Here is a 144,179-nt window from a genome sequence, read left to right as displayed (position 1 = left end):
GGTATTACCTAGGCTTTCTTCTAGGGTTTTTATGGTATTAGGGCTAACATTTAAGTCTCTAATCCATCTTGAATTAATTTTCATATAAGGAGTAAGGAAAGGATCCAGTTTCAGCTTTCTACTTATGGCTAGCCAATTTTCCCAGCACCATTTATTAAATAGGGAATCCTTTCCCCATTTCTTGTTTTTCTCAGGTTTGTCAAAGATCAGATGGCTGTAGATGTGTGGTATTATTTCTGAGGACTCTGTTCTGTTCCATCGGTCTATATCTCTGTTTTGGTACCAGTACCATGCTGTTTTGGTTACTGTAGCCTTGTAGTATAGTTTGAAGTCAGGTAGCGTGATGTCTCCAGCTTTGTTCTTTTGACTTAGGATTGTCTTGGAGATGCGGGCTCTTTTTTGGTTCCATATGAACTTTAAAGCAGTTTTTTCCAATTCTGTGAAGAAACTCATTGGTAGCTTGATGGGGATGGCATTGAATCTATAAATTACCTTGGGCAGTATGGCCATTTTCACAATATTAATTCTTCCTATCCATGAGCATGGTATGTTCTTCCATTTGTTTATGTCCTCTTTTATTTCACTGAGCAGTGGTTTGTAGTTCTCCTTGAAGAGGTCCTTTACATCCCTTGTCAGTTAGATTCCTAGGTATTTTATTCTCTTTGAAGCAATTGTGAATGGAAGTTCATTCATGATTTGGCTCTCTGTTTGTCTGTTACTGGTGTATAAGAATACTTGTGATTTTTGCACATTAATTTTGTATCCTGAGACTTTGCTGAAGTTTCTTATCAGCTTAAGGAGATTTTGGGCTGAGACAATGGGGTTTTCAAAATATACAATCATGTCATCTGCAAACAGGGACAATTTGACTTCTTCTTTTCCTAACTGAATACCCTTGATTTCTTTCTCTTGCCTGATTGCCCTAGCCAGAACTTCCAACACTATGTTGAATAGGAGTGGTGAGAGAGGACATCCCTGTCTTGTGCCTGTTTTCAAAGGGAATTTTTCCAGTTTTTGCCCATTCAGTATGATATTGGCTGTGGGTTTGTCATAAATAGCTCTTATGATTTTGAGAAACGTTCCATCAATACCGAATTTATTGAGAGTTTTTAGCATGAAGGGCTGTTGAATTTTGTCAAAGGCCTTTTCTGTATCTATTGAGATAATCATGTGGTGTTTGTCTTTGGTTCTGTTTTTATGCTGGATTACATTTATTGATTTGCATATGTTGAACCAGCCTTGCATCCGAGGGATGAAGCCCACTTGGTCATGGTGGATAAGCTTTTTGATGTGCTGCTGGATCCGGTTTGCCAGTATTTTATTGAGGATTTTTGCATCAATGTTCATCAGGGATATTGGTCTAAAATTCTCTTTTTTTGTTGTGTCTCTGCCAGGCTTTGGTATCAGGATGATGTTGGCCTCATAAAATGAGTTAGGGAGGATTCCCTCTTTTTCTATTCATTGGAACAGTTCCAGAAGGAATGGTACCAGCTCCTCCTCGTACCTCTGGTAGAATTTGGCTGTGAATCCATCTGGTCCTGGACTTTTTTTGGTTGGTAGGCTATTAATTATTGCCTCAATTTCAGAGCCTGCTATTGGTCTATTCAGGGATTCAACTTCTTCCTGGTTTAGTCATGGGAGAGTGTAAGTGTCCAGGAAATTATCCATTTCTTCTAGATTTTCTAGTTTCTTTGTGTAGAGGTGTTTATAGTATTCTCTGATGGTAGTTTGTATTTCTGTGGGGTCAGTGGTGATATCCCCTTTATCATTTTTTATTGTGTCTATTTGATTCTTCTCTCTTCTTTATTAGTCTTGCTAGCGATCTATCAATTTTGTTGATCTTTTCAAAAAACCAACTCCTGGATTCATTGATTTTTTGGAGGGTTTTTTGTGACTCTATCTCCTCCAGTTCTGCTCTGATCTTAGTTATTTCTTGCCTTCTGCTAGCTTTTGAATGTGTTTGCTCTTGCTTCTCTAGTTCTTTTAATTGTGATGTTAGGATGTCAATTTTAGATCTTTCCAGCTTTCTCTTGTGGGCATTTAGTGCTATAAATTTCCCTCTACACACTGCTTTAGATGTGTCCCAGAGATTCTGGTATGTTGTATCTTTTTTCTCATTGGTTTCAAAGAACATCTTTATTTCTGCCTTCATTTTGTTGTGTACCCAGTAGTCATTCAGGAGCAGGTTATTCAATTTCCATGTAGCTGAGCAGTTTTGATTGAGTTTCTTAGTCCTGAGTTCTAGTTTGATTGCACTGTGGTCTGAGAGACAGTTTGTTATAATTTCTGTTCTTGTACATTTGCTGAGGAGTGCTTTACTTCCAGTTATGTGGTCAATTTTGGAATAAGTGTGATGTGGTGCTGAGAAGAATGTATATTCTGTTGATTTGGGTTGGAGAGTTCTGTAGATGTCTATTAGGTCTGCTTGCTGCAGAGATGAGTTCAATTACTGGATATCCTTGTTAACTTTCTGTCTCGTTGATCTGTCTAATGTTGACAGTGGGGTGTTGAAATCTCCCATTATTATTGTATGGCAGTCTAAGTCTCTCTGTAAGTCTCTAAGGACTTGCTTTATGGATCTGGGTGCTCCTGTATTGGGTGCATATATATTTAGGATAGTTAGCTCTTCCTATTGAATTGATCCCTTTACTATTATGTAATGGCCTTCTTTGTCTCTTTTGATCTTTGATTGTTTAAAGTCTCTTTTATCAGAGACCAGTGTTGCAATCCCTGCTTTTTTTTTGTTCTCCATTTGCTTGGTAGATCTTCCTCCATCCCTTTATTTTGAGCCTATGTATGTCTCTGCATGTGAGATTGGATCTCCTGAATACAGCAGACTGATGGGTCTTGACTCTTTATCCAGTTTGCCAGTCTGTGTCTTTTAATTGGAGCATTTAGTCCATTTACATTTAAGGTTAAGATTGTTATGTGTGAACTTGGTCCTGCCATTATGATATTAACTGGTTATTTTGCTCGTTAGTTGATGCAGTTTCTTCGTAGCCTCGATGGTCTTTACATTTTGGCATGTTTTTGCAATGGCTGGTACCAGTTGTTCCTTACCATGTTTAGAGCTTCCTTCAGGGTCTCTTGTAAGGCAGGCCTAGTGGTGACAAAATCTCTAAGCGTTTGCTTATCTGTAAAGGATTTTATTTCTCCTTCACTTATGAAACTTAGTTTGGCTGGATATGAAATTCTGGGTTGAAAATTCTTTTCTTTAAGAATGTTGAATATTGGCCCCACTCTCTTCTGGCTTGTAGAGTTTCTGCCGAGAGATCTGCTGTTAGTCTGATGGGCTTCCCTTTGTGGGTAACCCGACCTTTCTCTCTGGCTGCCCTTAAGATTTTTTCCTTCATTTCAACTTTGGTGAATCTGGCAATTATGTGTCTTGGAGTTGCTCTTCTCGAGGGGTATCTTTGTGGCGTTCTCTGTATTTCCTGAATTTGAATGTTGGCCTGCCCTACTAGGTTGGGGAAGTTCTCCTGGATGATATCCTGAAGAGTGTTTTCCAACTTGGTTCCATTTTCCCCCTCACTTTCAGGCACCCCAATCAGACGTAGATTTGGTCTTTTTACATAATCCCATACTTCTTGCAGGCTTTGTTCATTTCTTTTTCTTCTTTTTTCTTTAGATTTCTCTTCTCGCTTCATTTCATTCATTTGATCCTCAATCGCCGATACTCTTTCTTCCAGTTGATCAAGTCAGTTACTGAAGCTTGTGCATTTGTCACGTATTTCTCATGTCATGGTTTTCATCTCTGTCCGTTCGTTTATGGCCTTCTCTGCATTAATTATTCTGGTTATCAATTCTTCCACTCTTTTTTCAAGATTTTTAGTTTCTTTGCACTGGGTATGTAATTCCTCCTTTAGCTCTGAGAAGTTTGATGGCCTGAAGCCTTCTTCTCTCATCTCGTCAAAGTCATTCTCCATCCAGCTTTGATCCATTGCTGGCGATGAGCTGCGTTCCTTTGGAGGGGGAGATGTGCTCTTATTTTTTGAATTTCCAGCTTTTCTGCCCTGCTTTTTCCCCATCTTTGTGGTTTTATCTGCCTCTGGTCTTTGATGATGGTGATGTGCTGATGGGGTTTTGGTGTGGGTGTCCTTCCTGTTTGTTAGTTTTCCTTCTAACAGTCAGGACCCTCAGCTGTAGGTCTGTTGGAGATTGCTTGATGTCCACTCCAGACCCTGTTTGCCTGGGTGTCAGCAGCAGTGGCTGCAGAAGATAGAATACTGCTGAACGGCGAGTGTACCTGTCTGATTCTTGCTTTGGAAGCTTCATCTCAGGGGTGTACTCCACCGTGTGAGGTGTGGGGTGTCGGTCTGCCCCAGTGGAGGATGTCTCCCAGTTAGGCTGCTCAGGGGTCAGGGACCCACTTGAGCAGGCAGTCTGTCCGTTCTCAGATCTCAATCTCCTTGTTGGGAGATCCACCGCTCTCTTAAAAGCTGTCAGACAGAGTTGCTTGCGTCTGCAGAGGTTTCTGCTGCTTTTTTTTTTTTTTTTTTTTTTGGTTGTCATTGTTGTTGTTGTTTAGCTGTGCCCTGTCCCCAGAGGTGGAGTCTATAGAGACTGGCAGGCCTCCTTGAGCTGCTGTGAGCTCCTCCCAGTTCGATCTTCCCACGGCTTTGTTTACCTACTTAAGCCTCAGCAATGGCGGGCACTCCTACCCCAGCCTTGCTGCTGCCTTGCAGTTAGATCGCAGACTGCTGTGCTAGCAATGAGGAAGGCTCCGTGGGCGTGGGACCCTCCTGGCCAGGTGTGGGATATAATCTCCTGGTGTGCCCGTTTCCTTAAAGCGCAGTATTGGGGTGGGAGTTACCCGATTTTCCAGGTGTTGTGTGTCTCTGTTCCCCTGGCTAGGAAAAGGGATTCCCTTCCCCCTTGCACTTCCCAGGTGAGGCGATGCCTCGCCCTGCTTCAGCTCTCGCTGGTCGGGCTGCAACAGCTGACCAGCACCGATTGTCCAGCACTCCCCAGTGAGATGAACCCAGTACCTCAGTTGATAATGCAGAAATCACCTGTCTTCTGTGTCGCTCATGCTGGGAGCTGGAGACTGGAGCTGTTCCTATTTGGCCATCCTGCTCCGCCCCTCCTCCAGGTGATTATTTCTTAAAAGTTATTGTCAAGGACTACAACTGTTACAGTTTGATTGCAATATCAAATTAAAAAGTGTCAATCATACGGCTGATTCCTAGAAACTTCATGAAGTGGAGTTACGTTTATGATCCACAGTCTCGCCTTTGGCTTCAAGAGTCCAGAAACATAATCTCAGGGACCCAGTCTCAGTGACCTACTGATAATCAGCGGGCTCACAATGCACTGGTCAATAAGAAAATTAAATGTACTCTTTTATAATAAGATATTCAATTGTAACATGAGTGGTAATTTTCTTCTTAGAGTGATCAGTGCCTTTTTGTCCTATAGAAAAGGATAAAGGGGAAGTGAAATATGAAGAAAAGGTTGCTGAATGCATATAAAATCAGCACAAAGGGTGTGGCTGCTCCTGCTATGTCAGTCTGATGCACTCATAGCTGCAGTAGGGACATGCTTCCAAATCCACAGGGTATTGAATTAGCTGGTATGTGTCTGCTAACACTTGGGCTGTTCTGCCTCCCTTTGTTCCTTGTTTTCTTCAATATCCCATACAGACAACTTATATCCTTTTGAGACTTTCTTCCTCTAACTATTGGGCTAACTGCACTGTTAGCCCACCATATTACCTAGAGAATTGTAATAAGAAGACACAGCCTTTATCTTCTTCCTGGGTAGATACTGGAGACATTCTGTCTCCTTTCATTATGGTAATTTTCTTTTTTTAACACCTTTATAGAGCTATAATTTACATAACATACAACTCAACTACCTAATGTGCAAAATACAGTGTTTTGAGTATATTACTGACTTATGCAATTATCACCACAATCTAATTTTAAAACATTTTTATTGCCCCAGAAGGAAATCCTGTATCATTCATAGTCATTCACTATCTCCCACTCCCAGACCTAGGCAACCATGAATGTCCTCACTGTCTCTATAGATTTGCCTGTTCTGGGCATTTCACGTGCATGGAATCATGTGATATGTGGTCTTTTGCAATGGGCTTCTTTCCCTTACCATGAAGTTGTCAAGGTTCATCCATGCAGTACCATGTATTCATTAATACTACATTCTTTTCTCTTTTCTTGGCTGAGTAATATTTCACTGTGTGGACATACAACATGTTATTCATCTCCTCAGTAGTTGGTAGACGTTTCGGTTGCTTCCACTCTTGGCTATCATGAATAATACTGCTAAGAATACTAGTGTATAAGTTTTTGTGTAGATACAGGTTTTCATTTCTTTTGGACATAATGAAGACAGGAATTTCTGGACCATATGGCAACTCTACATTTAATATTTTGAGAACTCCAAAACTGTTGCTCCAAGTGGACCAGCAATGTATGAGGGTTATGATTTCTCTACATCTTTTCTAACACTTTTATGGTCTATATTTTTTATTGTAGCCATTGTAGTGGGTGTTGAGTATGATCTCATTGTGGTTCTGACATGCATTTCCCTAGTGACTAGTGATGTTGAGCATCTTTTCATGTGTTTATTGGTCACTTGTATACTTTTTTCAGAGATCTGCCTATTTAGATCCTATGCCCATTTAAAAACTGAGTTACTTTCAAAATGATTATTGAGTTGTAATTGTTCTTTGTATATTCTGGATATGTCTTTTATCAGATATATAAATTACAGATAATTTCTCCATTTTGATGACTTTTCTTTTTACTTTCTTGATGGCATCATTTGGCTAAACTTTGTCAATTTTTCTTTTCAAAGAGCCAACTTTTGGTTTTGTAGATTTTCTCTAGTGTTTTTGGAATTCCTATTCCATTTATATCAGCTCTAACCTTTATTGTTTCCATCTTCTACTAGTTTGGAGTTTTGTTTGCTCTTCTTTTTCTAGTTTCTATGATGAAAGTTTAAACATTTATGGCTATCGCATAATTTAATTCTGTTTTTGTTTGAGAACATACATTAAATTGTCAGGTACAGTGAGTTCCTCTTCAAAGGTGAAACTTCCTAGTTCTTTGTTTTTAGATTCAACTTCATTGTACCTTCTCACCCCCAGTAACCTGCTCTGTAGACAACTATTCCCGCTAGTCCTGACCTGCAACTCACCTTCTCCATTCTTTCTTGTTTCTCATCTTAATTTGTAGCTAGCCACACCCTGACATGCCCAGACATGCCTTGTACTTGTTCTGTAGAAAACCCTTCCCACCTTAGTAATGAACAGTCTCTCCTTCCCCTGCTCTCTTCACAAATTGTGCATTTACCCCAATTGGAAAAGTTTAGGTCTTAGCCAATTGGGATAGTTTAGATTGTGTGGTCCAACTCCAGCCAACGGGGAAAGGACACAGAAACAGAAGCTGCGTTAGAGACAAAAACCCTTCTCTCCTTTGTTTGGGGTGCTTGTGCGATCATAACTGATGCAGGCAGCACCCTTCTGCAGAAGTAAATTTTGCCTTGCTGAGAAATTCTCTGTTTGAGTGCTCGTTCCCTTGGTGACTTCGAGCTCTCATTTCCAACAATTTGGGGGCTCATCCAGGATCCCATTCTCCTCAGGGAAAGGGTCAGTCCCCTCTTGTGAGGAGACGCATCCTGCTGCTTCGTTGCGGTGGCCTCAGAAGTGAGGGATCGAGACCCACCCCGTGTGATGAATAAACCTCGGCTCTCAGCAACATGGGAAGAAAGGCCTACAGATACTATGGTGACCAAGTAACTCTGTGCACAGACCAAAGTAAGAAAAATCGTGGGGGCAGTGAAGTATTCTTTAGTGGTTGGAACATCTTGAAGGTAGAAAGTATATGAGTGAGACACACAATTGAGTGCGAAGCAAGTGTGGTCCTGATCTGCGGTTCCATAGTCACCTCATATGGCTTATGATAGATTCCTCTCATGAGGTTTATACTGACATGCCCATGCTAAGAGAGACTTAAATTTATCCCAGGGAAGTGGCCAGAGATGAATGAAGCAAAAGAAAAGGAGTGAAAGAAACCTCCAGTAGGGGGGTTGAGCCTCCAGGGAAAGGGTGCAAGAAATCTCTGGTAAGATAGGTTGAGCCCCACGACTTAAGAAACTCAGGGAAACACCTAAAACTTCCAGAATGAAGGAGTGCAAGAAACCTCTGGTAGTAGGGTTGAGCCTCCAGGGAAAGTGTGCAATAAATCTCTAGTAAGAGAGATTGAGCCCCATAGACTCAGGGAAACACTAAGAAAACATGAAGGACCTTAGGGAACTGATAGTTAAATGGATTTGGGAATCAGTACCTCAAACCCAAAATATTTTCTGACCATTTAATATAAAGCAGGGAAAAGGTGAAGGGCCCATGAGTTTGTTTGTTTGTTTATTTATTTATTTTTTTGAGATAGAATCTCCCTCTGTCACCAGGCTGGTGGGCAGTGGCACAATCTTGGCTCACTGCAATCTTTGTCTCCCAGGTTCAGGCGATACTCCTGCCTCAGCTTCCTGAGTAGCTGGGATTACAGGTGTACGCCACCACACCCAGTTAATTTTGTATGTTTAATAGAGAAGGGGTTTCACCATGTGGGCTGTGTTTGGCCAGACCGGTCTCGATCTCTTGACCTTATTATCTGCCTGCCTCGGCCTCCCAAAGTGCTGGGATTACAGACATGAGCCACTGTGCCTGGCCGAGTTTTTAAATAGACTCAAAGAAAAGATGAAAAATATATGCAGGCTTAGACATAGAGGATCCCCTTAGGCAGGGGAATGTTAAAGCTCCATTTTGTTACTAGTTGGCCAGATATCATGAAGAAATTTCAAAAAAATACAGAACTGGAAAGATTGGCTTACAGAGAAATTTTAGAGGGAGGACCAAAAAGTATGTGTAAGAAGGGATGAAGAAAAGCAAAGCAAAAGGCAAAAATAGTACTGTCTGCTCTAGAACAAAGTACCCAAGGCACCAAAACCTGTAAAGAAGTAAGCCCCTACTAAGGCCATATAAAAAGTATGAAAAAGCAAAGCAAGGGTACTTAAAAATAGGGAGAGAAAGAGGGCAAACAAATGTTTCAAATGTGGAAGAACAGGCCACTCCAAAAGAGAATGTCCTGAATGGGAAAAAGAAAACAAAGTCATCCTTATGGCCTTTGAGGAGGAATAGGGAGGTCAGGGGCCCTGTTTCTTTTATGTTGAGTCCCACCAAGAGCCCTTGATAAATTTAGAGGTAGGACCCACTTCTTTACCTTTTTAATCAACTCACGAGCAGCTTGCTCCTCTGTTTGTTATACTCCATCTGGTGTACTTTGTTCAAAACTATCCTTAATCAGAAGGCAGGAAGGTGGCTTGCTGACTCAACGATTTTAAAGTATGAGGCTATATTATTAGAAAAGGATGATTTAACCTTAACCACTTAACAATTCACTTAACCCTGCTGCCTTCTTAACAGGGAATCCAAACCCAGAGAGCCATGGGCACAAATGTTTAGATCAAATCAGTTATCAAACCAAAGTTAGACTAGACCTAAGTGAAACGTCTTTCCAAACAGGGCATCACCTTTCTATAGATGGCTCTTCCCAGTTTGTTGAAGGAAAAAGGCATAATGGGTACTCCATAGTTGACAGGAACACCCTCACAGAAATAGAATCAGGAAAATTACCAAACGATTGGTCCACCCAAATGTGCAAGCTATTTGCCCTAAATCAAACCTTAAAGTTTCTACACAATCTGGAAGGAACAGTTTACACTGACTCCAAGTATGCCTTTGAAGTAGTCCATACCTTTGGAAAAATCTGGACTGAATGAGGCCTTATTAACAGTAAAGGTCAAAACCTAGTCCACAAAGAGTTATTAATACAAGTGCTACATAATCTCCAGCTGCCAGAAGAAAGAACTATTCTTCATGTCCTACCATGAGGACACCAAAATAACCCTTCTTTTGAAAGTCAAGGAAATAATCTAGCTGGCCAAATAGCCAATGAAGCTACCTCTTCTCAAACTGTACCCATTTTCCATCTAACCCCTCATCTTCCCCCTCCAACCACAACCCCCATCTTCTCTTATGCAGACCAAGAAAAACTAACAAAATTAGGAGCTAAGGAAAACATAGAGGGAAAGTGGGTACTACCAGACAGAAGGAAAATGTTGTCTAAATCTCTTATGAGAGAAATACTATCACAACTTCATCAGGGAACTCCTTGGGATCCTCAAGTGATGTGTGATGCAGTTCTTAGAGTTTATGGATGTATAGGAATATATACTCTTGCCAGGCAAGTCACAGATAGTTGCATAGTATGCATAAAAACCAATAAATAAAACTTAAAGACCATTCAGGGGAAGAAACCCAGGGTCGAGGCCATTCCAAAGTGTCCAAGTTGACTACACTGAACTACCCCCAATAGGCCACCTTAAATATTTACTAGTCATAGTAGATCATCTCACCCACTGGGTAGAGGCTATCCCTTTTTCAAGTGCAACAGCTAACAATGTGATCAAAGCCCTGTTAGAACATATCCTACCAAGGTTTGGTTTAGTAGAGAATATTGATTCAGACAATGGGACCCATTTCACTGCCCTCATCATTAAGAAGCTAAGTCAAGCATTAGGAATAAAAGGGGAATATCATACACTATGCATGGCATCCACCCTCATCAGGGAAAGTAGACAAAATGAATCAAACCCTCCAGACCCATTTAAACAAAACTGATTTTAGAAACCCAGCTACCTTGGACAAAATGCATTCCTCTCACCTTGTTAAGAGTCCGAACTGACGCCTGAAAAGACATAGGCCTATCCCCTTATGAAATGCTTTATGGGTTGCCTTACCTAAACTCTACTACTGGCCTTCCTGCTTTTGAAACAAAAGACCAATTTCTCAAGAATTACATGTTAGGTTTGCCTTCCACCCTCTCCTCCCTTAGGATTTAAGGTCTCCTGACACAGACCCCACCCCTCGAATTCCTGGTTCACCACCACCAGCCTGGAGATAACATCCCCATCAGAAGTTGGAAAGAGGGAAAGCTCAAACCTACATGGGAAGGACCTTATTTAGTGCCTCTAATAACTGAAACAGCAGTCTGGACCAGTGAAAAGGGTTGGACTCATTACACCCGGGTCAAAAGAGAACCATCTACTTCCAGACCCACCCCAACCACAGTAATGTTGAAAAGAACAGTTTAATCTGTCTCTTCCTCCTTTTCCTCTTCTCCCCAGCTACCTCACATCTTATTATTAATATAACTAGGTCTAGTTCCCCTCAAACCATTACGTTTGATGCTTGACTTGTTATGCCCTGTGGAAATCTCCAAAGCCAAAGGAAGCTAGCCTCTTTAGAAAAGTACCTTTGCCCTTCCAGGATAAATAAAACTGCCTATAAGAGTGACTCTTGCACCAAACAAGCACAAGGCAGTTGCAGTTATTGGAAGTTCTGTTTTGGCTGGGGAGATGTGATCTAGACCTTCAAGTATCAAGGCTGGACCTCTCCAGGAGGAGGCTGCACTAACCTAGAGCCTTACATCCACTTTACCAAAGAGACAACTCCCCCTAATTATAAACTCCAACAATGTAACCTTGTGCAAATCTCTATTACTTTCCCCACCTCTACCGATACTAACCCCACTCTAGGTTGCTTCTATGGCCTAGGAGCTGATGTTCCTGGAATAGACGCTATAGGATCCTTTGAGATGCACTTCATTGCTCCTCCACCCCCTTCCCTTCCTCCTCCTTCTGAACCTTCTTCCAATCAAACAGCTGTTCTTTCCGTACCCAATGACAAAACTATAGTAGACATTGTAGAAGTTAAAGATTTAAAAAAAACTTTAGCGATTGAAACAGGATACCATGATGCAAACGCCTGGCTGGAATGGATTAAATATTCTGTTCACATGTTAAACAAAAGCGGCAGTTTATGCTTGTGTGGCAGCGAGGCCAGAGGCCCAGATAGTCCCCTTCCCACTTGGGTGGTCTTCTGACCGACTAGGCATGAGCTGCATGGTGAGTCTCTTTCAAAACCCCACAGCCTGGGGCAATGAGGCATGCAAGAATCTCTCACTGCTATTCCCTGAAGTTAAAGGCTCTGTGGGTTAGCCCCGAGGGCCATCTGGCCTCCAGCTTCTGATGTTAATTGTACCTCGTGTCTCTCACGACAGGGGGAAAGATTAATCTCCCTCAGAGACCTAAAAGAATGCAGTGAAACCAAGCCTTTCCAGGAGCTTACTAGTCAAGCTGCCCTTGCTTATTCCCTAGGGGATGTGTGGTGGTATTGCGGTGGACCACTATTGGGTACTCTGTCAAAGTAAATGGAGAAGCACTTGCGCTTTAGTCCAATTGGCCGTCCCTTTTACCCTGGCATTTCATCAACCAAACAGGAAAGAAAATCACAAAAAAAGAAGTACCCCCCATGGGTCTTTTGACCCTCATGTTTATGTAGATGCCATCGGAGTTCCACGAGGGGTGCCAAATGAATTTAAAGCCTGAAATCAAAGAGCTGCAGGATTTGAATCTGCATTATTCTCGTGACTAACTATAAACAAGAATGTAGATTGGATAAATTACACTTACTATAATCAACAGTGATTTTTCAGTTACATAAGAGATGCCAGCTGAACAAGTAGGCCCTACCAGCCAAATGGCCTGGAAGAATAGGATAGCCCTTGATATGATATTAGCTGCAAAAGGTGGAGTATGTATCATGATTAGGACCCAAGGCTGTACTTTCATCCCTAATAACAGTGCCCCCGATGGAACCATAACAAAGGTGCTACAAGGTCTCACTACCTTACCCACCGAGTTAGCTGAGAATTCTGGAATAAATGACCTCTTCACTAGTTTAATGGAAAGGGGGTTTGGCAAATGGAAGGGACTCATGATCTCAATCCTCACCTCCCTTGCAATTGTAAGAGGTGTACTTATTCTTGTAGGATGCTGCCTTATACCCTGTGTCTGTGGATTGGTGCAAAAACTTATTGAAATACCTCTCACTAAAACCTTCTCCAATTCTCCCCCACATTATTCAGATAAACTGTTACTTTTAGAAAATCAAGAAGAACAGCAAAGTCAAAATATGTTAGACAAATTTGAAGAAGAAGAATTCTGAAAATCAAAAGAGGAGAAGTTGTCAGGTACAGTGAGTTCCTCTTCAAAGGTGAAACTTCCTTGTTCTTTGTTTTTGGTATCAACTTCCTTGTATGTTCTTACCCCCAGTTACTTCTCTGTAAACCACTATTCCCACTAGTCCTGAACTGTAACCCACCTTCTCCATTCTTTCTTGTTTCCCAGCTTAATTTGTAACTAGCTGTGCCCTGACATGCCCAGACATACTTTGTACTTGTTCTGTAGACACTCCTTCCCACCTTAGTAACCAACAGTCTCTCCCTCTCCTCCTCTTTTCACAAATTGTGCATTTACCCCATTTGGAAAAGTTCAGGTATTAGCCAATTGGGATAGTTTAGATTGTGTGGTCTGACTCCAGCCAATGGAGAAAGGACACAGAAACAGAAGCTGTGTTAGGGGTAAAAACCCTTCTGTCCTTTGTTCGGGGTGCTCTTGTGATCGCGACTGATGCAGGCAGCACTCTTCTGCAGAAGTAAACTTTACGTTGCTGAGAAATGATCTGTTTGAGTGCTTGTTCTCTGGGTGACTCTGAGCTCTTATTTCCAACATATTATTCAAATATGGTTGGAGCCATATGTGGCTTAGAGACTAGTTTTGCCCTATATTTAACTCAGGACTTTGAGCTCAGAGATTCCCTCTCTGGTCATTCTCAGAGGCTAGTGTTGGGCAAGCACATAATCTTCCCGACCATCAGACATGACTCTGGTTTTGGTTGGGCTCTCTTTGTTTTTTACCACTAATTTTCCCATTTACCTTTTGTTCTTCTCTGTGATATCACCTCCAACTGGCAGCCTCCACTAATTGCTACTGATTGCTTTATTGATTTTTACATTGTCCTGGGACATAAATTGTTCCATTGTCTGATCCAAATATAGCCAGGTCCCATGGCAGGGTAGGGTATTGCTCACCTTTGGGTCTTGGTCTGACCCTCCCTGAGGAAGAACTTTTGTTCCGTGGAGCAGAAGGTACTGCAGTGGGGATGAGGATTCACTCTTCACCAGCTGCTCCATCTAGATCCTCCTTATGGGCTAGAGCTGCATGGGTGTGGGGAGTGGGGAAGGGGGAAAGGTTAGGAGTTAGTGCTGCCACTGGTGCTGCCATTGCCCAGTAAGAATTTCCTGCAGACAACCTTTGAGGAACTTGAGATCTGCCAATGTTCACAGGCTGCTGAAGCTACCCCAAATAGTTCTTCCACCCCAGAAAGCTGGGGAAGAAAGGGACTACCACTTCATTGCTGAGAAAACCAGAGCAGCTCTCAGAAACATAGAGCTGTGCAGGAAAAGCAAATTTCATTCTTCCTTATCTTCTCTGCTCAGGTGTTCCCTATGGTGTGGGAGTTGACGGTGGGTGAATAGGAGCCTTTCTCGGCTTCTCCCATCTTCCTGGTACAGGATTTCCACAAGATGAAGTTGTATGAAATAGAATCTGTTGATGTTCCCTGGCTGCTGAATCAGTAGGACTAGGTCTTCTATCCAGGGAGCTGGGGGAGACAGGAGCTGCCACTCAGCTGCTGAGCCTACTGGAAAAGCTCTTGCACAGGTGGAGCTGTGCTGTGTGTGTGTGTGTGTGTGTGTGAGAGAGAGAGAGATACAATTTTTTCTTTCTTTTATATCTGTTATTTTTCTCTAATTTTTGTTTTATATACATTTTCTTTTAGTTTTTCTTTTTGATTATTCATCAGTGACTTCTACTTTCCTGTAGTACCTGCCTGCAGGAAGCTCTCATGGTGAAGGGTGACATCAGGATCATATTCCATGCTTCAAAGCTCTGAAAGTCTCTGCCACACAGGCAGAATTTTACAATTTGAAATGACGAAAATTGGTCTAACATGATCAATATTGAGAAATAGTCACGTATACTTATTGGACTTTAAAAGACAATTTTAAAATCTATGAAAAGTTGAGAAAATGATCAAGTTTTATAAGAGGAAATGCAGGTAAGCTGAATTCACTTCTCCATGGCAACATATAAAGCCAGATGAAAGGGAAGCAATGCCTACAAGATCTTCAAGGAGAGAAAGTGTGAGCAAATAATTTTCTATCTAGCCAAACTAGATATGTTTTAAAAGAGGTTTTAATACATAAAAGTTCAGAAAATACTGTTTCCTGAGCCATTTAAAAAAGTAATGCTGGAAAAACTTCAATAAAACATAAATTGGCTAAGGAAGCCAGAGCAAAGGTAATAGCAGTGAGCACTGATAATATGTATCTGTAAAACTAAGATTAAAAAAATATGAAAATGAATGTGACAGGTTATAATGGAAATGTATGTGCCTTGAAAATCTGGAAATGATACATATACTAGTATGTGAATATGAAAGAGAAGGTAGCAAAAAAAGTGTGAAGTGGCATAGTTTTGGTAATTGCCTAATGTGTAATGTCTGGGAATCAAAAATATCACATGAAGTTGCAAAATCCAGCATTTAAATCATAAACATGTTTCACAATTCAAAGGTTAAAACTAAGAAATACATTGGCTAAATCTTGGCAGTGGAAGGAGAAAAGAAATATGCTAATTTTTGTCTTATAGAGAGAACTGTATTAATTTCCTATTGCTGCTCTAACAAACTACCACAAACTTAGCAACTTAAAACCACATCAATTAGGCTGGGCGCTGTGGCTCATGACTGTAATCCCAGTACTTTGGGAGGCCGAGGCGGGCAGATCACGAGGTCAGGAGTTTGAGACCAGCCTGACCAACATGGTGAAACCACATATCTACTAAAAATACAAAAGTTAGCTGGGCATGGTGGCATGTACCTGTAATCCCAGCTACTAAGGAGGCATAGGTAGAAAAATCACTTGAACCCGAGAGGCAGAGGTTGCGGTGAGCTGAGATGGCACCAGTGCACTCCAGCTTGAGTGACAGAGTAAGACTCTGTCTCAATAAAAAAAAAAAAAAAAAAGAAAAGAAAAAGAAAAAGAAACCACACAAATTTATTATCTTATGGTTCTGCAGGTCAGATGTCCAAAATCGATTTCACAAGGCTAAGGTCAAGATGTTGGCTGGGCTGCTTCCTTCTGGGGATTCTGAGGGAAGAATTCATTTCTTTGCCTTTCTTAGTTTCTAGTAGCCACTTGAGTTCCTTGGCTGGTGGAATACAAGTGGTCACTAGAAACTGAAAAAGGCAAGATGAACCCTTCCTCCATCTCCAGAGTGCATCACTCCAATCTCTGCTGTGTCATCAGATCACCTTCTCCTCAAATCTGACCTTGCATGCCTCTTACATTGGGTCCCATGGGTAACCCAGGGTAATCTCACCATGTCATGATCCTTACATTACTGGTAGCTACAAAGTCCCCTTTTCCATATACAGTAACATGATATTCAGGTTCTGGATATTAGGACATGCACATATTTGGGGGCACTTGTTCAGTTTACCACAGAAACTATTGTGTATTTTCTTCAGACGCAGATGATTAAGGTGATTTTTATGTAATAGTGATTATGAGGATAACCACTTCACCTTTATAAGCATTGTTATGGACTAAAATGTGTCTCCACAAATTTATATGTTGAAGCCCTAACCCTCAATGTGATTGGATTGAATTAAATGAAGTCATAAGGATGGGGCTTTAATTCTATAGGACTGGTGTTTTTACAAGAAGAAGAAGAACCACCAGAGCCCTCTCTCTCTTTTTTTACATCCATGCAGATAAGGCCATGTGAGGACCCATCGTGAAGGTGGCCATCAAAGAACAGAGGAGAGAGGCCTCACCAGAACCCTCCTATGCTGGTACTTTGATCTCGGACTTCCAGCCTCCAGAACTGTGAGAAAATGAATTTTTGCTGGTGAAGCCGCCCAGTCTGTCGTACTTTGTTATGCCAATCCTAGCAGACCAATATAAACAGAACCCATTCTAAGTATCAGAGGAACTAAATACAAAAACAAGAAAACATAGTACCCTGTATTATTAGAAGCTGTAAAACAAAACTCGCCAAAAACTTTACAAAACCCAGAAAACTTAATGCAAAATAATAGGAGAGAATTAAGTCAAAATGTGTCTGTGAAATTAATAAACACAAATGGGCTTAATTTACCTACAAATACAAAAATATTTTCAAATTGAATTAAAAAGCAAATCTCAGCTCCATGCTACATATAAGGAACACTCCCTAAATAAAGAGATTTAGAAAAGTTGCAGATGAAATAAAACATTATACTAGAAAAAGGCAAAGAAAAAGAAAGCAGAGGTAGTGATGTTGTCCTAACACAAAGGATTGAGTTGTTAAATCAGAGTTCCACGAACCAGACAATCTACTATATATCAAACTTTATTAGTAATTTCCAAATGACACAGCTATAGCAGCCAGGTGTCCAGGACATTCAATGTTCACCAGGTCCCTTTTTCTTGCACTGGACATACTCTCTGGCCAACTCATAAGATGATATTTCTAAATGGGTCTGTGGTCACTTTACATGCATGGCAGAGAGCATTTAGGTTATGAAATGCTTTTATTTTATCTCAGATTTATATAACTTATATAACTTATGTGATATTTTCCAGGAGACATGGCTCATATATTCAAAGATTCTCAAGTTATTTACTGCAAACAATCCTAGAACAGGAACATCCTGCTAAAAGCATTCAATAGATAAGGACTCTTTTCTTACCTATTTCAATTATTCAACATATTTTCAAAAACATTTTTAAGGTATATTTACAAGGTGATTACACTGAGCTAACTGCCTCCTTTATTCCCAAGGAGTTTCTCCCAAATCCTATAACTGAAGGGAAATGGATTGCAGGATAGTTCCTTAACTCCATCATTCCTAGATATTACTATCAGACAAGATGAAATGTGGGACAGAAAGAACTAAATTAGTGTTAATAAGTGAAATTGTACAATGAAAACATAACAATTGTAAATAGCAATGCATCAAAAAATATGGCAATAACATTCATAAAACAGAAATTGCAGAAGACACAAGAAATACAGTTGTGGTGAGGGAATTTAGATCACCTCTTTCGTATAAGACACATGAAGTTGACAGTAAATAAATAAGGATATAAAAGACTAAAATAACATGGTTAATAAGTACATGTAATTGACATTTACTAAACTCTGTATCCTTAAATTGGAGAAAATATCTTCTTTTTCAAAAGCTTATGGAACATTCACATTTACCATCTATTGAGCCACATAAGTAAATTTCAATATACTCCAAAACAGGAGAAAAGAAAAAAGTTCAGACAATTTGATCATAGTTACATTAGAGTAGAAATAAATTTTAACAATTAGAAAACAGAAAGATTTCTCCTTTTGAACATTTACAAAACTCTCAAGCAACTCTTGGATCAAAGAGTAAGTAGAAACCAAAATTAAAGAATTTCCTGAAAGCAAGGCAACGAAAATATTGTGTTTAAAGACCTTTGAAATAAAATAAAATGAGAATTCAGAGGAAAATTCAAGCCTTACATATTTTCAACTATTGAAAAAAGGAAGAAATAAATTATCCTCCAAATGGAAAAGATGGAAGAACAGGAATAGATTAAACCGAACAAAAACAGAAGAAAGGAAGTAGTAAAGGTAAAAGCAGAAATTACGAAGCTTTTAGAAAGAAATACGATAGACTAAATTCAAATTTGGTTCTAAAAAAAACGAGAAATGATAGAATAGGTAAAACACTATGTTTGAAAAGAGGAAAATTTCAAATATAAAAATTAAGTAATCATAAGGAAGGAAGAAACTATAGGAAGATATAATTTGCCAAAATTAACACCAGAAAAGATTTTCCAATTTTTTTTTTCTAATTTTTTTTTCCAATTGCATCCTGGTAAAAAGAAGAGCAGATTCTTATTGAACCTATGCAAAAATCTATACGGCCATTAAAAAGTAGAGAGATTCAATAAGAGAAGTGAATGCTGTGGAGAGTGAGAATCAGATGTCAATTAAAAATATTTAATTTCCTTTTATAAAGTTGGAGTCTACTAAATTGCTACAGGTTACAAATAGCTCAAAGATATCTAATGGGTGGTGTGCAGGTAAATGTTTAACCAGTGGCTCTTTAGAAAAAAAGAAAACAAGACCCTGACTGATAGCGTCTGCTAGCTTCTGTGGTTTCAATACTTCCCTATCATGGTTGAGTCAGCAACCGATGTGATGTCACTGAGCGCAGCACACCATTATACAGTACCCACCATGTCCCTATAATAGACTTCTCCAGAGCACAGACTAGAGTAAAGCACAGTAAAATAGTGAGGAAGTGATTCATTTGTTTGTTTAATATCTTTATTTATAATATAATTTATAAATATAATAATGGGATTTTATAGTATAATTTTATAATATAATATATAATTAACATTTATATAATTTAATTTTTAGTAGAGTCTGTTTTAACAACAGATCAAATGTTCCCAAAATGTTAACAGCTGATTTTAGCACACTACTTACTTTAACTATGCTTTGATTAAATCACCCCCCTCTGAGAATTACAGGTATACCTGCACTCCTGCCCAATGATGTAAACACACAATTGCAACATTGCTTGTGATAGCAGGAGATGAAAACAACCCAAGATTCTATTTGTGAAGGATTGGTTACATAAACTCTGGTATAGCCTCAAAGTGGAATGCTCTGAAAAAGTTAAAAAAATTTTTTTTAATTGAGAAAACTGTGTCTCAGTACAGAAATATCTCCAGAATGTATAACTACATTAAAAAAAAAAAAGATGGTGGGGAACAATTAATATTTTTATGTAAAAAAATAGAGTACATAATTTGATTTCGTTTGCATAAAGAAACACAAAAACACATGTAAAAGAAACTGAGAAAGTTAGTTTGCTTATATGAGATAGGAGTAGGATGGGAGGAGGAGAATAGGAGAGAGCAAAGCTTCCAAATATCTTTGTAAATAGTTTTGACTTTTGGTTCATGTGAACATATTAGCAAAACAATTAACGATCTTTTTTTGTTGTTGTTGTTGAGACAGAGTCTTACTCTGTTGCCCAGGCTGGAGTGCAGTGGCATGATGTCGGCTCACCGCAACCTCTACCTCCCGGATTCAAGCGATTCTCCTGCCTCACCCTCCCAGGTTGCTGGAATTACAGGGGCACGCGCTCATGAATGACTACTTTTTTGTATTTTTAGTAGAGACAAGGTTTCGCCATGTTGGCCAGGCTGGTCTCAAACTCCTGACCTCAAGTGATCCACCCGCCTCGGCCTCCCAAAGTGCTGGGATTAAAGGCGTGAACCATCACACCTGGCCAACAATCTTTTTAAACTAAAATTTCTTTTTAAACTAAAAAGAAATATTGCTTGTTTTGACTTATACATACATAATATTTTTTATTGTTTACCATCTAAGCTTGATCAATTATCCTATATAACTTTGAATGTTACTTTCACATGTTTCATGTAATCCTGTTCATGTCAATTATTTTTCCCCAAATAAACATATTTGCTGTATTCACTTATTCGATATTTTTTTCTTTTCATTGACTGTGGAATCGATGAGTCTTTCCTTCTACTTGCTTTAGTTGTCCAAATACACCCTTTTTATACAGAAGTTTAACATACTAATATTGACGCAGTTTTTCAAAATTGTTTCCGTTGTGACCATTTGTTTCTGTTTTAAAATTACATTAGGTAGCTCTTGCACAATGAAGACAATGAAGCCACAGTTCATGCTTCAGTGTTAAAGAGAACACTTGACAGTCTTCTCACATTTTAATTTTACTCTTATGACTCATCTCTGCTTTCATTCAAACTAAAATTTTTGTGCAACCTGGGAAGGTGAAAAAAAATCACTGGGTTGGAATTCAGGAGAAAGATTCTATTCCTAGTCCTCCATTTATTAAGTGATCATGGTTATAGGGCTTAACCTCTTGGAATGTGTTTTCTTAATTATAAAATAGGGATAGTCAGTTTTTTTCTGCATAAAGTACAAGGAAGATATGACCAAATATGGCATTTTTTTTTATAGGAAGTGCCTTGATGAAAGCAAAGACTCAAACAAATTCATGATATTATTATTACCATGACCACAGAGGTGCCTTAATATGGTGCATAGATTTTGAAATATAAAAAATGTCAATACCTTTGAAATAAAGCTGGATTCAAATTTTGCTGTGTCATTGAAAGTATTTATGTCAGCTCTATCTCTGTTTATTTTTAATCTCTTTACCAAGAGTAATATTTTATAGTACCTACTCCCTCTGCTGTTTGAACGTCCTTGTTTTCACATTGTGTTAAACTGTGAGTTGGGGGCAGAAATAAATCACATAGAATTCGCCTCTGTGTCAAGTGAAACATGCTTGCAATTATCTCGTTCTTTCTTAGGGTGGATTAGTCAAACATTCTCTATTCTTTTTTTTCTTTTCTTGTAGTTTGTAGAACCATGCTTTGATCTTCTTTCTAAATATGATTTTTTTTGAGTGCAGTCTAAAGCTTTTAATTTGAATGGCACATGCTGTGAAATGCTAGAAACTGAAGATCTTTTTCTTATAAGACAAAGGAGTCAGTAGAGATGGTATTAGTAGATGTCATGAGCTACTGCGGCTTCTCTACTTAGAGGATTTTTGTTTCTAGACTCTGAGTGCTAACTGAATAATTGTGAACTTTACTGTAAAATAAGTAAAATTTTGAGCAATCACTGCCTTCAGATACAAAGCTTATTCCAAGTATATTGCCTTTGGAGTCATGAACCCTTAAGTTTTGTTAAATTCAGTGAATTTATTGATCTTCATAAATGTGCACAATGCTATATGGGATCCAAAGAAATCCACCAACCAGTTTTCTCTAGACTTGCATTCTACCACCTTGGTCATAATTATACTTCAAGATTTATGTAAGAAAAAAGAAAACAAAATGCTCTCGAAGTTACTAAATTAAATATAACCACTGTCTTAAGGTAATGCTAGCTTTCCAACACATGCTTATATTCTATAAGCATTTTTTCTGGTCCCGAGGCCATCCATTCTCCTTTGCTTCTTTAATGTGAAATGTAACATATAATTTGTCCTTTTTTTTTTGAAACTGGGTCTCACGCTGTCACCTAGTCTGCAGAGTAGTGACACCATTATAGCTCACTGTAACCTGGAACTCCTGGGCTCAAGCTGGAGCTACAGGTGGGCACCATTCCTGGCTAATTTTTATTTTTATTTAATAATTTTTGATTTTTAAAAAAATCTTTGTTGTACAGGGCTGACCTCAAAAGATCCTCCCTCGCTGGTCTCTCAAAGCACTTGGATCATGGTGCGAGCCACTGCGCCCAGCGTGCCATTATTTTTAATTCATCCAGTTAATTTATGCTTTGTAGATGCCAGAAATTGTATTGGAGATATGAATAAAAGTATCAGTATGAATATTTATTAACTGAAAATGCTTTTCTCTCTTTGCATACAGGACAGTGGGTTTGGTGAGGTGGAGGGTGATCAGAACACTTGCATGACCAGACCAAGTTCTGGGGGACTGAGCACTGTGGGTTTGGTAATAAAGACCCGCTGTCCCAGGGTGAAGTTTGTCTTCCCTCTGCAGAAGCTGACGGCATGGCCGCCTTGTCAGAGCGTTTGCATGCCAAGGAGCCAGGTGAGTGGGGAGGAAGAGTTTAATGTCTGCTGGTTGCCCAGGCTACCCTCTGGAGATTCTGCACAGCCTCTCCCAGTCCATTCAAGAGCAAGGCAAAATGCAGCCATTCAGGGACTGAGGAGTCCCTCACTCCCAGGGAAGCCAATTATTCTCCAAACTAGCAGTCAACCAGTCCCTCTCTGGGCAGTGCTTTTGTGCATCTGCCCTAAATGTCCTTGCTTGCTCAATTGTGCATCAGTAATTATGGTAATTCCTACCATAATTCCTACCATGAAGATGAAAAGCTCCTGGCCTTCTTGCTCTCCCTGGAGATTCATGTCTTCATCCATAAACTGAAACTGTCAGGCAGTCATCTGAACTATGAGCAACATTTTCATGTAAGTAATGTGTTCAAGCCCTTTAAAATGGCCTTTTTGATTCAGTTCTCGGAAGCTGAGAATGGAAAGTGCCTACAACTACACTCCAAACCAGAATTTTCGAGTACAGTGAAGGCGAGAGTGATGGAAGTAGAGAGGCATCCACTTGTCCTCCAGACCCACTTGAGGGGCATCATATCAGAGCGGGAGAGTCAGTTCAGGCAACGTTTGTGAAAATAATCCTTGAAGGGGTCTGATCTTCCTACCATGCCTCTTCTAAGGCAGATGAGGAGCATCCCCACCCTGGGGAAGAGAGTGTAATTCCCAGAAACAGTCTTAGTAACCATTAATGTGAGGTATTGACAGGGGCTTGGGTAGGGGTAGAGAATCCTCCTGGACTTGACAGAAAACAAACCAAACAGAGAAAGAAAAAGAAAAGATCCCTTGGAACTTGAATATGTCTTTGCGAAAGGATTATTTATTTTTAAAAATAATTGCCTTAATTTAATTTGCCTGCAAAAGGATTTGGACGAAGTGATTTTGGAAATTCTATTACAGAGAACCTTATGAAAAACTCAACTTTCTAAAAACTAGGCAGATAGAGGCTGATCAGCTGAGACACAAAGTGGCTTTGCTATGTGTGACCCATGGCCTGGCAACACTGGAGCAGCTGGCCACTGCAGCAGGAGACTTCTCTCCCCACAGTCACCAATAAGGATGACCTTTGGTCAAAATCCAGACTAGTGAAGACCTATAGTGTGTGGAGTTGGCTGTGTTTTAACCTCAGTGGAAACATACTGAATTTCGACGAGTAAAAGGGAGAGTAACATCACACAAGCTAAGGGCCTGAGACCTTGTCTACCAGAGAGAGGGCACCTCCATTGCAGAGTGCAAAATTCTCCCATGGCCAGTGGCAAGGGGTGCTTTTTGTGTTCCCGTAGTTGTGATATAAATTGGGGTGTGGCCCTGGGCAGTGAGAGAGAGGCAGGTGTCTTTTGCACTAGCCATGTGGCATACCCCTACCCTCTACCCCAGGGCAGGAGCACCTTCAGCAGACACTCTGAGGCTCAGTGGGTCTTTGCCCTTTCACTATTTTATTGTCTGTTAATTTCTGTTCATTGAGCAAATATAAAATGTAATTTTAATTGTAGATAGCACTGGTGTCTCCAGTGGCATTCTCTTTGCCAAATACCTTATTTAACTTCTTGGCCATGTGGACACCGTTCATCACCTCTCTATCCTGAAATTCTTTCTCCTCTTGGTTTCTCTGACTGTTTCTTTTCCTTCTCCTTCATTGACGCCTGTTCTTCATCAGTGTTCTTTGATAGATCCCTATTAAAGCGCATGGTTTGTCCAGCATTTTCTCATCAGCTTGATTTTCTTGCAATGTTCACTTTCCGTGCCCTTATTTACCTGCATGGCTCTGCCCTGTGTCTCTCCAACACAATCTGCCCAGCATTAGACAGCCCTGGACCACGCACCCAAATGAATGCCTCACTGGTGCCTCAAGCACAGCCTTCCAAACCCAAGTTCATTCTGTTCTTTCTACAGCTTGCTGTGATTCCTCCTGTATTTCTTATTTCAGTTAATGGCACCGTCATTCACTTGGTCACCCAAGCATAATCCTAAAGTAATTATAAACCCTTTCTCCTCCCTTACTTCCACATTCATTCAAACCACTTCTTGTCAATTTGATTTCCTACATGGTTCTCAAAACTATCTTATTCTCCCAAATCTGCTTAGCAATTGTATTGTTTTAGGGTTGATTCACCTCTCACCTAGATGGTTAGGAGAGCTTTATTCCTGTTCTCTGTCCAAAGGCGTCCTCCTCGCGTCAGTCAGGGCCACTTCCACCACACGGTCAGCTCACGATCCCAGCACGGCTGGGCCGACCTACTCTTCCCAGAGTCTGCGACCTGCCTGTCCCGATGCACCACTTTCCTCTCCTCACACCTTCTGTAACACTGCAAGCCCCACACCACCACGTGTCAGGCTCTCACACCTTTGCACGTGTGCCTCCATGCCTTTTCTTCTTGATAAATTCTTGCTCAAATTCCAATCCCTACCTTAGTGTCATCTTTCTTCTACTACCAGAGATAATCTAAACTTCTTTTGAAATAATTCTGCCTGTACGTCTTATATGCCATTCATTGCTTTGTGTTGCCAAACTTTCTCTCACTCCCCAACTTAGAGTCTGACATGTGACCGGCACTGACTTTTCAAACCTGTGGATTCAATGCAGTCAAGAGTTTCAGTATAAGCAGTTTCAAGTTTAAGTCTACAGCCGTAAGAAAGTCCTGGTTGCATGCCATCTATGTCACATGCACAGCACCTTTAGCTGCAACAACACACGATTCCGATTCAATATGGAGCTCCTCATACCTACGCATTCCCTCCAGTATGTTCACCAAACTAAAGACAAGTGATACTTCAAAGACCCCAATCTGGGCATGCCACTCTCCTGCCTGAGAGCCTTCACTGGCTTTTTATTACTCTTAGGCCGAAATCCAAAATCTTTGACATTCTTGACAAGGTTCAGCATGGTCTGCGCCGTAACTGCTCTTGATCACCAGGCTCAAGCACCTCAGCCTCGTCAGGGTGCCACAGAAATGCCCCACTGTTGACCATCTACATTCTTCACATATGCTGTTCCCTACCTGGAATGCTCTTTCTTCCCCCTCTCCTGGATAACTGCCATAACTGCAGTCCTTAAATATCAGCTTCAATGCCCTTTCAAGAAGGGCTTCCCTGATGTTCTCTGACTGAGCAGGGCTCCCAGACACCAGGTCTTCTTCAGAGAATCTGCACACAGGTGTAGACTACACTCCACCTAAGTGTGCAGTATCTCACAGGATGCTTCACGCTGAAGACAAGACTGATTTGGGTATTTATTTTGACAGCTTTCTGACAGATATAAGTGCGTTATGAAAGGGATGCTGTTTTTAAATTTCATGCAAATTTGCTGCATTGGCTATCACTGTTTATTAAACACCTTTTCTACATAATATTTGCCAAAGCTGGATGGATTTAATTGTTGTTAATTATTCATTAATTATTCCTAACATTAAAAAAATTTAGATCCCATCTCTCACACTAGATTGCACATCCTCTTTGAGAAGAGATTGTCTCTGTGTTGGTATTGTTGTACCCCCAGAGGGTGCCTTTTCTTCAGCCACTTGGGGATACTCTGCAATATCTGCTGAGTGAAGTGAGCTGAAGCCAGCTGCATCCCGGCTCAGCAAGACTCCATTGGCTGCCCTGGGGTCTTAAGCTAACGAAGTTGCTCCCTCCAGCTCTGCACTCATTGCTGCACAACAATATCTGTTGTTGGAGCCACAAGAAAGGGAGTTAATTGCAGTTTACTGGTGGGTTATTTAGTCTATCTAACAAAAATGTCAAAGCCACCCCACCACCCAAGATGCTCCTTAGCATTGTAGCATTATCCAACAAAAATCACCACATTTTCATCTTTAAAAGTGCTTTCCATGTACTTAGTTATAAGCATAGTGTTTGCATTGAGTAGAATGGCCAAGCCTAACCATGTGTGCTTTATATCAGTGTGTAACAGTGCACAGCATTTTAGCGGTTTATTTTTCCTTTCTATTTTATGAGCTTTTATCCAATATTATGATAAAATTGCATATTCCCAAGAGCATGACTCGACAGAAGCAGCTGTACTTCCTGGATTTAGAGACTCGGGTGGGTTCCCCTGGCAACCTGAGCCACCTGAAGGCTTCTCCATGCTCTGTTCATTTTGTCTTCCCTTTATTTTGGCCATTAATTTGGTAAAAAAGAAAGATAAGAGTGCTCAAATGAAATAAAACTACTTTTATCATAATTAGTCTTGTTTTACCTTCAAAAGACTGTCTCGACTAGAAGAGGACTTTTTTTTTTTTTAAATCAATGAGAATGAGAACCTCCTATTATAGTTTGGTAACCCCAGGCTGGACTTGTACCCCTGCTTTTGTTATGGAAGGGAAACTCCTCTGCACTCATGGTATATGTGAGAAATGGAGTTCAAGAGTCTGAATTGTTGAAATTGTATCAACTTGGTAACTTCTTTAAAGGTTTTCACCTCTTTACAATTTTACCTAAATCTTTTCAAATAATAACTTTTCCTTTCTTTTTCCATCTTTGCTGAATATCCCCTTCCTAAATGTATTTTGTCTTTGGAGGGGAAAAGTGGCTCTGTATTTGTCTTCTTACATGAAATAGTTCTATTCAATAAGCATATGGCAAGAGCCAGAAACACCTGTGTTTGAACCCAGATCTAACATTACCAGCTGTGAGACCCACTTGTGCACTAACCAAAGAAAACAACCAATGTGGTAAACGAGTACAAAAGAAGCCTAGATAGAAAATACGGGCACCTTCAAAAGTGTGTAGCACAAGCACAATTGTATCTTTGATGCATGGAATCATAAATAGACAAATAGGTAATAGATAAAAAGATAGATGGATAATTTTGAACTTCCCACTTATTTCCTTTTGACATACTATTTTTACTTTCTTTTTAACACTGACACCGCCCAGTTTTTGTTAGTTTCAAGTAAACTATTTGCTGGGTTGGTTTGGGGGCAGCGTGGGATCACTGTGGCAGGAAAGGAGCTCCCAGACATGCGGGGAAGACAGTCTGCCATCTTCCTTATGAAGAGGGCACCCTTAGACACGCGGAGGTCTCAGCAGGTCTGATGTGTTACTGAAGCAGATGTGATGCTCCAATGACAGTTTGCAATCAGACTTAAAAGAACTCTAAGACTTGACAATAATTTTCAAAATTATTTGAAGGAGTTGAAGGGATATGGTTGAACAAAGAGAAGATTTCCTTATGCTCTTCATATTACACTGCTCCAAAGAGTTGTGCGTCTGTGCATCTCTAGGCGGGAAGACGCTGGTGGTCAAATCCCACTTTGGGGTCATGGCGTCTTGCAAGAGACAGGAGCTCCCTTCTGCCCTCAGCTGATGGAGGGAAGGGTTGTATCAGCCATTAGTGTGCCCAGTTGTGGCATGGACATTACCTGTGGGATGCAGTGGGGACCTGTGTTTGTCAGCCTGAGGCAGTGAATCCACTGGGAAAACTGAGGTGCCTAAACCCTCAGTCTCCCCCAGGCCTGCCTCCAGTACCCTACGCAGAAGGGGAACTTCCCCACTTCCTTTCAGAACCTTAATTTTAGGGGCTGAGCCCTTGCTCCCCTTGGGTCTTGCCGGTCCCTTTGCCTGAGAAGAGAATGTCTCTACTCCAGCAGAATCTGACAGCGATCCTTGGACTAGCAGAGTTATGCAAAGAAATGATGGTGACAGTTTATTTATGGACGCTCAGATTCGCGGCCGGCCGTATGATGGAGGCGGTGCTACTGTGAGGGAGAAGTGAGGAGAACATGATGGCTGCAGGGATAAATGTAAAACAGAGACATTTTCACCTCCTTAGAGCACCACTGAGGCCCGGGTAAGGAGAGTGTTTTGCCCTTCTCAGATACTATCAGGAGTCAGGTAATACCCGGAAGGTGCAGTTTGTCTGCAGCCTGTCATCCCAGTTACAGCAGACGGAATGGAAGAGAACACAAGGAAATATTCTATTTATGTGTCTTTTAAGTCATTATTTTATGAACTGGTCTTATTCTAACTGGATCATTTTGCTACTTTCTTTGGATGGGTCATTCTAATAAGAGTCGTTCCTGACTGCGAACTACGCAGATAAGAAGTTCTAGACACAATATAAAAATCCAGGTGCATACTTGCACAAAATAGGCACGCCCCTCCTTTTCACTAAATCTAAAGGGCTCAGTCTCAGGTCTCCGGGAAGGCTGCATGGCCGGGGTCTAGCTTGTGTGCCGCTCGGGCAGTTAGTGGGCCGGGCGAGCCTTCGGGGCTGGAGGGGACGCGGGGCTGAGAGGCTGGGGAGTTGGGGGCTGACTCCGGGCGGGCGGGGCCGGGCAAGGACCAGCTGGCCTGGGGCGGGCGCACCAGCCGAGCTCTCTGCCCGCGGGTCCCCAGCGCCCAGCCGCGTCCCGGCTGCGTCCCGCCCCGCCCCGCCCAGCGGAGCCGCCGCCAGTAGTGGGAGCCGCGCACTGAGAGGCGGGGACTGCGCTCAGCGGAACAGCAGCCCTGGGGCCGAGAGTGGGGCCGGGATCCGAGAGCAGGTGACGCCAAGAGCTGAGTGGGACTCTTGAGCGCGCGGTTCAGCACCTACCAGGGCGTCCCCTAAATTACCTCGCCTTCGCCTGTCTCTGGGAAAGAGGTAAGCTTTGGGCTTTCGAGGCGCAGTTCTAGCTAGACCTCCGTTCTGGGAGGTGGGAAAGGGGCTTGACCCTGGGGGCTCAGATAGGCAGTCTGGGGACAGTTCCACCGGGGCCGGTGCCTAGAAATGGTGAGGGAGGCACCTCAGGAGCTGGGAGAGAAGGAGTGAGCGCTCTTCTCCCCTCTCTGGCACCCAGCGGCGCGCCTGCTGGCCGAGAAGGAAGCGAGAAGTCTGTCCTCCCTGTCCTGTCCCCGGCAACTTGCGGCCAGGGTGGGGGTCCGCAGGCTCCGGGTCCCCAGCGGCGCCAGCCAGGGCGGGGGCAAAGTTTGCCTCTCCGCGTCCAGCCGGTTCTCTCGCTTCCGCAGCCCAGCAGGTGCCGCCTGTCCTCGTCTTCCCGCTGCAGCCGCCCCACCATGGACTCCCCGGTCCAGATCTTCCGCGGGGAGCCGGGCCCGACCTGCGCCCCGAGCGCCTGCCTGCCCCCCAACAGCAGCGCCTGGTTTCCCGGCTGGGCAGAGCTCGACAGCAACGGCAGCGCCGGCTCGGAGGACGCGCAGCTGGAGCCCGCGCACATCTCCCCGGCCATCCCGGTCATCATCACGGCGGTCTACTCCGTGGTGTTCGTTGTGGGTTTGGTGGGCAACTCGCTGGTGATGTTCGTGATCATCCGGTGAGCGCGGGGTCGGCGCGGCGCGGGGGGCTGGGCAGGGCAGGGCAGGGAGTGAGGGTCGGGCCCCGCCACTGTAGCGGCGGTGGGGGCAGCTAGCCAGGCGATGGGAACTCTGTTCTGTGAAGGATGCTGGAAGTGCTACAGGGTGGCCTCCTAGAAGAGGTGAAGGATTTTCTGGGAGTTTTTGGTGGAGTGCTGAGAGGTTCACACAGGCGAATCCGAGCGTCCAGGGGCATCTGGAAGATTTCAGAGTGACTCCCCCGACTCCACCCTAGGGCCCAGCGTTTCTGCTGAAAACTCTATGCGCAGGGCAAGGTGCCTGAGTGCTGACAACAGGGTCAGGGTCTCCTGGTAAAGGAGTTAATCCATTTGCCTGGTTGCCTGCGCCAGTTCGTAGCACTTTGTTATGCCCTTTGCAAATATTTCTTAAGATCAATTTCAAGCCCACCCAATGCACTGAAGATAATTCCGAATTTCCTGTGACTCCTCAGACTGGTGTTTTGGCTTATGAAACAAAAGCTGATATATGATCTAGCGTTGTTGATATGCATATAGGAGCCTTTTTAGTACCAAATGTCATCCCATTTGTTAGGAATATCAGTAAATAATATTTATCTTCTAAAGCATGGCCTGTGGAGATTTTCAAAAACTGCTTTGCTGTTTTTTTTTTTTCCACCATGAGAAATTGAAGGTTTTATTTTATTATTTTTTTTGTGTGTGTGGAAATTTCTTTAGGTCAACTTCCAATAATAAGTATCGCAATGTCCACGAATATGGTAATTTTCTGGTAAGCAAAGTGATTCTGACTTTAAGAAAGAAAAACAAGAAAAGAAAAACCTAACTTTGTTCTGCACTCTTCTTGAGAGAGATGTGTTTCCTTTTCTGGAAGCACTAGAGTTTTGTCAACACACCTGTGAGAAGGAGTAGGACACTTGTGTTCCTTTGAGAAGTCTCTGTGAAATAAGGGCGGGGTGCAAGTCACCCTGGCTAGGGACTCTGAAAGGATGAATAACTGATTTTTTTTTTAAGCTTGATTTTAGTTTTGAAACAGGCCTTTTGTTTATTATGAACTTTAGCAACCATATCATGAATGATAGCATAAATCTTTCCCTTGGAATATTATCATAATAAAAATACTGCTTTATCTTTTGTTTTTTGTTTTGTTTTGTTTTGTTTGCTTGAGAATGTCAGGTCTTTTCTTCCTATGTATGCTCTGACATTAAAAACCATCATTTAAGTCTCCAAACACTTATTATAAAGCTCATTTCACCAACAACTGGTGTTTATAGCTTGGTGCCCTTGGTTTTCATAATTGCCTATTGCATTTCGCAGGAATTCTATCCATGATGAGTAAAGGAGGGAATATTTTAAAAGTAAATTGTTTGTCCAAGTCATTAGTAATCTGAGGGCTGGCCTCTACTAAAGAGACAATTAGACAAAAGAAAAGACAACTGTATTCTAAATTTTAATCAAAATTTTTAGGAGATCTTTGGTACAGAAGCCATTTTTTTGGTGGTGGGGTAATAGAAACATTGTTACACAAAAGAAAGCTCTAAGAAAACAAATTAGCTCTGTTTCTACCCATATCATATTTGGGTGCTCAAGTAAAACAGATACATATTATTGTTATTTGAATGAGCCCCTGAAGTCTCCAGTTTGAAAAGAGCTTTGTAGTTGCTCTACAACCTTTTGCAGACTAGAATTAAAAAGACTGAAGAATCCTAAAATAACATTTAGATGTTATGTGCAAATATAACTCCGTGGGGAACATTTGACATGGAAGAAGGAAAAAAAATCCTGTAGATTAGCTAGGACTTTTAATGGATAGATTTCCCAAAGATATCCAACACTAAAGTGTGTTATAAGGGGATAAGTTCAGCTAAAAATATAAAAGGAGTTGGATAGTTCACATACATCGTTCTCCATTCTCCCACTCCATTCTCAATACTTAAAGGTTACATTTGATGATAAATGAAAAGCGAAGAGTTCTACTGCCATCCTGGAGTGCCAACCTACTGAAATCTAGCTAGTTCACTGATGGCTAGGGCACATACATCTCAAGTTCTTCACAAGTAAAAGGTTAATGTCTAGTGAACCTAGTTCACTTAAGTCTATCGCTAAGAGGGAAAAGGAGTGTTTAGCATTATTTCATAATGATAGATGGTTCAAGGATTGAAAAATAAAATCTTTGAAGAAGAATTGATGTACTTGGGTTTATTTATCTTAGGAAATGAAGAGACTGAACTTGGAGAGAGGGTGGCATAAAGTGGCTTGCGTTGTGATCATCAGGCTTGAGTGCAAACCAGGGTGTGGAGGCCCCGCAGCCCTTGTAACTGAAGAGACTGAGTAGCTGTGCTTGAAAGATGGAGGATACTATCTTAAAATATTTTACATGGGAAAGGCTCCTAGCATAGTTCAATCTCATAGAAAATAATTGTAGAAATGGAACTTAGATGGTCAGAGTGTGGGCAGGCGCAATCTAGACTGTTCAGCTCAGACCTGGGGAGTCAGAGCTGTGGAAAGAGATTTGGCTACTTTTAGGCCTGCCTTACAAATAGTTTTTCCCACCTCGGGTCCCTGGAGTGCTGCCTCGTATCTTCTGATTTAAAGTTTCAAGAGTTCTCATCATTTAGTGTGTACCAACTAACATAATCCCTTGATAATTAGGGCACATTAACTTTCACTGTGGAGACCTTAAAATGCAAGTGCTCCAGCCTCCTCACTCACCAGGCTTTGGAGTTTGTGGTTGTTGGGTGTGAATATGGGTGTGACCCTCAGGATTCTTTTTTTTTTTTTTTTTTTTTTGAGACACAGTCTGGCTCTGTTGCCCAGGCTGGAGTGCAGTGGCATGATCTCAGCTCACTGCAACCTCTGCCCCCCAGGTTCAAGCGATTCTCTCACCTCAGCCTCCCGAGTAGCAAGGATTACAAGCATGCACCACCATGCCCAGTTATTTTTTGGTAGAGACGGGGTTTCACCATGTTGTGCAGGCTGGTCTCAAACTCCTGACCTCAAGTTATCTGCCGGCCTTGGCCTCCCAAAGTGCTGGGATTACAGGTGTGAGCCACTACACTCGGCTGACCATCAGGATTCTAATCTTGTGGTCTCACGATTTCCTCCTGTGCAGGATTCCCCCGTGCAGTCTTCATTTTTTATTAATTAATGAACACCATGACACCCACACCCCTCTGCCCTGCCAGAGGCAGCCCTACCTCTGACATCGTAAACATCCATTCTCCCACTCTTACCACAACTTCATACATGTTCGACTCTCTCCTCCCTTAAAGAAGGTGACTGACACTTAATGAACACTTACTATGTGTCAAGCAGGTAAAGCTACCTTCTTCACGTGAATCATTTAATCTTCGCAGCTATAGGTATATCATTACCATACCCACTTAATAGATGAGGAAACTAAAGCACAAAAAATTGAAATAAACTAAGGTCACACCTGGGTAACTCACGGGGCCAAAATGATCCCAGCGGCCTGACCATAGATCCTGCACTCTTACCCATTCTGCTCCTCATTTCCCACCATACCACTACTGCAAACGTTTGGATTCTTTCTTTCCAGGAGGTTCTACATTTTCTCCCAGACTATCTCTTTTTCTCTTCCCCATCCTAGACTCCATGAGCTATCACTTAAAGCTCTGTCTTGACAACACACTCAAGTGTCCTGCCTTCTTGTACTTCTGCCAGTGTCTTCCACTAAAGCCTTAACCCTTGATCAAGCCAGTAACCTACCTTCCTTATTCCTATACCCAGCTAGTTGGATGCTGTTGGATAAAATCAATTTTATCTTTGTCAAGACAAAGTCACCACCTTCAAGTATATCTGACCCTAATTCTCCCTAGACATTTTTCTGTGCCCCTCCTCTATTTTCCAGAAAGAGCCAATTCCTTCTTTCATTTCCCATTTTTAAAAATGAATTCAAATCTACACTTATTCTGAAACCCTCCACCTGATCATATTCTCTTCATGGTCATATTCTTTACTCTCTTTATCATATGAGTGGTTTTACCCAGTAGTTCACCAAGACACTGGAGTGCAGCCCTCAGGAACACTGCTTCTCTACATACGCACACTGGCAGCCACCCTCCCTGTATTCTGTTTTGTCTCACAGGAATTTTCTCCTTCCTTCTATCCAAGGCTAATTCCTGCTCCTGGGTTTTGAAGCTCGTTGCCTTCTGGGGTCTTTACCATATAAGCTATCTCCTTTCTACTGTGTCTGCAATCTCTCCCTCTTCACCTGCTCTTCAGCACATGAACATACCCAAGCGTCTGTCATCTTACAAGTAATCAACAACCCACTGTCCACCAACCCTCCATTTTCCTCATTTCCTTAGCTAATGTCCTTTCATCCTCCTGCCTGTCATGGGTAGGCAAGCTTCTTGGAGGAGTAATCCCTCCTCTTTGTTTCCTTTTCTTCCACCCGGTCCTCTGCCCTGAGCATTTGAGCTCCCCCCGTGCTCCTTCACCAAAGCCCTGATGTGTGTTTCAGATGCTCGTTTTAGGTCACTTTCACTTGGCTTGTGTGGAGGGTCTGGCATGCTTGGGCGACCTTAGGTCCTCACTTTCTTGAATAGCACCCTCTTCTTAGCTTCCCCCGCATCCTCTGGCATTCTCCTTGCCCCCCTGCACAGAATGCCCTTCCTCTGATGTTTCCTAAATGCTCATATTCTCCAGAGCCTTCTCAGCCCTCTTCTGTCCTCACTTTGCACATTCTCTGTATTAGTCATGGATCAGCCGAAGAAGCAGGACCAGTAGGGAATGTCCATGTTAAGAAATTTCTCACAAAAAAGTGGCATAGCTGACTGTGGGACTGGCTAAGATAGGAAGTCAGGAGAGACAAGCTGCTGCTTGTCTTCTCTTCCTCAGGGAGCTTCTTCTTCCTCAGGGAGCTTCGGCTCCGCTTTTAAGGTTTTCACTGATTGGATCAGGCCGCATTTTCAGATTATCTAGGATGATCTCCCTTGCTTAAAGTCAATGATTATGGACTCTAATCACACCTACAAAACACCTTTGCAGCAGCACTGAGATGAGTATTTGAAAACCTGGGGACTATAGCCCAGCCAAGGTGACTCATCAAACTGACAATCATACTCTCTTTCAATGGTTTCATCCATTCTTGTGGCCATAACTGTCAGGTACATTCTGACAAATCCTAAATCTAACTCTCTCTCTCTCTCCCAGTTATCCATTCCTTTCTGCAGACTCAGCTGGCCTCCTTCCTTCTAAATGGCTCAGTGTGATGATCTCCCTGGCACCTCAGGTTTCTAGAGCCTCCGTTAGTTTGCTGAGGCTGCCATCACAAAGCACCACAGACTGGGTGGGTTAAGCAACCCCTGTTGTTGACTGTCTCACAGTTCTGGAGGCCAGAAGCCTGAGATCAAGGTGTCTGCAGGGCTTTCCCTGAGGCCCGAGGCCTCTCTCCTCGGCCTGTAGATCCGGCCTTCTCCCTGTAACTTCACATAGCCTTTGCCCTACACATCTGTGTCCTAATCTCTTCTTATGAGGACACCAGTCATATCAGACTGGGACCCACCCATATGGTCTCATTTACCTTAATTATCTCTTTAAAGCTCCTGTCGCCAAATGCAGTCAGCCCTCATTCTATATCTGTGAATTCTGCATTCATGGATTCCACCAATCATGGCTGAAAAATGTTGTTTTTTAAAATTGCACCTGTACTGAAGATGTACAGACTTTCTTTCTTGTCATTATTCCATAAACAGTAGAGTATAACAACTATTTACATAACCTTTGCATTGTAGTAGGTATTATAAGTAATCTTGAGGATCTGCATAAGTTACATGCAAACACCACCTCATTTTATGTCAGGGACTGGAGCATCCATGGATTTTGGATCCGACGGGGAGTCCTGGAACCAATCCCCCAAGGATACCAAGGCAGGACTGTACAGTCACATTCTGAAGTACTGGGGCTTAGGACTTCAACATAGGAATTTTGGGAGGGCATGGTTCAGCTCAGAACACTGCCCATCCTCTTTCTGTTCTCCTTAAGAGGGCACTCTGTCAAGCTTCAGTTTTCACAACAATTATGTATATGTTCTCGTTTTGTTTATTTTTGTAAATTAATTGTAAGGATAAACAAGAAAAATTTGTTAAGAAAAATAGGAGGAATCAGACAATTCTTTGATCCTTGGTCTTAAGTTTAGCTTATTCCTTTTCTCATTAGTTGTAATTAATTTGTTGCTGTCAGAATACAGACCTATAGGGTTCCATCTCTCATGAACCATCCTCTGGGAGACCTTTGCTTCCCTACAGTTCAGCCTCAGCAGTATTGAAGCCTCCCCAAAGGGGGAAATTTGTAAGGGGCCTAGAAGAAAACAAAACTGCAAAGGTACTATGGAAATGGTTACATTTCCTGACCTCAAATTTCTGCACCAAAGGGAGCCAACTCACCCAAACTTGCTAGGCATAGAGCTTGGTCCTTATAAAAATACTCATCTTCTTGCTTATAAATAGTGGGATACAGTGTTTCTTCCCCAATCCACTGAACAGAAGTTCCAGGCTTCCTCTGCTGGGATCATCCTAGGTTATGTGCCATTTACTGACTCATTCAAGTCACCCCTGAGCCAGTCTGGGCCTCATGGTTCTTTTCTCAGTCTCACCAAAACTATGTGGCTGTCTTGGAACTAGAGAAGTGTGGGACGGAATGGGGTGACGGAGTGTCTGGCACAATGCCTGCCTCTTCTCTCCCAAGTTTCTTCTTCTCCCTCCTTGAAGTACGTGTTGTAATCACTGTTGAATTACTGTTAAATTGTTGTAATCACTGTTAAATTACCTGTTGTAAACACAACTGTAGTTGTGTGTACATACATGTTCCACATTCTCACAAGTGTCAACATAGCCTACCTTAGATAATATCACCAAATCACATGTACAGAGGCATTCAAAAAAAGCAGAGGTACAATATCGTACCTGTATAATTCACCAGTGGCTGTTCCCTACAGGACACCAGTCTTATTTTAGGCTTTGGTTAATATAGTATGCTCTAATTTTTCTTGAAACTGTCTTTAATTTCTTGATCCTGTCTTTAAACAGTTTCTTTAATACAAATGTAGCAAAAATAACTTCAGAAATTATTTTCAAGAGACTATCTTTCATTTCTCAAAGTAATTTGTATACATTTGACAACCTTTTGAAAGAGAGAATTGCAACTGCTTACATGGATTAACCAAATTATTTTCTCCCCTGTGGGATGTGTGATCGCAGATGGAGGCCAAAGCCTTGTGGCACTGTTTTCAGGGATCAGAGACTATACAACTGCAGAGAGAGAGAGAGAGAGAGAGAGCGCAAGAATGCGAGAAACCAGTTGGGTGATCAGGTATAGAGCTCCTAAACTTTAATAGACTCCAGGCAAAACTGTAGCCTTCAAAATCATTTCTTGATTTGTTGACTTTACATGTTTTCTGATGCCTGTCTCAGAGTTAGTTTCAGAAAGAATTTGCTTCTCACTGGTACAGAATAGCTCCTCTCCATGACTCATTCAGCTGCATCTCATCAGCAGCAATATTTTCATGTGGCTGTGCAGTTGGCACCTCCCTTCATTCCCGATTAACTTGGATGCACTTAATTGTCGTGGCCCCAGGAGTCTCTGTGTTCAGCTAAAAACCTCAAATTGTATGGCTGCAGGACAGTTGCCTTTTGAAGGTTTAGCTTACGTGGTTTCAGTGGTACAAGTAATACATGCTTAGAATCATATTAACAAGAGATGGTTTCAGAATAACGTTTATTTATTCCTCAACAGAAAGATCAGCGGTCGTCCCTTTTTTTCCCTTTCTTTGGAGGGGATGCAGGTTTATGTATTTGGTAAGGAAGGCTTATATATAAAGAATAGATTTTAGGAGGGGGATAATACTGTAAATGGCTTGTTTAACACTTGCCTTCTCCATTGGCCAAGCAGGTTGGAATTTCAATGGAGGACGACAAAACCATGTGATGAATTCAGAGATCCCAAAGGAACTGGTTTGAAGCTGGGCAGGGAAGCCTTGGATTAAGAATGGCTGGTGTTACATGCAGTCAGAGATCAGCTATGACAGGACTGATTTTCAGAGCTCCTGTTGAGCTCACACAAATTCACAACACACCTATGAAATGAAGATTGTTAGAGCTCGTTTACAGTTGAGGAGATCAGCTACAGAGGTTTAATGAACTGCCCAAGGGCAGGCAATTGTTAAATGATCAATCCAGTATCACAGCCCAATTTGCTTAGCCCTGAATCTTCTCAGCGCCCTCTGCCTGACTGGGTTGCTTCCTGTCCAGTGGAGGACTGGCTTCATGGGAAGAGCGCAGCACAGGAGGGCCATCATCCCCCTCTCCATGTGCCCACACTCTGTGGCTTGCTCTGACTTAGGTCAGCTTTCTGTATAAAAATAGGAAAATTAATTTTAAGTATCCATATATTGCTAGGCATCCAGGTAGTTGTGCCCTAGGAAAGTGCACGCCAGTCATTAGCGAGGTGCCGTTTTCTTACAGGTGCTGTTGGGCGTGAGAAGTGCTCACCCTGAATGTACCCCTGAATGCACTAGAACATTCCTTCTGGGGGTCCAGAGGCGCATGATTCCCCAGCCGGGACAACTGAGAGGAGGAGCTTAGCAGCTCCCGGGGGCACTGGCTGTTCCAGTGGAATCATCGCTCCCCGTTACCCTTCCTTCCTTGCTTGCTGCCACCCTGCCTGGACAGCCTGCCCCTGCACGGGGCTGTGCATCCGGATCCTGATCGCACATGGCTGCCTGCTGTTCTCTTGATGGCTTTGCACTTTGCGTGCAGGAGAGTGATTCTGGAGAGCTGCAGGGGCCTGGCTCCTATGTGAGCATGACTCCTTCAGAATACTACAGACTGAGGGATATCAAAGTCAGATCCTTTGAGAAGCAGTGAATTTAATTTCCTTATCTTTCCTTTCCATTTTCCTTTTTCCTTGCTTTCTCTTTTCCTTTCCTTTTCTTTTCTTTTACCTTTCTTTTTAAGCAGACAAACAAACATGGAGTCTGTCTCTGTCACCCAGGCTGGGGTGCAGTGGAGCGATCAAGCCATCCTCCTGCCTCTGCCTCCCTCCTTTCTTTTCTAAAATTAATAAACTACTGCCCCTTTAGAAAAAAAAACCCTACAATTTCAATAGTAAATAACCCAGAAGAGCATATAGCAGTTAATTTCATTGAGGTGAATGGAAACTAACTGAAAAATTTAATGAAACACTCTATGTTTTTAAGTAAGTTCCACTGAGAAGTGACATCAGCACGGTCATCAATCTTCATTTTATTTTTATTTTTTAAACAGACTTTCAAAAAAGCAGTTTTAGCTTCACAGAAAAATGGAAGGGAAGTTACAGTTCCCATATACCCCATGCTCCCACACACGCACAGTCTCCATTCTCACATTCCCCCAGAGTGGGGCATTTGTGGGACTGATGAGCCTGCGTTTACACATCATCACCCAGAGGCCATACTTTACATCAGGGTTCATTATTTCCCCCCCCAAGATTTGGTGAGGCATAATTGACAAATACAAATTACATATATTAAACATGTACAACATGGTAATTTGATACACATTAATTTGTGACTACCACAGATTACACAGCCATTACCACACACAGTTACCATATTGTGTGTGTACGGTGTGTGTTGTGAGGGGGTGAGTACACTTAAGATCTACTCAGTCAGCAAATTTCAAGATAAGCAATACAGTATTGTTGATGCCGGTCCCTGTTGTACATTGGATCCCCTGAGTTTTTTCATCTTATACTGAAGCTTTGTATCCTTTGAACAGCACTCTCCATTTCCCCCACTGTTTCTGATCATTTTGCACATAAAATCTAGAATGCCATGCATCTGGAAGACACGCCCAGGAAAATGCTCATTGGCAATACAGAGAAAAGAGCTCCCAAACTCATCTCTCATCATGCTCCATCTTCCATCATTTGTGAAAAAGGACTACATTTTCCCTGCTGCTGCAGAGCTTTCCTCCCAATGAGTTTGGTGTCCTGGGCATCTTTGGATTCCAAGGGCAACTCTAGTGTTGTAAGAGAGCTTCCAGCTTCCTGTGAGTCAGTGGCATTTGATCACACTCGTGTTTTCACCAAACAGCATTTGTTCAGGTGCATTCTATGGACCTTTAGGTTTTTGCTATATTAAAGGAATCTATTTAGAAAATCACCAGGGCTTTTGTTTTGTTTTGTTTCCTGTTTCTTTTTTATTATATTGGAGCTGAAGTTTGAATTCCCACTGTCTCACTAGTTTGTGGTTTCAGGCAAGTCACCTACTCCCTTTTAACTCAGTTTTCCCACCCCCAAAAATGGGCCTATGGAAAAATTCCAGAATGTACATGACATTGTTTTGTCCATTGAGGAGTAGTATTTAATGTATTATTACAGTATTTCTGCCTGGGCCTTGCCCTGTTTCTCATGCTAAATGTTTTCTACCCTCATGGTGCATACGTGACCGTCCTCATCAGAATGCTTTTTAATCTTGAACTGCAGGAAGTGGCAGTATTTATGTCTCTGATAAAATACCTGATTTTTAAAGAAACCTTGGAATAAGACAAGCCTGAGTTCCTTTACTTATTACATATAGATTCCAAGAACTGAAAAACAAGAGAGTATTTTTAAGATGTTTTCTCAATCTTTTTTTCTTCAGAAGAAAGTGGGGGCAGTGGTATCTTACGGGATTGTGATATGGCATATTAGGGCTGTGGTAGGTAATGAATGACAACAGTAACAACAGCAGGAGCAGTCATGTGACAATGAAGGCTGGCGTTCACTAAGCAATTATCAAGTACCAGTCTGGTGCTAAGTAATTTTATGCATGTCTCATTTAATCATTATGACAACTTCATCAGACAATATGAAATTCCCCAAACAGTGTCTGTCACATAATGTCATCAATAAATGTTAAAGTGATTTTTTTCCTTCTGGTTTTCAGGGCCCTCTGTGGCCTGACACTACTGTTCCATCCCAGGCAGCCACCTGTGACTCCTCAGCAGGATCCCTGAACCAGGAAATCCATTTCCTCATTGACTCTGAATGAGACACTAGCCAGAAAACTTCTCTCTCTGTCCAAATCTTTTTCAAAACTCAAGATCCTGCTAAGTTTTCTCTTCAAAATATGTCCTGATTTCCTCACTACACAGCAATCTTTCCCTTCCATGTATTCCTATAGTTCACATTAGAATCTGGTCTCAGTTTAAAAGATCCTCAGAGCCAGGGCCTGTATACTGAGTTTTTCAGTCGTCCTCAAAGTCTAGTATATTGCTACTTATGGGGTAGGGGTTTAAAAACGTGTTAAAAGAAATGAAAGGGTAAAAACAGGGGAGGGGCCATGCACATAACTGGAGAGGGAAGAGAGGGTGCATGCGTTACCATGGGGGACAAGTGCAAGGGAAGACCCAGAATAACTGAAATCAGTGCAACTGAAAGTGTGTTGGTTTGAAAGGTATATGGTAATCAGTCATCAAGATTAAAGGCATATTATACTATTGTCATGAAGGTAAAGAGGAGTTCCTGATTAAAGAAGCATCACTGAAATTTAAAAAACAGAAAACAAACCTGGGCAATGCACCTCAACAGCAAAGCATGCTAATAATCCAATAATTACCTCTTCTACCTCCTGCATATTGTCTGAGTACAGCCGTGCATGGAAAGGACAGAAAGTCCTGAGGGTGTCGTGTTGCAGGGTCAGCTCCGCCTTCTCAAGTGCCACCTTTCTAGCATGGTGAGTGTCACGTCTTCCCAGAAACCCTGCCTGGTGACATTGGTTCCTGACATCTCAGCAGATAACTTTGTTCCCCTCACCATCACACAAGCACCAGTGGCTGACAATTTTGAAGTCACCCCTCATTTCTCTGTAAAGAGAAGTACACTAGGATGGTCTTGAGTTAAGGTGTCATTGGGGAGCATTTCTAAGTCTCTGGAACACCCTCCGCCCTGTTGCCTGGCCACCATAGCCTTCCCGGTGCTCACAACTCAAGTTCCCTAGGTAAGCCCTCTTTCCCGGCCTGCCCCTCACATACCTTTCCATGCACCGTACTGTTGTCTTCAGGTCTGTTATGTTGTCAGTTTAGCGAGGACAGCCCACGGACTTTGCTCTTTTCATACCATATGCTCCTGCGGTGTGTATGCTCAGAAGTGCAGCCATGAGCTGCCACCCCACTTCCAGCTCCTCCACACAAGCCAGAACTTCCCACCCAGATGGTGCCATTTTGCTTGAAATGCTTGTGAATTTTTGTAAAGCAGTATGGGTGAAATGGAAAATAATTTCATATCATAGCATAATGAGAAAGCTTGCTTGTTTTTTCAGTGGTGGACATACAATGAATGAAAAGACTGGCTAATTCTGTTGCGGTTAGATACAAACAATACCCCGGGGCTCAACCAGACTGCCTCTGAGCGTCACAGCCTTGCTTTATATTCACGTTCATAGAGTAGTCCAGTGTAGTACACAGAAGACTATCTATAAATATTCATTGAAGTCATAGTTTATTCATTCCTTTTAATTATACTCTATGAGTTCTCCCCTTCTAGTGTTATAGGTTTATAAGCATGTGTCTTCCAGAAACCTGGAAGAGGGGCCCTGCCTTGCCATCCCTTGCAGATCCTCCCACTGAGGTCCTGCCTCTGCTGACACCAAACAAATCACTTAACTTACCTGAGCCTGACTTTCTTCAGCTATATGAGGCAAAACACATAAGTCTCTCAGGGAAACTAGAAGGGCAGTAGTTTTGAGAATCAAGCAAGATACATGGAAGTCAAAATACTGGACTTTGCAAATTACAAAGTGCTGGGGAGATGTAAGAATACACGAATTGGGATCAAACCCCTAGGTTTAAATTTCTGCTGTGCCTTTTATAGTTATATCACTTTGAGAATTTTAAAGAAAATCCTGTGATTCTTAGTCACTTCATCTATAGAATAACAATACCTACCACGTGAAGTGACTGTGAGGACGAAATGAGACAAAGCTTGGGGAACGCCTGGCAGGGGGCCTGACACGGGCACTTCAGAAATGTGGTCAGTGTGATTATTGCCTATGCTCATCTCTCTGAGATCTGAAGATGGGGTTTGAATTCTTTACATGTTCAAGTCTTATGCAGTTTCATACATCTATTGGCTATAAATATTTTGAAAAACTAAAATCAAGCTATTACTCTACATTGTGTGCCTACTTAAAGATGCACATTACATTTTATGGTAATTTATGTATCATTCCATTCATGTTCTTTGTGTCCGGTCCTGGGGCTCATTTTTATTCTCACCTTTTATATTTAAGCTGAATTGGGTAAATATGACCATGGATGTTACCTAGAAACTATATTCTTTTCTGTTTCCTGTGGTAACTGGTGGCTTCCACCCACGTAAGGAGGGAGGTGGGAGTTGGGGAACAGGACATAGATTAGACATGCTGTCTGGTTCAGGTGCATTCATTCATTACCCCTGGAACTCTGTGACATAAATATTATAGTTTCCATTTTACAATTGGGGAAACTGAGGCTCAGGGTGGTTAAGGACCCTCTAAAGTATACTTGTTAGTTTGAAAATTAAGGACTAGGACCCAGCTCTGCCTAAGTTTATAGCATAAAGAATGCCACTCTGACTTCATAAAGAAAGAGAGGGAGTATCAGGGTCACAAAATACAAGAGCAGGAGTCAGATTCCTGCTGGAATCCTTGCTAGTATCGGGGGTTTTGGGGTGGGAGGAGTTGAAAGAGTAGAAGGTAGGTTTGTAAGATGCATTTTTTTTTCAAACATAAAACCATATTTTTAAGAAAATATCTGAATAGATAGCATTTCAGTCTTTCTCATTAGAAACATGGGACTCCTTCTCAGTAACTGTCCTTGCTTGGCTATCTCTGTTTCTGTAAAGCCTGTGCTATGAGACCCTGGCCATCCATGTTTAGTCACTTTCTAAAACTTATAGGTCATTTAATAATGTCTGAATAGAAAGTATAAAGGCAAAACACATTTTTAAATAAACTGCTTGCTTTCCAGATTAAATCACTCTTTAGTAAGCAGAACATCCAAATGGAAACCAACAAATACCAACTCTAGTACCCGTCTTCACAATGCCTTCCCGGCTGACCCCAAACACAGCCACTTCCTAATGAGCAGAGATGGGAGGTGGGGAGGAAAGGCAGCAGATACTGAGGCTGGAGTGTGATTCTGTGCGTCAGGCCATCTACTGCCCTTGTCTTATGTACTGTGAGTTAGGTTTTATGATTCTTATTTAGCAGGAACTGAAACTCAGATATGTCATTCTCTGAGTTCAGACTCAGGACTGTCTGAGTTCACATGAGACCACACTGCCTCCAAGAGGAGCCAGGGCTGTTCTGTTCTATCATGAAATGTTCAGAGTTGTTTCTCAGGTGGAAATTCATGTATCAAATGGGGCACACTTGCATTGTGACAAGGTCTTCAAATCTGAGGCTGTAGAAAGTAATCGACATATGGATTTTCCCAACATATTTCAGCTCTTGGCTTTTGAAAACCTGATGGTATGGTTTGGAACTTTTATTTAATACTCTGTGGATATTTGCTGAAGCATTCTCTAAGCAAAACAACCCTCTGAATTCAGTCTTAGTTGAAAATGAAGTTGTCCTAAACATCATGTTATGATGTAAAGAATAACTCAGGCATAAGAGCAATCTTTCTTACCTACCTTGAAAATTACTCTTCCCTCAATTGGAAGATGAGACATATTACGTGCTTAGAAAATATCTCAAGGAGTAAAGAAAGAATTATTTCTCTCCTACTGTACCATACTATGCTTAGTGCTATGACACGTGTAAGAGCAGGATTCAACCTGCTTTATTTATATAACATATTTAAAATGACAAATTAATGGTGCACTGGAGAACAAAAATCAGCAAACCCTAATTGTGTTTCAGTGATTGCAACTGAACATATATCAAAATGAAAACCATTTTGTAGTTTCAAATGACATCATAATTATAATGATTGATTTCTCAAAATAACTCTGAGGAAAAATATGTTTTAAACAAGTCAAAGAAAATGAATATAGTGTTTGAAAAATGCTCAAAGCCAAGCGACTCTGGGCAGGATTAAGATGAATTGTCAGCCACAAAATAAAGACCTGTATTATATGCAATGCTAGATCTATATGTCTATTCATCTATCTCTGCTATCTTCTGTAATCTTCTTTATTTAAATGTTTTAAAGCAGGAGAATAAACAATAAAGTCGGAGATCTTTGTCCATTTTTCCTATCAATGTCTAGAACAGTCCTTTTACATGTTAGACCCTCAATGAATATAAGAATAATTGAATGAAGAAGCAAAATCAGTAATCCAAAGGCTATCACAAACACATTCACCTTATGGGTTTGACTTGAAAATGGAGGGAAATGCTATTGTTTCTTTTCTTTTAGATACACAAAGATGAAGACAGCAACCAACATTTACATATTTAACCTGGCTTTGGCAGACGCTTTAGTTACTACAACCATGCCCTTCCAGAGTACGGTCTACTTGATGAATTCCTGGCCTTTTGGGGATGTGCTGTGCAAGATAGTAATTTCCATTGATTACTACAACATGTTCACCAGCATCTTCACCTTGACCATGATGAGTGTGGACCGCTACATTGCCGTGTGCCACCCCGTGAAGGCTTTGGACTTCCGCACGCTCTTGAAGGCAAAGATCATCAATATCTGCATCTGGCTGCTGTCGTCATCTGTTGGCATCTCTGCAATAGTCCTTGGAGGCACCAAAGTCAGGGAAGGTAAGAGCAGTCATTTTCATTCCATTCATAAAAATGTAGCTTCAAATTACAGAGACTTTTAATTTGAGAGTGAGTAGGCCATATATCTAGTAGAAATCGATGCCAAAAGACGATGGAAATGTAGTGCCTAAATCCATGGAAGATGAGAAATAGAACAATTTTGTGTCCTTTTCCACCTCTAAACACAGAATGCAATCATGACATTGCCAGAAGAGAGATGCCTGACCTGTCTCCTCTTCTGGCAATGCCTAGTAGAAAGTGGAGGGGTGAGGATGAGGTAAGAAACCACAGGCATGTGGAATTTTAAAGTACAACCTGGCAATTCTAGGACGTACCTTCTCACTCCTTTTTTTTCTCTTTAACAAGGGATATAAATTATTGGCGACATATGTTTGTTCTTTCCTCTTTTATTCCTAAAGGATAACCTCCAAATCACTATTTTTAACAGCTTTGACTGTAGGCCATTCAAAATCAAGTTAACAGATGGATGGTAGTTACAGATGAGCAGAACCACTTGATTTTGGACATATCAGGTTTACCCCATGCAAACCAGCCAATATTTTTTTTTTTTTTTTGAGACGGAGCCTCACTCTGTCACCAGGCTAGATAGAGTACAGTGGCGCGATCTTGGCTCACTGCAACCTCTGCCTCCCGAGTTCAACCAATTCTCCTGCCTCAGCCTCCCGAGTAGCTGGGACTACAGGCACACGCCACCATGCCCAGCTAATTTTTTTTTTTAGTAGAGACAGGGTTTCACCGTGTTGGCCAGGATGGTCTCAATCTCTTGATGTGGTGATCTGCCTGCCTCGGCCTCCCAAAGTGCTGGGATTACAGGCGTGAGCCACCGTGCCCGCCCCCACGTTGATGTTTTTCCTGTATTTCTAGGACAGTAGTTCTTACTCTTGGCTGCACATTGGAATCACCTGGGTACTTTAGAAAACACTGCTGCCTGCATCTCAGCCCTGAAGGGTCTGATTTAATTAACCTGGGGTACAGCCTGGGTGTCAAGATTTTTGAGCTCTCCCCAGGTGACTCTGACCTGCAACCAAGGTAAGAGGTACTGTTCTAGGAGTTTTGCTTTACTAGCAAAATATAAAGGTATGGAAAGCATCTTTGTTGCTCATAGAAATTCATGATGGGGAGGCGAGCAGAATAGTCACTTTGGGCCTTACTCATGCTGTTTAATGCTCCAGCAGGTATGTAAATGCTCCAGTTTATTAGGGGATTCATAATACCTGTGATAGCAGATAACTGAGTGTATATAGTGAGGACTTTCCAGGTCATAGTGAAAGGGCAAGACGCTAAAATCATAGCTTGTCTTGCATGATACATGGTTGGTTTGTGTTTAGACTTTATTTAGGTTTCAGTTGACAGTTTTAGGTTCATAGCAAAACTGATCAGAAAGCATAAAGAGCTTCCATTTACCTCCATTTACCCCACACAGGCACATCCTCCCCCACAGAGTGGTACATTTATTATAGCTGCTGAACCCACACTGACGCATTCTCACCCAGAGCCTGGAGTTTACAGGAGGGCTCACTCTCCAGGTTATGCGTCCTGTGGGTTTGGACAAATGTATAATGACTGTATTCATTGTTTTTTAATGAAGCTGATCTTTTCCCTCTGAAACTACAAAATGAATTTCTAGCATAGCCACAGCAGGTGTCAAGCTATACTACTAGGCAAATTTTAAGAAATGCCCAACTTTCTTTATTGTATCTGCATTTTAAAATATGATTAATCACACATAGGATTTTGTTTCTTCATGCCTACAGCAAATAGAAATAAAGTGCAAGAAACTCTTTTGAGGCAAAGCTTTCACTTTGTGAACGTAAAATGTTGACTCTAATATTTTCCATACTGTAGTATATGTGTGTGTACTAAGTGAGGATTTATAGTCCGCTCTTGCTTTTATTATAGTAGCTAAGACTTATTATAATCACTGTAAGCAGAAACAGTATATTCTTAACAAAATGAATACCCACAAGAAAAGCTTTAGTTTAGCTATTAGAACTAACTCTATAATTATAACAAGCATGAGATGCTGGAACAGGAGCCATCAGAAGCCACAGCCCACTGATATTAATATAGAAGGAAACGAAAGTCTGCTTGTTGAACTGAGGCAGTTGTATGGATACTTCAACCTGAAAATGCCCCCTTCTTCCTGAAACAGAACATGTAATAAAAATGGCATGCTTGGACAGGAATTTCTTTTTCAAAAAATGCTTAGTTTTTATGGATTCATAATAGTTGTACATATTTAGGGGGTACCAGCGCTATTTTGATACAAGCATACAATGTGTAATGATCAAATTAGGGTAATTGGGATATTCATCACCTCAAGTATTTATCATTTGTTTGCGTTAGGAACATTATAATTTCACGCTTTTAGTTATTTTGAAATATATAATAAATTACCGTTAACTGTAGTCACCCTCTTGTGCTACCGAACATGATCGTTTTTCTTCGAAGTGTATTTCGTATGCATTAACCAACCCTGTATATCCCCCTCCCCACGACTCTTCCCAACCTGTGGTCACCACTAGAGGTTCTACTCTCCATCTCTGTAAGTTCAGGGTGTTTTTTTTTACCTCCCAAATATGATGCTTGATGACATGTGATATTTGTCTTTCTGTACCTGGCTTGATCCCCTTAGCATAACGTGAAGTGCACTGGAATTCTTGTTGCGTCAGCACTCTCTTTACGCTACAAATTCAGCTTCATTGACATTTCTGGAGGATATTTCCAACTCTGTAATGGAACGTTTGTTTCCCAAAGTCTTGTAAGGTAGCTGTTGTTGATTATTTCACCCAGTCATCTAATACTTAATATCTCCCACTACATGCAAGACAGTTTGTTTGGGAGGAAGCTGAGCCTCGGAGTTAAAGGTCTATCCAAATTAAACAGCAGCCCTGTGTGGCTTCTGCTTCGCTTAGCTTAGCCAGTGACTTTTCCATAATAACTACTGTAATTAGGACACACTTTCGAGGGTTTGTTATTCATGTGGTATGTATTTGTTTGTTCATTTATTTAACAATTTGTTCTCTTTATGCACCACATGTTCCAAGTACTACCCTAGGTGTCAGGGATTCAATATTGATTAAGGCAGGCTGGGTTTCTCCACCAAGGCAGTTCACGTTCTAGATGGAGAGAAAAACTTTAGGAAGGTAACACACAATTACAGATCAGACAAGCTTCTGTCTAGGAAATTGGGTGAGTATAACATGTAGACAAAGTATAAGTTACCGGGGAGAGGACCATTTAAGAGACAGATCTCCATCTAAACATCTCTGAAGTGACATATAAGCTGAGGTCAGCCACAAGAAAGAGCTAATGCTGAAAACAAAAGCTAAGCAGAAAAAACCAAACCAAACCATGGTCCCTACCTCCAAGGAAACTCTTCTACCAGATTCAACAAACAAGTCAAAACCCAGAATAGAATATTTATATTGAACTCAGATTTTTTTTTCATGTGTCACTCATCAAAAGTTATTTAATGGGTATCTTATATTCTATGATAATAGTAGTGATTTAAAAATAATTTACCATAAACACTAAAGCAAAAGTTAATAGTCTTCATAGTATTATTACTTTGGACAATGACTTTTTAAAAAATTAAAAACGACAAATTTCTCTGGAAGTGTTCATTTACTACTCCAAGGTTTGATCTGGTATTTCATTGATACATGAAGGTCTCTAAGATAGTTATCTTTATTAATTGTCCAAAATGATTATATCCTTTTTATTTTAAAGTATATGTAATTAACATTCTAGTAAGATGGGATATTCTATTTTCCCAATCTATTAAGAGTGAATTAAAATGTTTTAGCAAACATTAATAAAGCTGTTTTGCTATTTAAAAAATATTGATGTGCAATTTTTGAAGAAGATTTTTCCAATGTCAGAGGAAAATATTTTCATTATAGTAATCATACGCACGGTGTTGCTCATGACTACCTTGTCTGTGAGGAAGGACCAGGGCAAAGAGAGCTCTGCTCTGTGCTCACTGACTGCTCGGGGCAGGGGTTGGAAATGTGAGCTGGCTGGTGTTTGGTGAAAGGCGAGCCCATGGGACCCCCATTAGAATAGTTTAGAAGGTGTCCATCCTGAGTCCCTGGTCTTCTTAACATTAAGGCTACTCCAAAGAGAATACTACCCAGCAAAGAGAAGCAGAGCAAATAAAGCAATTTTCTAAGTAATCACATACAAATGTTTGTTTTATCTGAGTTACATAATAATGTTGGTAAAAATGAAAATAAATGTGCCTGATTTACTCAGAATTCCCTTGATGATGATGATGATTCTCCCCCACCTCCTCCAAGGGTTTTACTTGTGTTTCAGTAATGCCCTTAATCACGAGTGTCATTGGTTCCATTAAATCACAATACCTGAGTCATATTTAAACAAATTTCATATCAATTTTTGTTGACCCACATAATGATTTCCTGTAAACCAGTTAATGTTTTTCAAACAAGTTGGCTTTTGTTAAATTCAGTGACTAGATTTGAAATATTTAGTCATTTTTTATTAGCTTTTTTTATTGCCAGAGCCTTAGGTCTGGTAGAAGTGTTAATGAATGGAAATAGAAATAAGTACTCATGCTATATATTAACTCTTTACCTCTTCTGCAAGCTGTCAGTGTCAAACCAACTTCTGCAGCTAGATGAGCAAGATTGTCAGCTAATCTTAATTCTACAGTATTGTGTATGTTACCAGTAAACAGTGACTGTCATCATTGTTCCATGCACAAAGATTAAGATGGCTAATAAAATACAGAATTCATTAGTAATTTGGTGATCTACTTCAGGTAATGTCATCTTACCATAATGGGACCATTGCAATAAAAGGTATTAAAATTCACATTTAAAACACTTTGCAGCCACGGTAATAACAATAACAGGTTTCTGTGTTGTGGTTCTTATTGCCCTCCTCCAGACGTGGATGTCATCGAGTGTTCCTTGCAGTTCCCAGATGATGACTACTCCTGGTGGGACCTCTTCATGAAGATCTGCGTCTTCGTCTTTGCTTTTGTGATCCCTGTCCTCATCATCATTGTCTGCTACACCCTGATGATCCTGCGTCTCAAGAGCGTCCGGCTCCTTTCTGGCTCCCGAGAGAAAGATCGCAACCTGCGTAGGATCACCAGATTGGTCCTGGTGGTGGTGGCGGTCTTCATCGTCTGCTGGACCCCCATTCACATATTCATCCTGGTGGAGGCTCTGGGGAGCACCTCCCACAGCACGGCTGCTCTCTCCAGCTATTACTTCTGCATCGCCTTAGGCTATACCAACAGTAGCCTGAATCCCATTCTCTACGCCTTTCTTGATGAAAACTTTAAGCGGTGTTTCCGGGACTTCTGCTTTCCACTGAAGATGAGGATGGAGCGGCAGAGCACTAGCAGAGTCCGAAATACAGTTCAGGATCCTGCTTACCTGAGGGACGTCGATGGGATCAATAAACCAGTATGACTAGTCGTGGAGATGTCTTCGTACAGTTCTTCAGGAAGAGAGGAGTTCAATGATCTGGGTTTAACTCAGATCACTACTGCGGTCTGACATGAAAAGATAGAATTTTAAATAAACTTTTAGAGATCTCATGGTCTGAAGTCATCAGATGCAGACCACGTTCGTGATCAGTGGAAACATCAAGGATGAAAGATCCACGCAAGACATGCACCTCTTCTCTAGGGTACAGAAGTGAGGCAGACCCTCAGTTCCTCTGATGAACGAGGGAACCCATCTTTTCCTTCTGGTTTCCTAGATAAGGTTCAGCACCCGTCTGCTGTGGCTTTCCTATGAAATGTAGTTTCAAAGCTCGGTTTAAGAAAAAAGGAAAAGAAAAATCATTGCTTTCAGAGCTCAGTGGGTATCCAATCCAGATGTTTAACAATGACAGCAATGACCTCCAATGGAATGAGAACTATTTCCAGGGTTCATGCCCAGCCCACTGTATGCTATGTGGACACACATTTCATGTGGCTGTGTGGTGAGAATTCCAGCTTATGTATGGCTTGGACCCACATCTGAGGAATCTGATGTTCACTTATACCAGAACATTATCTTGCTATTTATGAAATTATTTAAACATTCAAAAGGTTGTTTTTAACATGGTTTAATTTCTCGAAAACTACAGTTTTTTTTTCTTAGCATGCTATTCAGGTAGACAGTCTTATAATAAAGCATGTCCCATTGTCAAGAAACAAAGTAGTGTGAATATCACTGAAAATATATATAGTATCTTCTGTAAATAATAGTACATGTACAAATAAGGAATAGGCTTGCCTCCCAGCCAGGCGATTTCCTGAGGGCACACTAGTGATATCCCCTGAGTTGTTAAGTTGATGCTGAGAAATTTTGCTGGGAATTAGTCATGGCATGATCTCTTTCAGACTCCCTGAATACCATTTAGTCCTGTAACAGTGCTCATAACTCATGTGTTAATGAATCACAAAGGCTTCAACTAGCTCCCAGGTTGTAGCCTTAGCAGGATCTAGTTTATTTGCCACATCTCTTTATGAATATATAGCGATTCGCAGATCCTCTCTATTCATGGAGAGGAAGGTGTTTTGCTTCTGTAGATCTCAAGGTACTATTTTGTGGCTCTCAGCAGGAAGTAGAATTGTTCCTAAATGTGTGCTGAATGAGGACATGATGTCCCTCCTGGTGCCAGGACACATCCTGCATGGCATTCTGTGAAGGGCATACCTGCTGAGGATAATGCCAGGAGCAGCACATTTAGGGTAATTTTGCTAAAACTTCCAGATGACATATAAATTCCCTCTTTTTCCCCCTGAAATTTACCATTTCAGAGGTAATGGCTTTTTCTGTAATTTGCCTGAGAAGAAAAAAGGGATAATTTAGAAATAACACTCATCTCCAAGCCTATATATTATTAGCACAGCATCCTCTGGAATTTAATAGAAAAAGTGAATATATAGCCCTATGTAACTACAGACATCATTAAAACTGTTAGGTTCTGTTCACCATGCACTTTCTTAGTGGTGTATGTACTCTCACCTTTTGGAAACAAAACCTTGCATTGAAGGTTTTACACATGGCTTCAGAATGTTACTCTGACCATGTTTGCCTCCACTCCAGATTATCATGGCACCGAACGCAGATGACATATGGCAGAATGAAAGTGATTTCTCCTAATGAAAATGAAGTGCTCTTTTGAGTATTTCTTGTTTTATTGAAATTCCTAGCTGCCCTTGTATTTTTATAACTGAATGTAAACAGGTATGGCTTAAATACTGGTTTACACTAATCCCATAGTAAAAAATCTTGGCTATGGTACAGGAAGGATATCTATATAGAGGATAGTTCCAGAAACAAGCCCTGGTGAAATAGGAAATATAAAAACTTCTTGATGGAACAGGAAAACCCAAGAGACTTTCTCGTCAGATTCCTTTCCAGTGCAAAATATAACAGAGATAGGACGGTGAGATGAAATCAGAGTAGTGTGTTTCCTTTAATGTTTTCTGTCTTCTTCTTCTTTTGTTTGTTTGTTTGTTTGTTTTTGAAACAGAGTCTCACTCTGTTGCCCAGGCTGGAGTGCAGTAGTGTGGTCTTGGCTCACTGCAACCTCTACCTCCTGGGTTCAAGTGATTCTCCTGCCTCTGCCTCCTGAGTAGCTGGGATTACAGGCGTGCACCACCACATCTGGCTAATTTTTGTACTTTTAGTAGAGACGGGGTTTCACCATATAGTGCAGGCTGGTCTCGAACTCCTGACCTCTGAATATTCAGCTGCCTCAGCCTCCCAAAGTGCTGGGATTATAAGTGTGAGTGGCCACACCTGGCCTGTTTCTTTTAAGTTAGCACTTCACATGCTCTCATAGCATTAATTGCCATTATTGGTTTGCCTGATTTTCCTGCATCTCCTCATATGTAAGTCTGCAACCCAAGGAAAGAATAGTAGCTTGTATGTGTCAACGAAGGGTGTCCAAGCTTCTTGATTCTTGTTAATACCGACTTCCCAACATTGAAAAAGGAGCGAAGAAGGGAATATCATTTTAGGGTACTGCTTTAAAGGAATGATAAAGTAAACAATGTGGTAGGGAAAATACCACTTGCACAAATGTATTTCTTTGTCAAAGTGTGTACATGCTTTCTGTATGTCCTATGTCCTGATGTGAAGCAGGGACCACAATGCCATTTATTCATTGTTCCAGGCAGTGCATTTGTTCAAACCCCTCTGGCTCTCTGATATCTCTCATCTCTTCATGTTCCTATTCTCTGACCTCAACGGGGAGGACACTGTCTGTTGTGTCTCTTTGAGACCAGAACTGCATGTGTTTAACCTTCAGATCCATTCTCTACATGAACCCTATCTTTCCACCCTGCTAAGAAGGCCTGGAAGACAGGTCCTAGCGAGGGGTCAGAGAAGGCACAGAGAAATGAACCAGCCATGCAGGGGCAGCACTGAGGAGGAAACCCCCCACTCTAACTGGGAGGAGAGTGGAAACACTCTTCGTGTCTCAGAGTAGTTACCAATCTAAGAGCATCCCTCGAGTTTAAGTCAAAACTCCAGGCTTAATACTAAAAATAATACATCATTTGGGAAAATAGCTTGGAGAAAAAAATCAATAGTCACATAAAATCTTAAGAAAATGGTTCTATTCTGTGAAATATTACTGAGAAATAAAGTTCTTAAACGTGTATAACTATTGTCAGACAATTTATAGGTGTTTTATCTAGTCCTGGGACAAAATAACATGACTCACGCAATGCAGGGAGCACATTAGCTGACTTTAAATTGGAACATTGTAAAGAGAAAGCTGTGAAAGGTTGTGTGTCCTGTCAATGAGATTTATTTTCTAACCAAGAGCTATTTGGATGATTCAGTATAAATCTGAAAATCACATCCAAAAAGGGTATAACCCAGCTTCCTTAAGGCAATTTTCTTCTCTGAGATAAGAGTATACTCATATGTTCTTTACTATAATGTATATTATTTTATCTTGTACTTTAAAAGATGATAATTATGCATTGTATATACAATTGTGTGCCTTGCAATAAAATCAAAATTGTACCTGCTAAAAATCACGACAGTCAATTATTGTGGTAAATTATTTATTCTGTAATTACTTCAGTGATGCTGCACTTCAACAAGAACAATGGAAACTGTTTCTCAAAACTATAAGGGTTACTCTAACTTTCCATCCATGACAATGTTGTGGGTGATTAGTGGATAGAAACAAAATATGTGGGGATCTAAACTGTGATCTTTAGTTTCCAGACCTATGAATTGTGGGGATCTAAACTGTGGTCTTTAATTCCCAGACCTGTGAATTGCTTAGGATAATTCACCTGTTTTCACAATAATGCTGCGAGGACCCCAGGATCAATGTGACCTCCTGCCCTCACAATGAAAATCCACTTTTTTCACTACAGAAACATGCAAAATTCAAAATCAAACTGTTCCATCAATAAAAGCATAACAAAATGGCAACTCCACCTGGAAGCATAAGCAGCCCCTGCCCTGCTCCCAGTACGATACAACCACATCACTGCCAAGAATGATCTGTTTCTGTGTTCTAAACACATGGTATTTTACACACAAAGAACAACTTAAAATCCAGTATTACGACAAAAGAAAGATTTGTGGAAGTAGAAGCAAAACTTAGGCTTGGGAAGTAAAAAGGGACTCATTCTGCTAATTGGGAAGAACACACTACTAAGTCCTAGTCTCTTTTCAAAACAAAGCAAATTTCTTATTCCTGTTTATCTTTGATTGGTAAGTCCATTTCATAAGGGATTGGAGTGCAAGTGTGGTAGGGGCCTCCACTTCCAGTTTTAGTGGAATTTTTGGTTGCTTAATGAAATAAGGATAAAAATAAGTTAGAAAAAGTCTAAGGAAATAAGAGAGCAAACAGTTTTTCATCTGAATCAGTATCCTTTCTTTGCACTGGTTGTTATTTGGGTATATAAATTCTGAATATGGAATATAATTAGAAACTTATTATCTAAAGAAAATTTTAATATATCTGGGGAGAAAACTCAATATATAGCAAATTTTAGGCCTTATAATATCTTCTTTATGATTATTTGGGAGCACTATACATTCCTCACATTCCTGCTGATGATCCCCATGTTTGTGAAAACTAGTGACAACATAAAACAAATGAACAAACAGACAGGACAGTTACTTTTTTGTCAATAACTTGTGTTTGAGAGAATATTCAGTATATTCATATATTTTTGTCAGGAACTATGCTAGATTCTGAACACACAGTGGTAAACAAAACAGACACTCCCCCCCCCCCCGTTTTCTTAGTGCTTTACTAGTGGATTTATTAGTGTCTTAAGTGGCCAAATACATTTTTGATCTTACAGTCTACAAATGACAAGCAATTAAGCAAGTAACTGCAATATATTGCAACAGCAGCACAAATTTTAGTACAACATAACCTATTCTAAAAGGTCTATTATAACCAAAAAGCAGGTTAGTTGCTTGCTGAATGCAGAGTCCAGTTAGGGAGAGTGAGGTCTGATACCAAAAAAATGTGAATTTATTCAGAAGCTAGCTTGGGGAAGGGCACAAAGCACCCTGCATTTAAATGTGCTACTTCACTTTGGGAGCAGAAAGAGGGCACTTTTGTAAGGTAGGGGAGTAAATGAGCTAGGGAAGGCATCCCCCTGCTACTGGGCAGTTATATACTGGGCAGTTCAGTTGGTACCTTCCTGGGCAGAAATAAGTTGCAAAAGTGACCAAGTGGTGGCCGGGCGCGGTGGCTCACGCCTGTAATCCCAGCACTTTGGGAGGCCGAGGCGGGCGGATCACAAGGTCAGGAGATCGAGACCACGGTGAAACCCCGTCTCTACTAAAAATACAAAAAATTAGCCGGGCGCGGTTGTGGGCGCCTGTAGTCCCAGCTACTCGGGAGGCTGAGGCAGGAGAATGGCGTAAACCCGGGAGGCGGAGCTTGCAGTGAGCCGAGATCGCGCCACTGCACTCCAGCCTGGGCGACAGAGCGAGACTCCGTCTCAAAAAAAAGAAAAAAAAAAAAAAAAAAAAGTGACCAAGTGGGCATGCTTTTGACATGCTCTCCTGAGGTGACCCCCTGGAGGTGAGGGTTCCCTGAGGCATGCTTTGGTCTGCAAATCCACTGTCAAGGAGAGATCTTGTAGCACATAGATGAACTTCCCCTGTAGGGAATGTCTGGCCAGGGGAGGTGAAAGGTGGCATTTGTATTTCTAAAGGACTAAGTGGGAAGAAGGGAGTAGAGGTAAGGGGGAAAGAAGAAAAGAGGAAAAAATAATAAAAACAATTAAACCAATTTAGCAAATTGAAGGTACTTGGTTACACTATTTATCCATCTACCTAGATATATTTTTAAAATCGTTTTATCTGCGTATTTATGTTATACTTGAAATTACTAGAAAAGTTAAAATAAAAACTTTTCAACTATTTGGAGACAGTTAAAGTGGCAACTACTTTCAATAATATATGACTTATTTGAGTTTGAGTAGGTCAAGGAAGCCAATATATTGGAAGCCAAATAATTTGGCAGCATTATAGCCTTGGAATGACCCTAGCGGAGGAGACATTGTTATGAGCTATGCTATAAAAGTGCATGTAAGACACAGACTGAACTACAGGCTCTAGTGTAGCTGTTTTTAATATTTTTAAATGGAACTAGGGAGGAAAGAGTTAAAATAGCTGGCCCGCAACCAGTTCATTTGCTTTGTGAGGAAGCCCACCCACCCCCTGGCAACCAGGTGGACAAGCAAAGAAAACAGGTGACTGTCTATTCTCCTTGCCAACTAGACCTCTGATAGTGATTTTTGCTATGTGGAAAAAACCTGCAGAATATCTTTAGCAGGATGTCCCTGGCTAGAGGATTACTTATAATAAACCTATAATCTAAGGGTTTATGGTTTTGGGTTATACAATGGATGTGTTTCATAACTTACATGTTCTCCTTGTTGTTTGAGGTGAACTGCAACTTCTTTAGAAACCCCAGCTATTATTTAGGGGAAGAGAGACCATGTCTGATGCAGGAAGGAAGGACTAGGAACCACCCTTTTAGTTCCAGATTTCTCTCACTTCACCCAAACTGGAGATATTCTGTATTTTTGAAATTATCAATAAAACTTGATATTTCCGTGTCATAGCACATCTCACCCAGAAATTCAGGTTAAAGCTTGAGAGTTATTTACTAAGGAAAGGTATTAGTAAGTTTTTGTTTAAAAAGAACAGTGCTGCTACTGATAACACCAATAATTATAAATCCTTATACTTACTGCTATACCAAGTGTTTTATGTGTCCTGAATTACTACTCTCAACAGACCTATGAGTTAGTTGTATAAAACTTGGATGTATCAAGTAAATTTGCCAAAGCCACATTGTTAGCAAGTGGAAGAGGTGGGAAAAATGTGATTTTTACATGCAAAATGATGGGAATTCTCAGGGTCAGTGTTCATGGAGGTTAGTGAATTGCAACTAATGAGATTGGGAGGATAAAAACTAGGATAGACTTGGAAATTAGACTGCTTAGTTTCAAATCTCAGCTCCAGTTGGGATTAGTGTGGTTTTGTGCAAAATGCTATCTTTTCTACACTATAGTCTCCTCAGTAAACTAGTGACCAAATATTCACATAAAGTTATTGTGCTCATATAACTATAGTAAGTACTCACTAAGTGTTAGTTAATATAATTATTATTTTCAATTGACCTCACTACAAAAACATCGGATTCAATGATTTCTATAGTTTCTTCCACTTCTAAAATAACATGACTCTGGATTCCCATCAGCTGCTTCTCATAGTCATCTGATATGTAATGGACTCATGAGATCTAGTGAGTAGCGGGGACATGACTTATTCCTACTGCCATCTCCTTCCCATCAGTAGTTGCAAAATAAAACTTGGATGTCACTGTGTGTTGGGAAGAAGGCCTGAGTATCTAGCAAGAGGAAACACAAGTCTTTGGTCTTTCTGCATAATGAGAGCTTTGCTTCCTTCTCCAAACCTAAAAGTGATTCATTCTTGACCAATGGAGTGCCTTATCACCATTGGTTCATCCGTTCTGGAAGTGAGGGTTTGTCCTAGGAAAGGGAAAGGACTGGCTTGGTTACTTTCTCACCTAAGAGGGAGCACAGGGTTGCTGATTCACAAGTCATGGGGTTTCCCCTGCAGTGAAGCTCAGGGAGCTGATGTGTCAGATGAGGGATATGGGCAGATTCAGTGTTCAAATGATGACACTGAGACTCTGCTTCTCTCTGTATCTCTCTGGTACCTTCATTTTCAGGTCATGTCTCTTTAAGTGTGGCACTGGCAGGTCCCGGCTCACATAGTTCATGCAGCTCATAAAAACTGAGGAACAGAGAGACCCTTTTTTTTTTTTTTTCCAGAACCCATATATTCAAGGATGAGATTCTAACTGTCCTATCCCTGAACTAATCCCATTGCTGGGGGATGTGTGCTTCAGTGGGTCTGGGATCAGCGACGTGTTCCCAGAGCCCCTTGGGTGCATGTGCATGTGTGTATTAGCAGAGAGGCATCAAGAAGGGTTAGTTTTCCTTGAACCTCATAGAATCGGTTTCTACTGGAAAGAGGGATCCTACTACCAGAGAAGAGAAAGCGATGCTGGAAAGAGGAATACAATGGCTATACCAGTTTCATCTAGTTACACTTTCACCCTTTCCTCAATGACTCTACAAGAAGGAAGGGGATGAATCTGGGAGAATGGAAAAATGGGGAGGACAGCTTTGAAAGGAATGTATGTGGACAGCGTGTTTGCTGGTGGAGGTGGAGAGTGACCTAAGTTGTGGGATGAGTGGACAATAAGAACAGAGGTGTCACGAGCACAGACTGCCCCACGTTGGAGGGACACGGAGTTTGACACCTTGCACTACTTCTTCCCTTCCACTCTGGGAAATAGGCTCCAAATTCACATATTGCCAAGAAGAAAACCCACACTGAGAACATGTACATTCCCGAGTATCAATTCTAAGTAGCAACTAATATCTAAGTGTATGAATTTTGTATTAATAGAAAATAATAGAAGATACTTAAAATTAGTAAAATTTAACACAGAAGCCTCAGAGTAAGGGATACCTTTGAAAAGTTCCAACACTGACATTATTTTTTAAATAGTACAAGGTGACATCTGTTAGAAATCAATTAGTATTTTCAGTTGCTAGACATAAAAACACTAAAAATGGGACTGCTAACACAAAACACAATATACAACAATTGCTTCCCTCTGCTGACTAAATTAATGCTTTTCCTGGACCTTCTGTAAAGATGGGCTCTTCAACTCATGGACTTTGTCATATGGTGGCTTTCTGCACCTAGTTTATCCTATGACTGTCCCTTCTAAATGACACACCATTTTGAGATATGTAGACCTATGTATATTGTTGGCACGGAGAAGTGATTATGATGCAGGGACAATGAGAGGAAAAGACACAAAATAATGTGTCTTTAGCTTACTTACAAAGAAGAGGATTCTGCCATCCTTCTTGCAACCCCACACAACACTGTGACCTATGCCAGCTGGAGCATACTTCAATTTGAGTGAAAATTAAGAGTGTTTATCATTCTCTGGGATGAACTGAGGCATGCACCACCAAATACTGATTAGGTTTGTCTTTAATGATGACTTTTATTGGTAAAGCACAAAATATTTTCCCATAGCCTGTTTACATTTTGGAGCTCCGCTTTGATGACCACACTGTGATACGATGACCCTCTAAGGTGTCTTCTATCATTCTATGAGCTTCCTCACAACTTCATTTTCAAATTTCAAACTGTATCTCTGCTTTTCTTTAAGTCATATTTTAAAATTGTTCTTCCATATCAGCATTTGTTTCTAAGGGTTACTTTTAAAGAACAAGGGTCTTTGTAGTTAGATCAACATTCAGGCAAAAATTATTTGCTTTAAGGGAGGTCTCTTCGGATTATGTCATTTAAATATTTGTTCAGACATAAGTAAGGATGTTAACACTATCCTGCATCCCACCCTCCTCCAAAAAACACCCCACACATACTTTGACAGGGAGTAAAAACTTTGTGAGTCAACATTGTCTTTGCTACTGCCTTGTTTTGGTGAAGTTTTCAGGTATGGTTAGGCTTCTGTGTTTCGTGAATCAGCTGCCAGTTGCACTGAGCTTTCCTGGCCATATCTACTCAAGCCGACTTTGCTAGCGTCTTTCTCACCATTTTCATAAAACAGATCCTAATGACTGGCAATCGACGGGTAAAGTATCAGCTATTTTACATCACACTCTCTATATCATCACACTCTCTGTATCATAGGAATACTGAAGGAGTAAAGATTCAGTCATGAAGAATGAATATACAATCAACTTTCATTTTCCTTTAGGGAGAGTCTCCTAATATGAGAAATTTAATTGTCAAATAGTCCCAGATCATTGATTCTTTTCCTACTTGCTTGTGCTATTGGGAAATCACATGGCTCACAAAGTAATAAAAGTATATTTTTAAGATCTGACTCATTGCAGCAGACTGGATGTTCTCAAATGGTACAATATCTTTTATTCTAAATGATCTTCATACATGAAGACCTTGGCATGTCTCTCATCTTGTGTTGGATCTATCCCTTCCTTGAACGTGGACAAACCAGTGTTACTGTCACAATCCACAGAGTATGTGACTTCTGAGACTAAATAAAAATATACCTTGCATTTCTGCTTTTCCCTTTTGGGATTCTTGCTCTTGGAACCAGCTGTCATCTTGTGAGAAATCCCAGGAAAGCCCTTGTAGAGATGCCACAGGTAACAGCCCCACTGAGGCCCCAGTCAACAGAGGGCATCAACTGCCAGATAGGTGAGTGAAGGCAATGCCCTAGATTTCAACCCTTGGCCGTACAGTCACTCTCAGCTTTTGTCTTTGCAGCTGGAAATCCAGACAATGTGGTTCAGAGCAATCCATCCTTGCTGTCTCCAAATTCCTCACCTACAGAATTTGTGAGTGCAGCTGAGTTTGTTTTGTGCCACTACGTTCTGCAGCAGTTTGTTACATAGCAATAGAAACTGGAATGCACACCGCTAGAAGGTTACTGAATTTCACCCCATTCCTCCACTAAAACCTCCCCACTCACCTCTCCACAGTGCGTGTGGGAAATCTACTCCTCTCCATGATAAAAAGAATCATCCCAAGTAGATTCAGCCTTTCTTCATAACCTCGTTAGCTCACCAATTCACCTCCTCTTATACATAAATGCTAAGGCTTCTAAGAAACTCACGTAAACCCTATTCCTCTGACTACTGCTGGGCCACAGAAAGCCAGACAATGAACACAACTAAAAACACAGCCTAGTGGTGGCAGAGAATCGTGCAATGAAATTATTAACAGTGGAAATGAGCAATACATTGAAACATTTTATAAGGACATAGAAAACAATTTATTTTAGATATGAATAATTTCCCTATCATAATAAAGTATTTGTGATAAAAAGCAAATTTGTCATTGCACATTATCTCAGATTCCTAAATATTACTGTGTCAAATTTATGCAAATGTCAATGACAAAATTATGAGAAAGTTAAAACATCATGGTTTTGGGAGCCAGAGAAATTTGTATTCGAAATCACCTTCATTGACTGACTTTATGACTATGAATGTATTATTTAACAGTTCTCAGACCTAGTTTCTTTGTGCACTAAAAACAAAGATAAAAATGCTTATCTTCTTGATCTGTTAACATATTAGATTGTTTGAGATTTTGAGTTAGGAATCAGAAGTACAAATAGATACATACTTTTTTGATACTGTGTTAAAATGTATTTCCCGAGGCAAATTATATAAAGTTTAATAAGCTGAAGAAAACATCAAAGAGTCCATAATTGTTTCTTCTCAGAGTAGTAGCAATTTATTTGATCTGAATTAATGGCAGTTGGGGTTTTGGATTATATGAATAGATAGATAAACAAGTTCATTAAAGCTTTACAGAACAGGAAGGCCAGCGGGGTTTAAAGTTGGCTTTATAAAACTCAGAATATTTGGAGCATAGTTTAGCCCAACTTTCCTTTAAGTCTGATAATAGATTTTCAGACAACAATATAAGGTAAAGTGAAGGGTGGGGAGGAGGGAACCTTTTATTGCCTTCATTCTCCATAAAAGAGAGGCTATAACTGACTTAAATGCATAGAATCATTTATTATCTAACAAACATATAAATCTCTCTCTCATGCACACACCCCCCGACACACACACTCAAACTGTAGCTTCTGTGTGAAGCATAAACGCTGCAAAGCCTTCCACACCATTTGGCAAAGAGCATATGAGGATGCTGTCCCCAGCAGAGGCTGTGAGTCAGCCAAAACACAGGCGGCCCATGACTGTGGGGCACACAGAGCTGGAGGTGGGAGCAGAGGCCTAGGGATTACTGCCCCCTCACCCCAAGCTTCAGCAGGCAGGGGCGGTGGAATAGGCTGCAGGCCACAGCGTTGGTGTACATGTCCTGGCTCACCGCCTCTGGGAGCGCTGGGGATCCAGGAGCAGACAGACCCTCACTCACAGCAGCCATTCCTTCACTGCAACCAAGTGTGCCGTGGAGACCCAGTGAGGAGCGACACAGTGTGATGGGGTATGTGGAAAAGAAATGCTAAAACTCAACAGGTGATTTGGGAATGATTAAAGTGACTTGAACTTACATCACTTGGAAAGCAGTTTTATTATACATATATACACATAGTTCTAGCTAGAAAATAAAAATTTAGTTTTAATTTTTTGCTTTGGACATTGATACTTTACATTAACTTCATTAAATGTTTCTCAATAACACCCCTGTTTGTTATATATGTACACATACACATCCATTTACAAAGACACATGTGCACGTGCACACACACACACGACAATATTCATAAAACAAGAACACTAATACTGTCACATGATTGGTAGCATTGTCCAATTGGTAGATAATTGTCAAGCTTAATTTTAATAGTGGGACATTTAATAAGGCATCTTACAGTTATTTACCTATACCAACTGAATGTTTGGTTTATGGAATCCCTTTATGGGACTGAGATTGCTGTTGCTGCTTAATGGCTTTTATTGAAAAACCCAAGGTCTCCTGTTGGACACTGATCTATTGTAGGAATCTTAACTTTATTGATTACTCCATCAGGAAGTACTTTCTTTACCCTTAGTATACCCGTGGTACCCTTCTGTTCCATTCACACAACATTTGTATTAAATTAACTTTTTCTAGAAACATTTGGGAACATGTTCCAATCTCCTTCCCATTAGCTACCTGTATACAAACACAAGCCCTCTCAGTGCAGCTTCAGAGTCTTACACATAATTTTTATTCCTCAGGGCCCAGCACAGTGCCTTGCATATTTCAGAGTCAGTTAAATATTCAGAATAGAGGTGTAAATGTTTTAGTTTTCTACATATGATCTAAAGAATCCTTAACAATATGGAGTTATCTTTCCTTCAAAGAATAATGAGCAGTGGATCAGGAACCTGGAGCTTACGCTCTGCTTTTAACTAGCTGCATATCTTAGTCTTTAACTTCCACGACTCTTAATTTTCCTCTGTAAAACAAGCAAGTGTACACAACAGTCATAAATATTGTATTCTATGAGCAAGCCTAATTTTTACCTGTGCCTTCTTCCTCTCAGGTTTATGGTGGCTGTATTGGGGACAGATGCATGTCACGAGGGTTTCTTTCCTGGAGGCATTAGTCTGTGATAACAGGTATTTTTGTCACTCCAAAGCTTAGTTGAAAATGGTGTTTCAGGAAATGGTGTTACAGCTCTGATTGAATGAGCTGGATGCTGTCCTGCTGGGCACCCCTGAGTGCTTTCCTGAAATGAAAAAAAAAAAAAAAGTTTCCTGACTCACTTTTTATAAAGTTCATATATCACACTCCTGGTAAATCAAGTCTGTACTGAATTTGTGATCACTGTTAGTTTGAAAATTGATAGTGAGAAATTAAAGTACATACATTAGGCTGGATTCTATTCCCCTCTCTGCCCACCAGAAACTCATATGCTGAAGCACTAAGCCCCAGCACCTCAGAATGTGGCCTTATTTGGAAATAGAGTCTTTACAGAAATAATTAAGTTAAAAATGAATCCATTAGTGTGAGTTCTAATTCAATATGACCAGTGTCCTTATAAAAAGAGGGCATTAGGACACACACACAAACACACACAGAGGAAAGATTATCTACAAGCCAAGGAGGGAGGCCTCAGAAGAAACCAATCCTGCTGACACCTTGACCTGAGATTTCTAATCTGTAGAATTGTGAAAATATAGATTTTTGTTGTTTAAGCCACCCAGACTGCAGTACTGTGCTATGGCAGCCTGAACAAACAAATATAGTCTACAATGAATCTCAAAATCTGTAACATTCTTTAATTCGAATTTAAACAACATTGTGTAAACTAAGATTTTTAGAAATTTCAAAATTTTATCGAATTTCTTTCCAAAAATGTTTTAATTTTAAGAATCAGATTGTGATATACATCATTAAGATGGCTGACTAAATGGGGCCAGGAAGAACATCTGCCAGTGAGGGACCAGGTCATCAGGAAGACTGGTCCCCTTCTAGCAGATCTTCAGAGGGAAGCATTGAGAGTTGACAGAGGGAAGACACAGAAGCTGGGCCGAAGACAGAGGAAGCTGGGAACCCCACACAGGGCTATCATGCACTGGGACTCATTCCTGGCCACCAATAGCTCCTGGGGAAGGAGTGAGTTGAACAGGCAAGGAAAAACCTGCTGTCACCAAAGACCTCTGGAACCCTGGCAGGAGACCCCTTGACCAACACAGACTCTTGAGTTGGCAGGGAGAGCTGCTTAGAGAAATGGTAGGGGCAGAACTCCAGCTTTAGTGGCCCAGAGGATTTGGTGTGAGAGTGTCTGTAGTGGAGCACCACCAGGAATGCCCATCCCCTTAGGCTCGACTTGCTCCCATAGGAGACTTTAGCACCAGGGGAACTGTTGGACCTGATCTCAGCAGAGCTGTCTTGCCCATGAGATGGGGCCAATCTGACTTTAGCACCCCTCAGTCTCCTGGGCTCTTCCATGGCCCCAGCCTGACCACACCTGTTTGCAGTGCTGCTTCGGGAGCAAGTGAGGGGGTTGTGTACTCCTAGGGGCAATATCATGGCTCTTGCCTTGGTGGATGTCACCTGACCAGCAGAGAGCTCCAGCACAGCAGCCTCATGGACATACACCAACCCACTCATGTTCTCACCCCACTGCAGCCTTCCCTGTGCTGCTTTGCCTGCATGCACTTGCCCATGGACATCCCCTACATTGCTTTGCTGGTGTGTGTGTATGCAAGTGGACCTTGCCTCTCCTTCCCTGTCAGCATACATGTGCACATGCACCCTGCCATGCTACTGCTGCCAGCATGAGTGCCCCCTACCTTCCTTCCCTCACTGCACCACTTTGCTGTCAGAGCATTGTCAGGCATGGAGCCTACCAGTCCCACCCCGACCAACATCCTGCCCTTGTGCCAACACTGCTGCTGGCATGGAACTAAGCACAGAGAACGCAACTGTCTCCCACCCTGGGCAGCAACTGTCATATACACGAATGCACACAAACGACACGCATAGTCCTGTGCTCACCAGCACCCCACCACCATGCTAATACCACTACCAATGTGAATGCATACACACATGCTGGTGGGGTCCCCTGCATCCCATCCTACCAAGTCATGCTGCCACTACTGCAGTTCCAAACTCACACAGAGGCTGGAGCCCTGGCACCTGCTAGCACCCCACCATAGCTGATGAATGTACACCCCACCATGCTGCCAGTGCTGCTGAGGCTGGCATGTGCAAACAATGATGGATCCCACTGCCGCTACCCTATGAAGCACTTTGGATGGCATCGCTTATTGTAATGTTGTGACCAACAGTCTGGGAGAACCATGGACCCTCTAGCACAGCAGGTTCCTAACCTCCAAAGGTCATAGAGCAAAGCCAGGACCAGATACCAGTCCCCCAGAATTAGAGAATGTAGTCCAGGAGGGCTGAGCTGAGTCTTGGCCCCCTGAAATCTTCCAGAAATGGAGCCAGTTGACCAAAACCACCTTATACCACAATCAATCCCTCAAGGTCATAAAATAGGATAAAAGAAAAAAAAACTCATTCAAAGAATAGCAACTTTAATGATTGAAGGAACACAAGTCCACAAAGATAAAAATGGACCAGCACAAGAACTTTGACAATTCAAAAAAGCCAGAGGGCCTTCTTTCCTCCAAATGACCACACTAATTCTCCAGCAAGGGTTCATAACTGGGCTGAAATGGTGGAAATAGAATTCAGAACATGGATAGGAATGAAGATAATCAAGATTCCGGAGAATGGTGAAACTCAATCCAAGGAAGCTAAGAATAATGAGAAAATGATACAGGAGCTGGCAGGCAAAATGACCAGTACAGAAAAGAACAACATAACTGACCTGATAGAGCTGAAAAGCACCCTACAAGAATTTCATAAAACAACTGCCTGTATTAACAGCAGAATAGACCAAGCTGAGGAATGAATCTCAGAGCTTGAAGACTGGCTTTCTGAAATAAGACAGTCAGACAAGAATAAAGAAAAGAATGAAAAGGAACAAACAAAACCTCCAAGAAATATGGAATTATGTAAAGAGACTAAATCTGCAATATATTGGCATCCCTGAAAGAGGAGAATGGAAGCAACTTGGAAAAAATATTTCAGGATATCTTCCATGAGAACTTCCACAACCTAGCTAGAGAGGCCAACATTCAAATTCAGGAAATGCAGAGAACTCCTACAAGATGCTTCACAAAAAGCTGATCCCCAAGAGGTATAATCATTAGACTCTCTAAGGTTGAAATGAAAGAAAAAATGTCAAAGATAGGTAGACAGAAAGGACAGATCACCTACAAAGGGAAGCCCATCAGATTAACAGTGGATCCCTCAGCAGAAACACTAAAAGCCAAAAGAGATGGGGGTGGGGGGTGGGGGGTGGCACTCTATATTCAACATTCTTGTTGAAAAGACATTCCAATAAAGAATTTCATATCCAGCCAAACTAAGCTTCATAAGTGAAGGAGAAATAAGATCCTTTTCAGACAAGTACATACTGAGGAAATTCATTACCACCAGACCTGCCTTATGAGAGCTGCTAAAAGAAGTACTAAATATAGAAAAGAAAGTTACCACTACAAAAAGACACTTAAGTACACAGATCAGTGACACTATAAAGCAGCCACATGAACAAGTCTGCTTAATAAACAGCTAACAGATAAATGGGAAGATAAAATTCACACATATCAATACTAACCTTGAATGTAAATGGACCAAATGCTCCAATTAAAAGGCACAGAGTGGCAAGCTGGATAAAGAAGCAAGACCCAATGGTATGCTGTCTTCAAGAGACCCATCTCACATGCAGTGACACCCATAGGCTCAAAATAAAGGGCTGTAGAAAAATCTACAAAGCAAATGGAAAACAGAAATAAAGCAGGGGTTGCAATTCCAATTTCAGACAAAACAGACTTTAAACCAACAAAGGTCAAAAAAGGCAAAGAAGAGCATTACATAGTGGTAAAGTGTTCAATTCAACAGGAAGATCTAACTGTCCTAAATATATATGCACCCAACACAGGAGCACCTAGATTCATAAAGCAATTTCTTAGAGACCTTCAAAGATACTTAGACTCCCACACAATAATAGTGGGAGACTTCAACACCCCACTGATAGTATTAGACAGATCATCAAGGTAGAAAGTTAACAAAGATATTGAGAACCTGTACTCAACACTGGACCAAATGGACCTAATAGACCTCTACAGAACTCTCCATCTCAAAACAACAGAATATACATTCATCTCATTGCCACATGGCACATACTCTAAAATCAACCACATAATTGGACATACAAAAATCCTTAGCAAATACAAAAAACTGAAATCATACCAACCACTCTCTTGGACCACAGTGCAATAAAAATAGAAGTCGAAATTAAGAAGATTGCTCAAAACTATACAGTTACATGGAAATGAAACAACCTGCTTCTGAATGACATATGAGTAAATAATCAAATTAAACAAATTTACAAGGAAAAAAATTAAAAATTGGGCAAAGGACATGAGCAGACACTTTTCAAAAGAAAACATACATACAGCCAACAAGCATATGAAACAAAGCCTAACATAACTGATCATTAGAGAAATGCAAATCAAAACCATGATGAGATACCATTTCACACCAGTCAGAATGGCTATTATTAAAAAGTCAAAAAATAACAGATGCTGGTGAGGTTGTGGAGGAAAGGAAATACTTATATTGCTGGTGGGAGCATAACTTAGTTCAACCATTGTGGAAGGCATTGTGGCTATTCCTCAAAGAGCTACAACCAGAGCTACCTTTGAACCCAGCAATCCTATTACTGGCTATATACCCAAAGGAATATAAATCCTTCTTTCACAAAGATACACCCACACATATGTTCATTGCATCACTATTCACAACAGCAAAGACAAAGAATCAACCTAAATGCCCACTAATGGTAGACTGGATAAAGAAAATGTGGTACATACACACCATGGAATACTATGCAGCCATAATAAAGGGCAAGATCTTGTCCTTTGCAGCAACATGAATAGAACTGGAGGCCATTATCCTTGGCAAACTAATGCCAGAACAGAAAACCAAATACCACATGTTCCTGCTTACAAGCGAGAGCTAAATAATGAGAACACATGGACACAAAGAGGGGAACAACAGACACTGGGGCCAACTTGCAGGTGGAGAGTGGGAGGAAGGAGAGGATCAGAAAAAAGTAACAATTAGGTACTAGCTTAATACCTGGATGGTGAAATAATCTGTGCAACAAACCCCTGTGACATGAGTTTACCTATATAACAAACCTGCACATGTGCCTCTGAACTTAAAATAAAAGTTTTTGTTTTTTTCTTTCTAAAAGAGTCAGATTGCATTTTGCTCAACAGTTCATAAACAATGGGGCTAATGTCATCCGACTATATAACATTGCAATTTCTGGAATGAACCCATCTCACTGATTGCCAGAGATAGGCCAGTGAATACTCCCTGAAACCCTAAAAAAGAGAATTACTTCTTAATGACTGTTATCCTGAAAGACATTGATAGGTTTCAAGATCTCTAAGGTGGCAGTCACAGAGATCAGCACCTATTTCCCTATGTGAATTTATTGTTAATCCCAAATGAGCTGGTTGAGATAAAGTATTAATTCACTGAAAAGAATACTCTGGGGAAAAATAGTGCTGGTGTATCATTATTTTCATGTTCCCTCCCATTCATATTTTGTATTTTATCATTATTAACCATTGATATAGAATGTATATAAATCCCATCTTTTGGTAGGATCATAAAACATTGGTACTGGCAGTAATTTTAAAAATTAACCCTCTTCTATCTTACAAAACTAAACAGCTAGATTACCATGCAATGTGGCAATTGAACCCCCAGGTATTTACCCAACTGGATTTAAAACTTAGGTTCATCTAAAAACCTGCACATGAATGTTGATAGCATATTTATTTATTGTAGCAGATTTATTCATACTTGATAAAAACTAGAACAATCAAGATATCTTTCAAGAGGTGAATGGATAAACGGTGGCATATCCATATAATGGAATATTAGTCGGTGGTTTTTAAAAAGAGCGATCAAACCACAAAATGACATGGGTGATCCTTAAATGAATATTTCCAAGTCTCACTTTCAGAAGCCACTCTTAAAAGGCTGCCTCCTGTATGACTTAAATTTTATTACATTCTGGAAAAGAAAAACTAGAGTGAAACTAAAAAGATCAATGGTAATGAGAGGTTCAAGGAGAGAGAGAGATTATAGGTGAAGCACAAGGGATTTTTAGGGCATTGAAATAATTTATTTGTCACTGTAATGATGGATACGTGATATTATGACACATGAATATTGGAATTGAGCAATTGGGTTAATGGATGGCAGATGTATGAGCCAGGTTACCAAGTTGCACAGGAATTTGCAGACAAGCAAGGGGAACTAGAATCATCCATGTAGTAACAGAGTAGAACTGGAGACATCAGTACGACTTCATGTTTGTCCAGATAATTACATATAGAAAAATTTATAGATGTGTATGTGTGTGAGCTATCATATACACTTGTATTTCCTTGCTCTGTCAACTGAGAGAATCTAAGTAGAATGACACCAGTAGCAATGAGCACACTTAGTGCTCAGATCACAGTTTCCAATGTCACTCTCCAATATAAGTCATGAGCAACAATTCTAAGACTGCGGCAGGTAATATACAAGATTAGCCTGGAACATCTTCCAGTGCCAGAAATTGAGAATATACTCAAAATAAATAAATAATCTTCTAATTCTGGGGATATGTCAGAGGATACAGGAGCTGATTGAAAGATATCTCATGGCTAAAGCTAAAACAATTTGAGCAACAGAATAAACTAGTGTTGAGTTATAACCTAAAGTGTAATAGAAATATTGATGAGTCCACTCTGGTCTACAAATAACTAAACAAATAAATAAATGGGAGAAGAGACAAATTCCAAATATTTTATTCAGATATTCCTCCCTCAAGGAGGTATTGCATGATTCCCTACTTCTTAAGTATTGGCTATGCAGAATGGCTGTCTTCCAAAGAATATAGTATGGAAATGGGGGGAAACAGCAACTTTGCAGTGGAGAAACCTGGAAAACACTTCTTCAGCCAGGTGGTCAAGGTCACCATCAAGGGTGACAAGTCATGTTGACAGTATGTAGATTTGATATGATGTGATAAAATGGCACTTTGCCTTGGGCTTCCTCCCAAAACAACCATAACTCAAGTTTACAACACAATAAAAATGTCAGACAAATCCCCAAAGAATGATATTCTACAAAATACCCAAATAGTACTCCTCAAAAGAGTCAGGATCATCAAAAATAAGGAAAGTCTGAAAACCTGTCACAGGTAAGAGGGGCCTAAGGAGACAGACATTATGACTAAGTGTAACGTGGCACTCTGGATGGGACACTGAAACAGAAAAAAATTAGGTAACAACTAAGAAAATGGAAAAATATAAGGACTTTAGTGAATACTTATGTATCAATATTGGTTCACTAATTGTAACATGTATGCCTACTAATGTAAGATGCTCATAATAGTGAAATTGGGCAGAAGATATATGGGAAATCTCCATACTATTTTCTTAATTTTACTGCAAGTCTAAATTTCTTCTAAAAAATAAAATATATTTAAAAAATCCCCCTAGTGCTATTACATATTCAGTTCCGTTTTCTTCACATTATTATTTTTTGTTAGAAAGCTAGTAAATCAACTAAGATTTATTTATTTATTTATTTTAATTTTTATTTGTTGTTATACTTTAAGTTCTAGGGTACATGTGCACAATGTGCAGGTTTGTTACATATGTATACATGTGCCATGTTGGTGTGCTGCACCCATTAAGTCGTCATTTACATTAGGTATATCTCCTAATGCTTCTGGTGTGTGATACTCGCCTTCCTGTGTCCAAGTGATCTCATTGTTCAATTCCCACCTATGAGTGAGAACATGCGGTATTTGGTTTTCTGTTCTTGTGATAGTTTGCTGAGAATGGTGGTTTCCAGCTGCATCCATGTCCCTACAAAGGACACAAACTCATCCTTTTTTATGGCTACATAGTATCCCATGGTGTATATGTGCTACATTTTCTTAATCCAACCTGTCATTGATGGACATTTGGGTTGATTCCAGGTCTTTGCTATTGTGAATAGTGCTGCAATAAACATACATGTGCATGTGTCTTTATAGCAGCATGACTTATAATCCTTTGGGTATATACCCAGTAATGGGATGACGGGGTCAAATGGTATTTCTATTTCTAGATCCTTGAGGAATCGCCACACTGTTTTCCACAATGGTTGAACTAGTTTACAGTCCCACCAACAGTGTAAAAGTGTTCCTATTTCTCCACATCCTCTCCAGCATCTGTTGTTTCCTGACTTTTTAATGATTGCCATTCTAACTGGTGTGAAATGATATCTCATTGTGGTTTTGATTGGCATTTCTCTGATGGCCAGTGATGATGAGCATTTTTTCATGTGTCTGTTGGCTGTATGAATGTCTTCTTTTGAGAAGTGTCTCTTCATATCCTTTGCCCACTTTTTGATGGGGTTGTTTGCTTTTTTCTTGTAAATTTGTTTGAGTTCTTTCTAGATTCTGGATATTAGCCCTTTGTCAGACGAGTGGATTGCAAAAATTTTCTCCCATTCTGTAGGTTACCTGTTCACTCTGATGGTAGTTTCTGTTGCTGTGCAGAAGCTCTTTAGTTTAAATAGATTCCATTTGTCAATTTTGGCTTTTGTTGCCATTGCTTTTGGTGTTTTAGACATGAAGTCCTTGCCCGTGCCTATGTCCTGAATGGTATTACCTAGGTTTTCTTCTAGGATTTTTATGGTATTAGGTCTAACATTTAAGTCTCTAATCCATCTTGAATTAATTTTCATATAAGGAGTAAGGAAAGGATCCAGTTTCAGCTTTCTACTTATGGCTAGACAATTTTCCCAGCACCATTTATAAAATAAGGAATCCTTTTCCCATTTCTTGTTTTTGTCAGGTTTGTCAAAGATCAGATGGCTGTAGATGTGTGATATTATTTCTGAGGGCTCTGTTCTGTTCCATTGGTCTATATCTCTGTTTTGGTACCAGTACCATGCTGTTTTGGTTACTGTAGCCTTGTAGTATAGTTTGAAGTCAGGTAGCCGGATGCCTCCAGCTTTGTTCTTTTGGCTTAGGATTGTCTTGGCAATGCAGGGTCTTTTTTGGTTCCATATGAACTTTAAAGCAGTTTTTTCCAATTCTGTGAAGAAACTCATTGGTAGCTTAATGGCAATGGCATTGTATCTATAAATTACCTTGGGTAGTATGAGTATGGCCATTTTCACAGTATTAATTCTTCCTATCCATGAGCATGGTATGTTCTTCCATTTGCTTGTGTCTTCTTTTATTTCACTGAGCAGTGGTTTGCAGTTCTCCTTGAAGAAGTCCTTTACATCCCTTGTGAGTTGGATTCCTAGGTATTTTATTCTCTTTGAAGCAATTGTGAGTGGGAGTTCATTCATGATTTGGCTCTCTGTTTGTCTGTTACAGGTGTATAAGAATGCTTGTGATTTTTGCACATTGACTTTGTATCTTGAGACTTTGCTGAAGTTTCTTATCAGCTTAAGGAGATTTGGGGCTGAGACGATGGGTTTTTGAAATATACAATCATGTCATCTGCAAACAGGGACAATTTGATTTCTTCTTTTCCTAACTGAATACCCTTGATTTCTTTCTCTTGCCTGATTGCCCTAGCCAGAACTTCCAACACTATGTTGAATAGGAGTGGTGAGAGAGGGCATCCCTGTCTTGTGCCAGTTTTCAAAGGGAATTTTTCCAGTTTTTGCCCATTCAGTATGATATTGGCTGTAGGTTTGTCATAAACAGCTCTTATTATTTTGAGATACATTCCATCAATACTGAATCTATTGAGAGTTTTTAGCATGAAGGGCTGTTGAATTTTGTCAAAGGCCTTTTCTGTATCTATTGAGATAATCATCTGGTTTTTGTCTTTGGTTCTGGTTATATGCTGGATTACACTTATTGATTTGCATATGTTGAACCAGTCTTCCATCCCAGGGATGAAGCCCACTTGATCATATGGATAAGCTTTTTGATGTGTTGCTGGATTTGGTTTGCCTGTATTTTATAGAGGATTTTTGCATCGATGTTCATCAGGGATATTAGTCTAAAATTCTCTTTTTTTTTGTTGTGTCTCTGCCAGGCTTTGGTATCAGGATGATGTTGGCCTCATAAAATGAGTTAGGGAGGATTTCTTCTTTTTCTATTGATTGGAATAGTCTCAAAAGGAATGGTACCAACTCCTCCTCGTACCTCTGGTAGAATTCGGCTGTGAATCCATCTAGTCCTGGACTTTTTTTGCTTGGTAGGTTATTAATTATTGCCTCAATTTCAGAGCCTGCTATTGGTCTATTGAGGGATTCAGCTTCTTCCTGGTTTAGTCATGGAAGAGTGTAAGTGTCCAGGAAATTATCCATTTCTTCTAGATTTTCTAGTTTATTTGCATAGAGGTGTTTATAGTATTCTCTGATGGTGGTTTGTATTTCTGTGGGATTGGTGATGGTATCCCCTTTATCATTTTTTATTGCATCTATTTGATTCTTCTCTCTTTTCTTCTTTATTAATCTTGCTAGTGGTCTATCAATTTTGTTGGTCTTTTCAAAAAACCAGCTCCTGGATTCATTGATTTTTTGGGAGGGTTTTTGTGTCTCTATCTCCTTCAGTTCTGCTCTGATCTTAATTATTTTTTGCCTTCTACTAGCTTTTGAATGCGTTTGCTCTTGCTTCTCTAATTCTTTTAATTGTGATATTAGGGTGTAAATTTTAGTTCTTTCCTGCTTTCTCTTGTGGGCATTTAGTGCTATAAATTTCCCTCTACACACTGCTTTAAATGTGTCCCAGAGATTCTGATATATTGTGTTTTTGTTCTCATTGGTTTCAAAGAATATCTTTATTTCTGTCTTCATTTCATTATGTACCCAGTAGTCATTCAGGAGTAGGTTGTTCAGTTTCCATGTAGTTGAGTGGTTTTGAGTGAGTTTCTTAGTTCTGAGTTCTAGTTTGATTGCACTGTGGTCTGAGAGACAGTTTGTTATAATTTCTGTTCTTGTACATTTGCTGAGGAGTGCTTTACTTCCAACTCTGTGGTCAATTTTGGAATAAGTGGGATGTGGTGCTGAGAAGAATGTATATTCTGTTGATTTGGGGTGGAGAGTTCTGCAGATGTCTATTAGGTCTGCTTGGTGCAGAGTTGAGTTCAATTCCTCAATATCCTTGTTACCTTTCTGTCTCGATCTGTCTAATGTTGACAGTGGGGTGTTAAAGTCTCCCATTATTATTGTATGGGAGTCTAAGTCTCTTTGTAAGTCTCTAAGGACTTGCTTTATGAATCTGTGTGCTCCTGTATTGGGTGCATATATATTTAGGATAGTTAGCTCTTCCTGATAAATTGATTCCTTTACCATTATGTAATGGCCTTCTTTGTCTCTTTTTATCTTTGATGCTTTAAAGTCTGTTTTAACGGAGACTAGGATTGCAACCTCTGCTTTTTTTGTTTTCCATTTGCTTGGTAGATCTTCCTCCATCCCTTTATTTTGAGCCTATGTGTGTCTCTGCATGTGAGATGGGTCTCCTGAATACAACAGACTGATGGGTCTTGGATCTTTTTCCAATTTGCCAGTCTGTGTCTTTTAATTGGACCGTTTAGTCCATTTACATTCAAGGTTAATATTGTTATGTGTGAAGTTGATCCTGTCATTGTGATATTAACTGGGTTTTTTGCTCTCTAGTTGATGTAGTTTCTTCCTAGCATCAATGGACTTTACATTTTTGACAAGTTTTTGCAATGGCTGGTACCTGTTGTTCCTTTCCATGTTTAGTGCTTCCTTTAGGATCTCTTGTAGGGCAGGCCTGGTGGTGACAAAGTCTCTCAGCATTTGCTTGTCTGTAAAGGATTTCATTTCTCCTTCACTTATGAAACTTAGTTTGGCTGGATATGAAATTCTGGGTTGAAAATTATTTTCTTTAAGAATGTTGAATATTGCCCACCACTCTCTTCTGGCTTGGAGAGCTTCTGCTGAGAGATCTGCTGTTAGTCTGATGGGCTTCCCTTTGTGTGTAATCCGACATTTCTCTCTGGCTGCCCTTAACATTTTTTCCTTCATTTCAACTTTGCTGAATCTGACAATTATGTGTCTTGGAGTTGCTCTTCTCAAGGAGTATCTTTGTGGCATTCTCTGTATTTCCTGGATTTGAATGTTGGCCTGCCTTACTAGATTGGGGAAGTTCTCCTGGATGATATCCTGCAGAGTGTTTTCCAATTTGGTTCCATTTTCCCCGTCACTTTCAGGCTCACCAATCAGACGTAGATTTGGTCTTTTCACATAATCCCATATTTCTTGGATGCTTTGTTCATTTCTTTTTACTCTTTTTTCTCTACACTTCTCTTCTCACTTCATTTCATTCATTTGATCTTCAATCACTGATACTCTTTCTTCCTGTAGATTGAGTTGTTTACTGAAGCTTGTGCATTTGTCACGTAGGTCTTGTGTTATGGTTTTCATCTCTATCTGTTCTTTTAAGGACTTCTCTACATTGGTTATTCTATTTAGCCATTCGTCAAGTCTTTTTTCAAGGTTTTTAGTTTCTTTGCGCTGGTTATGTAGTTCCTCCTTGAGCTCTGAGAAGTTTGAACGACTGAAGTCTTCTTCTCTCGACTCATCAAAGTCATTCTCTGTCCAGCTTTGTTCTGTTGCTGGCGATGAGCTGCGTTCCTTTGGAGGGGGAGATGCACTCTGAATTTTTGAATTTCCAGCCTTTCTGCACTGCTTTTTCCCCATCTTTGTGGTTTTATCTGCCTTTGGTCTTTGATGATGGTCACATACTGATGAGGTTTTGGTGTGGGTGTCCTTTCTGTTTGTTAGTTTTCCTTCCAACAGTCAGGATGCTCAGCTGTAGGTCTGTCAGAGTTTGCTTACGGTCCACTCCAGACCCTGTTTGCCTGGGTATCAGCAGCGGAGGCTGCAGAAGATAGAATATTGCTGAACAATATTGTTCAGCAATATTGTTGTTGCTGTCTGATTGTTGCTGTCTGATTCTTGCTCTGGAAGCTTTGTCTCAGGGGTGTACCCTGCCGTGTGAGGTGTGAGGTGTTGGTCTGCACCAGTTAGGCTACTCAGGGGTCAGGGACCCACTTTAGCAGGCAGTCTGTCCGTTTTCAGATCTCAACTTCCGTGCTGGGAGATCCACTGCTCTCTTCAAAGCTGTCAGACAGGGTCATTTATCTCTGCCAAGGTTCTGCTGCTTTTTATTTAACTATGCCCTGTCCTCAGAGGTGGAATCTACAGAGGCAAGCCAGCCTCCTTGAGCTGTGGTGGGCCCACCCAATTCGAGTTTCCCTGAGGCTTTGTTTACCTACTTAAGCCTCAGCAATGGCGAGCACCCCTTCCCCAGCCTTGCTGCCACCTTGCAGTTAGATCTCAGACTGCTGTGCTAGCAATGAGGGAGTCTCCATGGGTGTGGGACCCTCTGGGCCAGGTGTGGGATAAAATCTCCTGGTGTGCCGTTTGCTAAGACCCTTGGTAAAGCGCAACATTATGGTGGGAGTTACCTGATTTTCCAGGTGTTGTGTGTCTCAATTTCCTTTGGCTAGGAAAAGGAATTTGCTTCCCCCTTGTGTTTCCCAGGCGAGGTGATGCCTCACCCTGCTTAAGCTCTGGCTGGTCGGGCTGCACCCACGGACCAGCACCAACTGTCCGACATGCCCTAGTGAGATGAACCTGGTACTTCTGCTGAAAATGCAGAAATCACCCGTCTTCTGTGTTGCTCATGTTGGGAGCTGGAGGCTGGAGCTGCTCCTATTTGGCCGTCTTGGTCATGCCCTCCACATTATTTTTTCTCCTTGCCATTTCATTTGGGAAGTTTCTATTAACATATCTTCAAGCTCACTGATTTCTTTAATTGTGTTAAGTCCACTAATGAGACCATCAAAGATGGTCTTTAATTTCTGTTACAGTGTTTTTGATTTCTAAAGTTTAAGTTTTATGTTTTCTTAGAGTTTCCATCTCTCTTTTTACATTTCCTATTTGCTTTTGCATGTTGTATACTTTTGCTATGAGAGCCTTTAGCATATCAATCCATTATTTTAAATGCCTAGTCTGATAATTCTAAAATTGCTGCCACATCTGAGTCTGATTCTGATGCTTGATTTGCTTCTTTAGTCTATGTTTTTTCCTTTTAGTATCCCTGGAGTTTTTATTTTGTGTTTTTGAGCCAGACATGATGTACTGTGTAAAGGAAACTGAGGTAAATATTCCTTTAGTGTGCAATTTTATATTTATCTGGGAAGGAGTTAGGCTGTGTTTACTGTTTGCTGTTGCTATAGGTATCTGAGGCTAAAATTTCTTCTAGTGCCCTTGTTTTCAACTCCCCTCTTGTCTTTGGTTTCCCTACAGATGTCTTCTAAAATAATCTGAGTCTTGCAGTTCTTTTTAGCTGTAATCTTCTCTTATTATAAAAGTTTTCTATTGGTACAGTGGTAAGGCATAGGAAAAGCTTAAATGTTTTGTAGTTTTATAACTGAGTCTCAGTCTTTTAATGGGCTTATATTCCTGGGATGTAATCTTCACAAATGTTTCCTCATGCTCTTTTCACCCTCTTAGGTGGGATAGGAGGAGAACAGGGGGCTGAGATTTTGTGTTTCCCTTCCTTCTCATTGGTTAGGCTCTGGTAAAACCCATCTTAGTTGGTCTAAGTTTTCCTTAAGGAAATAACATAGTTTTCCTTGAGGATTTACCTCTATTAATGAGACTGAAATGCTCCAAGTGTATTTCAAAATGATTACTTTCCTTCTCCTTGCTCAAATCAGGCAGGGTTTTCTCTCTGATTTTCACCTTGAGAATCTGGTAGTCTCTTGGAGTTGCAACTCATGCATGTGTCCCCACCACCACCACAACTGAGCCCTGAGGGGTTTTTTTCTCTACTGAAGTAATCCACTCTCAGCCTCTAGGAATTAGTCCATCGCCCTTAAAGTGTTTGTACTAGCTGGGGCTTTTGCTCAGTACACTCTGGTTCTCTGTATCTTTCTATCTCCAGCTTTTCAGTCAGTAATTTGTCTTGTCACCTCAATTCTCTGATGGATTTAAGAAGAGTCATTGATTTTCAGTTTTTTAAGCTTTCTTCTTGAGAGAACGCAAGTGATAACATGTAAGCTCTTTTGTGTCAGATCAGAAACCAGAAGTCTCCATAAGCAAAATGAAGATGTGCTCCTTTGCTCACTTGGTGCCCACTGAATGCAGGGACCTGTACTCACTTGGAGACAGAGAGGGGCTCTTAGCTCTCCTGAAGGCAGTTTTGCTGAAGACCATGTGAAATTTGGATGTAAGCTTGAAGCAATGAAATGTTGATACCATCTAACTTTGATGTTTCACTCTCTTGCTCCATGCTTTGAGTAAATGAGTCAATACAGGATTCAAAGAAACCAAACAGGCCAAATAGTCAACTTTCATGGAGAAACACAATATGTAAATGGGTGGTCTTCCTTAGAAGTGTGACCAACTTGTTTTCTAGAATTAACACACTGTGGGAGACTAGGAACTATCACATTCAAGAAGTCAGAATATTAATGACAGATCACACAGTAAAGATAATTGTGTTTTCTGAATAATGAAGGCATCTATCAGCCACACAAAGTGTTGGTTCAGATACCTATAAAGTTGGAATTTTCTGTGTCACAGGAGGAAAACTTGGTGGTGTCTCTATCAACTGTGTCATTTCGAATTGATTCTAAGTCTTGACTAAAAGACAAGCGCACTCTGCCCATACAGTGCAAGAAAGCAGATGAAAAAGGTGTTCTTCTAATGGACAAATAATCTTCTTGTCACTGTTATCAGAAAGCCAGGGAAGCTGCCTGTGCCAAGGGAATACATAAGGTTATTTACCAGAGATAGATAGCTACCTTACTCCATGGTTTTACATCAGTTGGGATGAAAGATCTGGGCAATGTATTAACACTTGTCTTGGATTCACTGCAGTCTTCTATGCTGCAAGCATTTGAAAACAGAAGGCAAATCAAATGTCTCTCAGGCTATGATAATCTCTATATTGAACTTTTCCTTCTGGAACATTTGGGATTGTCCTAGACAATAACAGCTACTATTGATTAAGTGCTTTTGTGAGCTGACTATTGTTCTACACACTTTTCAGGTTTTAACTTATTTAACTCTCTAAATAATCCCGAGGTAAGCATTGCCATTGTTTCCATTTCATAAAAGATGAAATGGAGACTTCAGAAGGCTAGACAACATGTGCAAGCTCATTTATGTGACAAGTAGCGTGCCAATCTCACTCTCCGCAGCCTGGTTCTAAACTTTTTGTGCAAAGAAATGCTGATGTATTTTGACACTTTCATCAATGAGGATGATCTCCGATCTAGAGTCTCACAGCTGCCATCTTGGAAGACAGCAAGGATCATGCTGGAAGAAGGGGCCCTGGGGCCCTGGACTTGTTTTCTATCTGTTCTTTACCATGGAAAGTCTTCTGCTCCTTAAAGCTTAATAGTTGAGAATGACAGATGGCTGGCAGTGCCTAGCTGGTGTCTGTAGCTGTGACCTCAGAAAAAATACTTGTTGCTTTTTCTCTTTCAGAAGAAGGCTGAACAAAACAAGGAAAGGCTCATCTTGCATTTCCTATTGATCTGATTTCAAATACTTAGGAATAAATCCTTAAAACACTACCTCTTTAAAAGATGGTGTTTCCTGTATTTGTTTCTCAGGGCTGCTGTAATGAAGCACTGCAAACTGGGTGGCTTAGAAGGACAGAAATGTTTGTCTCCCAGTTTTGGAGACTGGAAGTCTGAAATCAAGGTGTCAGTGGGGCCAGGCTCCCTCTGAAGGTTCTTAGGAAGAATTTCTCCTTGAATCTTCCCAGGTTCCTTGGTGTTTCCTGAACGATGGGCACATGACTCCAATCGCTGCCTGTTCATCACATAGCCTTCTCCCGTGTGTCTTTGTTTCTGTTTTTTCTTCTTACAAAGACTGGAGTTAGGGCCCACCCTATTCCAGTGTGACTTCATCTTAACTAGATTACATCCACGAAGATACTATTTCTAAATAAGTTTACATTCTGAGGTTCTAAGTGGACACGAATTTTAGGGAGGCACATTATATGGAAGCTGGGTAGTTAACTGAATTTCAGACTTCTTAGAAATTATGTGATAGAACAGAGCCAAAAGTCTGGGGTCCACCCTTTTTCTTGTTACAGAGCATCCCTGAGGGCCACACAAGAGCATATGTGGTGATCTCTGGGGACTCAGGTGACAAGCATTTGCAAAGCAAACCCTGACATCTGTTACGAATGGAAGAAGCCGAGGGTAGTATGACAAAATGCAATTGGTTCTCTCGGGCTAGGGGTGCAAGAGTTTTTCCTAAAGGTTCAATTTAAAGAGTAAGTTTGGTGAATTTCTATTCTGACATTAATCATCTTGAGAAAGTTGAATATTTTATTTTGAAATCTAAGATATTTCAAATAATTTCGATGTTCAGAGATTGTTAACAATTTATATTCAGAAACACCATTATGTTGCCAAAAGCTGACTGACTTGTAACCTGTAGCTCTACATTAAAAAAATACAGAATCTGCATGGATTTATTTTCACATTCAGTTACCTGATAAACCATAACAAATATGAAAACAAAAGGTCTGTGGCTGAATTTCATTTGATTCTGCATTTGATTTGCAAGCCTACTTGGTATTGCTGTGCCCCTTGCTATTCTCCTTAAATGTGAATTTGGCAGCATTGATAATTTCCTAAATGTAACTCAAAGCTGCATGGCATCTGGCAATTAGGAGTGTGATGGTTCACACAAGTTCCAAAGACACCATGGTAATAATTCCATATATAAAATTTCCACTTCCTGCATCTGCATGCTGGAGGACCGGATGCTGTATTTGAGGCATGTCTTTGGCAGGATGTGGTGAACCCATCAGAGCTCAGTTCAGTGAAACAGCAGAGGTCCTCTTCTGACCTCTCTCTTTTACATTGTGGGTCCTGTAAGCACCAGCTTCATGACCAGGAGTTCGTTAAATCAATACACATGGTTTATTTCAAAGATTAATCCAGGGTGAATAAGCTCCCCTTTCTGCTATTACTACTACTAATGAAACAGTGAGGTGAATGGTAAGGAAGAGAGCTCAGTCTCCTCTATTTGGATGTGAATTCTTGGGACCAGCAGAAACACTTGCTGAAAATATACCAGGGAGCTTTATGCAATGGCTGGGGCACCCCCTCTTTTTTATCATTTAAGCTAGCAATGGGGGATAGAATGTCTGCAAGGGTGGGCGATGCTGATATTCATGTCCTCTCCTTCCTTCCCTCCTGCCTCCCTCTGCTTTTGCCAGACATTGTGTACTCAGAAGCTTGCCAGCTGGCAGAAAGGGAGGCTAACCAGCATGCTCAACCGTTAGTAAGAAAAGTCTGCTCCCAAGAATATGAATGTGTATTTTGAAGGATTACCCACTGTCACAGGGTTATATTACCTGCTTAAAAGAGAAACAATGATCTTGTATCTCTACCTGCAAGGAAGAAAGAGGCAAGATAGTGTAAACCTCAGGAGCCTGGACTTTGCAGCCAGACTGCCTGGGTTTGGATGGCAAGGCTGCTGCTGAGCTGCCGCCTAACTCCTGGATTGTGTCCTCATATGTTAAATAAGGATACTAATAGGACCTGGCATGTAGAGTTGTGCACAGGCTACTATAATAAATAAAACACAGACTTCTGTGATTTAACTAGAAGTCTATTTCTGCTTTACAAGAAGTCCAAAACTGATACTTCTGATTGGCAAGCATCATCCCTTCAGTGAGTAAGAGATTCACTGTGTATGGCTCCACTACCTTCAAAGAAAGGTATCCAAGGCTGTGTTTCCATTCAATCTCAGATAAGAAAGGTTTTTATGGGCCAGGTCTGATAATGGTGCACATCCCTTCCACTCCCATTCCATTGGTCAGAGTCAGTCACCTGACCACATTTAAGCATATGACTATTTGGAAAATAGCTGTGTAATCAGGAAGAAGAGGACTTGGTTTGGTGTAAAACTAGTCTGTAGCCATCACAAGATTTATGCAAAATCAATGAGTTATCATGGATAAAGTATTCACTTTGAACATTATATGCACACTTCTAATGTTTTCCTAACATTCTATCATGTAAACTTTCAAATATACAAAAAAGTTGAAAAAATGTTATAGTAAACTCTGCACTATCTACCACCTAGATCCTACTTTTACACTTTATTCTGTTTGCTTTATCACATTTCTATCTACCTATCCATCCATCTTGCTCTCTATCCATCAGTACACTTCATTTATTCAAAGTAAGTTGCTTGTTGCTTTGGTACATTTTCCCGCTAAATACTTCAATGTGCGTATCATCAGGTGTTTAAGATTTGTTTAAACTTGTTTCTTTTGAACTAATATTACAAAAAAATCCAATACACAAATCTTAAGTGTAGCATTTTATGAGTTTCGATAAATGTATGCACCAGTATGACTGATATGGTTTGGCTGTGTCCCCACCCAAATCTCATCTTGAATTATAGCTCCCATAATTCCCATGTGTGGTGGGAGGGACCTGGTGGGAGAAAATTGAATCACGGAGGCGGTTTCCCCCATACTGTTCTCATGGTAGTGAATAAGTCTCATGAGATCTGATGGTTTTATAAGGGGAAACCCCCTTTTTCTTAGTTCTCATTCTCTCTTGCTATTGCCATATAAGACGTGCCTTTCATCTTCTGCCATGATCATGAGGCCTCCCTAGCCACGTGGAACTGTGAGTCAATTAAACCTCTTTTTCCTTATAAATTACCTACCCATTGTGAGGTATACCTTTATCAGCAGCATGAAAACAGACTAATAGAATGACCAAACACCTATTAATAAATAGACTATGACTATTACATTAGAAAGTTCCCCCTTGCCTTCCCAACAACCAACACTCACTGGCCTTCTCCCCAAATTTGTCCTCACTTAACACAATGACTGTTGTGATTATTTCCACCATAAATTAATTGCATCTGCTCTAGAATGTAACATAAATACTATCATACAGTATTAAATACTAAAAGACCTTTATGTTGTGTGGGGTTTCTTTTATTTAGCATAATGTTTTGGAGATTTAGTCTTGTTGCATGCATCAATAATTCAGTCCTTTTAATTAATGAGTGGTATTCCATTATATGAGTGTATCAGAGGGTCCCCACCATCACTTTCCTGTTGTTGGACACAAGAGCTATTATGAATAAAGTGTCATAAACACTCTTGCACAAGTCCTTTTGTGGGCATATGTCTTTACTTGTTTTGAGTGACTACTTAGGAGTAAAACTGCTGGGTTACAGGGAAGGTGCATATTTAGTTTTATGAGAAATTGCATATAAATGACCTTCAGAAAAATAAAAGAAGAGATGATAAGCAAAGAATGTTCATAAGCCTAGTGATTTTTTTCATTGGCTGGGTATCAGAATCCTCCACAGGGCATAAAAGTAATAGATACCGAGCCCTGTGCCAAACCAACACTAAGGGCTAAAGTGGGAAGTCCTTGTATTTCAAAGGTGCCACAGAAACCACTGTAGTATAGTTGGTGTTAACAACCATGGCTCTGGGTCTTAATGAACTTATTAACAAGAGGAAATTTTACCTGTCTGCATATCCTCAGAGATGAGCATTGTGCTGAATTAACAGAATTGGGAGAAAAGTACTTAAACTGAAATATTTAACACTGTAGTATGAATATTAAATATGCTTATTTTACCTTAAGGAATACATCCAAGATTAGGTATAGAAATCTAAACCTCAAGTAATTTCAGTTAAGAGTCTTGTGTTACACATGTACTTCACATTTATATTTTCAGGGTTAACAAGCAACACTTAACAACTAAGGTCATATTCATCATTATTTTTCCATAGAAGCTGCAAAGTGCCTTGCATGTGCTCAAAAGATACTTGTCAAATAAGTTAAAAAATAGAAGGTAATTGAGTGGTTCTTCTTGGATTCATTTTAGTATCGGAAAATGCACACTTAAATTCTGAGGACAAACAATTCTAGAACGTTAGCCTGTGTTTAAATTTTTAAACATGTTAAAATCGCAAACAAGAAAAGTTCCATGCCCCAATATATTGACTTCTGTGAGTCTAAAGACCATGGAGAAATTCCAAAGGTTCAACCAACTAGTCCCTGGGTTCAATATTTAATTCAACTCTGGAGAGTCAACTGCATGTCTCTATCAACCACATGCCCTGAATTTTTCTGCCTCCACTTAAAATTTCAAATTAGGTGCCAAACTCACAGAAAGTAATCACTTTTATTTATTTTTACCAGACCTAGATCCAGGTAGAAAAACCCATTTTGAACCTGCAAATCCTCAGTTCCCTTACAGATTTCCTGCTCTTCTCTTCATGTTTTCCCCTACTCAAATGTCTCAGTCCCCAGGATTCCTTTGATTCCATTTCTCACTCCAACTCATCTTATGAATCTAGACTGTATTACATAGCACTGACTTATTGTATTTATTTCCATTATTTTTCTTAGAAAAACCAGCCTTGGAACTATAATGCCATATTTACAGGTTATCGTTTAGTTTCCTAGAGATATTTTGGGTCACTTATGGAGGATTTTGACTAAGAAAATTCAAACTAGTTGTACAGAAAGATCTGATAAAGTTTTGAGCAAGACATGTCTCTTGTATTCCTTTTATGTGCCCAATGAATGTTTATCGAAAATGAATAAATGACTGATGTAAAGTAGAAAATGCATGGTGCTCTGACAGCAGCAGACCTATGCTCTAAACCACTTACTAATTGAATAACCTTAAGTTAGTCCTGTTTTCCTCACCTAGAAACCTAAAACTGAGAACTACGTCTCAGGATGGCTATATAGCAATGATATGATTGATATTGAAATGATTTGTAAACAAATGAGCTCAATACAAATGTTAGCTATGATTGATTAAAAAATGATTTGCAGGTAAAATCAGGACATTTTCCTATCCCAAATTAAGACTTTTTTCTTTAACATTGGAATTATTTATTTATTTTTATTATACTTTAAGTTCTGGGATACATGCACAGAACGTGCAGGTTTGTTACATAGGTATAAACTTGCCATGGTGGTTGCTGCACCCATCAACCCGTCATGTACACTAGGTATTTCTTCTAATACCATCCTTCCCCTACCCCGCCTCCCCCGACAGGCCCCAGTGTGTGATGTTTCCCTCCCTGTGTCCACATGTTCTCATTGTCCAACTCCCACTTATGAGTGAGAACATGTGGTGTTTGGTTTTCTGTTCCTGTGTTAGTTTGCTGAGAATAATGGTTTCCAGCTTCATCCATGCCCCTACAAAGGACTCAAACTCATCCTTTTTTATGGCTGCGTAGTATTCCATGGTGTATATGTGCCACACTTTCTTTATCCAGTCTATCACTGATGGGGATTTGGGTTGGTTCCAAGTCTTTGCTATTATGAAGAGTGCTGCAATAAACATACATTTGCGTGTGTCTTTATAACAGAATGATTTATAATCCTTTGGGTATATACCCAGTAATTGGATTGCTGGGTCAAATGGTATTTCTTGAGGAATCACCACCCTGTCTTCTACAATGATTCAACTAATTTACATTCCTACCAACAGTGTAAAAGCGTTCCTAATTTTCCACATCCTCTCCAGCATCTGTTGTTTCCTGACTTTTTAATGATCATCCTTCTAACTGGCATGAGATGGTATCCCATTGTGGTTTTGATTTGCATTTCTCTAATGATCAGTGATGATGAAACTTTTTTCATGTTTGTTGGTCACATAAACATGAAAATGTCTGTTCATATACTTTGCCCACTTTTTGATGAGGTTGTTTGTTTCTTTCTAGTAGACTTGTTTAAGTTCCTTGTAGATTCTGTATGTTAGCTCTTTGTCAGATGGATAGATTGCAAAAATTTTCTCCCACTCTGCAAGTTGCCTGTTCACTCTGATGATAGTTTCTTTTGCTGTGCAGAAGCTCTTTAGTTTAATTAGATCCCATTTGTCAATTTTGGCTTTTGTTGTCATTGCTTTTGGTGTTTTAGCCATGAAGTCTTTGCCCATGCCTATGTCCTGAATGGTATTGCCTAGGTTTTCTTCTAGAGTTTTTATGGTTTTAGGTCTTACGTTTAAGTCTTTAATCCATCTTAAGTTAATTTTTGTATAAGGTATAAGGAAGGGACCCAGTTTCAGTTTTCTGTGTATAGCTAGCCAGTTTTCCCAACACCATTTATTAAATAAGGAATCCTTTCCACATTGAGAGTTTTTGTCAGGCTTGTCAAAGATCAAGTGATTTTAGATGTGTGGCATTATTTCTGAGGCCTCTGTTTTGTTCCATTGGTCTACATATCTGTTTTTGTACCAGTAACTTTCTGTTTCGGTTACTGTAGCCTTGCAGTATAGTTTGAAATCAAGTAGTATGATGCCTCCAGCTTTGTTCTTTTTGCTTAGGATTGTCTTATATACAGGCTTTGTTTATGGTTCCATATGAAATTTAAATTAATTTTTTCTAATTCTGTGAAGAAAGTCAATGGTGGCTTGATGGGGATAGCATTGAGTCTATAAATTGCTGTGCAGTATGGCCATTTTCATGATATTGATTCTTCCTATCCATGAGCATGGAATGTTTTTCCATTTGTCTCTGTCCTCTTTTATTTCCTTGAGCAGTGGTTTGTAGTTCTCCTTGAAGAGGTCCTTCACATCCCTTGTAAGTTGTATTCCTAGGTATTTTATTCTCTTTGTAGAAATTGTGAATGGAGTTCACTCATGATTTGGCTCTCTTTTTGTCTATTTTTGGTGTATAGGAATGCTTGTGATTTTTACACATTGATTTTGTATCCTGAGACTTTGTTGAAGTTGCTTATCAGCTTTAGGAGATTTGGGACTGAGATGATGGGGTTTTCTAAATATCCAATCATGTCATCTGCAAACCAAGGCAATTTGACTTCCTCTCTTCCTATTTGAATACCCTTGATTTCCTTCTCTTGCCTGATTGCCTTGGCCAGAACTTCAAATATTATGTTGAACAAGAGTGGTGAGAGAGGGCATCCTTGTCTTGTTGTGGTTTTCAAAGGGAACGCTTCCAGTTTTTGCCCTTTCAGTATGATATTGGCTGTGGGTTTGTCATAAATAGCTCTTATTATTTTGGGATACGTTCCATCAATACATAGTTCATTGAGAGCTTTTAGCATGAAAGGGTGTTGAATTTTATCAAAAGCCTTTTCTGCATCTATTGAGATAATCATTTGGTTTTTGTCATTGGTTTTGTTTATGTGATGGAATATGTTTATGGATTTGTGTATGTTGAGCGAGCCTTGCATCCCAGGAATGAAGTCGAATTGATGGTGGATAAGCTTTTGATGTTCTAGTGGATTTGGTTTGCCAGTATTTTATTGAGGATTTTTGCATCAATGTTCATGAGGAATACTGGCCTGAAATTTTCTTTTTTTGTTGTGTCTCTGCCAGGTTTTGGTATCAGGATGATGTTGGCCTCAGAAAATGAGTTAGGGAGGATAACTTCTTTTCTATTTTTTAGAATAGTTTCAGAAGGAATAGTACCAGCTCCTCTTTGTACCTCTGGTAGAATTCTGCTGTGAATCCATCTGGTCCTGGGCTTTATTCGGTTAGTAGGCTATTAATTACTGCTTCAATTTCAGAACTTATTATTGGTCTACTCAGGGATTTGATTTCTTCCTGGTTTAGTCTTGGGAGGGAGTATGTGTCTAGGAATTTATCCATTTCTTCTAGATTTTCTAGTTTATTTGCATAGAGGTGTTTATAATATTCTCTGATGGTAGTTTGCATTTCTGTGGGATCAGTGGTGATATCCCCTTTATCACTTTGTACTGTGTCTATTTGATTCTTCTCTCTTTTCTTCTTTATTAGTCAGGCTAGTGGTTTATTTGTTCTGTTGATCTTTTCAAAAAACCATCTCCTGGATTCATTCATTTTTTGAAAGGTTTTTTATGTCTCCATCTCCTTCAGTTCTGCTCTGATCTTAGTTATTTGTTGTCGTCAGCTAGCTTTTGAATTTATTTGCTCTTGCTTCTCTAGTTCTTTTAATTGTGATATTAGGTTGCCAATTTTAGATCTTTCCCACTTTTTCCTGTGGGCATTTAGTGCTATAAGTTTCTCTCTAAACACAGCTTTAGCTGTGTCCCGGAGATTCTCGTACATTGTGTCTTTGTTCTCATTGGTTTCAAATAACTTTTATTTCTGCCTTAATTTCATTCTTTACCCAGTAGTCATTCAGGAGCAGATTTTTCATTTTTCATGTAGTTGTGGGGTTTTGAGTGAGTTTCTTAATCCTGACTTTTAATTTGATTGCACTGTGGTCTGAGAGATTGTTTGTTATGATTTCCATTCTTTCCCATTGGCTGAGGAGTGTTTTACTTCCAATTATGTGGTCAATTTTAGAGTAAGTGCTACGTGGTGCTGAGAAAAATGTATATTCTGTTGATTAGGGGTGGAGAGTTCTGTAGATGTCTATTAGGTCCACTTGGATCAGAGCTGAGTTCAAGTCCTGAATATCCTTGTTAATATTCTGTCTTATTGATCTTACTATTGACAGTGGTGTGTTAAAGTATCCAACTATTATTGTGTGGTTGTCTGAGTCTCTTTGTAGGTCTCTAGGAATTTGCTTTATGATCTGGGTACTCCTGTATTGGGCACATATATATTTAGGACAATTATCTCTTCTTGTTGCATTGATCACTTTACTATTATGTAATGCCCTTCTTTGTCTTTTTTTGATCTCTGTTAAAGACTGTTTGATCAGAGACTAGAATTGCAAGCCCTGCTCTTTTTTTGGCTTTCCATTTGCTTGGTATATATTCCTCCATCACTTTATTTTGAGCCTATGTGTGTCTTTGCACATTAGATGGGTCTCCTGAATACAGCACACTGATGAGTCTTGACTCGTCATCCAGTTTACCAGTCTGTGTCTTTTAACAGGGGCATGTAGCCCATTTACATTTAAGGTTAATATTGTTATCTGTGAATTTGATCCTGTCATTAGGATGCTAGCTGGTTATTTTGCCCATGAGTTGATGCAGTTTCTTCAAAGTGTTTATGGTCTTTACAATTTGATAGGTTTTTGCAGTGGCTGGTACCAGTTTTTCCTTTCCATATTTAGTGTTTCCTTCAGGAGCTCTTGAAAGGCAGCTCTGGTGATGACAAAATCTCTCAGCATTTGCTTGTCTGTAAAGGATTTTATTTCTCCTTCACTTATGAAACTTAGTTTGGCTGGATATGAAATTCTGGGTTGAAAATTATTTTAAGAATGTTAAATATTGGCCCCCACTCTCTTCTGGCTTGTAGGGTTTCTGCACAGAGATCCACTGTTTGTCTGATGGGCTTCCCCTTGTGGGTAATCTGACCTTTCTCACTGGCTGCCCTTAACATTTTTTCCATTTCAACCTTGGCGAATCTGACGATTATGTGTCTTGGGGTTGCTCTTTTCAAGGAGTATTTTTGTGGTGTTCTCTGTATTTCCTGAATTTGAATGCAGTCCTGTCTTGCTAGGTTGTGGAGGTTCTCCTGGAAAATATCCTGAAGAGTGATTTCCAACTTGGTTCCATTCTCCCTGTGACTTTCAGGTACACCAATCAAATGTAGGTTTCATCTTTTCACATAGTCCCACATTTCTTGGAGGCTTTGTTCCTTTTTATTCTTTTTTCTCTAATCTTGTCTTCACACTTTATTTCATTAAGTTGATCTTCAATCTCTGATATCCTTTATTCTATTTGATCAATTTAGCTCTTGATACTTGTGTATGCTTCATGAAGTTCTTGTGTTGCATTTTTCAGTTCCATCAGGTTATTTATGTTCTTCTCTAAACTGGTTATTCTATTTAGCAATTCCTCTAACCTTTTTTCAAGGTTCTTAACTTCCTTGTATTGGGTTAGAGCATGCTCCTTTAGCTCAGAGGAGTTTGTTATTACCCACTTTCTGAAACCTACCTCTGCTAACGGACAGACTGCCTCCTCAAGTGGGTCCCTGGCCCTTGTGCCTCCTGACTGGGAGTCATCTCCCAACAAGGGTTGACAGACAACTCATACAGGTGAGGTCTGGCTGGTATCTGGTGGGTGCCTGTCTGGGATGAAGCTCCCAGAAGAAGAAACAGACAGCAATCTTTGTTGTTCTGCAGCCTCTGCTGGTGATACCCAGGCAAACAGGGTCTGGAGTGGTCCTCCAGCAAACTCCAGCAGACCTGTAGCAGAGGGGCCTAACTGTCAGAAGGAAAACTAACCAACAAAAAGGAATTGCATCAACATCAACAAAAAGGATGTCCACACAAAAACCCCATCGAAAGGTCACCAGCATCAAAGACCAAAGGTAAATATATTCATGAAGATGAGGAAAAACCAGTGCAAAAAGGTGGAAAATTCCAAAAACCAGAACGCTTCTTCTCCTCCAAAGGTTCACAACTCCTTGCCAGCAAGGGAACAAAACTGGATGGAGAAAGAGTTTGACCAAATTAAGACTTTTTGTTGTATTTCTTTTATGAAGTCTGTCGAGAGCCCATTATTGCCTTTTGGAAGGAAACTACACTTCAAGTCGGTATGACCTAAAGGAGAAAGTGAGTTCAGCAACTGTAATCACACAATATTGAGCTATGTCTGGCAATGTCTGGTTAGATCTGTATGTCAGATATTTTTGCCAAATGTTGAATCAAAATCCAGACGGATTTTCTGAGCTAGACTTCAAAGGGTGGTTGTTAACTCCAAGGTTTTCATTCTTGAAAACTAAACATTTTCTTAATAACATCATCATCCATGAAAAAGCAATCTTCTTTTTCTGAGAAAATCTTTCTTGGGAGAAATCTTCTGTTCCTTGTTAAAAGCACAAGCCCACTAAATGATCTGAATGATTATCTGATGGGAGATTTTTCCAAACTATTTTCCTTTAATGAACTTTAGTTTTGCCCAGAGCAATTTTATAGCAAAGTAGATCACTGTAATAAAGAAATTGCTGGTTTTGTCAATGCAAACACACCACAATAGTTCTGGGCTTCTGCTCTTCAGTCAAACTGTATTTCCTCTTTTTGTTGTATATGTTTAAGGTATACAACTAAAACATAATGTTTTGATATACTTATCTTGATAGACACACATGGCAAAGCGATTTCTACATTAAGCAAATTAACACACTCATCATCTCATACACTGTAGTTACCTTTCTGTTTCTTTGTGGTAAGAGTACCTAATATCTACTCTCTTAGCAAGTTATTAGTGTACAAAAGTATTAACCATAGTCCGGGGGGTGTACATTAGATCTCCAGATTTATTTATCCTATATAACTACAACATTGTGCCTTGTCATGTATCTCTTCTCCTTTCATCTTAAGCTCCAGGGATGTGAAGTCTTAAGCATATTTCATGTATAGAAACAGCTGCTTGCTGGACTCTTTAGTGGTGAGGGGCATAATATTTTGTAAGGCACAAGGTTTATAGAATATGTGGATATGAGAATATCATCTTGTGACTATTCCCCAGGAAATCACAATAATTGACCAAAATGCCAAGGTATTTAGATGTATATTCCTACTCTCCCAAAAGGACTTCCTTAGTTTCCATGGCACTATGTGGTACTAGGTCTCATAGTTTGGAGGATTTGGTGGATTCATTTAGTAAAACCAGAAGGTTTCACAGAGAATCACTAAGGAAAAAAACATCCCTTATAGGATTCTTTGGCTGATTTTATTCCACTGTGCCCATGAATTTAGCATGATGTATTCTCCCACTGGAACATAGTCCAGCACACTATACCTGTAGTTACTCAATCACCTTTCTTTGACCTGCTAGTCCTTGAAGGCATTACATAAGTTCCTTTTACCTTAAAAATTCTGAAAACAGTGTTCACTGGCCGCCTCCCTTTTAAAGCACTCTCCTTGTAATTCCACACAGCCTGCCCCAGTGCGCTAGTTGTGGACAGCATTTCACAGTAGGGAAGGATCTAAGAGATTCCCTATGAACCCACTTTTCACAACCTCAGCACTTGTTTGTGAAAAGTGAGTTCACATGTAATATCTCAGGTCTGCACACGTGGTTGATACTTGTGACCAGAACCTGGGGGTTGCGCACTTCCTTGGGGCTCCTTCTTGGGATAGCGGACCTCCCTCAGTTTCCAGTGCACCCCAAGGTGCCCCATCTCCCACTTCCGGAGCCCTCTTTCTTTTGCTCTCCCTTGATGTCTTCTCTCCTCCGGCTTCCTCCTCTTTCTGTCACATGTACACACACACACACACACACACACACACACACACACTGCATCCTGGGCTCCTCTCTGCTTTGTTGGTGAGGTAGGAGGTGGGACTGGGACACTGGACCAAACTGAGGACTAGCTAAAACAGTTCTGGGGAAGAAGCACCTCCCCAAGATATGCCCACCAGTGTGCTATGTCAGTTTACCATCACCATGGCAACACCTGGAAGTTACCACCCCTTTCCATGGCAACAACCCAACAACCTGGAAGTTACTGCCTTTATCCTAGAAATTTCTGCTTAAACTACTCCTAGAAATTTCTGCATAAACTACTCCTTAATTTTCATAGAATTAAAGTATAAATGTGGCTGCAAAAGCTCCTCTGAGCTGCTACTCTGAGCACACTACCTATGAGGTAGCCCTGCTGGGCAAGGAGCAGTATGTCTGCTGCTGTTGTACACTGCCACATCAATAAATGTTGCTATTTAACACCATTGGCTGGCCCTCGAATACTTTCCTGGGTGACCCAAGAATCCTCCCTGGGAAAGCCCCAATTTAGGGGCTTGCTGCCCTGCATCACTTCCATGCCAGAGTGGCCCAGAACCTGGGGTCCTGGGATGGGCTTCTCCATGTGAACCCTATTGACCTTATGGACTTCAGCTTTCCCCTGGGACCTCACTGTGCCTTTTCATTTAGTTGGCAAGGGCCTCTAACTTGCCACCCCATGCATACTCTAGTTCCTGGGTGCTGTGTGAGAGGCACGGAATTTGGAACCCTAACACCCTTATCTGGGACCCCCTTATCTGGAACCCTGTTGATCTGCTTGGTTCTGGTTACTTCCATTTCCTGCCCCCTAAACACATGCATACCTAAGTATTTCCATGTACTGCCCAGCTGCTGTTAGAATTCAACACTATTCCCTGCCTGACATACCTGCTCTTATTCTTTATGGAGTCTTAAATATTGTATTAGTCTATTCTCATACTGCTAATAAAGACACACTCAAGACTGGGTAATTTATAAAGGAAAGAGGTTTAATGAACTCACAGTTCCACATGGCTGGGGAGACCTCACAATCATAGTGGAAAGCAAAGGAGAAGCAAAGGCACATTTTACATGGTGGGAGGCACAAGAGCTTGTTCAGGGGAACTCCCCTTTATAAAACCATCAGATCTCAGATCTCATGAGACTTATTCACTAGCACAAGAATAGTATGGGGAAAACTGCCCCCCACGATTCAGTCATCTCCACCTTTCCCCACCCTTGACACAGGGGGATTATTACAATTCAAGGTGAGATTTGGGTGGGAACACACCCAAACCATATCAGATATAAACCTGGATGGAGCTTTTCATATATTTCAATTTGTGCTTACAACAATTCTCTTGCAAATGTTTTCACTCTCCAGCTGCACTTTGCCAATTCAGATACCACCCTGACCAGTGGCTAAGACTGGTCAATTATGACATCACCTTCCTTTCTAGTCTTATTCTAACTAAAATCCACGTTATCTATTCCCTCTTTTTCAGCCAAACCAACTAACCTTGACTGCCTGAGAAGCCAGGACTGCCCCAACCTCACAACTGCTTTTCTTCCCCTCTCCTTTCTATTTGTCTAAATCCCACCCACCCAGCTTTCTGGCTCAGTTACATGGGAGTCTTCCCGCATCTCCATAGCCCTCCGCTGTCTTCTGCAGTTATAGCAGTGCATTGCTTTCACCAGTTGAATGCAAACATCCCTCATCAAAGGATGCACACCAGATCAGTGATTTTCAAGCCTGACCATGCATGAGAAACATTGAAAATATGGATAACAGGCCCATGCTCAAGTACTACTGACTTCACAAATGCCAAGACTTCTTTGCATCCTCAAAGCTTATGCATCATAAACAATAATTATTCATGGTGACCTTAGTTTCTTGTTTTTGTCAGTGAACTAATAAATTACTTTTATTAAGTAAACCACCTAATCCAATGCCTGACATATAATAGTATTCCGTAAATGCTAATTATTTCCCCTACTTTTTACTTCCGTTGCCACAAGTTTTATAGCTTTCATTTGTTTACATAAATATTTTAATAGATTTCTATCTCCTGTATTACTTTCTATCCTGTATATTTTTGGCTTCCTCAGTCAAAGGTTTTCTGGCTCATTCTTGACCTTCAATGATCCCTTTTAGACTCTTTGACATTTTGATATTAAATTTGTTACTTAGTCTGCCTATTTCTCAAACTTCTATACAATTATATTTCCTGCCACCTACACTTTTCTACTTTTAGCCTTGATCCTTGCTTCTTTATTTTTTGCTTTAATTTTCTTCTAGCAAGTAGTGAAGTAGACCTTGAAATCTCATAGCTAATGACTTCTGTTTTTGTGATATTTTTACTTATTTAAATTACCTTTGTTGAACATTATTGGAAGACCTTGGAACACTCTACAATTTAAGTTTTCTGTCTGCCTGTAGAGGAGGGAAAGAAAAAAGAAGATTTCAAACTAAAAGAGATATTAGATATTATCAGTCTACCTGCTCTATTTTATACACAAAGCACCTGAGATACACAGGTAAAGTGAATTATCAGAGGTATAGTGCTGCTTAGTGACAGATTCACTTTTTCAGGGGGAAAGAGGCAGTTCATTTTTGATTGTGACATTTTAAAATTGTACAATGGTTTTCACATCTGCCTTTCTTCCATATTTAGTCTCTTAAAATGACAGAATAACATCAACCAATCATGGATTTAATGGTTTTGATACATTTGCCTCTTCAATTCCTATTTACAGCACCTAATATTCCTTTGAAATACCAGAAAGACCCAGGAGTGGCCAACAGTAAATCTCTTCCTTCCAGAATTGAAAAGGTCAGGCTGTCTGAAAGCTCTGTGCTGGGGTGCCACCTGTCCTAAGCTGGTACCTCTCCATAGTTGGAGGACTTTAAATGTACCAGTGGAAAAAGCATTTGCTCCTTAAAGAGGGAGAAAGAAAATCACTCCACAAAACTCAGTAGATCTGGCTATGAGGTCTTCCCTCCTTTCCTTTCTCTTCAGGTTCTCTTTTGCTTTTGTTTTGTCTTTTTTTTTTTTTTTTTTTTTTTGCAGTGGAGCAAGAGAGACCAAAACTTAACTTGAGTCAGAAGGAACAAGACAGTGATGGCTGCCATTACTGTCCCACATCCAATGTATGTACTTCACAGAAAGATAATACAAACTGCGAGAGTGACGCAATTCACACCTCCAAGGCCCAACAGCACAGGGAGAAAGAAAGTGGAAAGACAAAGTATCCAGATCATCCCAGGCTCAGGGGCTGACAAGGACTACAAAGGAGCTGCAGAAAAACCTGTGGTCCTTTCAGACCATGGGAGTGTTTACAATCCACATAGTGTCAGGGAGATTCTGTCTTCCATGCACCAGAGAAAAAACTTCCAGTTCTTCAGAGAGAAGGGAATGTGCAGACAGCCTTGGCAGAGTGGGTCCTGCATTCCCTGTGTGTCTGCGGGTGGTGGGGAGGAGGTGGAGTGTCTAACCGGGACAATCCCACCCAGCGCCTTTGGATGGCAGGTGACCCAGAGGTCTGCAGCAGCCCTCGATGAGGCAGGAGGTGGAAGTGGTGAAGGGAACTTCTCTGCAGCAGTTGAGCTGCACAGGACAGACAGCATAGAGACTGTTGTGTAAAAGGGTCTGTGGCTTAAGACCACCAAGGAGAAGAGGCGCAAGCTGTGCACTTTGCCAGTGTCTTTGCTTATTGGTGCTAATAATGAACTAAGGAGAGAGGAGAGAGAAGAGGCAGCAGCTACTAATGATGCTTGAGGACTGTGTAGCTGTGAGGAAAGCCAAGGGTGAACCAAATCCAAAGTAGTGAGGCTGATTCCTTTCCAGTGCTTGACAACTGCTGGCACTTTCGAGTTTCTTTATTGCACCAAGGTTACTAGAAGCAGTTTAATGAGTAGAGAAGAGGCACTTGCAGGAGACTGACCAGTTGACCAATGATGTGGATGTGTGGGCTCGAGACTGGCCCACACCTTCAGGAGGGGGTCAAGAGCCTCAGCCAAAGGTGGGAGAGCCTGGGCACAGTCATTTTGCCAATGCTCAGGAGTGGGTGAGGCTTCCCTGCTGATGCCCCAAATGGCAGGTCAGCTATGTCTTGAAACCAGATGGCCTGGACAGTTTTGCTAAGTGTAGTCAGAGGGTACAGTCAGAGAACATGGAAAATGGGTGTGTGGAGAACTCCAGGTGCCACCAAACATGTCTCTGTAAAGAGGGATCTCCAGTAATTTGTGCTCTTACTGACTGAGGCACAGGAGCAAACACTCAATAAAACAAGGGACTTAACTGGAAAACTGCAAAATTCCACCAACAATATGGAGCTCACTCTCTTGCAGGAGCTCTGTGCTCTGGGCCATCCACTGCATCCGGATGCTCCTTTTCCTTCTTCAGCCCTGCTCCTCTCTCTGTTGCCAGATCTGAGCACGTAGCTTTCAGATTACACACATACCCCAGATGGAGTCTTTGATTCCCCAGGCAGAAGAGTAAGGGTATGACCCTGTCAGTCATGTCTTCACCACCCAGACTATCAAGTACACAGAAGAGAGAAAAGTGCCTCAAATTTATCATCCTGAAGGAGCTGTCATCTCCAGCTGGACCCTGGAGGCAGCCCCAGGCTCCACCTCACCCACACAGACCCGCTGGACTTCACCACAGCTGCACCCCCAGGACTGGATTCCCTGTTCCCGTAGCGTGCCCTGGGCTCAGCCACTGGACCGCCTCCTTTTTCCATCTACCATTGTCCTCCCAGTAATCAACTAGAGCACCATACAGTACTTTATTGGTACCGTATAGACTGATAGTCCCAATTATATCTCAGCTCAGATCTCTCTACCGAACTCCCGAGAATATACATCTAACTGCCCTCTCAATATCTCCTTCGACTAGTTAGTTCACAGATACCTCATAATTCACATATCCTAAATGCACTTTATTTAAAACCCTTTTTCTCCCGCAAACTCGCATTTCAATTAAGGATACCTGTATCCTCCCAGTTTCTCAGTACAGAAATGTAGATGGCATAAATGTCTCTTTTTCTCTCACACACTACATCTAATCCATGGACATAATGCTGATTCTAACTTTCAGTTATCCCTAACATTCAACTCCTACTCCTGCTAGAGTGACTGAGACCAGCCATCTCACTGCTCTGAAGAGAGGAGACAGAAGTGGGAGTTCACGGAGGTGAATGTGCCTGCAATAATCAGGACAAATAACCAGACAAGAAGGAGTAACACAGAAAAAGAGGTCCAGAATTGTGCAAAGGAGTCCCCTTGAGCCTTCGGTGGAGTATTAATCTACGCATGTGAAGAGTAAAACTGCAAGTCCACTCAAAGAACAACTCCTGGTGGCAATATGGAGAACAATCCCAAAGTTCACACGGAATGGGGAGACGTCTGAATTCTGTCCAGCCAGAGTAAAAAGAGCTTCCTGAAAACCTGGGGAAATCAGTGGAACTACTAGAAGGGTCATATCTTAGTATTAGGGCTAAATTAGCTCTTAGACATAAGGATATTCTAAAACTGCACTAACACAGTTTAAAAATAATCTTCCACAAGTAACAATATAATCCAGAGGAAACTTAATTGCCTCTCCAGAAGAAAACTACATTTTAAAAGTAAAACAACAAAATCTAAACATTTACATATGTTGTGCACATGTACCCTAGAACATAAAGTATAATAAAAAATCTAAATATTTAATAATGTGACATATGCAGTGTTTCCCACTCAATCAAAAAATACTTCACATGCAAAGAATAAGCAAATTATGATCCACAAGCAGTAGGAAAATGAGTAAGGAATGATTGAAACTATAGCGGTATCAAGGAAGAACTTCAGAACAGCAACTACAAATCTTATAAATGTGCTCCAGGATTTACAGTAAAATATCACCGTGTTAAGGATACTTGAAAATGAAACATCTAGATATGAAAAACTGAATGTATAAAGTAAAATATTTACTGGATAAGATTAACAGATTTGACATTGCAGGAGAAAAAAAAACCCAGCGAATTTGAGAACATAGCAATAGAAACTTTCCAACATTACACACAGAAGAAAAAAGGCTAGAAAGGAATGAAAAAGTCTCAGTGATCTGTGGGTCCATATTGGGCAGCCTCAGATACATGTAATTAAAGTCTCAGAAGGAGAAGTGAGAGGGAGGAAGGGAGACAGAAAAAGTTCCTGAAGAAATGATGGTTGAAAACTTTTCAAACATTAGGAAAACTGTAAATTCACAGATACAAGGAAACCCAAACTGAATAAATGTAAAGAAAAACATAACTGTTAATCCCACATTCACTTCCAATAATATTTTTCTTCAAAAATGTGAGGGCGTAATAAAGACATTTGGGGAAATAAAAGCCAAGGAATGTGTTTACAACAGCCAAGAAAGTTCTTCAGAAAGAAAAAAAAAAAAAAGATACCAAATGGAGATTAGGATCTGCGCAAAGGAATGAAGAACACTGGAAATGGTGTGTATGTGGGTAAATAGAAAATATTGTCCTATATGTATGTTCATTTCTTTAAAAGAAGATTGAATGCTCTGAAAATTATACATCAATAAAGTGATTTAAAGTTTTAAAGACAGTTTACTATTTGAAAAAGTATTAACATTTTGTGAGATTTAAAACATATAGAAATAAAATACTCAGAAATACAGGTAAGAGAATGGGAGGAGAGAAATGTAAATATGCTCTTAGGATGTTCTTAATTTATATGTGAATGATTCTGACATTAGTTGAAAGTAGACTGTGATAAATTAAAGATGCATGTTGTAAACCCCAGAACAGCCACTAAAAAAATACAGTGAAGATATAAAACTAATAGGTCAATCATGGAGATAACATTGAATATTAGGTAATACTAAATTAATCCATAAAAAGTTAAAAAAAAGAAAAATAACAAAAAGCACAAGGATACAATAGAAAACAAATAAAAGATGGTTTATGTAGTCCAACTGTATTGATAATTACATTAAGTGTAAATGTAGGAGAGGATTTGATTATGAAGGGACAGCATGAGAGAAATCTGCATGAGGGGGAGATGGAACCGTTCTGTACTTTAATTGTGGCAGTGGTTACATGACCGTAAGCACCTGTCAAAATTCATAGAAATGTGCATCAAAAAGTGAATTTACTTTGTGTATTTAATACCATAACTTTCAAAAATTAAAAGGAATGCTCAACATTATTAGCTGTCAGAGAAATAAAAATTAAAACCAAAATGTGATACCACAATACCAAGCCTGAAGCGATAGACACTCTCAGCCATTGCAGGTGGGAACGTCAAAAGGTACAGCCACTTCAAAAACACTGAAAGTTTCTTCTAAAATTAAACATGCACTTGCCATCTTAACCAGCAGTACCACTCCTAGGTATTTACTTAAGAGAAATAAAACATATGCCCACATAAAGATTCATGTGTAAAGGTCCATTATAACTCTCTCCATAGTAGCCCCAAATTGGGAACATTTCAAAGTTCTATCTACAGGTAAATGCAGAAAAAGGTATTACATATCCATACAATGGAGCACTACTCTGCTATACCAGTAGATACATGTCACATGGTGAAGGAATCTCAAAAACAGGGAACACACTGCTGATACATGTGACCTCATGGATGAATCCCAAAAGCAGACTCAAGTAAATTAAAAGGCAGGGCTGGGCCAGGATTACGTCTCTAATCCCGGCACTTTGGGAGGCCGAGGCGGGCAGATCACAAGGTCAGGAGATGAAGACCATCCTGGCTAACACGGTGAAACCCCATCTCTACTAAAAATACAAAAAAGTAGCTGGGTGCGGTGGCACGTGCCTGTAGTCCCAGCTACTTGGGAGGCTGAGGTAGGACAATCGCTTGAACCCAGGAGGCGGAGGTTGCAGTGCGCCTAGATCACGCCACTGCACTCCAGTCTGGCGACAGAGCAAGACTCCACCTCAAAAAAGGAAAAAAAAAAAAAAAAAAGCAGGGCTAAGGGTCCGATGAAAACCCCTCAGAGTGGATGCAGTGGAAAGAGAGCAGCAGCAAGTGTGGGAAGAAGTGGGCACAGGAAGGAAGGCTGGAAGGCATAGGCACAGTTTTGACTATGGAGAGCAATAAATTGGATCATTTTCATTGCACTTGAGCCTCAGAACATGAAGTTTTATTTTATTTATTTATTTATTTATTTATTTTTTTTTTTGAGACGGAGTCTCGCTCTGTCACCCAGGCTGGAGTGCAGTGGCCGGATCTCAGCTCACTGCAAGCTCCGCCTCCCGGGTTCACGCCATTCTCCTGCCTCAGCCTCCCGAGTAGCTGGTACTACAGGCGCCCGCCACCTCGCCCAGCTAGTTTTTTGTATTTTTTAGTAGAGACGGGGTTTCACCGTGCTATCCAGGACGGTCTCGATCTCCTGACCTCGTGATCCGCCCGTCTCGGCCTCTCTAAAGAACATGAAGTTTTAAAAAGAAGACACCTGAATGGCCACTGTTTGAGCAAATCAACCTGTTATTTAAAGCTACTGTTATTCCTAAACGGAATTATACAATCCAAAGCTTTAAATTTCTTGGATATAAGTACAAATATATGTGGTGCTTTTCCCATCAGTTATGAATTCAACAAATGAAAAATAAAGCAGTCTCAGACTTCATATAACTTCAATTTCAATGACAGAAATAGACTCTAACCACACAGAAATAGATACATAATATAATAAAGAGAGGGGCAAGTGCTTTAGAGCAAAAGAAAGCAGCGTGGGAGGAAAAAGACAGATAGGGTACTCTTTAGAAGGTCATCAGGGAGTGCCTGAGTAATGAGACGAGATTTGAATAGAGATTTAAAGACATGCAGGGAGCACCCATGGGGATACTTGGATAAACACTTCCAAGAAGAGGGAGAGGAAGTGCAAAGGCCCTGAAGTACAAGCCCAAGTGGAGCGGATGCTTCATGTGAGAATTCCAATGAGTTTTCATCTTCTTTCTCCAAAGTAAGATTGTTGAGGTGCTTTTAAATAAAAAGGCAAACAACAAAGATTCCGATGATAAGCTCATTATTATCTATGTAAAGATAACTAAAGGAAGCAACACAAATTCTTGTAAACTCTTACTCAAAATCAGGAGAGTTTGTTTCTGACTCAGGCAATTCCTCTCTCCAGAAGATTGTGCTAATTACAACCACCACCACCACCACCACCAGCACCACCACCACAACAACAGTTCACAAAGTATTCATTTGTGATGAGTCTTTGCTTTACCTCAAGGATCTAACCAAGTAAAGAAATAAATATAGTGTAAGGGAGACATTTGGGGACCCACAGGTTATTGTTTGTGAGTTGAGTGCTGGAACAGGTAGATTTCAATTTCATGAATGAAATTAATCCTTAACGCTGTGTGATGCTGCCTCTCAAGATTTACATGACCTGTATGCCCTCAAAGGTGTGCTTCATGCAGTTCTTGGTATCATACCTAAGAGGTAAGTGGAGAAACCAGAATCCATCCAGAGGTGAGTGAGCAGAATAGCCCGCCAAGCCTAGATCTTTTGATCCAACGCTCTTCACTCTGATAAGAACTCCTCCCACACACCCCACCCCCGACCTTTTTTTTGTGAGTCTTTTTTACAATCTAGGTTTTTGAAGTTATTTAGAAACCCTTTCATGGGAAAACATTTATAAAAACTTGCATTAACTAGAAATAATTTGTTAAATGACCTTAAAGGCTGTGTCTTGAATAACTATAGGAAACTTGAAAATATCTTTAATGAAACAGATTATTTAACACGCACTGGAATGACTGTTCAAGGAAAATTTATAATCAAATTAGTTCTAAATAAGTTAACTATTTGAATAAACTATTTTAACATCTCTTTACTGAGTCATTGTTACTAAACATAATTATTCTATTAGGTTAATATTAACAGTTTCAAAGTCCATGGGTAAACAAAGAAAAGAGATCTTTGTTAGTTTACATTTGTATTAATTTATAAAGGAAGTGTATGTTATTTGTATTGATTTAGAAAGGAAGTATATATTATTTCAATAATTATGTCACCACTTTTCAGTGAAATTGACTTTTTTCAAAGTATTTTTGAGCATGAAAATTTTCTTTTCGGTAAAGGGAAAACTCAATTTTCAGATGTTAATATTTAGTTATATAAACTTCCCTAAGGCTTTTACTTAGAAATCTAGCAATATCATTTGAACAGATTTCTCATTCCTCACAGTTACAGTAAATGCAGGAATACTCCTGAAGACCATCTAAGTCTCTTTTTTGCTAAGACTGCTAATTATCATGAAAACTGTTTCAACAGCACCAGAACTCGTGTTTATGAAAAATTCATTGATATCAATGATGCTTTAAATGATGTAAAGATAAACATGGTTGCCAATCACATTTGGATTTTCTAGTCAGGGTAAAGACACATTTTGTTTACCCCATTACGGAAGAAAAAAGGAAAGTATCTTATACCATGAGGAGGTTCTCCCTAAGCAGGGTGGCATTGATTTGCTGCTGGCAAGTTCTGAGCGCAGGATTCTGCAGATATGATTTGACATAGCATCAACAAACCAGCATTTTCATCTGAAGCATGGGGTAGCCTCAGAAAGCACTACACTGCAGAAATACCTCCCTCACTTCATTGTAAAACAGTGACACCAACACCAAAGAGCACTGTGTAGTTCTGAGCCCATAGCTCTCCAGACCCTTAGTTCAGAAAGCCACGTTTATGTCCAGCTTGAGCTCTGCAGCTGGGGGGCCAGTATATAAGTACCAATAGGGATTCTGGCCTAAAGCCTCATAGTTGTCATAAAATTTATCTTTTATATGGTAACATCCAAATGGATTCTATTAAAAATGCCTTTTTATCTCTCTTCTTGTATGTTATCAGCAGAGGAATGATGGAAATGAGTGCAGCAAAGACACTCAGGTTTCTGAAGCTCCAGGCATTCACTTATAAAGTTAACTATTAGACTTCATACCTCTTTTACATGGCCATTTTGGAAAATGTCTTTCTGGAATTCCAATTTAAATATTAATCAGCTCAAGCAAACATGCTACGTTTTGTCTTAAAAAACCTATTTGAGTAAAGACATTCACCACTCTAGATATGGAAAAAAGGAAACTGAGCTGAGACATTGAGTAGTCACAGATTAACCTGTTAGCATCAAATATACTCCCAAGTGAGCCTAAATATCTCATGATTCCAGATGATTGATACTTGGTTTTCTTTAAATTCTTATTCAATAACCCTTTTTATAAGCTCATTCAGATAAAACGTTTAGAAGAATCTTATTTTACGAGATAAGATTCTTCACATAATGTTGCCTCTGCAGAAATAATATTGCTGGGAATATGAAGATAAAATAGTAAGATGGTAGAGGGTGATTATGAACAGTCAAAACTGTATGAACTTAACTCTCAAGTTTTGGGGTTGCTTTAAAAATTGTTTGTTCACATTCAAAATCATCTCCATTTCTACTTGACTTATCCATCTATTTATAATCATGACATTATGCTATTTTTCAATTTTTTTTACTCTAAATTCTTTATTAAACTAGGGGATAGGGGAACTGTTCAGCATTTTAAAAAATAATTTAAACTTTTAGATTCATGGGTACATTTGTAGATTTGTTACATGAGTATAGTGTGTGGCACTGATGTTTGGGGTACAAAGAAGCAGCCAATAACCATATGAAAAAATATTCAATATCACTATTATCAGAGTAACACAAATCAAAATCATAATTGTTTTAAAGAATTTCCCCAGAAGTTATTGGAGTAGGAAATACTGTCAAGTTTGGTAACAATGTTCAAAGGAAGGTTATGGGAAATTATTTTTAGTTACAAACTGTTATATTGCAAGAGAATAATGCTCAAGGGATTCTTACTGTAACTATATTTTGAAAAAAAATTATACCTGGAAGTTTGAAAATAGGTATCTTAAGACAGCCAGAAGGGCAAAGTCTACTCCTATATAAGCAAGGGATGATTCCTCTTAGTTGCTATTGTATGGAAATTTTCTCAATAACAAAGTTATGCATAATTACTAGGCCTTCTATTACCAGAAACATTATGTCTCCATATTTTTCAACTATTCTAACTACACTGTCTTCCTGAAACACTGTATAGTATTTCCAGATAACCCAGATAAATGCTACAAGTGTCTTTGGATATTATCTTCCTTGCTCTCTTCCTAATGTGGCATGGCTAGATTCTAGAGCCATACATCCAAAGTGTTCAAGTAATCAACTTACGGGAATGTCTCACCCCTTGTGTTGCAAGACAGAACAATAAGTTTCTGCTACAAATATTTTTTGCTTGTACCTACAGCTATTTTATTTGCTTTCTTTGGTCTTCAGAGACAGAAAGTTGATAATGGATCCAACAGTGGATTAGCAGCCCAAAGAGTCACAGACAGGATGAATCCTCATTCATTCTTAAACTCTCTTCTAAAGGACATCTGGGGTACCACTTATATGTATGTTAGACCTTTTGACACCTCCTCATGGAGCTTGGAGGCTTTATTCATTCCCCCACGTTTTTGTTTGTTTGTTGCTTTTTTCTTTTTCTTTTTTTTTTTTTAACGTCTACATATCTTCTCTCTGATTGTTAGGGTTGATGGTTGAGTCACTCTAATCTGTAATTGATCTGAATCTGAATTTTCTTGCAATTCTACTTAGATTCAGTTCATCACTAACTTCAAATATTTTGAGAATAAGATCAAGTATGATAAAAGAAAAAACTTCATTATCCTTTAACTCTATATGTATCATAATTATTCTTTAAAATTGAAAGACAATATAAAAATATTTAGATAGACAAATATACAGGAATTTGTATCTGGCTGAAGGGAAATGTTAAGACATAGACTCTGTGGAGGACAAGACATACAGATAAAAAACAAATATATGGGTAATAAAAATTCTGTTGATGACTTCAAGCAAAATAATGAAAACCTATTACAGCCTTCATAGCGTATGTCAAAGTAAAATATATGACAAGGGCACAAAGATTGTGGTGAGTAAACTGATTTCAACTGGTATGAATTTATAATATTATTTATGAAGTAGAATAATACATTAATATAGCCAATGGTAATTTAGATATTCATATATTAATGTCTAGCACATCATCTTAAAAATACTGGGATATAGCTGAAGAGCCAATAGAAATGATAAAATAGAATACTAAAAACAAACCAGCAAATTTAAAAAAACTTTAGCTCATTAAATAATAGGTTAGAAAGAAGAAAAAAAAACAAGAAAGAGAAGAAGAAATATATATGAGAAAAGGGAAAACTACTCAGAGTTTAGGATTAAATTTACTAATATCATTAATGATTTTAAATGTAATGAGTCAAACTTCTAATTAAAAGGCAACAATTGTCAAACTAAATGAAAAGATTAGACCTAAGAATATGCTTTTTTCATAAAACATACTTTAAAAATAAAGGTACAAATAGGCCACACATGAAGATATAGGAAAAGATGTAACATGCAAACCTCAACATAAGAAAGCTGATATGACCATACTAATATCAAATAAATTATATTTCAAGAAAAAGAATATTACCAAAATAAAGATATACATATCATAATGACAAAAGAATCAATTCATCAAATATTATAAACTCAAGTATATAGTAATCTCATATTACAACTTTAAAATATGTGAAACAAAACTTGTCAGAAGGGAAGAGAGAGACAGACAAATTTCAATCATTACTGGAGATTTTAGCAAATATTTCTCAGTAAATGACAGAACAAGAAGACAAAAATCATTACAGCTATAAAAAATTTAAACAACACAGTCAACCTGATCCATTTGACATTTATAGAAAACCTCACCTAACAATAACAGAATACACATCATTTTCAAATATGCATGGGACATTTACCAAGATGGACCACACATTGGGCAGTATAATAAACCTCAATGAATCTAAAAGAAATGAAATGAAATCATATACAATGTGTGACTCTGATTACAATGAAACTAAACTACAAATCAATGGGTTATACATCTAGAAAATATCTTAGTATTTGAACTCACTTCTAAAAAGCAAATAAACCAACCAGGAAAAAAAATTATCAAAACAAAACAACAGAAAAACCCATGGGTCAAACTAGAGTAATTACAAAAGATTTTATATTAGGTATTACTAAAAAAGAGTATATATAAAAATCTATGGGATACGGATCAAACATTATTTAGAGGGAAATTTATGATTTTAAATGCTTATATTTGATAAGAAGAAAGTTCTCAAATACATACATAACCTAAGATCTCGCTTTAAGTAACGACAAACAGGAGTGCACAAAAAAGCAAACGTACATAGCAGAAAGAAAATAATAAAGATAAAAACTGAAATTAAGGAGGTAGAAAAGAGACAATAGAGAAAATCAACAAGCCAAAAATGTGTGCTTTGAGACAATTAGTAAAACTGATAAATCCCAAGTAAGATTGATCAAAACAGACACAATTTACCAATATCAAGGAGGAAAAATCAAACAATATTACTAAAGATACTTAAAATGTAATAAATGATAGTATGAATAGTTTTAAGTAAACAAATTCAAGAATTTTGATGATATGCACAATTTCTTAAAACATAATAAAGCTGACAAAAGAATAAACAGAAAATCTGAGTTTTCCTATATCTAGTAAAAAAACTAAATTCATTATGAAAAACTTTCCCATCAAAGACAAACAAAACAAAACAAAATAAAAACAAAATAACACTTTCAAGACTAAACGGTTTCACTGGTGAAGCCAATTAAACTTTTAAGGAAGAAATAATATGATTAATACATATATGCTTTCAGTAGACAGAAAAGGAACAAATAATTCCAATTATACTTTCTAGGAGACTAGTGAAATCCTAACATTTAAAATGTAGAGGCAGTATAATAAAATTACAGGTCAATATTCATCATGAACATAGACACAAAAACCCTTAAGAAAACATCAGTAAACCAAATCCAGCAGTATATAAAAAATGGATCTATAATGAGTAAGTGGAATCTAATTCAAAAATGCAAGGTAAGTTTAATATTCAAATTGATCAATTACTACATAAACAGAAAAATAGAAAAAAAAGATCATCTTAATAAATGCAGAAAAGTATTTGATAAAATTTCCAGTTTATTTGTGATAAAACTCTCAGTATGCTAGAGGGAAAGAGAATTTTCTAAAAATGATATTTGATTTCTTAAAAAAAAAAAAAAAGCTTTAGTAACTTCCTCCACATTGGTGAAATATTGAATGCTTTCCCACTAAGATTTAGAACAAGACAAGGATGTCCCCTTTCACTGCTTCTTCATACGTTAATATAATATTTTACAGGAACTTCTAGCCTTCTAGCCACTTCATAAAGAAAGAATAAAAAATAAAGTTATACCAATTGGTAAAGGATAACTAAAATTCTGATTGTATATGTAGAAACCATATGATATCTACAATGTAAAAAATACTAGAAATAACAAGTGAACTTAGCAAAAATATGTGCTAAAAGGTCAATATATTAAAAAATAAATAGCACTTCTATATACAGGCAACCTATAATTGGAAAATAATTTGTAAAACCCCATTTGCAAGAGTATCAAAACCTGTCAAGTGCCCAGAAATAAATCTCTTAAAGAGTTGTGTAGCCTTTTCCGAGCCAAGGGAAACTGAGACACACAACACCTGGAAAATCGGGTAACTCCCACCCTAATACTGCACTTTACCAAGGGTCTTAGCAAACGGCACACCACGAGATTATATCCCACACCTGACCTGGAGGGTCCCATGCCCATGGAACCTCCCTCATTGCTAGCACAGCAGTCAAGGCCACAACTCGGCTGGGGGAGGGGTGCCTGCCATTGCTGAGGCTTAAGAAGGGAAACAAAGCAACAAGGAAGCTTGAACTGGGTGGAGCCCACCGCAGCTAAGGAAGCCTGCCTGTCTCTGCAGACTACACCTCTGGGGACAGGGCATAGCTAAACGAAAAGCAGCAGAAACCTCTGCAGATGTAAATGTCCCTGTCTGACAGCTTTGAAGAGAGCAGTGGTTCTCCCAGCATGGAGGTTGATTCTGAGAACGGACAGACAGCCTGCTCAAGTGGGTCCCTGACCTCTGAGTAGCCTAACTGGGAGACATCCCCCACCAGGTGCAGACTGTACCTCACACTGCACATGGCTGGGTACACCTCTGAGACAAAGCTTCCAGAGCAAGAATCAGACAACAACACTTGCTGTTCAGCAATATTCTATCTTCTGCAGCCTCCGCTGCTGATACCCAGGCCAACAGCATCTGGAGTGGACCTCAACCAAACTGCAACAGACCTGCAGCTGAGGGTCCTGGCTATTAGAAGGAAAACTAACAAACATAAAGGACTTCCACACCAAAACCCCATCACTACATCACAATCGTCAAAGAACAAAGGCAGATAAAACCACAAAGATGGGGAAAAAGCAGTGCAGAAAGGCTGGAAATTCAAAAACTCAGAGCGCATCTCCCCCTCCAAAGGAACACAGCTCATCACCAGCAATGGAACAAAGCTGGATGGAGAATGACTTTGATGAGTTGAGAGAAGAAGGCTTCAGTCAATCAAACTTCTCAGAGCTAAAGAAGGAACAACGTACCCAGTGCAAACAAACTAAAAACCTTCAAAAAAGAACGGAAGAATGGATAACTAGAATAACCAATGCAGAGAAGTCCAGAAATGAGCTGATAGAGATGAAAATCATGACACGAGAACTATGTTACAAATGCACAAGCTTCAGTAACCAACTCGATCAACTGGAAGAAAGATTATCAGTGATTGAAGATCAAATGAATGAAATGAAGTGAGAAGAGAAGTTTAGAGAAAAAAGAGTAAAAAGAAATGAACAAAGCCTCCAAGATATATGGGATTATGTGAAAAGACCAAATCTACATCTGATTGGTGTGCCTGAACGTGATGGGGAGAATGGAGCCAAGTTGGAAAACACTCTGCAGGATTATTATCCAGGAGAACTTCCCCAACCTAGCAAGGCAGGCCAACATTCAAATTCAGGAAATACAGAGAATGCCACAAAGATACTCCTCAAGAAGAGCAACTCCGAGACACATAATTGTCAGATTCAGCAAAGTTGAAATGAAGGAAAAAATGTTAAGGGCAGCCAGAGAGAAAGGTCGGATTACACACAAAGGGAAGCCCATCAGACTAACAGCAGATCTCTCAGCAGAAGCTCTCCAAGCCAGAAGAGAGTGGTGGGCAATATTCAACATTCTTAAAGAAAATAATTTTCAACCCAGAATTTCATATCCAGCCAAACTAAGTTTCGTCAGTGAAGGAGAAGCAAAATCCTTTACAGACAAGCAAATGCTGAGAGATTTTGTCGCCACCAGGCCTGCCCTATAAGAGATCCTGAAGGAAGCACTAAACATGAAAAGGAACAAATGGTACCAGCCATTGCAAAAACATGCCAAAATGTAAAGACTATTGATGCTAGGAAGAAACTGCATCAACTAACGAGCAAAATAACTAGCTAATATCATAATGACAAGATTAAGTTCACACATAACAATATTAACCTTAAATGTAAATGGACAAAATGGTACAATAAAAAGACACAGACTGGCAAACTGGATAAAGAGTCAAGACCCATCAGTTTGTTGTATTCAGGAGACCCATCTTACAGGTAGAGACACATATAGGCTCAAAATAAAGGGATAGAGGAAGATCTACCAAAGAAATAGAAAACAAAAGGAGGCAGGGATTAGAATCCTAGTCTCTGATCAAACAGACTTTAAACCAACAAAGATCAAAAGAGACAAAGAAGGCCACTGCATAATGGTAAAGGGATCAATTCAACAAGAAGGGCTAACTATCCTAAATATATATGCACTCAATACAGGAGCACCCAGATTCATAAAGCAAGTCCTTAGAGACTTACAAAGAGACTTAGACGCTCATACAATAATAATGGGAGACTTTAACATCCCACTGTCAACATTAGACAGAAAGTTAACAAGGATATCCAGGAATCAAACTCAACTCTGCACCAAGCAGACCTAATAGACATCTTCAGAAATCTCCACCCCAAATCAACAGAATATACACTCTTCTCAGCACCACATCACACTTATTCCAAAATTGACCACAGAGTTGGAAGTAAAGCACTCCTCAGTAAATGTAAAAGAACAGAAATTATAACAAACTGTCTCTCAAACCACAGTGCAATCAAACTGGAACTCAGGAGCAAGAAACTCAATCAAAACTGCTCAACTACGTGGAAACTGAACAACCTGCTCCTGAATGACTACTGGGTACATAACGAAATGAAGGCAGAAATAAAGATATTCTTTGAAACCAATGAGAACAAAGACACAACATACCAGAATCTCTGGGACACATTTAAAGCAGTATGTAGAGGGAAATTTATAGCACTAAATGCCCACAAGAGAAGCAGGAAAGATCTAAAATTGACACCCTAACATCACAATTAAAAGAACTAGAGAAGCAAGAGCAAACACATTCAAAAGTTAGCAGAAGGCAAGAAATAACTAAGATCAGAGCAGAACTGAAGGACATAGAGACACAAAAAACCCTCCAAAAAATCAATGAATCCAGGAGCTGGTTTTTTGAAAATATCAACAAAGTTGATAGACTGCTAGCAAGACTAACAAAGAAGAAAAGAGAGAAAAATCAAATAGATGCAATAAAATTTGATAAAGGGGATATCACCACTGACCCCACAGAAATACAAACCACCAACAGAGAATACTATAAACATCTCTATGCAAATAAACTAGAAAACCTAGAAGAAATGGATAAATTCCTGGACAAATACACTCTCCCATGACTAAACGAGGAAGAAGTTGAATCCCTGAATAGACCAATAGCAGGCTCTGAAATTGAGGCAATAATTAATAGCCTACCAACCAAAAAAAAGTCCAAGACCAGACGGATTCACTGATGAATTCTACCAGAGGTACAAGGAGGAGCTGGTACCATTCCTTTTGAAACTATTCCAATCAATAGAAAAAGAGGGAATCCTCCCTAACTCATTTTACGAGGCCAACATCATCCTGATACCAAAGCCTGACAGAGATACAACAAAAAAAAGAGAATTTTAGACCAATATCCCTGATGAACATTGATGCAAAAATCCTCAATAAAATACTGGCAAACTGAATCCAGCAGCACATCAAAAAGCTTATCCACCATGACTAAGTGGGTTTCATCCCTGGGATGCCAGGCTGGTTCAACATACACAAATCAATAAACGTAATCCAGCATATAAACAGAACCAAAGACAAAAACCAGATGATTATCTCAATAGATGCAGAAAAGGCCTTTGACAAAATTCAACAGCCCTTCATGCTAAAAACTCTCAATAGATTCAGTATTGATGGAATGTACCTCAAAATAATAAGAACTATTTATGACAAACCCACAGCCAATATCATACTGAATGGGCAAAAACTGGAAGCATTCCCTTTGAAAACTGGCACAAGACAGGGATGCCCTCTCTCACCACTCCAATTCAACATAGTGTTGGAAGTTCTGGCTAGGGCAATCAGGCAAGAGAAAGAAAGAAAGGCTATTCAGTTAGGAAAAGAAGAAGCCAAATTGTCCCTGTTTGCAGATGACATGATTGTATATTTAGAAAACCCTATCATCTCAGCCCAAAATCTCCTTAAGCTGATAAGCAACTTCAACAAAGTCTCAGGATACAAAATCAGTGTGCAAAAATCACAAGCATTCTTATACATCAATAACAGAGAGACAAATCATGAATGCACTCCCATTCACAACTGCTTCAAAGAGAATAAAATACCTAGGAATCCAACTTACAAGGGATGTGAAGGACCTCTTCAAGGAGAACTACAAACCACTGCTCAGTGAAATAAAAGAGGACACAAACAAATGAAAGAACATACCATGCTCATGGATATGAAGAATCAATATTGTGAAAATGGCCATACTGCCCAAGGTAATTTATAGATTCAATGCCATCCCCATCAAGCTACCAATGACTTTTCTCACAGAATTGGAAAAAACTACCTTAAACTTCATATGGAACCAAAAAGGAGCCCACATTGCCAAGACAATCCTAAGCCAAAAGAACAAAGCTGGAGGCATCACGCTACCTGACATCAAACTTTACTACAAGGCTACAGTAACCGAAACAGCACGGTACTGGTACCAGAACAGAGATATAGACCGATGGAACAGAACAGAGGCCTCAGAAATAATACCACACATCTACAGCCATCTGATCTTTGACAAACCTGACAAAAACAAGAAATGGGGAAAGGATTCCTTATTTAATAAATGGTGCTGGGGAAACTGGCTAGCCATAAATAGAAAGCTGAAACTGGATCCTTTCCTTACTCCTTATATGAAAATTAATTCAAGATGGATTAGAGACTTAAATGTTAGATCTAATACCATAAAAGCCCTAGAAGAAAACCTAGGTAATACCATTCAGGACATAGGCATGGGCAAGGACTCCATGTCTAAAACACCAAAAGCAATGACAGCAAAAGCCAAAATTGACAAATGGGATCTAATTAAACCCAAGAGTTTCTGCACAGCAAAGGAAGCTATCATCAGAGTGAACAGGCAACCTACAGAATGGGAGTAAATTTTTGCAATCCACTCGTCTGACAAAGGGCTAATATCCAGAACCTACAAAGAACTCAAACAAATTTACAAGAAAAAAACAAACAACCTCATCAAAAAGTGGGCAAAGGATATGAACAGACACTTCTCAAAAGAAGACATTCATACAGCCAACAGACACATGAAAAAATGCTCATCATCACTCACCATCAGAGAAATGCAAATCAAAACCACAATGAGATGGCATCTCACACCAGTTAGAATGGCAATCATTAAAAAGTCAGGAAACAACAGCTGCTGGAGAGGACGTGGAGAAACAGGAACACTTTTACACTGTTGGTGGGACTGTAAACTAGTTCAACCATTGTGGAAAACAGTGTGGCGATTCCTCAAGGATCTAGAACTAGAAATACCATTTGACCCAGCCATCCCATTACTGGGGATATACCCAAAGGATTATAAATCATGCTGCTATAAAGACACATGCACACATATGTTTATTGCAGCACTATTCACGATAGCAAAGACTTGGAATCAACCCAAATGTCCATCAGTGACAGAGTGGATTAAGAAATGTGGCACATATACACCATGGAATACTATGCAGCCATAAAAAAGGATGAGCTCGTGTCCTTTGTAGGGACATGGATGCAGCTGGAAACCATCATTCTCAGCAAACTATCACAAGAACAGAAAAGCAAACACCACATGTTCTCACTCATAGGTGGGAATTGAACAATGAGATCACTTGGACACAGGAAGGGGAACATCACACACCCGGGCCTATTGTGGGGAGGGGGCAGGGGGGAAGGGGGAAGGATAGCATTAGGAGATATACCTAATGTAAATGACGAGTTAATGGGTGCAGCATACCAACATGGCTCATGTATACATATGTAACAAACCTGCACATTGTGCACATGTACCCTAGAACTTAAAGTATAAAAATTAAAAAAAGTTATGTAAAACCCTTACATTAAAAACAATAAAACATTTTTGAGAGAAATTACAGAACACCTAAATATACTATATTCATGGATTGAAAGATTCAATACTTTTAAAAATATTTGTCCTTCCAGAATTGATCTACAGATTTAATGTAATTCTAAACAAATTTCAAGCAGATATTTCCGAAAAAAGAGATAGGCATTTCTAAATTATGGTGGAGTTTCAAAGGATCTGGAATAGTCAAACAACGTTGTTAAAGTAATACTAGAATACACACCACCTGTTATCAGTACTTGCTATAGTAATAAAAAGAGCATGAGACTAATGTAAAGACAGAAGACTTATACAAAAAACAGATTAAAGAGTTCAAAATTTAACTTGCAGATATTGAGTGAATTGAATTTTGGCCAAGGCACTTTGTCTACTAGATGGAAGAAAAGGATATATTTCAACAAAGTATTTTTTTAAGCAAAACAGTATCTGTATAAAAAAGAATCTCTGTAATCAGCGTACATAAAACACCCAAAGACAGCAGAATACAAATTAGTTTCAAGTGTAAACAAAATATTTACCAAGATAGCATTTATTTTGGATCTTAAACAACTTTCAATACACTTAAAAGGACTGAAATAATATAAAATGTGTTTTCTGACCAAAATAGAGTTTATCTAAAAATCAGTAATGAGAAAAGTGGTGGAGGGAACACCTATATAAATATTTGGAAATTATGCAACACTTAATAACCCCTGGAGCAGTAGGCCCGGCGCGGTGGCTCAAGCCTGTAATCCCAGCACTTTGGGAGGCCGAGACGGGCGGATCACAAGGTCAGGAGATTGAGACCATCCTGGCTAACATGGTGAAACCCCGTCTCTACTAAAAATACAAAAAAACTAGCCGGGCGAGGTGGCGGGTTCCTGTAGTCCCAGCTACTCGGGAGGCTGAGGCAGGAGAATGGCTTAAACCCGGGAGGCGGAGCTTGCAGTGAGCTGAGATCCGGCCACTGCACTCCAGCCTGGGCGACAGAGCGAGACTCTGTCTCAAAAAAATAAAAAAATAAATAAATAAAAAAAAATAACCCCTGGAGCAAAGAAGAAATCATGAAAGAAATTAAAGTTTTGTCTGAATGGGGAAATAAGCCCACAACATAACAACGTTGTGAGATGCTGCTGAAACAGTGATTCACGGGAAAGTTGTAGTTTTAAATGTTTATATTAAAAAAGACAAAATATCATAAATCAATTATCTAAGCCAGCAATTAGTAAACGTTTAAAAATGAGTGAACAGATGGTAAACTTTTTTGTTTGTTTGAGACGGAGTCTTGATCTGTCACCCAGGCTGGAGTGCAGTGGTACGATCTTTGCTCACTGCAACCTCTGCCTCCCAGTTTCAAGTGATTCTCCCACCTCAGCCTCCCAAGTAGCTGGGATTTCAGGTGTGCACCACCACACCCAGCTAATTTTTGTATTTTTAGTAGAGACAGGGTTTCACCGTGTTGGCCACGCTGGTCTCGAACTCCTGACCTCAGGTGATCTGCCCTCCTTGGCCTCCCAAAGTACTGCGATTACAGGCATGAGCCACCAAGCCCAGCCCAGATAGTAAATGTTTTAAGCTTTGTGGACCACTATGGTCTCTACTGAATATTATTGAATATTATTTGGCTTTACTTTATATAGTTTTACAACAGTTTAAAACATAAATTTCATTCTTAGCTAAGAGATTATACAGAAATACGCCACAGGCTGTGATTTGTCAACCTTTAATCTAAGCTATTGTCTTAAGAAACTAGAAAAATTAATCCCAAAATAAGCAGAAAAAGAATGACAAAGAGTAGAAATCAATGAAATGGAAAAGTGAAAAAAGCACTGGAGGAAATAAATGACATTAAAAACTGATTCATTGATGTGATCAATAAAATTATAAACCTCTAGTCAGAAAGGAAAAAAAAAGAAGACTCAAATTACCCTACCTGGAAGAAAGATATTCTATTGTAGATTCCATGGACACTAAAAAGATAACAAAGGAATCTTACAATCAACATTACATCAATGTATTCTGTAGCTTAGATGAAAAGAATACATTTTTTTGAAAGACACGAAGTACTAAAGCTCACATGTGAAGAAACAGGTAACCTGAACAGTCCTTATTATTAAATTTAATTAGTAGTTAAAACCTTCTCAGAAAGAAAACTCCTACCAAGATGACTTCACTGATAAATTCTGCCAAACATTTAAGGAAGAAATAACACCAATCCTACACAAAATCTTCCAGAAAATAGAAGGGAAGTAAATATTACTTAAATTATTTTATGAAGATAGCATCACACTGATACTGAAACCAGAAAAAGACATTATAAGAAAATTCAACTATAGGCCAGTAGCCTTCATGAACATAGATGTTTATAAAATCTTCAGCAAAATTCTAGCAAATAGAATCCAGCAATGTATGCACATATTATTTTATCAAGTGATAATGCTTATCCCAAGAATGTAAAGTTTGTTCAATATTCAAAAATCAAACAATGTGAGTTACTATTTCAGCAGGATAGAAAGGAAAAAGCACATGATTATTCCATTTAATGCACTGAAAAGGGATTAGACAACTTCAACACTCATTCATAATAAAAAATACACGCACAGAGATTGGGCAAAAATATTTGCAAAACACATAACTGATAAAACACATGTCCAGATTGTGTAAAGAATTCTTATAACTTAATAATAGGATGACAATCCAAATAGAATTTAAAAATAATATTTGTACAGAGATTTCACTAAAGGAGCTATACAGATGGCCAATAAATACATGAAAAGATACTCGTTATTAGAATGCAAATTAGAGTCACAGTGAGATATTACTGCATACCTACTGGAATGCCTAAAATTTAAAAAGACTAAGAAATACCAAGTATCAGGGATGATGTGAGTAACTCTCATATATTGCTGATAGAAAGGCAAAATGAAGCAGTCGCTTTTGGAAAACAACTGGCCAGTTTCTTATTAATGTAACATACAGTTTCCATATGATTCATGTAGATAAATGGGAACATATCCACAAAAGACCCACACACAAATGTTCATAGAAGCTCATTCACGATAGGCAAAAATTAAAAGCAACCCAAATATCCATCAACTAGTGAATGAATAAAAAATTTGTGGTAAACCCATGCATTCAAATTCTACTCAGCAATAAAAAGAATGAACTGCTGATCCATTCAGTGGTACGAAAGAACGTCAAATGCATTGTGGTATGTGAAAGAAATCAGACAGAAAAGACTATATATTGCATGATTTCATTTATATGACATTGTAGAAAGAGCAAAACTAAAGGGACAGAGACATATCAGCATTTGAAGTAAAAGGAATTGATTGAAAAGGAGCACTAGAAAACTTTGAGTTGATAAATGTTTTCTGTACCTCAATTGTGGTAGAAGTTACAGAATTGTATGCTTTTGTCAAAACTTATCAAGTATACTTCAAAAAGATGAATTTTATTTCATGTAAATTATACCACAATAAACCTTATTTAAATACCTATATATACCTTGAAACTTACCTTGTTCCATTCATAAAACTGAATAGAGTTGTATCATAGGCATAATGTTGAAAGTTAGAACCATATAGCTTCTCAAAGAAAACACAGAGAATATCTTCTCACTCTCAGGGTAGACAAAGATTACTTACACTAGACCAAAATTCTCTAGTATTAAAATAAATAATTGATAAGTCAGACTTGATACAATTTTAAATTTGTGGTTATCAAAATGTACCATCAAAGCAACAAATACACAAGACTCTCACTCTGAAAATATATTCACAATATTTATATCTGATAAAAATTTGTGTCCAAAATATGTAAATAACTTCTAAAGATTACCAGTAAAAAAAAAAAATAAGGTAATTGACAAAAGACCTGGGCGGACAGTTTACAAAAGAATAATATTTCAACCAGCCAATAAACAATAAAAAGGAATCGATTGTGGATATCAGAAACAACATTAATTTCAAAAATATTCTGTGGAGTGGAAAAAAAAGTCCCACACAAAGAATATACACTTCATCATTCCATATCAACAAATTCAAACACAGGCAAAACAAATAGATGGAGATAGAATCAGAAAGTATTTGCCTGGTAGTTGGGGAGGAGGAGTAAAGGGGATTAATTTCCAAGGGGTGGAAGGGAACACTCCATGGTACAGGAAATACAGTAGATCGTGTGTGTGTGTGTGTCTGTGTGTGTCTGTGTGTGAATGAAACTGAATGCCTTAATATATGTATTTTATAAATTTTACCTTTTACCTTAGGGTAGTGTCCTCCCTTAAAAGGAACTGGCAGACAATGTTATTAACATCTCTGATATGGGATGCCTCGCTAGTAGAAAAAAGAGTGTGGACTAATAGGCACTGTGCTCTCATGAAACTCTCCTTCAGTTATTCATTGCATATCATTGAAGAAAATCATTAGAATTTGGTAGAAACTTTGATAAGGGCTTTTGTCTAAACTGCGTGATCAATAAAGAGAGAATCAGGAGAAACAAAAGTGTCTGTTCTCACACTCTCTATAAACACTCTGTGATAAAAAGCTGCTCTCAGACTTTTCCACAAACTTTTCCATTTTCAAGTGAAGTTAAATTTTCCTGGAACTAAAAGTATGAAGCAGGCCAATCATCTGTTCCAGGTTGCTCAGTTTCCAAGAGCAAGAACAGTTTTCATCCTGCCTGAAGAGAATGCCAAAAAGACTTTTTGAACACCAAACACCAAAAAGGTTTTTTCACTGAAGAAAGACATGAAAAGTTATTTATATTGAAATCTCTAGAAAATTCCTCTGGCTTTATGGATGTGCAAACTACAAATTTAACAACTTTGCTAGACACCAGAAGGATGTCTATATATTCCCACACACTTTTCTGTACTTCATCTTGCCTAATGTATACACTTATTATTATAGATGCATTACTACAGATATTATCATCATTTATTTACCAATTATGAGGACCAGATCCTTTGCTAAGTATTTTGCATTAGAAATTTCATGTATGCTTCACAACAAATTTATGATAAGTATTACTATTCCCATTTCACAAATAAAAATAAAAGAGAGATTTAAAAAGATTCCCAAGCCATCTAGCTTGCTAAACCATGGAGTCAAGATTTCATCCCAAGTCTTCCTTCATGCTCTTTCTCTTCCACTTTCTCTTCTGTTGCAGTGGACATACAGACCGGCAGGTCCAGCCTACTCATTGTCTTGGTTCCTCCAGTTACAATTCTCCTTCCCATATCCCCAACATTTATTTTCTATTATACCAAATCATTCTTTCCAATATCCAATTTGTACATTTTTAACAGGTCAATACACAACATATTTATATATTATATGGATTCAAGTATGGAATCTATTGAGCTAGACTCGATTGAAATAGGGTAATAGAAATAAGATTTTCATCATTGTTACTGAAAATCCATTGTAGAGAATCTTTAAATTCTTGGCCAAAGGGCTTGCTGACATGCTTTGCTTCCCAATCCAGTTTAGACCTTAGAAAAGCCTTCCTAAAGAAAAGTTTAGGTCTAGAGTAGGGACACTTATCCAGGATGGCTGTCTCATCCTAGTCTGGCACAGAAAGAAAAAAAGGGAAAAAAATTTCCTAGTATTTGCAGACTTTTAATAGATCAACTCCATCCATTGTATGATTTCATTTATATGACTTATGTTGAGAAACAGGACCAATGTGTTTCCACTATAGACGAGTAAACTCATTCTCCACTGTGAGGAGCAAAGGGCTTACAAAAGGCCAAAAGTTCCTTCTGGTGAAGGAACCTGAAATCGCAGGGAAACCTGAAACCAGGGAAAGGATGTTCTCTTTGCCCCCACCACCAAGACTGAATGCTGTAATGGTTCTCATTAAAAAGGTTTTAAAAGCACTCTCACGACTCCTATTGTAGAGCAACTAGCCCACATCTCTGCTTTCCTTCAGACAACATACCTTAAAACAGTTAGAAAGTCTTCCTTGGAAGAGCTGTAGATACTCACATCTCTATTTCCATTCCTTAGCATGCTCCAATCCAGGTTTTCTCTCCCCAACTATTCCACTGAAACTGCTCTCATCAAGTTTGTCAATTGTCTTGTTCAGGCACATCCAGCATCAATTCTCTGTCCTCCTCTTCTTGAACCCCCAGCAGTCGTGGAATGCTCCCTTCTTCCTGAGATTTTCTTCACTACTTTTCCAAGTTACCATCTGACTCTGTGTCTCTTAATCTCTCTTGCTCACTCACTTTTCTTCCCATTCTTGAGCTTTCTGCCTTTCTATCTCATCTTTTGTTATATAAACAGGTCAAAGATTTCCCTGTTGGAAATAAGAACTTAGACTTGCAAGGAAAATGAGCACTCAAACAAAGGATTTCTCAGCAAGGCAAATTTACTTCTGCAGAAGGGTGCCACTTGCCCTTCTGGCCACTGCAAGAGCACACCTAACAAACGAGAGAAAGGGGTTTTTATCCCTAAAGAGGTTAGCCCTTTTTTCTGTGTCCTGTTCTCATTGGCTGGAGCCTGACTGCAAAATCTACACTAATCCCGATTGGCTATTTCAAATAGAGTAGGGATATGGGTTACAGTGGTAGGACGAGTGGTTTTTGGTGGGTAGAATAGTTTTGGTAGGAAGGGCAGTTGTAGAGTGGGTAAGCAAGGGAACAGTTGTGGGTTATAGATAAAAACTAGCAGGAAGGTTGTTTACTGTAACTAGGGGCAAGGAGGTACAAAGAATGAGGAAGTTAGGCTTTGAAATAGAGAACAAAGAACAAGGAAGCTGAACAAGCTGACTCTTTGAAGAGGAACTTACTGTACCTAACATCGCCCTGTGCTGGTCTCTATGTTTACTTCCTCACAGCAAGCAAGGATCTTTGGCTCAAGGACCACTGGTGCCAAACTCAAATTCTTACACATCCGAATGCGCAAATAAGTATATTTTTGATGATTTACAGCCTGCTTGATTGGCATACCCTACAAAACTGCACTCAGTATCTGCTCGTCATAGGTAAGACAAACTCTGTGGCTATTAAAGACCTGAAGCCTCTGCTGTCCTTCCCAGCTCCTTGACACGGGGTCCCCATCTTGCTGTTGAGCTACATCACCTAGTCTTGTAAGTCTCCTCTCCGACACTCCTCTCCCACTCCGTGTGGTGTCTTACACTATTTCCTGCTGGGAGGGACTTCCCCTCTCCTGTAAATCTGTCCATGCTGCACCAAGAAAGTTTTTTGTGCAATACTGCTATGTCATGTTCTTCTTTTTTCCTTGGTCAGCCGCTGAATCTCCAGGCTCACTACATATTCTTTTACTTGTTTCTCCTCTTCTGCCAACCTCTATGTGATGGCACAGTCCATGACACACTCTTTGACCATTCCCTTTCTTTCATTTTTCTATTTGTAGATCATTTCCAAAGTCATATCTTCAGCACTAATCTCTCCCATAAGTTTCTGACAACTGCATGCTCCACAGTTCCGTACAAATGTGATAACAGACTTCATAAATTAAACATATGCAAAATGAAAATCTTGACTCTACTATCTCTCTCTACCATCAACCCTCCTCCTTCTTATTCCCTTTAATGGCATTACCATTGAGTTGCACATCAGAACATAAAGAATCATCTTCAATTCCTTCTTTTATTTACCCTCACCAGCTAGACTGAATTTATCAGCCAATCCTTCATCCAAACTCAATCCTAAATTGATCACGGTGGCCAGGCATGGAGTCTCATTTCTGTGTAATCCCAGCACTTGGGAAGGCAGAAGTGGGAGACTAGCTTGATCCCAGGAGTTCTAGACCAGCCAGGGCAATATAGAGAGACCTTGTTACCACAAAAAAGAAAAGAAAAGAAAAAGACAAAAAAAAAAAATTGTAACTGAATTGACTGCCCCTCCTCACTACCCCACTAGCCAGAGCCAATCCCCTCTCTCATTTAAGTTGCTGCTTTTCTTGCTTCCAATATTCATTCTCATTTATTTTTATACTTCAATTAGAAATGTTTTAATGTAAACAGGTCACACGGATTCTGTACTTAAAAGACTCCAGTGATTTTCTTTTAGCCATAGTCTAAAATCCAGAATCTCCACCATGGCTCACCTGGTTTCACAAGCCATTCAAACATCATCTCCTATGACAGTCTCTTGAATTCAGGACTCTCCTAGACTCTTTCTCTGTCCATTCCCGGAATATAGCAGACGTGTTTCTGCTACACAGAATTTTCTTTTGCCAGGTATTCACGTGACTAGTTCCTTTTTTACCCTTTGCATCTCTGCTCAAATTACCTTTTCAGAGAGGCATTTCATGACACCCTTTAGAACCTCAACTATAACTCTTTTTAACTAGTGTCCTACTTTTGTTTCTTGGTATCACTTACCAATTCTGAACTCACTTTGTATGCTGTTCTGCTTGTTCATTATCTGTCTTCCTCTGCTTGATGTGAGCTGTGTGAAAAGTGAACCCAGCCTGTCTTCATTGTGTCTGTAGTCTCAGTGCCTAAGGCAGGGAGCTCAGAAAATATTGACTGAATGACTGACTCACTGACTTGGAAGCCCATCCTCTTAATGACTAAACAAAATTGATTCCTTTAGAAAGATTATTATATTAATTTGTTAGGGCTGTCATCACAAAGTACCATCAACTGTGTGTTTTTAAAATGCAGAAATGTATTGCCTCGTGGTTCTGGAGGCTCCGGGTGTCAGCAAGGTCATGCTACCTCTGAAACCTGTAAGAGAAGGACTCTTCCTTGCCTCTTCCAGCTTTGGAAGCCTCAGATCTTCATCAGACTGCAGCAGCATGATTCTGGCCTCTACATGGCATCCTTCTGTGTCTCTGCAGTGTGGCTCCGGTCTTCACACAGCATCCTTCTGTCTCTTCATACTGTCTTCGTTCTGTGCATGACTGTCTCTGTGTCTCAGTACCCCCCTTTTTCTTAAGGTCACAGTCATATTACATTAGGACCTGACTTAATGACCTCATTTTACTTGATTACCTCTGTAGAGACCCTATTTCCAAATAAGGTCACATTCTGAGTGAACCTTAGTCACCTAGGGGTTAGGACATGTGATCTGAGAGATGAAAAGAAATGCTTTTATCAACTAAGATGAACCCAAATGTTAAAGAAACAAAGTTACCTATGAGTCAAGGGTTCGGAGCCTGGCTGACACGGCAAATCCTACCAGAAGAAAACACATTTTGCTAAACTCCCTAACAATGGGAGCTATTGGGCAAATTATCCTAACTCTGATTTATAACCCAGACCACTGCAATGGGGACTGGACAGAGGACCTGCCTTACCAACATGCTTTCTTTCCTGATAAGCTACTGCAGCTTCAGCAGCTCATAGAGGCTGTGCACAAACCGTCTCTGTGTCCTATAGTTCACCTTTTGATGTAAAAAGGAAAATTCCACCTCATTTTAATGCTAAAACCCCACCCCAAAGTGAACATGGAATGTATGTTACCTACATGTTTACCCATTGTACATGGGCTTGGCTCCCCTCAAAAGTATGTCTAGCATTTCCCCAGAACCTGCTGAATACGTAGGACTCTGTTGTGTCATATGGACTCTGTGAGGCATAAAAACAACCTGTCCTCCCTCTCTTCAAAGAGAGATCACCTTTGATCCATGCTGGAGATTTTCTTTTCCCAGCTTGAAAACTGATATGACCAATAAAAGCTCTCCTTCCTATTGTTTAGCCATCCTAGTTGTCTTCTGGATGACAGACTAAGTCATCTTCGGGAAGGAACAAGTCAACCCATATAATCAGGTATAGCAGGTAATCCCCGCTACTGTGTCTGAATCCCTACTAGGTGCACAAAGAATGTCCACTTTCTCAACTGTTCATTGGTGGCAAGAGTTTGAAAAATCCAGTGCATAAAAATGGACCTGCAGAACCTCCATCTCATGGATGACTAACCAGCTGTCTTCTAAATATTTTATTCCTTTGTTCTGTAGCCAGATTTCTGAAACTTTATGCAAAGACCTGGAATATTTTGAAAACAATACATTCTGCTTCTTTAATTAAGTGGTGTCCTGATGAGAGGATTTTTTATAACTCAAGGCTGTTTATCCATTTCCAGTGCTTAGCGATGGCTCCTAAAAACAATCCATCAGACAGACAGTCTTTTTCATGACATTTATGACCAGAGACCATCTGACTTTTAATTACATGGTAATTGCTATTGTATAGACTTCAAGCTGCTGTGTAACTTGGAAATTTTATTTTAAATTAAAAAAATTGTTTACCATTTTTTGCCTAAAGTCAATATTTTGCAGAAACAGAAATCTTTTAGTACCTAAAATGTGGGCACAGTTATTTTTCATTTTGAAACAAATTTTTAGTCTTGGTGGATGTTCTTCTATAATTAGTTCTGAAAGCGTTTACAGAAAACATAATTCTCAGTCTAAGAGGGTAGGATTCAGAAGGTCAATAATCCATTTTTCTGCCTTCGGGCAGAGTCATACTGGTTAAAACCTATCACCATGACTCATGATTTTTAAGGTCAAAATGCAAAATCAAACTGCATGGGTAATGAACAAAGTCTGATTCGAGAGCTGTGGTCTTCTGTGTGTTGGGAGAAATGCTGCCCTTGACGTGTCTCTGTGGCTGTGCCACCACCCACTGTGAAGGAATAAAGTCTTTGGCTATGGAGCTTGAAACTACTCTTGAAAAAGCATCTTTGCGCTACTTTCTTCCAACAAACTACTTCTGATTCTTAAACAGGACAACTAAACAATGAGAAAAAATTTTAAAATATGTTACTAATTTTGTGTTGCAAAGATACTCCTTAGGCACATAATAACAATACTTTATATGGCACTTGATGGCTTCAAAAGCACCGTGGTCTACATTATCCCATTTGGTCTTTAGCTGCTTCCCTGGTAAGATAGGTGGGAGAACATTATCCTATCTATTTCACAGGGGAGGGCTCTGTGGCTTATGGAAACCAAACATAGTTTGAAAGGCTAAGAGACTCAGGGATAGGATCAGATTCCTGGAATTGTTCTATGATACCAATCTGATTCAAGTTAACTTCAATGAAGCTCAGTTTTGTTATCTGCAAAATGAGAACGTGAACCCAACCCACAGGGTAGCTGAGATAAATAGATCAGTGAATCCCCAGCATCTAAAACATTACCTGCCATCAGGGAGGTGCTCAACAAATATCTGTTGAATAAATTAATGGATGAAAGAACAAATAAATATTAAGCATTTTGTCTAGTGCCTGGCACAGAGTAGGTGCTCAGTAAATATCAGCTATTAAGGTCTAATGATGAACCAAGATCTACAAACAGAAATTCCAGTTGTTCTTTCTCTCTTTTAGTGGTTAGATTTGTCTTTGAAGATGAAAAACTTGATTTTATTGGGTAACTAATGTAACTTAATTATATTGGTCACTATTTAGTTAAATCACTCTGGCTTCTTTTCCACAAAGGAAGGGTACATATGTATTTCAGTCATTTCATATTTAGTGGATGTATCCCACCGGTAAGGCACTGTTTCTATCTCTGTGGGGAAACAGAAACTGCATTAATGGTGGCAGACAAGATTCAACCATGAAAGAATATTCACAGGATCCACAATGGCCACGCTTACAAAATATTCAATTAGTGTTGGCAAATGATTTAACACAGGAATACTATTAAAGTGAGGATATGCGCCACAGCCAGAGGCTGCCTGCTGTACAGCAAGGGGTCTGGGGAGCAGAGAGGGCAAGTCCTGCATGCCCTCTCTCTAAAGAGTCACACCAGCACAGGCCTCCTCTCTCAGATCAAAAATCAACACATACCAACGTGTACCCAGAACACTGCAGAACAAAGGACCCCAAAATAAGAGTCTTGGGCAGAGCTTCTTATCCCCAGCTGGTCTTGCAGGCATATTCTTGCTATGCGGCCAGCCCCAATGGCAGATCCTTTGAGGAAAATGACCTAGACTCACTTTACTCAATCAACAATATTGACAATCTAGTGTACATCACTTGAGACTTGTCTTGCATCCATGGCCACACTGCTGACTAGCAGATTTCATTCCTTGGCAAGGGGTCAGTGTGATAAAGACAATTCTCTCACTTCAGCAAAACAGTTCAAGCCAAGCCCAGGCCTGCTGGAGTAAACCCGCCTGCATAGCTCACCACCCCAACTTGTGGTCAAGGCCTGCTTATGCAAAACAATCATTCATAATTTGATGACCATTATTGACCTTGCAATAATGTATAATCAGATAAATGATCAAAATGCACAAATTCTAAGCATTTTAAGTAAGCAGTGAGGGGTTATTCTAGACTTCTAGACAGGCAGCTGCAACATCCAATAATAGCAATGCAAACTTTCTCAGGTTTCTGTACTCACTTTGCACTTCTTTTACCTCTGAGATCTATAGCTATGTGGACTTGATGATACACATCTATACAGTGATTAAGAACTGTAATTAATTTATCATTAATCAAGTCTAAAACTTCTTCAGAATTCTCCTTCAGAGAGCTAACAGCTTGAGGGAACTGTGATTGATTTATCAATGTATTTGATCATCAACATCGATACTATTAAAAGTTTTATTTGCTTCTACAATATTATTCTCACCTATGATTTTTGTATTGCCCCATAGAGCAGCATCACATAGTACCCTGCACACATGGCTACAATATTAATCAGATATGATTACACTATATTGATTTTATTACTCAACAAAATCTATGTTTACCCATGTGCCTTATATTATTTCTCATAGGAGTACAGGTTAGAGATTATATCTGCATTGTTTCAGGATTCTATTTTGAGAATACAGTGAAATTGTTTTCTTAAGGTGTATTAGTCAGGGTTCTCCAGAGAAACAGAAACAATAGGAGATACATAGAATGATATTTATTATAAGGTATTGGTTCATGCAATTACAGAGGCTGAGAAGTTCCACAATCTGTCGTCTACAAACCGGAGACCAAGGAAAGCTAGTGGTGTGGTTCCAGTCCCAGTCCAAAGGCCTGACAACCATAAGTGTGATAATGTAGGTGTCAGTCCAAGGGCAGGAGAAGAGTGATGCCATCTCAGCTCAAGCAGTCAGGCAGAGAGAGAGTTCAACCTTCCTCTAGCCTTTTGTTCCACTGTGGTCCTCTGTGGATGGGACGATGTCTGCTAACACTGGGGAGGGTCATCTGCTTTACTCAGTCCACAAAGTCAAATGCTAGTCTCTTCCAGAAACATGCTCACAGACACATCCATGCATGATGTTTAACCAGGGATCTCAGCAGCCCATGGCCCAGTCAAATTGTCACATAAAATTAACGATCATAGAAGGTTACATGATCTAATGGAAATTAGTTATCAGATAGAGATGTTCCACATGTAACCCATCTATATTACACGAAGCACTCTTTTTCTAATCGAAGTGTCTCCAATGATCCTGCGTTGCACTGTAGGGAAAGAATGGTTAGTACTTGATTGTGGCAGTGAAGCTATTACAGAGCTCCTCACCAACTCACATTGTTACAGAACCAGGAGGTTCAAATGCCCGCTGTACAGGAACAGACTAGCAGGGTTTGCAGCAGAGAAAGAGCTTAGTAATCGCAGGGTGGTCAAGCAGGGACATGGGAGGAGATCTTCAAATCCATCTAACCAAGGACTTCTGGGCAGGGATTTTTAAGGGGGTCATGGATGGAGAGGTGCTGGGAAATTGGGGTATTTGATTGGTTGGGGCAGGGGGATGAAATCACCATCTTATGGAAACTGCATTCTTTGGTGAGTCAGCTCCTTGTGAGACCAGCTGGCATCAGTGGATTCCCTCACATCGGCTGAGTCCGTGGTTTCATCAGTATGCAGGACCTGAAGGAACAATCTCAAGTGGAAAACTTAATGCTTGACATAAAGCTTATCAAAGTTGTTAGATAACAACTAGAGCAGTTAAGGGAGCTATAATCTTGTGATAGGGTGTGTGTGATTCCGGGGCAATAGGCACCAAACAACTGTGAGGAAGGGGTCAGAGAGCAGCTGACCCCATGACAAATGCTGACATGCTGCAAGCTGGGTTTATTTTAATTTCTCCCCATCCTTATTTCCTGGTTAATTTTATAAAGTTTGTAGGAATGGTTTCCACATTCTCCAGGGAAAATGTCCTTAGACCAGGTGTTCTAGTGGATCTCTTGTGTGGCTCTTCTCCAAGCAATGGTTAAGGGTCCTAAGCAGCTCCATATTTCATTTTCCCAAACCCAGAAACCTTCATTTCTATACATGTGATTGAGAGAAAGAGAGGGAGAGAGAGAAGAAAGCATAACTGTTCTTGACAGCCATGGGCATTTTCCACTGGTAAGAATGAGTGATATGACTCCACCTGGTGCCAAGGCTGGAAAATGGAGAGGAGCACTTGGCCATTGGGTGAGCACCAGTGGTCTCTTTTGCATTACGTAGTGCTGCATTTTAGAATTGTGGGCAAAGGAGGCAAAACATGACAGTTCATTTCTTGTAGGTTATCTTCAAGTTGAAAATTATTCCTCCAATTCCTATTTAATTTTTAAAATTTATGTAGATTTTTGGAGACAAGGTCTCGTCTGTCTCCCAGACTGGAGTGCAGAAGTATAGTCATGGCTCACTGCAGCTCGACGTCTCAGGCTCAAGCCATCCTCCCACCTCAACCTCCCAAGTAGCTGGGAATAAAGGCATGCCACCACTCCTGGCTAATTTTTTTCTTTTTTTTTTTGTAGAGACAAGGTCTCACTATATTGCCCAGGCTGGTTTCAAACTCCTGGGCTAAAGCAATCATCCTGCCCCGGGGCCTCCCAAGGTGTTAGCATTACCATCATGAGCCACTATGACTGGCCTCCCATTCCTATTTTAAATTGCTGAGTGGAAAACATCACTCTATAGGTGATACCACACAATTAAAATAAGAAGCATAAAGAACTCCTCACTAATTCACATCCCAAGTCTAGTATGTCACAAAAGTGCCCAAAATGTACATTCAAAAACACATGCTCTTCCATTTACTCTTGAATAAAAAAATCTCTCCAACACAGTAACAGAAGGGCATTATATAGAAAAAAATAAAACCATTTTAATGAAAAGCTTTTCATTTCTCATTCTGTAAAGCTGAACACAGAAGGGAGAAAAGCTCTTCATTATCATTCTTTATCAGATGTTGTAATTTATTGCAGCTGCCAACTACAACTGATATCCTGAAATTAAAAGAACTTTTATTTGATATAAATGCCCAACATTTTAAGTTTTCCATTCTGTCTTCTCTCTCTACTTTCATTGTATAGAAAGGTTGTGTGAATCCAAGAATATGATATCATTAAATCAGCCATTTGATTTAATTGAGGTTTTATTGACATCATAGTATCTTAATTGAATCAATCAAATTTTATTTCAATTATCACAGCAAATCAATTAATGAGAAATACACAAAATAATTAGGATATATCTATTTTTATTGACTATCTTTACTGGACAAGAACAATTGATTATAAATATACTTTCATTATGATGGCTAAAAAAAAACCCTGAATTTATTTCAGGACAGCTGTGTATAGATGAAACCGCTTAGCAAATAGATAGCTAGCAAATTCAGTATGGTTTGGATTATCTCTCCCATTAGGCTGTAGATGCTTTGAAATCTACAGATCTTGAGAGAATGTATCTCACTTGATTTAATATTCCTGTAGGACCCAGAGAAGTGTTCATATATAGATACTGAAAAAGTTTGCCTAGTTGAAAAAAATAAAATGTGAAATTAAGGAAAGCAAAAACATTTTGAATTACAACTGTTTATGTGGAAACACAAAGCATTTAGATCCCATTTTTAACCTCCTTTTGAGACCCAAGAGTGTTGGTGTTGAGAGATACTCACTGAATTTTTCATTATGTTTATATTTGATAGATTGCACAATTTCACATGCTGGCAAGCAAAATACACAAAACTGTCATTTAATATGTTCCAAGCAATGAGTTAGGAATTCTCACATGCATTGTCTTCATTAATCATTGGACATTTGATATTAAAATGTTGCTATTGTTCTCTCCATTTGATGAGGAAACCGAGATCCAGAGGGTTTGAAGTAAATTTGTTGAGGTCACAGAAATATTTGGTAAATCAAGAACTTAATATAGTCTTTGTCACTTTATAGCCTCCAAAACTAGTTTTCACAGTTTCCAAACTCTAACTTTTGAGACTTTTGCTCACATTGTTTTTCTACCTAAAACGCTTTTCTCCTGTCACATCCCAATCCTCCACTCCACCTGCAGTCTTGGTTTGGGTGTCAGCTGCTCTGAGAAGCCTTCCCAATCCCCAAAATGGGCAAAACCACTGTAGTGAACACGGAATGGATATGCAGCTGGAGGAAAAAATAAAGCCCTGCTGTGTGAGCCACTGAAATGTGAGTGTAATTTGATACCAAAGCACAGTGTAACCTATCATGACTGAAAAGAAAGTTGCTCAAACTCACACGATGGCAGATGTTGGATTCAAATACAAGTTTTCATGAATCCAAAGTTAATGCTCTTAACTCTATAAATGAAACTATGAGTCTGACAAAGTAGACACTGTAGATAAAACCCTTGTGATCTGCAATATGCCTAGAAATTATATTGACAATTTTAATAGTGCCAAAGAGGCCAATAGTAAAAGTTATGAAAATCGGTACATCATAGCAATGCTGTGTTTAACTGCCAATGGACAAAATTGATGCAAAAGGACCTTTACATTTTAAATTTGAAGGAAGTTTAGACATTGATTTGTCTGATTCTGTAGGAGAGAAGTTACTTAACTGTAGGATTAAATGCATATTATTATGAATGAGTAACATTATTTGTTTTTACATTTGATATTTCGATTCTTTTTTCCCTAAATGCTGATATTCAATTAATCTCAGAGTCAATAGCATTTTCCTTTCTTTTCTTTAGAATTCATAATCCAGTTTAGTACAGTGTTTACTTAATACAAATAATAAATGATAGGCACATCCATAGGACCAACTAAACAGCAAGGGAACTGGCTGAGACAGCAACCAGACTAAGGCTTGACAGTCTTAGCTGTACTTACAAAAAACTAGTTTCTGTTTGTCTGTTTGTTGTTTGTTTTATAATCTGTGCATCAAGTTTTATTTGGTCAATGACATTTTTCAATCAAGGAAACTGTGTCATTAGTTTTGGCTCTAAACGCATGTTGCATTAAAATAGGCCTGAGTTCAAGTTCTTACTAGTCGTTTGACTTCAGTTTCCTCATCTTTAAAATGGGTATAATAATATCTACTTTCAAGTTTGCTGTATGGGTGAAATAAGTCCATTAGTATAAGCCTTTTTTTCTGTGTCTCATAAATAGATGGAGCTTAGTAAATGGTATTCCTTATTTTAAATATCTCCATCTTAAAGCTGTATAATTGCAGCAAGTTAAATGTACTTTCCCATTGAACAGAGGCTCGTCCTCCTGTTTTGCTGAGTCTAAAATAAATGTGACTGAATTGGTGACATTATGAAGATAAATGTTACTTCCCAAAGTAACCTTGACATCAACTAAAGAGTTCTAACACCATGCCATGGTAGAAATTTATTTCTTTAAATTTTGGATACCTTGCAATTCACCTTTGATTTTTCATGTCTCAGCAATTAGAGTTTGGTTATCCAATCTGCTGAATTTTTAAAAGCTTAGGAGAAGTCAAAACTTGGAGACAGCCTTAGAAAGAGGAATCAGAGATGCATTTTATTTATGTATTCATTCACTCATTCCCTTGTTCAGCAAATACAAGCTATGTGCCTGGCTGGATCAGACACTGGGTTAAAGCAATGAATAGAACATGCTCCCTATTCTTAAGGAATTCCAAGTAAGCCAAGGTGATTCAGTGGTCACCTGTTTGTCAGGGTATCAGAAAATGTATACCTACATTTAATTCTAATTGATCTAAGATAAATGGATATACATTAGTTTTCCTCTTTCTACCATGTATGACTTCTTTTATTTGTGTTTCACTGTTGTAAAAGTATCAAATATCTTTAGTAAATAGACGGTGTACAAATTCCTTCATCATACAGAAAAAAAAATTGAAAAAATAGGGAAGTAGAGAAATAAACAATTAAATACATTTTGAGGTTTGTTCTTTTGGACATTCAACAGGGGAATATATTATTTCATTGTTAAAAATTCATCTTGGATAAAAGAAACAAACATAAAAGATTAAGAACTTTATTAGAGGTCCTGTAGAGGTATTACAGAAAATAAATGTTTTCCCAAACCACTCTAAAAGCAGTTAACTATTTCTCTAAACTTTCTTCTTTTCTTTATTTTATTTAACTGATGGAGAATTGCTAGAAAGGGAAAAAAAAGTTTCAGTTAAGTAACAATTGACAGTGTCTTAAGGCTATACATCCAGTTGTTAAATTTCTATCATGTTTTTCTTAAGCTCAAATAACTCTGACAAAGAATTTCCTCTGCAAAGGGCATATTTTCAAACTTTAACCCTTAATTTCTGCTTTTAGACAGCAATTATCTTTTGAAAATACCATTAAAAATTACACTAAACTTTTATTATGAGATTAAAGTCTCCCAAGCTTTAGTTCTGCTTTCTTTAACAGTTACAAGCTCTGCTTCTACTTGCAATCACAGAGTTTGGAGAAGTTCCTGAGAACAAGGTCTGTCTTATTCCATTTAGTGTTGCTCTCACAGAATACCCAAAGCTGGGTAATTTATAAAGAAAAGAGGTTTATTTGGCTCGTGATTCTGGTGGCTGGAAAATCCAGGAAGCATGATGTCAACATCTGCTCACGTCACAGCGTGGTGAAGGAGAAGAGGAAGTGTGCGTGTGCAAAAAAGAGCAGACACTGGACACAATCTCGCCTAATGACAACTTGCTGTCACAGGGAGTAAACTGTTCTCTCAAGAACTAACCCAGTTTCCTGAGAAGAGATTAATACATCTTTATGACTTAATCATCTCTTAAAGATACCACCTCCCAACACCACCACATTGGAGAACCAAGCCTCAATATGAGTTTTGGTGGAAACAAACCATTTTCAGACCATAGCAACGTCCAAATGAATATGGATGAAGCTCTTCAGTCCTGTATTAGTTATCTATTGCTGCATATAAAATTACCACAAAACTCAGCAGCCTAAACCAACATATATTTATTTTCTCACAGTTTCTTTGGGGGAGGGGGTTGAGCATGGCTTAGCTGGGTCTGGCTGCAATCAAACTGTGAGTTTAGAGTCTGTGATCTTACCTGATGGCTCAACTGAAAAAGGATTCACTTGAAAACTCACACGGTTGTTTGAAGGATTCAGTTCCATAAGGGCATCTGTTCTCACTGGTTGTGGACCAGAGGCTGCTTTCAGTTCCTTGCCGTGCATGTTTCTCCCACATAGAAACTTGCTTCAACAAAGTGTGCAAGTGGAGACGATGATAGAGAGACTCCCAGCAAGACAATAGTTAAAAGTTTCTGCAAGCTAATTTTGGAATGAATATTCCATCTACTTTGTATAAATGTTCCTTTACTTTCCATCATATTTTATTAGTAGAAGCAAGTCACTAGGTGCCTCCCATACCTAGAAAGGGATGATTACACAAAGGTGTAAACACCAAGAGATATTCTTCCAGCCACGAGAATCATGAGACAAAGAAGCCTCATTTCTTTGTAAACGCAGACTCAGGTATTCTGTAATGGCAACACTAAATGGATTAAGACAGAGCTTGTTCTCAGGGACTTCTTCAAACTCTGGTGATTGCAATTGTTAAAGAAAACAAAACCAAATCTTGGAACGCTTTCTCTCATAATAAAAGTTCAGTGTGATTTTTAAATGATACCTTCAAAAGATAATTGCTATCTAAAAGTGGAAATTGGGGGTTAAGGTTTGAAAATACACCCCTTGCTGATGTAACCAAGGGTCACCAAGGACCAAGTCTGAAGCTGCCTGCTGTGGCCATCATCTAGATCATGGCTGCTGCTCCTCCCTGGCCCAAGATGAGGAAGCGTATGTCTGAGGATGAGCACATGTCCATCCAAAGCCTCCACTGAGGATACAGAGCCAGATGGGCAGTCTGCAAACACTTTCTAGGCTTTCCTGACTGAAGAACTGAATCTATCACTCCACTATCTCTAACACTCTGCATGGTGTCTTGCCCAAGATAAACCCTCAGCGTTTATGAGGACAAGTGTTTCATGAACACACGAAACTATAGGCAGAGAGGTTTTTAAACATATCACAACTAATCATTTACTATACTGCTTAAGAAGAAAAGCACCTGCTTTTCTTTGGGTATTTCAGAAGCTATCACTTTTAAAAAGTGTAATATATGCTCATAAATTCTAAACAGTTTTTTAAAATAGGCAATCTCTCCAAAAGAAAATACTCAACTAAAGATAAGCTAGATAACTTTTAGGGTATGTAAAATGATATAAGATTTTAAAATTAAAGTTATGATCAGATTTTTCACAGCAGGATGTACAGACACTTGGAAACTTCTTGTGCAGAGTAGTATAATCTTTACTCTTGAATGAGTCCTTCAATAGCATGTCAGTTATCTTCCACTAGTTCCTGAAAGCTTTCTTCTGGCTGTTCATGTTGTATGCTTATTTCTATTTGGTTCATCTAATTCATCAGTTTTTCTGGTCTAAGACATTTTCTCATTTTACATTTTCCCTAGGCTCTTTCTTACACAGGTTAATTAATCCTTTTTTGAGACAGAGTCTCACTCTGTCACCCAGGCTGGAGTGAAGGGGTGCAATCTTGGCTTACCACAACGTCTGCCTCCCGGGTTCATGCGATTCTCCTGCCTTAGCTTCCTGAGTAGCTGGGATTACAGGCATATGCCACCTCGCCTGGCTAATATTTGTGTTTTTAGTAGAGACGGGGTTTTGCCATGTTAGCCAGGTTGATCTCAAACTCCTGACCTCAGGTGATCCACCCACCTCGGCTCCCGCAAAGTGCTGGGATTACAGGTGTGAGCCACCGCACCCAGCCAATTAATATTCTTTTAACATCTAGTCTGTAACATCTGTCTTGTTCAGCATCACTCATGTCAGATATCATAGTTGAAGAATTTCATAAACCTGTCTAACATGTTATTTATCTTGAACTTCTATTGTATCTCTATTACCATATCTTCATTGAATTCTTGCATTAGTTTATCTATGTAATTCTATTCACAAAATGTATCTAGGTAGTATTAATATAAATACATGTGGTTTTCAGTTTTTTTTCACACTTTTCTATACTATTTGAATTTTTACAGTGACCAAGTATTATTTTTATAAGAAAACGGAAGCAGCTTTAACCTTAAAAAATTAATAATAAAAAACAATAATCAGAGAAATGTAAATCAAAATTCTAATGAGATACTATCTCATATCTAAGAACAGTCAGAATGGCTATAATTAAAAAGTCAAAACAGAACAGATGCTGGTGACGCTACAGACAAAAGGGAACACGTATACATGCTTGTGGGAATGTAAATTAGTCCAGCCACTGGAAAGTAGTTTAGAGATTTCTCAAAAAACTAAAAACAGAACTACAATTTGACCCAGCAATCCCATTACTGGGTATATACCCAAAGGAAAATAAATCTTTCTACCAAAAAGACACATGCACTCATATGTTTATTGTAGCTCTAGTCACAATAGCAAAGACACAGAATCAACCCAAGTGCTCACCAATGGTCAACTGGTTAAAGAAAATGTGGTATATGTACATCATGGAATACTATGCAGCCATAAAAAAAGAATAAAATCATGACCATTGCAGCAACATGGATGTAGCTGAAGGCCATTATCCTAAGCAAATTAACACAGGAACTTAAAACCAAATACAGTATGTTCTCACTTATAAGTGAGAACTGCTAAGCACTGAGCACACATAAACATAAAGATAGGAACAACAGACATTGGGGACTACTAGAGTGGGGGACAGGAGGGGCAAGGGTTAAAAAACTACCTATTGGGTGCTGAGTGTACCCCAAACCTCAGCATCAATCAATACACCCATGTAACAAACCTGAACATGTACCCTCAAATCTAAAATAAAAGTTGACATTTAAAAAAGAAATATAACTGTAACTACATATGCAAAGGAAAATTTCAGCAGTATAAAATATAGTAATAATTGCTAATTAAAGATAAAAAATTATACAAGCATACCGCTCCACACTATATATATATATATATATATATATAGAGAGAGAGAGAGAGAGAGAGAGAGAGAGAGAGAGTGAATAACTATAGTCATAAGTTCTTGTTTATGCAAAGACTATGTCTCAAAGAATACAAAATCTTGGACAATGTTTGCTCCTGGACAGAAACATTTGGTGGCTGAGAGAATACTATATCAGCCAGTTTTAGTTTTGTACCACATGTGCCGTTTACTGAGTCAAAACATTATTAAATGTATTCTGGAAGGTTACAATAGAGCTAAGGTATAAAATTATAAATATGTAAATAAGTAATATTTACATACATATATAAATGTGTATGTAAATATTAAGTATATGATTACAAATAATGTTATATTTCTATCATTTGTTTCCTTGGATTCAAATATTAAATCTAAAAAAGAGAAGAGTCATTCTTAATTAACCAGAGAGACTGAAGCTCCCTCAGGTCATGTGGCAGACATCTCAGGAAACAGCATGGGAAAGGGATTCTCCAGGAAAGACAAGAAAGGTTTTAATGAAGAGGGAGCTGAAATTCCTTCACCTCTGCCTCAGAGATACATCTTTCTTTATCTTGAAAGGCCATAGTCTACCTGTGTTAGTCTGTTCCCACACTGCTAATAAATCCATATCCAAGACTGGGTAATTTATAAAGGAAAGAAGTTTAATGGACTCACAGTTCCACATGACTAGGGAGGCCTCACAATCATGGCAAGAGACAAAGGAGAAGCAAAGACACATCTTACATGGTGGCAGGCAAGAGAGCTTGTGCACAGAAACTCCCATTTATAAAACCATCAGACCTTGTGAGACTTATTCACTACCACAAGAATAGTATGGGGGAAACTGCCCCCATGATTCAATTATCTCTGCCTGGCCCTGACCTTGACACATGGGGATTATTACAATTCAAGGTGAGATTTGGGTGGGGACACAGCAAAATCATATCAATACCTCTAGTGAGGAGTCTGCTTTGATTAATTAATAAATCTAAGCAATGTTTATCAAGGGCCACTAACCACAAAAAAGAAATGACTAGACATATGTGCCTCCCAATGGAAGTATACCCCAGCATGAAGTATTCTTACTGAATCTGCTCAATCTCCAGATTTAAATGCTGACTCACAGTAAATAAAGGAAGTGAAGGAACCTACCAAGTAACATTACTGGAAGTCAATCATCAAAATCAGGCCAAAAGAAGTGAATTCACCTTGTCAACAAATACATTGCAAGGGAAAAGATAAAGAGGAATCTATAAATTAAAAGATGTTTCAGTGGCATATCAACCAATTGCAATGTATGTACTCTATTGAGATCCTATGTAAACAAACTAAAAATAAATTATGAGACCATTGGAAAAATTTGAATACTGGCTGAGATGGTAAAGAATTAGAATTAACCTAAAATATTATTTATTATATTATTGTGATTATATTTTTAGAGTTATATTTTGTAGATCTATACTGAAATATTTGCAAATAAAAAGATATGTTGACTACTGTGACCAACTATATACCAATAAATCGGAAAACCCAGAAGAAATAGATAAATTTTTGGACACATGCAACCTACCAAGATTAAACCATGGAGAAACAGAAAACCTGAAGAGTCTAATAATGAATAACAAAATTGATACAGTAATAAAAAGTCTCCCATCAAAGAAAAGCATACGACCTGATGGATTTTCCGTTGAATTCTACCATATATTTAAGGGAGAGCTAAAACTAACTAATTCTACTCAAACTGTTTCAAAAATTAAAGTCAACATATCTTTTTATTTGCAATTTCTACAGGGAAAATGATAAAACACTGATGAAATAAATTAAAGAGAGAACCAAAAAAAGAAAACATATTCCACCTCATGGATTGGAAGAAATAATATTGTTAAAATATCTATATACCAAAAGCAATCTGCAGATTCAATACAACCCCTGTAAGAATGCCAATGACATTCTTCACAGAAATAACAACAACAAAAAATCCTACAGTTTGTGTGAAACCACAAAAGACATCAAATAGTTAAAACAATCCTAAGCAAAAAGAACAAAGCTGGAGGCATCATACAACCTGAGCTCATATTATGCTATAAACCTATTGTAACAAAAACAGCATGGTACTGGCATAAAAACAAACATATAAACCAATGGGACAGAAGAGAAAACCCAGGAATAAATTCAAACACTTACAGCCAACTAATTTTCCACAAAGGTACCGAGAAAACAGAATGGAGAAAGGATGGTCTCTTTAATAAATAGTGCTGGAGAAACTGGATATCCATATGCAGAAGAATAAAACTACGCCCCATCTTTCACCATATGCAAAAATCAAGTCAAAATGAATAAAAAACTTAAATGTGAGACCTGAAATAATGAAACTACAAGAAAACATAGGGGAAATGCTTCAGGACACTGGTCTGTGCAAAGATTTTATGGATAAGATTTCAAAAGCACAAGCAACAACAGCAAAAATAGGCAAACAGAATTATATTAAGTTAAAAATCTTCTGCATAGCAAAAGAAACAATCAACAAAATTAAGAAGACGGGCTGCAGTGGCTCACACCTGTAATCCCAACACTTTAGGACACTGAGGCATGTGGATTGCTTGAGCCCAGGAGTTCGAGACCAGACTGAGTAACATGATAAAACCTCGTCTCTCCAAAAAATAGCCAGTCATGGTGGTGCAAGCCTGTAGTCTCAGCTACTCAGGAGGCTGTGGTGGGAGGATCAGTTGAGTCTGGGGAGGTCGAGGCTGCAGTGACCTGTGATTGCATCACTGCACCCCAGCCTGGGCAACAGAGTGAGAACTTGTCTCAAACAAACAAAGAAGCAAACAAGGTGAAGAGACAATTTAAGAATGGGAGAAAAAAAATTGCCAGTGATTAATCCAACCAGGGATTAAGAACCAGAGTATAAAAGGAACTCAAAACTCAATAGCAAAATAATATCATGATAATCAAATTTCAAAGTGGCTGAAAGACTTGAATAAACATTTCTCAAAAGAAGATGTACAAAAGACCAAGTATGTAAAAAATAATGTTCAACATCATGAATCATCAGGGAAATGCAAATCAAAACCACAATAAGATATTATCTCACTTCAGTTAGAATAGCTACTATTAGAAATACAAACATAACACATGTTGGTGAGGATACGTAAAAAGTTGAACTCTTTTTTTATTATTATACTTTAAGTTCTAGGGTACATGTGCACAACGTGCAGGTTTGTTACATATGTATACATGTGCCATGTTGGTGTGCTGCACCCATTAACTTGTCATTTACATTAGGTATATCTCCTAATGCTATCCCTTCCCCCTCCCCCTACCCTATAACAGGCCCTGGTGTGTGATGTTCCCCATCCTGTGTCCAAGTGTTCTCATTGTTCAGTTCCCACCTATGAGTGAGAACATGCAGTGTTTGGTTTTCTGTCCTTGTGATAGTTTGCTCAGAATGGTGGTTTCCAGCTTCATCCATGTCCCTACAAAGGACATGAACTCATCCTTTTTTATGCCTGCATAGTATTCTATGGTGTATGTGTGCCACGTTTTCTTAATCCAGTCTAGCATTCATGGAGATTTCGGTTGGTTCCAAGTCTTTACTATTGTGAATATGCTGCAATAAGCATATGTGTACATGTGGCTTTATAATAGCATGATTTATAATCCTTTGGGTATGTTCCTAGTAATGGGATTGCTGGGTCAAATGGTATTTCTAGTTCTAGATCCTTGAGGAATCACCACACTGTCTTCCACAATGGTTGAACTACTTTACACTCCACCAACAGTGCAAAAGTGTTCCTATTTCTCCACATCCTCTCCAGCACCTGTTGTTTCCTGACTTTTTAGTGATCACCATTCTAACTGGTGTGAGATGGTATCTCATTGTAGTTTTGATTTGCATTTCTCTGATGGCCAGTGATGATGTGCATTTTTTCATGTGTCTATTGGCTGCATAAATGTCTTCTTTTGAGAAGTGTTTGTTCATATCTTTTGTCCACTTTTTGATAGGGTTGTTTGATTTTTTCTTGTAAATTTGTTTAAGTTCTTTGCAGATTCTGGATATTAGCTCTTTGTCAGATGGGTATATTGCAAAAATTTTCTACCATTCTGTAGGTTACTTGTTCACTCTGATGATAGTTTCTTTTGCTGTGCAGAAGCTCTTTAGTTTTAATTAGATCCCATTTCTCAATTTTGGCTTTTGTTACCATTGCTTTTGGTGTTTTAGACATGAAGTCCTTGCCCATGCCTATGTCCTGAATGGTATTGCCTAGGTTTTCTTCTAGGGTTTTGATGGTTTTAGGTCTGACATTTCAGTCTTTAATCCATCTTGAATTAATTTTTGTATAAAGTGTAAGGAAGGGATCCAGTTTCAGCTTTCTACACATGGCTAGTCAGTTTTTCCAGCACCATTTATTAAATAAGGAACCCTTTCCCCATTTCTTGTTTTTGTCAGGTTTGTCAAAGATCAGATGGTTGTAGATGTGTGGTATTATTTCTGAGGGCTCAGTTCGGTTCCATCAGTCTATATCTCTGTCTTGGTACCTGTACCATGCTGTTTTGGTTACTGTAGCCTTGTAGTATAGTTTGAATTCAGGTAGCCTGATGCCTCCAGCTTTGTTCTTTTGGCTTAGGATTGTCTTGGCAATGCGGGCTCTTTTTTTGGTTCCATATGAACTTTAAAGTAGTTTTTTCCAATTCTGTGAAGAAAGTCATTTGTAGCTTGATGGGGATGGCATTGAATCTATAAATTACCTTGGGCAGTATGGCCATTTTCACGGTGTTGATTCTTCCTACCCATGAGCATGGAATGTTCTTCCATTTGTTTGTATCTTCTTTTATTTTGTTGTGCTGTGGTTTGTAATTCTCCTTGAAGAGGTCCTTCACATCCCTTGTAAGTTGAATTCCTAGGTACTTTATTCTCTTTGAAGCAGTTGTGAATGGGAGTTCACTCATGATTTGGCTCTCTGTTCGCCTGTTATTGATGCATAGGCATGCTTGTGATTTTTGCACATTGATTTTGTATCCTGAGACTTTGCTGAAGTTGCTTATCAGCTTAAGAAGATTTTGGGCTGAGACAATGTGGTTTTCTAAATATACCATCATGTCATCTGCAAACAGGGACAATTTGACTTCCTCTTTTCCTAATAGAATATCCTTTATTTCTTTCTTCTGCCTGAATTCCCTGGCCAGAACTTCCAACACTATGTTGAATAGGAGTGGTGAGAGAGGGCATCCCTCTCTTGTGCCAATTTTCAAAGGGAATGCTTCCAGTTTTTGCCCATTCAGTATGACATTGGCTGTGGGTTTGTCATAAATAGCTCTTATTATTTTGAGATACATCCCATTAATACCTAATTTATTGAAAGTTTTTAGCATGAAGGGCTGTAAAATTTTGTCAAAGGCCTTTTCTGCATCTATTGAGATAATCATGTGGTTTTTGTCTTTGGTTCTGTTTATATGATGGATTACGTGTATTGATTTGCATACGTTGAACCAGCCTTGCATCCCAGGGCTGAAGCCCACTTGATCATGGTGGATAAGCTTTTTGATGTGTTGCTGGATTCAGTTTGCCAGTATTTTATTGAGGAATTTTGCATCAATGTTCATTAGGGATATTGGTCTAAAATTCTCTTTTTTTGTTGTGTCTCTGCCAGGTTTTGGTATCCAGATGATGTTGGCCTCATAAAATGAATTAGGGAGGATTCTCTCTTTTTCTATTGATTGGAATAGTTTCAGAAGGAATGGTAGCAGCTCCTCTTTGTACCTCTGGTAGATTTCAGCTGTGAATCAGTTTGGTCCTGGGCTTTTTTTGGTTGATAGGCTCTTAATTATTGTCTCAATTTCAGAGTCTGTTATTGGTCTATTCAGGGATTCAACTTCTTCCTGGTTTAGTCTTGGGAGGGTGTATGTGTCCAGGAATTTATCCATTTCTTCTAGATTTTCTTGTTTATTTGTGTAAAGGAGTTTATAGTAATCTCTGATGGTAGTTTGTATCTCTGGGATCAGTGGTGATATCCCCTTTATCATTTTTTATTGTATCTATTTCATTCTTCTCTCTTTTCTTCTTTATTAGTCTTGCTAGCAGTCTACCAATTATGTTGATTTTTTCAAAAATCAGCTCCTGGATTCATTGATTTTTTTGGAGGGTTTTTTGTGTCTCTATCTCCTTCAGTTTTGCTCTGATCTTAGTTATTTCTTGCCTTCTGCTAGCTTTTAATGTGTTTGCTCTTGCTTCTCTAGTTCTTTTAATTGTGATGTTGGGGTGTCAATTTTAGATCTTTCCTGCTTTCTCTTGTGGGCATTTAGTGCTATAAATTTCCCTCTTCACACTGTTTTAAATGTGTCCCAGAGATTCTGATATGTTGTGTCTTGTTCTCATTGTTTTCAAAGAACATCTTTATTTCTGCTTTCATTTCGTTATGTACCCAGTTGTCATTCAGGAGCAGGTTGTTCAGTTTCCATGTAGTTGAGCAGCTCTGAGTGAGTTTCTTAATCCTCAGTTCTAGTTTGATTGCACTGTGGTCTGAGAGACAGTTGGTTATAATTTCTGTTCTTTTACGTTTGCTGAGGAGTGCTTTACTTCCAACTATGTGTCAGTTTTGGAATAAGTGTGATGTGGTGCTGAGAAGAATGTATATTCTGCTGATTTGGGGTGGAGAGTTCTGTAGTTGTCTATTAGGTTCACTTGGTGCAGATTTGAGTTCAATTCCTGGAAACCTTGTTAACTTTTGTCTTGTGGATCTGTCTAATGTTGACAGTGGAGTGTTAAAGTCTCCCATTATTATTATGTGGTAGTCTAAGTCCCTTTGTAGGTCTCTAAGGACTTGCTTTATGAATCTGGGTGCTCTTGTATTGGGTGCACATATACTTAGGATAGTTGGCTCTTCTTGTTGAATAGATCCCTTTACCATTATGTAATGGCCTTCTTTGTCTCTTCTGATCTTTGTTGGTTTAAAGTCTGTTTTATCAGAGACTAGGATTGCAACCCCTGCTTTTTTTTTTTTTTTTTTTTCCATT

General features: G+C 39.5%; 1 protein-coding gene and 1 long non-coding RNA gene across 3 annotated transcripts; one reads left to right on the top strand and one right to left on the bottom strand.

The window, feature by feature from the left end:
* The first annotated feature begins 29,093 nt into the window (after positions 1-29,093).
* On the top strand, positions 29,094-54,693 carry OPRK1 (opioid receptor kappa 1). Of its 2 annotated transcripts, none has more exon segments than NM_001321097.2 (4): positions 29,094-29,234; positions 29,600-29,904; positions 45,306-45,658; positions 50,594-54,693. In NM_001321097.2, coding segments are annotated over 3 exon segments (1,143 nt in total). In that variant the 5' UTR covers positions 29,094-29,234; positions 29,600-29,647; the 3' UTR covers positions 51,127-54,693.
* On the bottom strand, positions 50,185-121,487 carry LOC144330606 (uncharacterized). The gene is made up of 3 exons (XR_013396898.1): positions 121,053-121,487; positions 64,239-64,444; positions 50,185-52,492 (listed from the first exon to the last, which is right to left on the bottom strand). It is a non-coding gene; the product is annotated as an uncharacterized LOC144330606 (long non-coding RNA).
* Positions 121,488-144,179: the final 22,692 nt, after the last annotated feature.

The sequence above is a fragment of the Macaca mulatta genome, chromosome 8 (genome assembly GCF_049350105.2).
Source record: "Macaca mulatta isolate MMU2019108-1 chromosome 8, T2T-MMU8v2.0, whole genome shotgun sequence".
NCBI lineage: Eukaryota > Metazoa > Chordata > Mammalia > Primates > Cercopithecidae > Macaca > Macaca mulatta.
Note: the sequence above shows the minus strand (reverse complement) of the source record. Positions and strands in the feature narration are given on the sequence as shown.